The sequence below is a fragment of the Canis lupus genome, chromosome 1, assembly GCF_011100685.1.
Source record: "Canis lupus familiaris isolate Mischka breed German Shepherd chromosome 1, alternate assembly UU_Cfam_GSD_1.0, whole genome shotgun sequence".
Lineage (NCBI taxonomy): Eukaryota > Metazoa > Chordata > Mammalia > Carnivora > Canidae > Canis > Canis lupus.
In genome coordinates this window covers 101,852,278-101,996,456 of record NC_049222.1, presented here as the reverse complement: position 1 = coordinate 101,996,456, position 144,179 = coordinate 101,852,278, and the positions used below count along the sequence as shown (strand labels likewise).

The 144,179-nt window shown below is 44.2% G+C and overlaps 4 protein-coding genes and 2 pseudogenes across 13 annotated transcripts; 2 read left to right on the top strand and 4 right to left on the bottom strand.

The window, feature by feature from the left end:
• Positions 1–13,773: 13,773 nt before the first annotated feature.
• LOC100687467 lies at positions 13,774–14,502 on the bottom strand (annotated as a pseudogene).
• Positions 24,048–25,166, top strand: OR5BW1P (olfactory receptor family 5 subfamily BW member 1, pseudogene; annotated as a pseudogene).
• Positions 51,485–69,030, bottom strand: ZIM2 (zinc finger imprinted 2). The gene is made up of 6 exons (XM_038527618.1): positions 68,982–69,030; positions 64,134–64,636; positions 62,145–62,248; positions 59,069–59,195; positions 55,923–56,015; positions 51,485–53,012 (listed from the first exon to the last, which is right to left on the bottom strand). Exons 2-6 carry the CDS (start codon positions 64,606–64,608, stop codon positions 52,030–52,032), a joined length of 1,782 nt encoding a protein of 593 aa, XP_038383546.1. The 5' UTR covers positions 64,609–64,636; positions 68,982–69,030; the 3' UTR covers positions 51,485–52,029.
• Positions 60,589–60,969, top strand: LOC476372 (ATP synthase subunit f, mitochondrial-like). 2 transcript variants are annotated; one of them, XM_038527683.1, is made up of 2 exons: positions 60,589–60,709; positions 60,827–60,969. In XM_038527683.1, exons 1-2 carry the CDS (start codon positions 60,589–60,591, stop codon positions 60,853–60,855), a joined length of 150 nt encoding a protein of 49 aa, XP_038383611.1. In that variant the 3' UTR covers positions 60,856–60,969. The 2 variants fall into 2 exon arrangements, with proteins under 2 accessions (XP_038383611.1, XP_038383610.1); XM_038527682.1 differs by having other exon boundaries at positions 60,589–60,969.
• A 9,345-nt stretch (positions 69,031–78,375) lies between the features above and the next one.
• LOC102156157 (zinc finger protein 660-like) lies at positions 78,376–96,239 on the bottom strand. Its single transcript, XM_038527600.1, has 6 exons — positions 96,122–96,239; positions 92,698–92,778; positions 88,977–89,068; positions 86,306–86,432; positions 84,911–85,042; positions 78,376–82,451 (listed from the first exon to the last, which is right to left on the bottom strand). The coding sequence occupies exons 2-6, from the start codon at positions 92,765–92,767 to the stop codon at positions 81,148–81,150; spliced, it is 1,725 nt and encodes a 574-aa protein (XP_038383528.1). The 5' UTR covers positions 92,768–92,778; positions 96,122–96,239; the 3' UTR covers positions 78,376–81,147.
• Positions 96,240–109,438: 13,199 nt separating this feature from the next.
• Positions 109,439–141,875, bottom strand: PEG3 (paternally expressed 3). Of its 9 annotated transcripts, XM_038527592.1 has the most exons (15): positions 141,694–141,875; positions 136,962–137,049; positions 135,382–135,425; positions 134,911–134,945; positions 134,243–134,372; positions 130,323–130,459; positions 128,700–128,766; positions 126,981–127,057; positions 124,376–124,855; positions 123,673–123,762; positions 122,690–122,839; positions 122,496–122,605; positions 118,117–118,219; positions 117,225–117,317; positions 109,439–117,065 (listed from the first exon to the last, which is right to left on the bottom strand). In XM_038527592.1, the coding sequence occupies exons 9-15, from the start codon at positions 124,767–124,769 to the stop codon at positions 112,954–112,956; spliced, it is 5,052 nt and encodes a 1,683-aa protein (XP_038383520.1). In that variant the 5' UTR covers positions 124,770–124,855; positions 126,981–127,057; positions 128,700–128,766; positions 130,323–130,459; positions 134,243–134,372; positions 134,911–134,945; positions 135,382–135,425; positions 136,962–137,049; positions 141,694–141,875; the 3' UTR covers positions 109,439–112,953. The 9 variants fall into 9 exon arrangements, with proteins under 9 accessions (XP_038383520.1, XP_038383519.1, XP_038383525.1 ...); XM_038527591.1 differs by lacking the exon at positions 135,382–135,425; XM_038527597.1 differs by lacking the exon at positions 135,382–135,425 and having other exon boundaries at positions 124,376–124,628.
• Positions 141,876–144,179: the final 2,304 nt, after the last annotated feature.

Below are 144,179 nucleotides of genomic sequence, written 5' to 3'. Positions count from 1 at the left end.
CCTCAACAATCTGCTTAATAGAATTCACAATAACCACAGAACCCACAAAACTTTTATAGTTTTGGCATAAAGCAAAAACATGTATTGAGCTCACAAATATGTGATCTCACAAATCTCAGATAAGCCTCCCAGTGCATCTGCTGTCAGCTATGGGTCAGTTAAGTGGTCTCATGATTCTGTCCAGGCTGCCCCATGTGTGGGTGTCAGCTGCCCATCAGCTGGTCTGAGATCGCCTCATCTGGGACAACTGAGCCTTTTCTGCTCTGCTCCACCTGCCTCTCATCCTCCAGGAGGTCAGCCTAGGCAGGCTTTCATTGCAAGGACAGAGGAGCAAGAGAAGAAGTGAAACACATGAGGGTTTTTCTTTTTGCAAGCTGCATCGTGCATCACAACTACTAGCATCTCATTGGCCAAAGAGAGTCACACGAATGTTTGAGCTATCTATTGCTACATAACACATTGCCACTAATTTGGTGGCTTAAAACAATGCATGCTTATTATCTCGCAGTTTTGTGGGTCAGGAACAGCTTAGGTGGGTCCTTTGCCTCAGGGATTCACAAGACAGCAATCATGATGTCCACCAGAGCTTCATCTCAAGCCAAGGCTCCACTAGGGACAGATTTACCTCCAAGATGACACAGTTGGTAGAATTCAGCCCCTTGTAGGCAGCTATGCTGAGGCCCTCAATTCCTGCTGCCCTTATGTGGTAGATAGAATAATGTCCCCCACCCACTTCCAAAGATGTCAACACCCCAATCCCCAGAACCAGTGAGCATGTTTTGTTATAAGGCAAACGGGATGTTGCAGGTGAAGGATGAGATAGCAGGATTGTCTAGGCAGGTCCAGTGCAATCACAAGTGTCCTTATGAGGGAAAGAGAGAGGCAGGAGAGTCAGAGTCAGAGAAGATATGACAACAGAAGCAGATGTCTGAGTGATGCGATTGCTGGCTCTGAGGCTGGAGGAGGGAGCCATGAGTAAAGGATATATTGATTTTCTTTGTGATCTTTCTGTTAATTGCAGGCGAAAGCATCCCAACTGATACAGTGCTAATGAATCAGGGAAGAAGAGGGTGGTAGGAGAAAAAAAGGTTTTATTTACAACCCACTCTGGGGGTCTTCCTTACTGGCACAGTGAATGATGCACTCAGTGATCCAGAGGCATTATCTCATCTGTGCCAGGCTACAGCAGCCCGGAGTCCTCTCTTTAAGGTCTGCACAGAAGTCCAATCATGAGCAATGTTTCCAAGTTCCACCTGGCAGCCACAGTGATCCCTCTGTGGAAGACGCGCTACATGGGGCCTGGTGTGGTGCATGGAGACCAGCAAGGGGTGAGAGTTGGTCTCCATGCAGGAGACAGAGCTGGCTTGGACAATGGTGCAGAGCAGGAAAGGTGGAGGGATTTGGGGTATTTTTTTTTATTGGAGTTCAATTTGCCAACATATAGCATAACACCCAGTGCCCATCCCGCCAAGTGTCCCCATCAGTGCCCATCACCCATTCACGCCAATCCCCCGCCCACCTCCCTTTCCACTACCCCTTGTTCAGTTCCCAGAGTTAGGTGTCTCTCATGTTCTGTCACCCTCACTGATATTTTCACTCCTTTTCCCCTTTATTCCCTTTCACTAATTTTTATATTCCCCAAATGAATGAAACCATACAATGTTTGTCCTTCTCTGATTGACTTATTTCACTACATAATACCCTCCAGGTCCATCCATGTCGAAGCTAATGGTGGGTATTTGTCATTTCTAATGGCTGAGTAATAGTCCATTGTATCCATATACCACAGCTTCTTAATCCATTCATCTTTTGATGGACACCAAGGCTCCTCCTACAGTTTGGCTATTGTGGACATTGCTGCTATAAACATCGGGGTGCAGATGTTCCAGCGTTTCATTGCATCTGTATCTTTGGGGTAAATCCCCAGCAGTGCAATTGCTGGGTCATAGGGCAGATCTATTTTTAACTCTTTGAGGAACCTCCACACAGTTTTCCAGGAGTAGCTGCACCAGTTCACATGCCACAGCAACTTCTTGCAAGAGATATCCATGAAGGCAAGGGAAACAAAAGCAAAAATGAATTATTGGAACTTCATCAGGATAAAAAGCTTCTGCACAGCAAAAGAAACAGTCAACAAAACTAAAAGACAACCTACAGAATGGGATAAGATATTTGCAAATGACATATCAGATAAAGGGCTAATATCTAAGATCTATAGAGAACTTTTTAAACTCAACAGCAAAGAAACAAACAATCCAATCATGAAATGGGGTATGTTTTGGTGGCAAAACTGCAAGTTTCTTTTAGCAGCAAATGTGACCAGAACCTGACCCAAATAAGCTTCAGCTGAAAAGAAATTTTCTGGATCATGTACTGGGAAGAATGGAGGAGGTCACAGACTCAAAGAAAGCAAGCAAAGGAATGGAGTGCTAGGGAAAGCTAGAGATGCCATCTTCCAGATCTTTCTCTATCACTTGTCTATCTATCTCTGACTTCATCTCTCTTCTTACACACCTGCACTGTCTTTGCATTCTCCTCTCTATCTCCCACATATGTATGTTCATTATGCACAACCTCTAACATTCTAGGTATGAGGAAACATGGCTAACCTCTCCCCAACTCCAGCAAAAGCTTCAGGACCCCACAACCCTTCAGTCCATCCCAGCAGAGAAGTAAGGAGCTGTGTTTGTATCCTGCCTGCCCTGAGAATCAACAAGGAGTCTCCAGGGGTCCAATGCTATGAATGGCCAAGCCTGGACCTCATGCCCTCTCCTGTGACCCAGAATCCAGTGGGGATACCAAGAATGGGGTAGCTCCCCAAGGGACTGAGACATGCTGGCAGACACACCCAGTGCTCCAGCAGGGAGTCCTGAGTCAGCAGAATAACTGGCCTTCATACTGGCCTCTGCAGCTCTGCTGGGGACACACAGACATGGATACACAGCCACTGGACAAAACAGGGTCTCTCAGGATGTCAATTTCACTGGCATATTAAAAAAGACCAGAAATAGAACTTCTATACCAAAACAAATGTGGCTCTGTCATGAAGTTCTCCATCCCTCCACATGTGTGGCTTCTGTTTAAGTGTCACCAGATCCCCAGAAAGCCTGATCACCTGTCTAATAGAACTATCTCCTCAGGTACTCTCTGGCATGCAGTTTTATGTGCACTCATCACTATCCAAATACAGAGAATACAATGAACAACTTACTAGCTTGCTTTACAACATGTCTATGAATGTCTCCATCCCTCTATCCACTCATCAGGGCATCCATGCATTTTAAAGTAAGTTACAGTCACTAGTATGCTGTCTTCCAGAGTTTCAGTATGCACATTGCTAACTCAAGCTCAGTATTTATTGGTGGTTCTTTTCTTTTTTTCTTTTGGGGGTAAAATTTACCTACAGCAAAATGCCCAGATAATTTTTGGTAAGTTTCAACCATGTGCCTGTGTAACACAAATTCCTTTTGAGACACAGACTAGTACCATCACTCCACTCCCAAGAAGTGGAGTTTCTGGGTCACAGTGTAGGTGGATGGTTGACTTTATAAGAAACTGCCATTCTCAACAACAGAATACTAAATAAATTGTGGTATATTCATACAATGGAATACTATACAGCAATGAGAATGAACAAATCAGCCATGAGCAACAATATGGATAAATCTACAAGCCTAATTTGAGCAAAAGAAGCCGGAAGACATTTTGTATGTTTCAAAACTTTGTAAAATTTTTAAATGGGCAAAATTGACCAATGATGTTATAAATGCAGAACTGTGGTTACCTCTGTGGGATAGTAGAGTCTAGTAGCAGGTAAGGGAATTTCTAGGGTGCCAATAATATTTGTTTCCCAATGAGCTTGCTGGTTGCAAGGGTGTGTTTGTTTCTGAAAACTCATCAAGCTTCACAATTATGACTCATGTACTTTTCTGTATGTAGGTAACACCTGAATAAAAAGTTTGTTAAAAAAAATAAGTAAGTCCATCCATGTTGTTGCAAATGGCAAGGTCTTATTCTTTTATGGCTGGATAATATTATTACATGCATATAACACTGTATGTTAATTATACTTCAACTGGAAAATTTTTAAAAAGAACCAGGCTACCTGATTTGAGAACTTATGCCCTAAAGCACTATGCTGTCAAGATAGCAAGTGACTCTCACTTCTTCAACAAACAAAATGTGAGGAATACTTTAGAGGGAAATCTTCATAGATTAAAATAAATTTAGGATGCAGTGAAAAGCCGAGACACCTGCACCCCAATGTTTATAGAAGCAATGTCCACAATAGTCACATGGTGGAAGGAGCCTCGGTGTCCATCGAAAGGTGAATGGGTAAAGAAGATGCAAATGGAATATTAGTCAGCCATTAGAAACTAATACTCACCATTTGCTTTGGTGTGGATGGAACTGGAGGGTATCATACTGAGTGAAGTAAGTCCATCAGAAGACAATCATTATATGGTTTGACTCATATGAGGAATATAAAAAATAGTGAAAGATATTATAGGGGAAAGGAGAGAAAACGAGTGGGAAAAATCAGAGAGGGTGACAAAACATGAGAAACTCCTAACTCTGGGAAACGAACAAGGGGTAGTGGAAGGGGTGGTGGGTGGGGGGTTGGGGTGACTAGGTGACAGGCATTGAGCGGGGCACTTGATGGGATGAGCACTGGGTGTTATACCATATGTTGGCAAATCGAACTCCAATAAAAAATATACATATAAAAAATAAATAGATTTAGGAGACAAATATGCCAAATGCGATAGCTGGGTTTTATTAGAAGATTTATTCAAGAAACTGACATTTGGGAAATTTGAATGCTGCCTGCACATTGGCTGATGCCCCCTATATTGGGGAGAGCCATTGATTTACTTGTTCCATCAACTCAAATGCTAATCTTTTCTTGAAACACCCCACAGACACACTCAGAAATAATAGGGTTTTAAATTTTTTATTATTTATTATTTTTATTTGTTGAGAAATGACTTACTTATTAGTGTTGAGACAAGCACATCTTCCTGGACTTCTTAACATAGTTTGGATGTGACTTGATTTATAAATTAATCTCCACAGTAAAGAGGCATCTTTTAAAGGTGCAAGGCTCTCAAGCTTGGGTGAATGTAAAAATTACCTAGAAGCTTATCACAAATACAGATTTCTGGAGCCCATTCTACAGAAATACATACTTAATATGCAAACCAGATCAGTCTGAAGATCTTGCAGGTTTGAGAATTGTTATCTGAAAGATATTAAAACCACTTAGCCTGTCTGAATGAAGTTTAATTTGTTTTTTTTTTAGTTTTTTTAATATTTTTAAAATTTAAATTCAATTTGCCATTATCTCCCTCTCTAATTTTCCCCACTCAGTTTCTCTCATTTCCCTTATAATCCCTTTCACTATTTCTTATATTCCATGTATGAGTGAAACCATATGATGATTGTCCTTCTCCAATTGACTTATTTCACTCAACATAATACCTTCCAGTTCCATCCACATCGAAGCAAATGGTGGGTATTTGTCTTTTCTGATAGCAGAGTATAGTCCATTGTATATATATGACCACATCTTCCTTACCCATTCATCTGTCAAAGGACATGTGGCTCCTCCCACAGTTTAGCTATTGGGACATTGCTGCTATAAACATTGGGGTGCAGGTGTCCTGTCGTATAACTACATCTGTATCTTTGGGGTAAATACCCAGTAGTGTAATTAATGGGTCTAAGGTAGCTCTATTTTTAACTTTTTAAAAAAAATTTAAAAAAGATTTTATTTATTTATTCATGAGAGACACGGAGGGAGAAAGAGAGGCAGAGACACCGAGAGAGGGAGAAGCAGGCTCCACGCAGGGAGCCCCATGTGGGACTTGATCCTGGGACTCCAGAATCATGCCCTGTGCCAAAGGCAGGCACTAAACCACTGAGCCACCCAGGGACCCCTATTTTTAACTTCTTTTGAGGAACCTCCACACTGTTTTCCAGAGTAGTGGTATCATTTTGCATTCCCACCAACAGTGCAAGAGGGTTCCTCTTTCTCCACATCCTCACCAACATTTGTTGTTTCCTGTCTTATTAATTTTAGCCATTCTCACTGGTGTGAGGTGGTATCTCATTTTGGTTTTGATTTGTATTTCCCTGATGGCAAGTGATGCAGAGCATTTTTTCATGTGCCCTTTGGCCATGTGTATGTCTTCCTTGGAGAAATGTCTGTTCATGTCTTTTGCCCATTTAATGATTGGATTTTTTTGTTTCTTGGGTGTTGAGTTTGATAAGTTCTTTATGGATCTTGGATACTAGCCCTTTATCTGATTTGTCATTTAGGAATATCTTCTCTCATTCTGTTTTTTCATTTTGTTGACTGTTTCTTTGCTGTGCAGAAGCTTTTATCTTAAATCTCAAGAATTCATTTTTGCTTTTGTTTCCCTTGCCTTCATAGATGTATCTTGCAAGAAGTTGCTGTGGCCAAGTTCAAAAAGGGTGTTGCCTGTTTTCTCCTCTAGGATTTTGATTTTTGTCTCACATTTCGATCTTTCATCCATTTTGAGTTTATCTTTGTGTACGGTGTAAGAGAATGGTCCAGTTTCATTATTCTGCACGTGGCTGTCCAATTTTCCCAATACCATTTATTGAAGAGACTATCCTTTTTCCAGTGGATATTCTTTCCTCTTTGTTGAATATTAGTTGACTGTAGAGTTGAGGGCCCATTTCTGGGTTCTCTATTATGTTCCATTGATCTATGTGTCTGTTTTTGTGCCAGTACCATACTGTCTTGATGATCACAGCTTTTAATATAGCTTGAAATCTGGAATGTTAATGATTTTATTTAAGTATTTGAGAGACAGAGAGAACACACATATGTAGGGGAAGGGGCAGAGGGAGAGGGAGAAGCAGGCTCCCCGCTGAGCAGGGAGCCTAACTTGGGGCTTGATCCCAGGACTCCAGGATCATGACTTGAGCTGAAGGCAGTTGCTTAACTGATTGAGCCCCCCAGGTGACTCAGAAATAACATTTAACCAGGTATCTGGATACCCTATGGCCCAGTCAAGCTGATGCATAAAATTAACTGAAGTCCATATATTATTCAGATTTGATGAGTTTTGGCCTAATATCCTCTTTCTACAAAATCCCTGAGAAGAGTGATTTTGCAGTGGAGAAACTCAAGACATCACCTGATCAACAGTCATGTCGTGTCCTAAATCATGCAGATAGGACGTGCCATTGACATGGTCTGATGAAATGATATGTAACCTTTGTCGTCTCCTTTCCAAATCCCATAGCCCTATCCTATGATTAGGAAAACATCAAATTCCATTAGAGGATATTCTACAATAGATCCTAACAGCCCTTCTCAAAATGGTCAAAGTCACCAAAGACAAATTTCGAGACACTGTCAAAGGCAAGAAGAGCCTAAGGAGACATGGAGAGTCCATGTAACGTGGTATCTTCGGGTTTCTCCACTGTGAAATAAATTTTCTCAGGAATTTTGTAGACTGTCCTTTCACTGGGATTTGTCTGATGTTTTTCTTTTATTTTAATTTTTATTTATTTATGATAGTCACACAGAGAGAGAGAGAGGCAGAGACATAGGCAGAGGGAGAAGCAGGCTCCATGTACCGGGAGCCCGATGTGGGATTCGATCCCGGGTCTCCAGGATCGGGCCCTAGGCCAAAGGCAGGCGCCAAACCGCTGTGCCACCCAGGGATCCCTGATGTTTTTCTTATGATTAGACTGGGCTTATGTGTTTTGAGGGAGGAACACCATAGGAGAAAACACCATTTTTGTCACATCACCAAGTATTTCTGTCTGCAGTTCTATTTCTCCAGAAGGAGATATGCCCTTGTACAAATGGAGAGCCCATGTAGGGGTGATTTGGTCTTCCCCAGAAGAAGGAGCACTTCTGATGCAGGGGCCGTGTCTGGATCAACTGTAGATCTCCAGTGTGCAGCCTGGGATGTTCAGGAAAGCACCCAGTGAATGTTTGAAAAGGGAAGAACAAAGAACGAGACTCTGAAGCAGGTTCACAGAGTTTATTGTCATCACTCCAGTCAGAGCAAATTGATGGAGCTTCTACTATGTCAGGCAAGGTTTTACCAGCTGGAGATACAGCAGTGAGCAAGCCGGACAAAAATCCCTGGGTCTTATGTTCTGGTGCAGGTAGATGAGTTACAAGCCAGCAAATGAAGGTTTCTCAATGTCTGCACAATTGACATTTGGGGCTGTGGGGACAGTCTCGTGCACTGCAGGATGTGGAGCAGCATCCCTGACCTCTACCCACTAACACCAGCACCCCCCTTTCCAGCTGTGACAACCAAAGGTGGCTCCAGACATTGCCAAGGGTTTCCTGGGGAGCAAAGTCACACTTCGTTGAGAACTGCTGCAGTAAAGAAACATGTAAGATCATTTCAGCGATTCAGCAGGTTCCCACTGAGTTGTGCTGCATGCTTAACACTGCGCTTGGCCCTGTAAACACAAAGAGGACATCTGATGGCCAAAGCTCTGTCCTCACGCATGTGCCCATTTAACAATAAGAATTGATTTCTCATAGAACAGAAACACACATGGCTCAGCAGTGGCTGCACTAGGGCTGCACCAAAAAATCTTTTCCTCACTTGTAACTCTGGGATGTGTTTTCTCAGTATGAAGACAAAGCCACTGCCCCTTGGAGAGAAGTGCCTGCCAGATCCTCAGCTGCTTCACTAATGAGTTTAACAAGTAAAAAAGTTTCTTCACAATTCCCAGGCCAATCTCTGCATGTCAGTTTGTAACGAGCTCAGAGACCCTGGTCTCCTGTGGCCACTAGAAGCCACTCAGGTCAATTACTCCAGTCTCATCTGGCTCCTCCTGCTGCAGACTCCAGCCCTGCAAAACCAGTGGGCGGGGGGGGGGGGGGGGGGGGGGGGGGACCTGTCTCAGGCTCATGCTATCATGAACATAGTAGCAAAGTTCTCATCCTTGGGGAACTTTCAGGAGTTTCAGTGTAATGAGGCTTTTCATAGCTGTGAAAGAATGCATTGTTCTGTGGCACTAAATTGATTGGGGGCTGGTGCAATTCCCAACTTGTGTTAGCAGGTGAAAACAGTCTCACTGGACACTGGGATCTGCAGATAGAGCTGTTAGGTGGTATCAGGTTGCTGCATCTGTGCATTCTTCACCAAGTTATTTTGCCTCTTTAGTGTAGACACTGAATATTCAGCCCAAGTAGCAATGCTGAAGAAGTGTACTCTCTAATTGCAGTGATCTCCTGAGAGATGACACTAGCCCCATGGCTCTAATGTTGACATGCTGACAACTGTAGCCAGGACCTCTTCCAGACCCCCAGCTGCCTGTCTCCCTCTCCTGCTGTTTCTTCACTTGAACGTCTAACATACATTTCACAATGAACATAGTAAAGTAGAACCATGACTTGGTGTCCCCAAATCAGCTCTTTCTACAATTTGCCCCAGCCCAGTAAATGGCATCCACTATCCACCCAGGTACTCAAGCTAAAAACCCAAAACTCACCCCTGACACTGAAACAGGATGGTCATATAGTTATGGAGTCATGTGGCCAGGTTCAAATCCTGGCTTCCCACTTACTCGCTCTGTGGCTTTGGACATAATTTCTCTATGTCTCAGTTTCCTTATCTGTAAAATGGAAATTTTTAGGACTTGCCTCATAGCATTATTGTGAGGACCAACGGGTGTGTGTGCAATTAAATATGTATAATATCATATAAATGACAGCGCATCGCATACAGTAAGCATGTGTTTGCTATTATTATTATGTATGATAATACTGTTATGTCATATTACATTGTCATTTTATATTATTACATGATTATATTATGTATAATTTTGTATTATATTACTATTATTTCTCCCACAGCCCATATGCAACCACTGGCAAGAATTTTCAACTCTTCACATTTTGAACTTTCAATTTTCTTTTTGTTTTTTTTTTAAGATTTTATTTTATTTTTTTCATGAGAGACACACAGATAGAGGCAGAGGCATAGAAAGAGGGAGAAGCAGGCTCCCAGGAGAGAGCCTGATGTGGGACTCAGTCGAGGACCCCGGGATCACACCCTGAGCAAAAGGCACATGGTCAACCACTGACCATGGTCAACCACCCAGGTGTCTCTCCTCAACCCTCGCTCTGCTTTATTTTTTTTTCATATACCAACCACCACTTGAAACCTGAAAATATATTCGTTTACTTACTGTTTGACTCCCAGCTAGAATATAATACTCATGATTTCAGAGATCTTGGATCTCTGGTTTACAGTGATCCTTAAAGAAGTGTCTTAGAGGTATCGAAAAAAACAGTTGTTGAATGAGTCAACGACATAAAAATAAAATGAAGAAATGATAAACTGTTACGTGTTGAATTGTGTCCCCCGCCCCAAAACTCATATGTTGAAACCGTAGCCACCTATGACCTCAGAATGAGACCTGGTTTGGAAACAGGGTCCTTGCACAGGTAATAGTTAAGATGAGGTCATCCTGAATTAGAAGTCCCGTAATCTGATATTAATGGTGCCCTTGTACAAATGGGCAATTTGTGAGCAGACACATATGTGTAGAGACACAGGGACAAGATGGTCATCTGCAAGCCAAGGAGAGGGGCCCCAAACAGATCCTTCAGAGCCCTCAGAAGCAACCAACCTGCTGACACCTTGACCTTAGACTTCCAGTTTCCAGAGCTTTGAGACAATAAACGTTTATTGTTGAAGCCACTGTTTGTGGTGCTTGTTATGGTAGTTCTAGAACACTAAGTAGGACCTTTTTTTAAAAATCAAACATCTAATTGAATATACATGAGGTTTTTACAAATTTACAAGAGATCAAAATGTCAACAAAGCATGGGCAAAGATGAACATAAAATTTGCAAGAGAAATGCAAATGGCCAAGGAATACTACATGTTATTGAGTGGAACATACCAAAATAAGTGTGCAGTAAAAAGGAGGCAGCTCAATGCAACTGGGATCCCTAACTGGATCTTGAGAGAGAAGAGGGAAATGAGCAAGAAAACTGGAGAAATGTAATAAAGTCGCTAAAATTCACACTTCAGTTACTAATAATAAATGGATATTAATCTCTTTGTTTTGACAGCCATGCATGGTTGTGTAAGTTGAGGTATTAGGGGAATTTGTGAAGAGGTTGTATGGAAACTGTGCTGTTTTTGTAACAGTTCTGTAAATCTAAAATGATTAAAGTATAGGAAATTTAAAAATACATTTTTAAAGGATTCAGTAATAATGTATCATGGTGAAGAATCTAGGCCTCTGGAGCTAGACAACTTGGATTAATGTCATGGTCCTTGTCACTTACTAGCTGTGTGGCCTTGGACAAATTTCCTAGTCTCTAGGAGCCTTCATATACTCATCTGTAAAATAAGGGCTAATAATAGGACTCATAGGGTTGTTGTGAGGATTTAACACATCCTCACAACACAGAACACAGAATACCATCTGAAAATCAGTAAGCAGTAGATAAATGCTTGCTAGCATTTTTATTTTTGCTGAGGTTATTGACAAATATAAAAACATTGACAATGACCATCAGTAAATGGGAACTCATGTGCACTGCTGGTGGGGAAGAAGTGGGTGCTGTTTTTTGAAAGGAAGAGTGATCATTTTAATTCATATTTTCACAGCTTTATTGATACATAATTTACATACCATGAACTTCACCCATTTAAATTGTAGAGCTAAATGGTTTTTCTTATATTTTCACAGAGATGTGCAAACCATCAATGTAATCTAATTTTTAAGTGTACAGTTTGGGAGGGGTTAGTATTTTCACAAACATTTACAACCATCACCGCACACTCACATATATGTGTACACATGCACATTCTAAGGATAATATACATTGGAATTGTTTCCATTGTGTTTCCAGCCGCTGCAACCAAAATATCTAAAAACATTATCTAAATTGTGTTTGGGAACACAGACATATACATTTCCCTGTGTATATCCCTGAGAGTGCACTTTCTGCCTCATAGAGTATGAGCATCTTCAGATCACCACAGCTTGGAACTCTTTAACTATTATTCCGGGCCAGCTTAAATGCCATCCCTACCTTGTGTTTTGAATGTAGCTTATTTGTTTTACAGAACCCTTAAGACATTTTTTTTCTATTTTATACAATGTTTGCTCACACCTGAATACATATATACCTCTTTCTTTCCTTTTCATTTCTTGCTCCAGCTCAGACTTCCCATCTTCTGTCTGAGGTACATCTCTAGAGTTTCCTTCAGTCTACTGGTGGTGGATTCTCAATCCTTTCATATAAAAATATTTTTACTTTTCCCTCATCCTTGAACATTCTAGTTTTTTTCTGGTATATGCCTTTCAACACAATAAAGGCGTCATCCACAGACCTTTACTTCCATTTTGGTTTGTATGGGTCAATCTAACTGCCATTTCTTTGAAGGTGACCTTTTTTCCTCTGGCTGATTTTAAGATGATCTCTTTAACTTTGTTTTTTCTGGAGTCCATGGTGTTTCTGGGTGTTGATTTCTTTTTATTGATCATGCTTGGGATCTGCTGAACTTATTGAATGTGTATTTTTTAAAGATTTATTTATTTATTCTTATTTATGATAAATAAATAAAGACAGAGAGAGAGAGAGAGAGAGAGAGAGGCAGAGACACAGGAGGAGAGAGAAGCAGGCTCCATGCCGGGAGCCCAGCGCAGGACTGGATCCCAGGACTCCAGGATGGCGCCCTGGGCCAAAGGCAGGCGCCAAACCGCTGAGCCACCCAGGGATTCCCCCTGAATATGTATTTTGATATCTTTCATCAGTTCTGGGAGATTCTCAGCCATTTTTCCTTCAAATATTGCCATAGCTCCTGCACAAGGGCAGGGGGTGGGGGGTGGGGGGGGGAGGGAAGGCATTCTCTCTGAACCCAGTCAAGTTCACTGTAAAATTAACTATCACAACCCCATTCTGTCTCTTTTCTCTTGGGACTTTGATTGCATATTGGAACTTCTCAGTAAAAATTTCATACCTATTAGTCTCTCTTTTGGGTTTTTTCATCTTTTTTTTTTGGTCTCTCTGTACTGAATTATGGATAATTTCTGCTAATATCCCATCTAGCTCATAATTCTTCTGGCTGTGTCCCGTCAGCTTTTAAATAAATCTATTTTGTTTGTATCTCCAGTTCTGTGATTTTTTTTTATTGGTGTTCAATTTACCAACATACAGAATAACACTCAGTGCTCATCCTGTCAAGTGCCCCCCTCAGTGCTCATCACCTATTCACCCCTACCCCTCATCCCCCTCCCCTTCCACCACCCCTAGTTCGTTTCCCAGAGTTAGGACTCTTTATGTTCTGTCTCCCTTTCTGATATTTCCCACACATTTCTTCTCCCTTCCCTTATATTCCCTTTCATTATTATTTATATTCCCCAAATGAATGAGAACATACAATGTTTGTCCTTCTCTGATTGACTTACTTCACTCAGCATAATACCCTCCAGTTCCATCCACGTTGAAGCAAATGGTGGGTATTTGTCATTTCTAATGGCTGAGTAATATTCCATTGTATACATAAACCACATCTTCTTTATATTCTCTCTGATTCTTTTTCAAACCATCTGTCACTTTTTTTTTTCACTTTCCTGAACTTTATTAAAGAAAAAAGCAATGATGGTAAATCTTGAGAACATAGTCAATTTTCTAGGATTCTTCCCTTGAAAGTGTGACATTTGATTTCCAAACACATGCCAGAGTATACATGATTCCCAATTGTACTAAGTAGGTGAGAAGCTGAAATCCTAAAACGTTCATCTTCCAACTTTACCCAGTCTGTGGTCTGTCTTTGGGTCAGCAATAATTGCCTGAACAGCTACTATGGATTCATTAATTTTTGTCTGTAGCTCTCTGAGCTCTTCTATATGCAGCATTCGCAGAATTTGAGCAGCTTCATCAAGAACGGCATCTCCTGTGTCAAAACCAAAAATGTGTTTATCTAATGCAACAGGCTAACCCTCTTTGGTTTGCTTTGGCAACTGCATCTTGTGTCAGGTGCTCCTGTACCAAAATGCGAATTGCGTTAAGCATTACCAGGTAATCATCCTGACGCTGAATCTGAAGAAGGTTAGCCAAAGCCATTATACCAGCCTTAAAATCAGGATTATTTACATTCAAATTGATCAACCGCTGGGCATTTTTAGCTGCATTGTCAGCATTCTTTGTATTATCAGGTACCAAGTCCTTGTATTTTTCAGCATTATCTCCATATTCAAGTCTAACAGCTAAACCAAGAAGCCAGTCAATTGCTTCTTGTTGATCTGAATCTTGAAAGGACAGTTAATATCTCTGAGATACTTTTCAAAGAACTTGGGTCAGTCACTGCTGTGGATGTTTCTTAAATTACCTCTGTATTCAATCTTGTAGTGTCTGATTTTCTGGTCTTCAAGCCAAACAATAAGGTTTCTAAATTCTGTTTCATCTTTGCGGTTGAAGCCAGTTCGGTTGTAGTAGTCGAGGGCCATCAGCTTGGGTCAGAACATGGTCCCCGCATCTTGCTCTGGTCCCCCCAGGCTTCGGCCAGGAGAGAAGAGGCGAGGAGGTGTGGACGGTGCAGGACATGGCGAAAAAGCCACCTGTCACTTTTTATAGATTCCTATTTCCTACAGATATTTCCAACTTACATTTCTTTAAATATGGCAAACATAGTTGTATAATCTGTAACTGACAGTTCCAGTGTCTGGAGTTTCCCCAAGTCTGCTTCTACTGTGTGTTGTTTCTCCTGCTTCTTGCATGTTTTATCTTCTTTCCTTGGGTGCCTGGTTATCTTCTACTTTTTATCAGATATTGTCCTCAAAAAATAATTTAGGGGTTTTCCTCAAGGCACAAGACAAGCATGTCTTCCACTAGAGAAGTTTTGCTTTGCTCTAATGGATACCATGGTAGGCAAAATTCTAAGATGGATCTGAAAAACTCACACCTGTGTATAATCTGCCCCCCACTGAGCCTAGGTGAGAAGAGTGAATATGAGGAGATACCATTCCTTTAATTATATCATGTGACAAATGGGATTATGCAAATTTAACTAAGATCTTTAATCAGTTGGCTTTGAGTTAATCAAAAGGGAGATTACATTGGGTGGGCCTGGATTAAACAGGTGAAATCCTTAAACAAGATGGATTCTTCTGATGGCTGCAAAGAACAAAGAAACAAAAGAACATGTTGCGTATGTAGACTGGTGACTTCTGAGGGCCACAGTCCTACAAATGCAAAGAACCAGATTCTCCATGCAAGCTAAAAAAGCATGAAGACTCAGATTTAGATATGACTCATTCTCCTCATATGGTTTACATGCATGATATTGCAAAGTTCTGCTGAGCTTAGAAAATCCAAAATTGCAGCTAAATTTAAAGGCTCCAGAAAATAAGGCAACAAGAAGCCACCTGTGGTGCTTGATGGTCTGCAGAAATTAGGTTTAGATTAGGTATTTACAGATTTTTAAAGTTGTTGATAATTTGGAAGTGTGTATTATAACTTTTAAAAAACATTATTGAGAATTTACAAAGAATGAGAGACCTAATACTAGATAATGCCCTGAACTTCATCCTGTAATTCACTTTAAATCTACAAAACATTTATTTTTCAACAGAAAGTGGCCACATGTTAAAGACAAAATATAAAGGCAATTGCTGTTGCTGTTGAATACATTTACTCATGTGTATATGAGACCAGGAAAAGAATTTCATATTTCAGCATTTAGTTAGTGAGGATCCCTAGCTAAGCATCTTTCAAAAATTTCTGCATAGGGATCCCTGGGTGGCTCAGCAGTTTCGCGCCTGCCTTTGGCCCAGGGCGGGATCCTGGAGTTCCGGGATCGAGTCCCGTGTCGGGCTCCCGGCATGGAGCCTGCTTCTCCCTCTGCCTGTGTCTCTGCCTCTCTCTCTCTCTCTCTGTCTATCATAAATAAATAAAAATAAATCTTAAAAAAAGTTCTACATAATGGTTAATTAATTTTCAACAAAGTAGGAAAGACTGAGAAAAAGACAGTCTCTTCAACAAATGGTGTTGGGAAAACTGGACAGCAACATGCATAAGAATAAAACTAGTCTACACTTTCTTACACCATAGGCAAAAAAAAAATTTAATTCAAAATTTAAAGACCTAAAATGTGGGACCTGAAATATAATGGAATATTACTCAGCCATAAGAAAGAATGAAATCTTTCCATTTACGAGCACATGGATAGAGCTAGAGTGTATTATGCTAAGAGAAGAAACTCAATCAGAGAAAGACAAATACTATCATATGTGGGATTTAAGAAACAAAGCAAATGAACCAAGGGGGAAGAGAGAGAGAGAGGCAAACCAAGAAATTCTTAACTATAAAGAACAAACTGATGATTACCAGAAGGTGATGGGGGATGAAGGAATGCACTTCTCACGATGAGCACCCAGGTATTGTATGGAAGTGTTAAGTCACTATATTGTACACCTGAAATTAATATTACAATGTATGTTAACTAACTGGAATTTAAAAAAAAACTTAAAGTTTTCTGTAAAAAAAAAAAAGCCCAATTCTATACCTATTTTTCCTTATTTTGTATTTTAACAAAGAGAATCTGTTTTTTAAATTTCACAAACTTCATCTTTGGCTGCAGTGTTTTGGCTATGCCTTGAAGGGTCTTTTGTATGTTTTCCATGTGAGAATAGACTCATCTTTAATGCTCTGTTACCAAATCTAAAATGGAAATATTTTTCTTAAAGGTTAGAAATAAAAACATACAGGGCACCTGTTGGCTCAGTCAGTTAAGTATCTATCTTTGGCTCAGGTCATGATCCCAGAGTCCTAGGAGGGAGCCCCACATCGGGCTCCCTGTTTAGCGAGGAGTCTGCTTCTCCCTCTGTCTCTCCCCCCGCCCCCGGCTTGTGTTCTCTCTCTCACTTTTTCTCTCTCAAACAAACAAACAAAAATCTTTGAAGAAAAGCATTAAAAACATACGTATAAACTATAAGGAATCTGAATGTAACTATATAAACAAGGCAAAATGTCTTACATTGCTAATTAATATGATAGAGCATATAGTGTGTGCCATTTTGCATCTAACATCCTTCCCATAATATAGTATGTTCTGATAATCAAGAGATAACTTCTGTTCAATTTAATATTTTGATAAAGGCAGTTAAATATGTTTTTAAAACTAAGAAAGCTAGTTTTCAAAAGAGAAACATCCCACTCATAACTTGGACATGAGACCCAGCTAGCAAGTAGCCATGCTTCATATGCATGTAATTTGCTACCCCATACACACTTTGTGGCAAGAAATGAACTGAAACCAGAGACCTTTGTCCCGAGATGATACGTGGTATCACTGAGTCTTGGCCAAGATTAACAGTGCTTCACTGATATAATAAGAACGTCCCACTTCCTCTTCTTTATATACTTTTTCTTCAGCCTTATTAAGGTACAATAATGGACATATAATATTCTATAGTTTAAGGTGTGCAACTGCAATGATCTGATACATATGCTTATACTAGAGGATTTGCTGCACTAGAGGATTTGCAAAATGGTTACAACAGTAAGGTTAGTTAACACCTCCACCATATCTCACAATTATCTTTTTGTGAGTGAAGTGAGAAACCTTAAATCTACTCTCTTAGTAACTTCTACGTATACAATAAAGTATTGTTAACTATGGTCAGCATGCTGTACATTAGATCCCCAGGGCTTATTCATTTTATAACTGAAAGCCATAGTCTTCTGCTTTGTCCAGTATACTTACAGTAAACTTGAATTTGAACTTTTATTTAAAAGAATCAGTCTTGGACTTCTGGGTGGCTCAGTGGTTGAGCATCTGCCTTTGGCTCAGGGCGTGATCCCGGGTTCTGGGGTGGAGTTCCACATCAGGCTCTGAATGGGGAATCTGCTTCTCCCTCTGCCTGTGTCTCTGCCTCTCTCTCTGTCTCTCTTGAATAAAATAAAATCTTTTAAAAAATTAACAATAAAAAATCAGCCTCTATATTTGCTTCACACAAGAATTCTGATGGACTATTGCAACAAGGGCGGCCAAATACCTATGAACAATGAATACAGGCAGGACTGCAAGGATGAAATGCTATTTTACTGTGAAAGACTTAAAAAGAAAATGTGAATCAATGTGATCCACTGAAAAGACCTGATATCTCTTGTTTCCCAGAATGGCAGAAAAGACTGGATAAACAGCTGGGAAAATGGAAAGAAAAGAGACAAGGAATACAGATCCACAGGCAAAAGTCAAAGTAGCTTGGGGCCCCTTTGGTGACTAAACCGGTTAAGCATCTGCCTATGGCTCAGGTCACAACTGCAGTGTCCTGGGATTGAGCCCTGTGCTGAGCTCCCTGCTCAGTGGGGCTTCTGCTTCTCCCTCTCCCTCTGCCGCTCCCCCTGCTCGTGTTCTCTGGGTATCTCTTTGTCTCAAGTGAAGAAATAAAATCTTTTAAACATATATAAATTAATAAATTTTTTAAATGAGATTATTTCTAGCCATTGGGTGGGCATAAGTTTAAAAGACATGCATCCACTACTGGCCAGAAAGACAAAAAGTTAATAGTTGGTATTCATTGTTTAAAGCTTGTCTATGGTGACTTCACATAATCTACCAGAATTAGAATTCTGCACGCCCTCCAATTTAGCAATCCCACTTTAGTAGAACCCAGTGTGTACATATCTGTGAATAGAATACACTTGCCTTATGGCTAGATACAAGATCGAAACACAAAGTTCAATAATTTGTGTGAATATCAGCAATAATCAATCAGAAAATGTCACAGAAAATTAGACACCATTTACAAGAACCACCAAAGCTCAAAGTGAACGAGAGAGAGCAAAAAGAAGTATGCAAAATTTACATGAAGAAAATGATTTTTTAAAAACATTTCTTTTTGGGCAGCCTGGGTGGCTCAGCGGTTTAGCACCGCCTTCAGCCCAGGGCCTGATCCTGGAGACCAGGGATCAAGTCCGACGTCGGGCTCCCTGCATGGAGCCTGCTTCTCCCTCTGCCTGTGTCTCTGCCTTCCTCTTTCTCTCCCTCTGTCTCTCATGAATAAAATCTTTAAAAAAAAAACACTTTAAAATATTTTTAAAGAATTTTATTTATTTATTTGAGAGAGAGGGGAGAGTACAAGCAGGCAGAGGGACAGGGAGAAGCAGACTCCCTGCTGAACAGGGATCCTGATGTGGGACTCGATCCCAGGACCCTGAGATCATGACCTGAGCTGAAGGCAGACACTTCACTGCCTGAGCCACCCAGGCGTCCCCTCAAAATTTTTCTTAAAGACATAAAATAAGATGTTTGAGAAAAGTGCAAGGATGTTCATTGCAGGATTATTTGTCTTGCAAAGGAACATTGAAACAACCTGAAAACTCACCAACATGGGGGTGGCTGCATGAATTTTTCATCCATAGTGTGAGGTACTCTGCAGAAGTCAAAACGACTGATGTATTTCTTTTTTTAAATTGGAGTTCAATTTGCCAACATATAGCATAACACCCTGTGCTCATCCCGTCAAGTGCCCCCCTCAGTGCCTGTCACCCAGTTGATGTATTTCTACGTGTGATCCCTATTTGTTCAACAGATCTATCTCCATGACTTGGTAAACAGAAAACACATGTTGCAGAAGAGGGTTTCTCAATAGTAAATAGTATTAATCATGTCTAATGGGATGCCTGGGTGGCTTGGTGGTTGAGTGCCTGCCTTTGGCTCAGGGTGTGATCCTGGGGTCCTGGAATTGAGTCCCACATTGGGCTCCCTGAATGGAGCATGCTTCTCCCTTTGCTTATGTCTCTGCCTCTCTGTCTCTGTGTTTCTCATGAATAAATAAATAAAATCTTTAAAAAAATCATGTCCAATAATATTGACTATTATGGCTTTCTGCATTATCATTTGAAAAGTTTCTCATGAATAAATAAATAAAATCTTTAAAAAAATCATGTCCAATAATATTGACTATTATGGCTTTCTGCATTATCATTTGAAAAGTTGTAAGCAGGTGGCATGGTTGATGCTCTGCTTGCCAAAGAGTCGTAGTCTCTGAGCTTGGAGCCTCTGTGGGACAGAAAATCCCCAGAGGTGACTTTGGATGGATTCCCAAGTTGATGAGAAAAAGACAGAGACAAGCAAGCAGAGATTGTGTGGCTCAGAGTCGATGGCAAGGGAGTCAGCAACACTTGACTCATGCCTTCCCTGCCTTCAGCTTATAAGTGGGGGTTCATCCCAGAGCTAGGAATCTCAGTTTGGATTTTTGTCACCTCATCCCCTGGAGGAATTGGCCTCCCACAAGCCCATCTTAGCATCCTGAAGAGGTCTGGTTTCACTGCTGCTCGGGGGGATGGTCAGGACACTCAGCCGGACGGGTCAGGCCACTCCACATTCCTGAAGGGCTTCCCTCTCATTCCTCGGCAGATGAGAGGCAGCAGAGCTGTGAGTCCACCAAGTGTGAACCAGAGCACTGGTTACTAACTTTGAGACCATGGACAAAGTGCATAACTTTTCTGTCCCTTAGTTTTTCTGTCTGTGGATAGGGATGATAAAATCATGCCTTCCTTCTAGGGCGGTTGGTAGGACTAAGTGTAGTGTATGAAACGCACCCAGTTCAGTGCCTGGCTCTCAGGAAGTGTTATTCAAACGGCGTTTTCCTTCTGCTGATGTAGTACAGGGGACTCAAGATGAAGTCAGGGAGGCAGCTTCAGTACCATTGGGATTTGGGGCTAGATCATTCTCGCTGAGAGTGGCTGTCCTGTGCACTGTAGGAGGATGTTCAGCAGCATTCCTGGTCTATATCCACTAGATGCTGCTAGCATCCTCCCCAGTCGCGACAATCAAAAATATCCCCAGACATGGTGGCTTGTGTCCTGGGGGGACACAGTCATCCTCAGCTGAGAACTGCTGCTCTAAGTGAGCTCCCTGTGAGTGGAACCATGTAAGCCAAGGCTGCGCAGCCAGCAAGGTGGGAACCCTATGGGAGGGTCTTGGCTCTGGTCAAGAGGCAGGCAGTTCCTAACTCCAGACTTGATGCTTCCATGTCACTCATCAGCCAGGCTCATTTCTCCCAGTGGCCTATGGCTCAAATCCAGGCTCTCTGCTCCTCTCCACCGTCTCAGATTAGGATGTTGGTGGTACTCTGATTTACATCCATGAAGAGGTAATACCACATAGTTCTGAGAAACATGGACCTTTCCATTTGGAAAAAATCCTGAAGACGCACAGTGTTTTATGTACCAGGCAGTGTTCTAAGAGCCCCACACATACTCTGCACATACTACCAATCCCATGGTGTGGGGAAGGGATGGCCATAGATAAAGGAACCAAAGCACAGAGAGGTTAAGTAATTTACCTCTCAGGCAAATTAGGATCACACAGCTAGTAAGTGGCAGGGCCAGACACTTTCTCTCCAGAGTCTGTTCTGTAAATTAGGACAACCTGCCTCTTGGTTGTGAGTATCAATTCTGGTGACTTTCTTTTTTTTTTTTTTTTTTAAAGATTTTGTGTATTTATTCATAAGAGACAGAGAGAGAGGCAGAGACATAGGCAAAGGGAGAAGCAGGCTCCTTGCAGGGAGCCTGATGCAGGACTTGATCCCAGCACTCAGGGACCACACCCTGAGCCGAAGGCAGATGCTCAACTACTGAGCCACCCAGGCGTCCCACAACACACAGTTATTATCTCACAGTTTTGGGAACTGGAAGCCTGAGTTGGGTGTCTCAGGGCTAAGATCAAGGTGTCTGTGGAGCTGCCCTCTTTTCTGGAGGCTCACAGGAAGAACCCAAGTCCTTGTCTGTCCCAGCTTCCAGGGACACCCGTACCCCCTGACCAGTGACCCACAGCACACTAATCTGTGCTTCTGTCATCTCTTCTCTGACTCTCTGTCCCATCTTTTTAAAGGACCCATGTGGCCACAGTGGTTTCAGCCAGCTCATTAGTTTGCTGGGGCTGCCACAGCAAATTGCCATGGACAGAGTGGCTTCAAACCACAGAAATATATTCTCCCGCAATTCCGGAGGCCAGAAGTCTGAGACTAGGTTGTCAGCAGGACCACGCTCCTTCTGACACCTGCAGGGGACCTTGTCCACCTAGCTTAGCTTCTGGTGGTTTGCCAGTGGTCTTTGGCATTCTTTGGCTACAGATGCATCACCTCAATATTTGTCTTAGTCATCACATGGTGTCTCTGTCTTCATTTGACCATCTTCTTATAAGGACCTCAAGGTAACTAATTACATCTGCAGTGACCTACTTCCAAAAGAGGTTACACTCTGAGGTCCTGGGGGTTAGGACTGCAATGTATCTTTTGCTGGCAGCAGGGAGTGGGGAGGACACAATTCATCCATAACACCCAGATAATCCAGGATAATCTCCACACCTGAAAAGCCTCAGCTTCATCACATTTGCACAGTTCCTTTTGCCTTGGAAGGTCACAGATGCATAGGTTTCAGGGATTGGGACACAGACCTCTTTGAGGGGCAGGCATTATTCTGCCAATAAGAGGCAAATGATAAGTGAGGTTGTTTATGTCCCAGAGGGGCCCACCAAGACTCAGCTAGAAGCGAGTCTCCCAGCACCCGTAGCATTGAAAATGACAACAGCAGCGGGCTGGAGTGTGAGAAAAGTACTATTTTCCATGAAGATGTTTATTTTTATTTTTTTTAATTTTTATTTATTTATGATAGGCACACAGTGAGAGAGAGAGAGGCAGAGACACAGGCAGAGGGAGAAGCAGGCTCCATGCACCGGGAGCCCGACGTGGGATTTGATCCTGGGTCTCCAGGATCGCGCCCTGGGCCAAAGGCAGGCGCTAAACCGCTGCGCCACCCAGGGATCCCCATGAAGATGTTTAAAGATATATTTTCATGTCTAATTTACTACACAATCCCAGCACCTTAGTGACCATAACAGAAAGGAAAATAAGGAACACACACAAGGAAAATGATAACAGTGATGGACGATCCTTAGTGACAGCTTGCCACCTTCAGGGTCTTGTTTTAAACATGCTTCTTGCAACACCTCAAGTGATCCTCACGGCATTACATTATTCCATTCCACAGAGGAGAAAATTGAGGCTCAGGGAGATTAGTATTTGTCCAAGTTCACACAGAACCCAAACCCTGGCTGTCTGGTTGCAGAAATATTCCTAAGCACTACTTCTCTGCTATACACCACCTCCTATGCTGGATGCCAGGACACAAAGACACCTGTTCAGGTGGCCAGTGCTCATGGTCTCATGGGTAAAACAGACCATTCAAATTATGAATTTGAACAGACCATTGTGGGTATCATAATTAAGATGCTACAGAGCAAATATGCACGACAAAGGACGCCTGGGTGGCTCAGGGGTTGACCATCTGCCTTTGGCTTAGGGCGTGATCCTGGGGTCCGGGATCAAGTCCTGCATCGGTCTCCCTGTGAGGAGGCTGCTTCTCCCGCTGCCTGTGTCTCTCTCTGTGTCTCTCATGAATAAATAAATAAAATCTTTAAAATATATATATGCATGACAAGACCAAAAGTCTTAAACTGGAGGTCCCATTTGATATGCAGAGTGTTTTAAATTTGAACTTACTGCCAACATATAAAAGTAAGGAAATTTCACATATTTAAAAAGATTTTATTTATTTATTTATTTATTTATTTATTTATTTATTTGAGAGAGAGAGAGAGTACAGGAGTGGGGAGGGGGGAAGGGTAGAGAGAGAGGGGAAGAAGACTCCCCACTGAGCAGGGATCTCATGACTCCACCATAAGATCATGACCTGAGCCAAAATCCAGAGTCAGATACTCAACTGACTGAGCCACTCAGGTGCCCCAGGAAATATCACATTTAAAGAATAATCTGGAATTCTGGCTTTTCTTGGCAAATAGAGGATCCAGCAGTGCTTGGTCTACCAACGACAGCTGGCGAGAGCTTAGAGCAGCTGTCTCACTTGAACAGAACATCTTGTGCGGACATGACAGCCAGATTCACTAATTTATGTGTCTGCCAGGCCTCTGAAAGAATTTGGAACTTGAGACCTCTAGGGAAGACAGTGCATGTGTGTTTCATCCAGATGCACATCACCTCCCTTTCTTTTCCTCTTCGGTCTTGATTATTGTCTCATTATTCCTGTCTTGCGCTTCTCCTTGAGCATCCTCGGCAGTTGAGGAGCTTTTCCAAAGGCAGACCATGACCAATCTCACAGCAGTATCTGTCTTCCTCCTTTGGGGCTTCTCGGCTGTGCCCAAGTTACAGCTGCTTGACTCGGCCACCTTCCTTCTCATTTATCTGGCTGCGATTTTGGGAAACATTGCTATCCTGGCTGCCGTGAGACACAACACCTGCCTGCACACACCCATGTACTTCTTCCTCAAACATCTGTCCTTGGTGGATGTCTGCTCCGTGTCCACCACCCTGCCCCAGGCCCCAGTGGTGACCGTGCTGGGCTCCGAGATTTCCCTCCATGCATGTGCATTCCAGCTCTTTGCTTTTGTCTGCTTTGGGTCCACAGAGTGTTTTCTCATCACTTGCATGGCTTTCAATCGTTGTCTGGCCATCTACAGGGCCCTGGTGTACAGGGAAGCCATGAGCCTGGGGACCTGCATTTCTCTGGTGTCAGTGGCCTGGGGCAGTGGGCTCATTTTCTCTGCCTTCCACACAGCCAACACCTTCTTCCTGCCCTTCTGTGGCCCCAGTGTGATTGACCACTTCTTCTGCGACATTCCTCTGCTCATGACACAGATGCCCACAAGGCTGCAGGATTTGCAGTCAGCAGCTGCATCATCATGAGCTACTTTGGCCTCACTGTCTTGTCCTATGTCTGCATCTTGGCCACAGTGTTTCAGATCCACTCTACAGTCAGCCACTGGAAGGCCTTCTCCACGTGCTCTTCCCACCTGGCCACCGTTCTCCTGTTTTATGGCACTGGCAGCTTGCCTATATGCAGCCTGCCACCAGGTACTCCCCAATGTAAGGGCGCATGGCTGCTATCTTCTACTCCATCCTCACGCCCACCCTAAATCCACTTATCTACAGCCTGAGGAACAAGGACATGAAGGGAGCCCTGCAGAAGTTTATCCTCAGGTACACTTTAGGATTTGGCATCTGGACATGAGAGGAACCCAGAAATCCTTATTTTGTTGAGACATTTTGGGGGGAGGTTTTGGGAGAGAGTTGCTGTGCTACCAACATATCCTTGAGGATGGAAGAGTCCTCTTCTACTTGAGAATACCAACCTCTTGGTCAAATGCATAACCCTTGGGAGAGACATAAATTGTCCAAAAAGAGAAAGGGTGATCACATGGCCCATGGCATGTGATGAGCCAGTTAGATTAGACAAATCTTTGGTGATCACTTGGGTATGGTAGACACACTCCAAGGTGATCATCAATGAATCATATCCTTGTATAATCTGCTCCCCTGACTAGGAAAGAAACTTGTGATATATTTTTAGCCCAAAGAATATAGCAAAAGTGATGGGACATCTCTTTCATAATTACCTGAGATCTACTCAGTGAGACAGAAAATATCCAGGCACTGGTGTATTCCCTGGATCCCTAGGTGGCTGGCTCCCTATAATCCTTTAGTTTTCAGCTCTAATGTTACCTCCTCAGAAGGTTCCTCCACAACCCTCTCATCCAAAGCAGGTCACCCCCTGGTCACTCTCAATGTTCTCATTTTGTTTTATTATCTACTTTCATTCACCACCCTCCGTAATTATCTAGATTATTCAGTTTGTCTGTTTTGACTCAAATCCTCATCCCCTCCCTCCAAATATAACCTCCACGAGAGTGGAGCTTTGTTTCCTTAAATGCTGCATTCCCCATGGGTAGCATACTGTTCAGCACACACTAGGTGTTCAGTATGCATTTCTCTGAACAAACAAATGTGAGGCAGAATAATAAAAAACAAATGCCAGAGCTGCTGTGGTGTTAGCTGGAGTCAGAGGGCTGGGACCTCTGAGCACTTAATAGTTCTTTATCTCCTTCTCCACACTGACTTGTGGCACACCCCCATGTCTGAATCCAGTTCAGACAACCCTTCCCTCATCAGATCAGTAAGTGCAGTTGAATCCAAACCACCACTGATTGGAAGATACTCTGTTATTTTACATTCTACTAAGAAAGAAAAAGACACTGCCAGTCAAACTAGGATATACCTTGTCAGTAAAACACATCTTGACTTCCCATGTTAGAGCATGTTGCTCAGCCTTCAGATCACAGCTCAAACATCACTTCCTGACCACCCCTGCTGGCCAACTGGGGTCACTTTCCTTCTATACTCTCAGAACTCCCATTTCTCCATAATGTGTACTGCAGTTTCAATGAATTAATTACTTGTTTACAAATCTGTCCTCCACACACTAGAACAAAGCTGAAGGAAAGTGGAGACTACATGTGTTTGTTTCCTATTATCCAAGGGTGTGTTGGAAAACCGGCTCTCTGAAAGAAAACATCGTAGCATTTGCTAGCTGCCAAGGTGTAAATCATCTTACCACAGCTGATGTTAAACTACAATGCACTAAAGCCTAACAACGAATTTGCAACAAACAACTCTTGTGAGATGTGCTAGCCTGCTCCAGCACACAGTTGCCCAGGACCACACACTGTGTCTGTGCATAATAGAAACTCAATAAGTAACTGGTTAGTGGATGAATGCATTGATGTTAAACCACCTTGAATGAATATGTAGCAAGTTCTTCAAACTTAACACATCTATAGGCAGATCTCTCTTCCTCCTGCATACCCTGCCTTTCCATTTCCACCCCAGTTAGTGGTGTCAGGGCAGAAACCTAGCAGGCACACTGATTTCTCTCTTACTCCTACCTCTCCCCATTGCACTTCACATCCAGTATGTCCCTCAATGTGTATTTAAAACCACGCACTTGGGGATCCCTGCGTGGCTCAGCGGTTTAGTGCCTGCCTTTGGCCCAGGGCGCGATCCGGGAGTCCTGGGATCAAGTCCCGCGTCGGACTCCCGGCATGAAGCCTGCTTCTCCCTCTGCCTGTCTCTGCCTCTCTCTCTATGTCTATCATGAATAAATAAATAAATCTTAAAAAAATAAAACTATGCACTTTACCCATGCCCATGCCACCATCCTCATCCAGCACACCATCATCTCTGTCAGGACTCCTGCAACAGCCTCCTCCCTGATCTCCCTGCCTTCACTCTGACCTTCCCAAGCTCACTCTCCACCCAGAAGCCATGGGTTCCTGTGAAAGTATGAATCAGACCATGCCATCCCCTCCTGCAGCCCTTCACTGCTCTGTCACTGCCTCCGGCCTGCTTCCCTGCATCATCCCCTGCATCTTCTCCCACATCAATCTTCCTGCCTCAAGGCCTTTGCAGTTGCTCTTTCCTCAGTCTGGAATATCCTTCCCTACACTAGGGCCTTGCTGCTGCTGCACATTTGAGATGCGCTTCAAATGTCATCTTTTTGAAGATGAACAGACCTTTCCAAGCCACCTCTCCCAGCAGCATCACCTTTCCCTTCTCATTGCTTTCTGGTCCCTTATCATTTCTGGAGCATTACTCTCTCACTTCTGAGACAGGGAGTGTCAGCTTTGCAGTGCTCCTTCCTACTTCTGAGACCAGGGGAGTTTAACCTGGGGATGACAGAACCCCAGTGCCACAGGGAGGTGTGCCTGCGGGCCAGTCTCTGGAGGACAACTCCCAGAGCGCTCTGGCCAGGGTGCTGGGAGCGCTTCCGCTTCCAGCCGGGCTCTAGCTCTAGCGAGGCTACAACCTCAGGGGTGTGGAACCTACCGGCTCTGCGCATGCATGCATGGTGCACACAGCGGGTGAGCGAGAGTAGGTGTCTGCGTATCCTTTCCTGGGTATGATTTGTGACCCGTGATTCAGTGTGAGTGTGTGGGTGACCGGGGCCTGTAGTGTCCGGTGTGTGTATGATGGAGCGAAGTCCATGTGCTGGGAGACATGTCTGCGTGTCCTGTGCAGGTGCACCTGGAGGAGCAGCAGGTGCCCTCTGAGTGGAGGGAAGGGCAGGGCGTCTACACCCTGGTGTGGATGGAGTGTGCGTGCTCCCGTGCAGGTGCACCTGGGGGAGCGGCAGGTGCCCTGTGAATGGAGGATGGGGAAACGCGTCTACACCCTGGTGTGGATGGAGTGTGCGTGTTCCTGTGTAGATGCACTGGTGCCCTGTGAGTAGATTGCGGGGCAGTGTGTGTGCATGTGTAAGTGCAGAACATTGTCTAGGGAGATTTGTTGTCACAGTTCAGATGGGATTTCATGAGTGTTTGAAATTGTCTCTCAGGATGTATGTGTGTATGATTTTGTCTGTGGGTGTCCACTGCCTGCATGAGGCTGAGTGTGCCTGGTGAGTGTTGATAGGGCTTGGTTGTGTGTAAATTTGTACTTGCACCCAGTCTGTGTGACTGAATGCAGATCTATATGTAGCGAGGGTAGATTGTAGTTTGTCATTTAATGGTTTTGTTTGTGTGATTGAGTGGGATTCTTGTGTCTGTGATTGAATGGGCGGCTTTTGTGTGATGGGAAACATGGTACTGAGTGACTTTTGTGACTCTGCGATGAAGTTTGGTTTATATCTGTGATTTTGTGTGGGATGGGCTTACATGGTGGGCGATTTTGTGTGGCTGTTGTGATATGTGTACTGTGCAATCCTGATGTCCTTGTGGGAAGGGCTACTAGGCACCTGCCTGAGGAAGTGAACAGTGTGTGTGTGTTTGTGTGTGTGTGTGTTTGTGTTGGTGCACAAGTATGACAAGTGTATCTAAATCAGGTGGTCACACTGTGGTGAGTCTGTGTGGCTGTGTGCTTGTCTGAAGGTGTTGTCCCTCGTATATGAGATTTCAAGGGGATGCCTGTGAAGTTTTGTTTGTGGATGGTGTGTGTGTGTGTGTGACTGAACTTATATTCTAGGGAAGAACAGCAATAAAACAATGCCAGTCACTGACGAATGCTCTGCAGGAAATACTAGAGGGCAGTAGGACAGGGTGACCTAGGGTGACCCACCCCACCCTCCACTCAGTTTGGGCAGTTAGAAACACCCTCCTGAGGACGGAGTCTAGGCTCAGCCTAGTGGATGAGGGCCACCGCTGGCTGACACAAGTTACAGGCCTGACCTGACCCCAAGAGGTGGGGAGGGGCACCACACAAGGTGACAGGTTGCTGCAGAGATACAGGGCCAAGGGTATAGCTCCAGGGAGCATGAAGAATGGGATAGTAACATGATCTCCCACATCAGCAAGCTCAGGTTATGCTCACCACGTCCTGCAGGTAGATCCTATTCTAATCCCTACTTCACAAATATGTCCAAGGTCATAGAGCAAGTGGGTCACAGGTAGGATTCGAACCCAGGTACCTTGGTTCCTGCGTCGGAGCTCTCAGCTTGGATCAGGCTGCAGGAAACAGTGGCCACCTACCCCCTCCTCCTACCCCATGAGGGGTGCGGTCATTCCAGGTGCCTGAGGAAGGGGCTGGTATGATGGCCCAGCTGGGCCTCCTCTCTCACTGTCCTTTCTTTCTCACCCAGCTTGGGTCTCAGACCTCCAGCAGGAGAGGTTCTTTAGAGAAGAGGCCATGGTTCCTACACTTGTCTCCACTTGTCTCTGGGTTCTAAAAGACAAGATGTTGCTCCTGGTTTCGAACAGAGCCATCTCCCAGCTGGTAGTGGTGATGGCGGGTGTACTTCACGGTTAGTCAGCAGATACCTGTGGGCCCCCTGAGTGCTGGCTACCCTACAGGCACTGGGGTGCGATCCTACTGGTCCCTGCTCATGTGGAGACCAGGAATGACATTGGGGATGCTTAACAAACATGCCAGCCTGGCCATTCAGGGGTGGTGAGGGCTGCAGGAGATGTATGAACGCAGCGAGCAGGCTCAAGCAGCAGGCTCGGAGGACAGCAGCACTGAGCCAGTGCTCCTTGGCAGCTGTCCGCTGGGCTGAGTAGGGGCGCCCCCTTGGGACGGGGATTTCCAGTTTGCCTCCCCGTTGGTCCTTGGCAACCGCATCCTGCATGGGTTGTCCACCGAGAATGACTTCTATCCGAAAAGGGAGCAATGGAAGCAAGATGAAGGAGGGCCATGCATTTCAGAGGAAAGTGAAAGCATTTGGGCAGTGCACCTCATTCATTCCCACTACCTGGCCTGCCCCACAGAGGTGGGGAGCCTGGTCCTACTGTGTCAGTGCAAAAGACAGCCCATCTGAACAGAGACCACTATGACCTGGCTCCATTTGGATTTTTGTTTGAATTTCTACATTTTAAAATACCGGCAGTGCGGGCACTTGGGCAGCTCAGTGGTTAGCATCTGCCTTCGGCTCAGGTCATGATCCCAGGGTCCTGGGATCAAGTCCCACATCCGGCTTCCTGTAGGGAGCCTGCTTCTTCCTTTGCCTATGTCTCTGCCTCTCTGTGTCTCTCATGAATAAATAAAATATTGAATAAAATATTGGCAGTGGATCCACTTGCCAATAGCCACATGGCACACACCTCCTCACCTCCCTCAGATCTCTGCCCAGAGTCACTTTCCTATAAAGTCTCTCCTGACCACCAGAGCAGGCCCCTGATCTCCCATCACTCTTGTCCCTGCTTGCCTGTTTTTCCCTGTAGTGCTTCGCGCCATCTAACATGATCTGTTTGCTGGTTTATTGTCTAGCCTGGCTAGAATTAGGATTCGCCAGGGCGGGGCTTTGGTCTGTATCCCTGGTGCCTAGACAGGGGCCCAGCCTAAGTCGGCCTCAGTAAACCCTTGTTAAACTGAATGTATTGCGGTTTCCTATGAACCCCACCGGGATGTCAGATTCCTTGAGTCTGGGGGCTTTTCTAGCTCTTGGACCACCACATGCAGCCTCAGCCATGTTGTGCTAAGTCCTGTACCCAGCCTGACCTACTTTTTTTGAGAGGCCAACCCTGGCCCCCTTTCGCTATGGCCATGTGAAGGGGCTGGTCATGCCATGGCCTTGTTATTCCAGGACCTGACCACATCCCAGGACATGGTAGACTTCTCCCAGGAGTAGTGGAGGCAGCTGAGTCCTGGCCAGAAAGTCCTGTACTGGGGATGTCATGCTGGAGAACTACAGGAACCTGGTCTCGCTGGGTAGGGCAGTGATTTATCAGTGAACTCAGACCCCACCTCACTGCATAGAGGCCAAGGGGCATGGGGCTGGGATGGGGCTCAGACACTCTGTGCCTCTGTTCATGGTCCTCCCACCCTTCTTTCCCGAAGTGTCCACCTCACTGGATAAACATAATGGAAAGTTTAGGGTGACTCAGGCTTCAGGCATGGCTGGATCCAGGCTGGCCCCTTCCACTTCTGGCAGCGACAGGCTTCAGTGACACTGGTGGTCCCAGCAGGGTGGAAGCCTTTATTTCCCAGAAGTTGCAGGCACAAGTGTCATCAGACAATGTTTCCATCTTTCTTAAGACAATTGGAGGCCGGGGGATCAAGCTTTTTATTTGAGACAGAGTGAGAGAGCGAGGACTCTCAGGGAGGGGCAGAGGGAGAGGGAGAAGTAGTCTCCCTGCTGAGCAAGGAGCCTGTCAAAGGGCTTGATCCCAGGACCCTGAGATCATGATCTGAGCTGAAGGCAGATGCTACTGCCACCCAGGCACCCAGGGTTTGAGGTTTTTAACTGTCCACATTTGGATTACCTATTATTAGACCAGCTGAACACTCATTATGTGCAGCGTGTGGGGGAGGAGAAGGGGAGGGCCCAGTAATGAGGGTGCCCTTGACGGGTGCCACAGAGAACACACCGTGGACGTCTCAGCTCAGTTTTTTTTTTTTTTATTGGTGTTCAATTTACTAACATACAGAATAACACCCAGTGCCCGTCACCCATTCACTCCCACCCCCCGCCCTCCTCCCCTTCTACCACCCCTAGTTCGTTTCCCAGAGTTAGCAGTCTTTACGTTCTGTCTCCCTTTATGATATTTCCCACACATTTCTTCTCCCTTCCCTTATTTTCCCTTTCACTATTATTTATATTCCCCAAATGAATGAGAACATATAATGTTTGTCCTTCTCCGACTGACTTACTTCACTCAGCATAATACCCTCCAGTTCCATCCACGTTGAAGCAAATGGTGGGTATTTGTCATTTCTAATAGCTGAGTAATATTCCATTGTATACATAAACCACATCTTCTTTATCCATTCATCTTTCGTTGGACACCGAGGCTCCTTCCACAGTTTGGCTATAGTGGCCATTGCTGCTAGAAACATCGGGGTGCAGGTGTCCCGGCGTTTCATTGCATTTGTATCTTTGGGGTAAATCCCCAACAGTGCAATTGCTGGGTCGTAGGGCAGGTATATTTTTAACTGTTTGAGGAACCTCCACACAGTTTTCCAGAGTGGCTGCACCAGTTCACATTCCCACCAACAGTGTAAGAGGGTTCCCTTTTCTCCGCATCCTCTCCAACATTTGTTGTTTCCTGCCTTGTTAATTTTCCCCATTCTCACTGGTGTGAGGTGGTATCTCATTGTAGTTTTGATTTGTATTTCCCTGATGGCAAGTGATGCAGAGCATTTTCTCATATGCATGTTGGCCATGTCTATGTCTTCTTCTGTGAGATTTCTGTTCATGTCTTTTGCCCATTTCATGATTGGATTGTTTGTTTCTTTGGTGTTGAGTTTAGTAAGTTCTTTATAGATCTTGGAAACTAGCCCTTTATCTGATATGTCATTTGCAAATATCTTCTCCCATTCTGTAGGTTGTCTTTGAGTTTTGTTGACTGTATCCTTTGCTGTGCAAAAGCTTCTTATCTTGATGAAGTCCCAATAGTTCATTTTTGCTTTTGTTTCTTTTGCCTTTGTGGATGTATCTTGCAAGAAGTTACTATGGCCGAGTTCAAAAAGGGTGTTGCCTGTGTTCTTCTCTAGGATTTTGATGGAATCTTGTCTCACATTTAGATCTTTCATCCATTTTGAGTTTATCTTTGTGTATGGTGAAAGAGAGTGGTCTAGTTTCATTCTTCTGCATGTGGATGTCCAATTTTCCCAGCACCATTTATTGAAGAGACTGTCTTTCTTCCAATGGATAGTCTTTCCTCCTTTATCGAATATTAGTTGCCCATAAAGTTCAGGGTCCACTTCTGGATTCTCTATTCTGTTCCACTGATCTATGTGTCTGTTTTTGTGCCAGTACCACACTGTCTTGATGACCACAGCTTTGTAGTACAACCTGAAATCTGGCATTGTGATGCCCCCAGATATGGTTTTCTTTTTTAAAATTCCCCTGGCTATTCGGGGTCTTTTCTGATTCCACACAAATCTTAAAATAATTTGTTCTAACTCTCTGAAGAAAGTCCATGGTATTTTGATAGGGATTGCATTAAACGTGTATATTGCCCTGGGTAACATTGACATTTTCACAATATTAATTCTGCCAATCCATGAGCATGGAATATTTTTCCATCTCTTTGTGTCTTCCTCAATTTCTTTCAGAAGTGTTCTATAGTTTTGAGGGTATAGATCCTTTACATCTTTGGTGAGGTTTATTCCTAGGTATCTTATGCTTTTGGGTGCAATTGTAAATGGGATTGACTCCTTAATTTCTCTTTCTTCAGTCTCATTGTTAGTGTATAGAAATGCCACTGACTTCTGGGCATTGATTTTGTATCCTGCCACGCTACCGAATTGCTGTATGAGTTCTAGCAATCTTGGGGTGGAGACTTTTGGGTTTTCTATGTAGAGTATCATGTCATCGGCGAAGAGAGAGAGTTTGACTTCTTCTTTGCCAATTTGAATGCCTTTAATGTCTTTTTGTTGTCTGATTGCTGAGGCTAGGACTTCCAGTACTATGTTGAATAGCAGTGGTGAGAGTGGACATCCCTGTCTTGTTCCTGATCTTAGGGGAAAGGCTCCCAGTGCTTCCCCATTGAGAATGATATTTGCTGTGGGCTTTTCATAGATGGCTTTTAAGATGTCGAGGAATGTTCCCTCTATCCCTACACTCTGAAGAGTTTTAATCAGGAATGGATGCTGTATTTTGTCAAATGCTTTCTCTGCATCCAATGAGAGGATCATATGGTTCTTGGTTTTTCTCTTGCTGATATGATGAATCACATTGATTGTTTTACGGGTGTTGAACCAGCCTTGTGTCCCAGGGATAAATCCTACTTGGTCATGGTGAATAATTTTCTTAATGTACTGTTGGATCCTATTGGCCAGTATCTTGTTGAGAATTTTTGCATCCATGTTCATCAGGGATATTGGTCTGTAATTCTCCTTTTTGGCGGGGTCTTTGTCTGGCTTTGGAATTAAGGTGATGCTGGCTTCATAGAACGAATTTGGAAGTACTCCATCTCTTTCTATCTTTCCAAACAGCTTTAGGAGAATAGGTATGATTTCTTCTTTAAACGTTTGATAAAATTCTCCTGGGAAGCCATCTGGCCCTGGACTCTTGTGTCTTGGGAGGTTTTTGATGACTGCTTCAATTTCCTCCCTGGTTATTGGCCTGTTCAGGTTTTCTATTTCTTCCTGTTCCAGTTTTGGTAGTTTGTGGCTTTCCAGGAATGCGTCCATTTCTTCTAGATTGCCTAATTTATTGGCGTATAGCTGTTCATAATATGTTTTTAAAATCGTTTGTATTTCCTTGGTGTTGGTAGTGATCTCTCCTTTCTCATTCATGATTTTATTAATTTGAGTCTTCTCTCTCTTCTTTTTAATAAGACTGGCTAATGGTTTATCTATCTTATTAATTCTTTCAAAGAACCAACTCCTGGTTCTGTTGATCTGTTCCACAGTTCTTCTGGTCTCGATTTCATTGAGTTCTGCTCGAATCTTTATTAACTCCCTTCTTCTCTTGGGTGTAGGATCTATTTGCTGTTTTTTCTCTAGCTCCTTTATGTGTAAGGTTAGCTTTTGTATTTGAGTTCTTTCCAGTTTTTGAATGGATGCTTGTATTGCGATGTATTTCCCCCTTAGGACTGCTTTTGCTGCATCCCAAAGATTTTGAACGGTTGTATCTTCATTCTCATTAGTTTCCATGAATCTTTTTAATTCTTCCTTAATTTCCTGGTTGACCCTTTTATCTTTTAGCAGGATGGTCCTTAACCTCCATGTGTTTGAGGTCCTTCCAAACTTCTTGTTGTGATTTAGTTCTAATTTCAAGGCATTATGGTCCGAGAATATGCAGGGGACAATCCCAATCTTTTGGTATCGGTTCAGACCCGATTTGTGACCCAATATGTGGTCTATTCTGGAGAAAGTTCCATGTGCGCTTGAGAAGAATGTGTATTCAGTTGAGTTTGGATGTAAAGTTCTGTAGATATCTGTGAAATCCATCTGGTCCAGTGTATCATTTAAAGCTCTCGTTTCTTTGGAGATGTTTTGCTTAGAAGACCTATCGAGTATAGAAAGAGCTAGATTGAAGTCACCAAGTATAAGTGTATTATTATCTAAGTATTTCTTCACTTTGGTTAATAATTGATTTATATATTTGGCAGCTCCCACATTCGGAGCATATATATTGAGGATTGTTAAGTCCTCTTGTTGAATAGATCCTTTAAGTATGATATAGTGTCCCTCTTCATCTCTCACTACAGTCTTTGGGGTAAATTTTAGTTTATCTGATATAAGGATGGCTACCCCTGCTTTCTTTTGAGGACCATTCGAATGGTAAATGGTTCTCCAACCTTTTATTTTCAGGCTGTAGGTGTCCTTCTGTCTAAAATGAGTCTCTTGTAGACAGCAAATAGATGGGTCCTGCTTTTTTATCCAGTCTGAAACCCTGCGCCTTTTGATGGGGTCATTAAGCCCGTTCACATTCAGAGTTACTATTGAGAGATATGAGTTTAGTGTCATCATGATATCTATTCAGTCTTTGTTTTTGTGGACTGTTCCACTGAACTTCTTCTTAAAGGGGAATTTTAAGAGGCCCCCTTAAAATTTCTTGCAGAGCTGGTTTGGAGGTCACATATTCTTTTAGTTCCTGCCTGTCTTGGAAGCTCTTTATCTCTCCTTCCATTTTGAACGAGAGCCTTGCTGGATAAAGTATTCTTGGTTGCATGTTCTTCTCATTTAGGACCCTGAATATATCCTGCCAGCCCTTTCTGGCCTGCCAGGTCTCTGTGGAGAGGTCTGCTGTTACCCTAATACTCCTCCCCATAAAAGTCAGGGATTTCTTGTCTCTTGCTGCTTTAAGGATCTTCTCCTTATCTTTGGAATTTGCAAGCTTCACAATTAAATGTCGAGGTGTTGAACGGTTTTTATTGATTTTAGGGGGGGATCTCTCTATTTCCTGGATCTGAATGCCTGTTTCCCTTCCCAGATTAGGAAAGTTTTCAGCTAGAATTTGTTCAAATACATATTCTGGCCCTCTGTCCCTTTCGGCGCCCTCGGGAACCCCAATTAAACGTAGGTTTTTCTTCCTCAGGCTGTCGTTTATTTCCCTTAATCTATCTTCATGGTCTTTTAATTGTTTGTCTCTTTTTTCCTCAGTTTCCCTCTTTGCTATCAACTTGTCTTCTAGGTCACTCACTCGTTCTTCCACCTCGTTAACCCTCGTCGTTAGGACTTCTAGTTTGGATTGCATCTCATTCAATTGATTTTTAATTTCTGCCTGATTAGCTCTAAATTCTGCAGTCATGAAGTCTCTTGAGTCCTTTATACTTTTTTCTAGAGCCACCAGTAGCTGTATAATAGTGCTTCTGAATTGGCTTTCTGACATTGAATTGTAATCCAGATTTTGTAACTCTGTGGGAGAGAGGACTGTTTCTGATTCTTTCTTTTGAGGTGAGGTTTTCCTTCTAGTCATTTTGCTCAGTGCAGAGTGGCCAAAAGCAAGTTGTATTGGGAAAAAGAGAAAAAGAGAGGAGAGAAAGAAGGAAAGAAAAGAGAAAGAGAAAAAAAAAAGGGGAAGAAAAAGAAAAAAAAAAACGAAAAAAAAAAAAAAAAAAGAAGAAAAAGAGAAAGAAAAAGAAAGGAGAAAAAAAAGGGGGTGGGGGAAGGAAACAAATCAAAAAGCAAAACAAAACAAAAACAAAAACAAAAACAAACAAACAAAAAAAGAACCACCGGGGAGTATCTTCTGATTCTGTGTACTTTAAGTCCCTTGGCTTCTCCTGGAAGTTGTCAGTCTAGCTGGTGTTCTGGGGGAGGGGCCTGTTGTGCTGATTTTCAGGTGTTAGCAGTTGGGGGAGCTGCTGTGCCCCTGCCTGGTGCAGGGCTCGGTGGGGGTTGTTTACCCCGTGAGGCCGCAGGAGGAACAGCCCCAGTGGCGGGGCAGCTCTGGGAACCTGGATTCAGCTCCGGCAGGAACTCCGTCTGCAGGGCCTGGAGGCTCCGGGCGGGGCCGCTGATCTGCTCAGCTGGGGCAGGAGCGTCCTCGCTGTCCTGGGCCCTCCCGGCTTCTGCCTGTCCCGGGGGAGGCGGGATCCTGGGCTGTGTCCCGGCGCCCTGTGCTCCGGAGCCTGCGCTGTTGGATTCGCGCTCCCGGGCCGCGCAGCCCCCTCCGCGGAGCCGCCGCCCAGGCCCCTCCGAGCTGCTCCTGGAACCGCGCAGCCCCCTCCGCACGGAGCCTCTTCCTCTGCCCGAGCCCCTCCGAGCTGCTCCCGGGGCCGCGCAGCCCCCTCCGCGGAGCCGCCGCCCGAGCCCCTTCAGCTGCTCCGGGTCCCGCCGGTCCCGCCGTGCGCGCTGCAGCCCTTAGGGAGCTCGGGGCGCTCTCCCGGGGCGCAGGTGTCTGTTACTCTCCCCGGGAGCCCGAGGGCATCCCCGCCCTCCTGGGTCCTGCTCCAGCTCCCCGCGAGCCCCTTTCCGCCCGGGAAGGTCGGTGCAGCTCCTGCGTCTCCGGGACGGGGCTCTCCTGTCCTGGGGACACTCGCCCCGGCCTCAGCCCGGCTCCTCGCGGGGCCCCTCCCCCTTGGAGGCCTTTGTTCCTTTATTTCTTTTTCCCCGTCTTCCTACCTTGATAGAAGCGCGAACTCTTCTCACTGTCGCATTCCAGCTGGTCTCTCTTTAAATCTCAGGCCGAATTCATAGATTTTCAGGATAATTTGAAGGTTTTCTAGGTAGTTTGGTGGAGACAGGTGACTTGGGGACCCTACTCTTCCGCCATCTTGCTCTTCATTGTCCTCAGCTCAGTTTAAAGCCATGTTTCTTTCTCTCTTGTCTCTGCCCCTCCCTGCCTCTGTCTGGCTCTATCCCTGTGATAGAACTGACTGCCTCTATGTCCGTGTTCCTCAAACTTGTTCCTACCACAGCCCTGATAAAAGGTACATTCTACTTCCCAGCCCACTGCATATACTATGTATACATCTGATATAACTGGAACAAAAATTTTACAAAATGCTACTTATCCTTATTATACACGCTGCACTCTTGCTCTGTTCTATTTCTTTTGTTAAAATTCCTTGCCACAACCCACTAGAGCAGTGGTCTGAGCTGGGTGTGGCTTTGCCCTGAGGTGACATGGACCAATGTCCAAGGATATTTGTGGTTGTCACAGCTGAGAGGGAGACACTGGTCCATAGTAGAAGTGGCCAGGGATGCTCTCAACATCCTACAATTCCCAGACAGGCCCCACAAAAGACAAGTACCTGGCCCAAAATGTCAATAGTGCCAGAGTTGGGAACTTGACTGAGTCACTTCCAGGACTCACTGAAGAGTAGCAACCACCTAAAATAGAATGTGCCTGTGTTTCAACTTCTGAGACCAGGCTGTGAAGCAGCGAGGGCTTACTTTGACCTCTGTGGGCCCCCAAGGCCTAAATATCCAGGTCTGTCCTTTCCAAGTTCTCATTTCCTGGGTGACAATTCATCCTTGGCATGTGTCTCTCCTCCTTGGATCAACCCTGCTTTCCCTGATTTTATAATGTGTTCATGCTCTGCCTTCATCCAGCCTGGACCCAGATGTCCATCCTCACTAGCAAGCTGGTACATTAGTCAGAGTTCTCCAGAGAAATCAAACCAATAACTTATATATATTGAGGGATTTAGTTTAAGAAATGACTCATGCATTTGTGGGGCTGGTGAGTCCAAAATGTTTGGAGCTGCCCAACAGGTTGGAAACAGGCAAGAGCTGATGCTGCAGTCTTAAGGCAGAAGAAGTTCCTCTCTAAAAAACCTCAGTTTTTAAATCTTCTGACCTTCAACTGTTTGGATGAGGCCCACCTACATGATCAGGGATAATTTCCTTTGCTTACAGCGATTGTAAATGCTAACCAACACTTAGATTCATATTTGATTGAATCACTGGGCACTACAGTGTGGTCAGGCTGACCAGTAAGATGAACCATCACAATAGGTAATGGAGCAGCCATATTATTTTCAGTGTTTTGTCTTCCATCTCACAGGAATTTGCAGTTTTGAAAACTTTATTTCAGACTGGGGCACTGGGCCTGACAAAAGGACACCTTCAAAGCACAATGTCTCTGAAAAGTCACCCCAAAAGAAAGGACTTTAGGACAGACTCCCTGAGATACCAATCCTGGTGAAATCTCTAGCAGTTTCACAGAGAATAAAGGCTACAGATGTCCTGAATGTAGGAGAACCTTCAGCTCCAAATCCTTCCTCACTTGGTGCTGGCTGGTCCACACCCCTATGAATGCTGGGAGTGTGCAAGGGCCTTCAGCCAGAGAGCAAACCTTATTCAGCATCAGAGAATTCATTCTGGAGAGAAGCCATACAAGTATGTGGACAGTGACAAAGCTTTCAGGTAGAGCTCCTCCCTCAGAGAGCACCAGATCATCCACAGTGGCAAGAAACCATTTCTCTGTAATGACTGTGGGAAAGCCTTCAGCAAATGCTCAGCCCTCATCTCCCATCAGAGAATTCATACTGGTGAGAAACCCTGTCAATGTAACGAGTATGGGAAGGCCATTAGAGATCAGCCATTCTTCAGCCAACATCAAAGGATCCACAGTGGGGAGAGACCTTATGGATGGAATGAATGTGGAAAGGCCTTTAGTGGGCCTCATCCCTTAATCTCCACCAGAGAACTCATACAGGCAAAACCCCCTACAAGTGCTCCAATTGTAGGAAACCCTTCTGGTATAGGTCCTTACTCATCGAGCACCAGAAAACCCACACAGGAGAGAAACCCTACAAATGCAGTGACTGTGAGAAGACTTCCAGCTACAGCTTCTCCCTCAGCCTCCATCAGAGAACTCACACTGGAGATAGTCCCTTACATGAAAGGTGAGGGGACACCTTCAGGTACTGCTCCTCCCTGACCAAGCACCAGCAGACCCAGAGCCTCAAGACACTCTATGAGTGTAGGGCATGTCTGAATGCCTTTAGTTGTGGTTCATCCCCTAAAGTACATCAGAGGATCCACACCATGGAGAAATCCTACACAGACAGGGAGGGTGGAAGACCTTTGTGGCAACTAACTTCTAGCAGTTAATAAAACATACTATGCTCATGGAACCTTCAGATTTCATTCACCCCAAGATGTCTGAGACATTACATTATACATCAGTCTTGGGGATATGCCTCAGGGGTGCCCAAGACCACTCCCAGGTTTGGTAACTCAGTAAGAGGACTCAAAAGACTCTGCATATAGTCATACTCATGGCTGAGTTTCTATAGCAAAAGGATACAAAGCAAAACTGGCAAAGAGGCGCATGGGATAAAGTCTGGAAGAAGCCAGGCACAAGCTTCCCGGAGTCCTCTCCAGGCTGAGTCACACAGGACACATTTAATTCCTCCAGTGAATTATGACAATACTGCTCTCTCACTCCTTCCTCCCAACATTAAACTATTTTTCTGACCTCAGGACCTTTGCTCATGCTATTCTCTGCCTAGAACCCTCTCCTCCCCAGTGTTCCTTGGCTGACTTCTCATAAGGCCACCTCTTCAGAAAGCTTTTCTTGGACCACCCAGTCTAAAATTAGCCCCCCAACTGGCACTCCCGGAGGTACCGGCGGGGCGGTCGGGCTGTCTTTTGGGAGTGAGGGCGTGCGGCGTTCGGTGGCGTTCGGGTCTGGTTTGGGGCGTTATTTCTTCTGGATTTCTTTATTTCTTTCTTTTCTCTCTCTCTCTCTCTCTTTCTTTCTTTCTTTTTTTTATATACCACCTTGTTTTGCTTATTACTTTCTCTTTATTGTACACTGAAGTTTGAAAAATACTGGTTTTTAGATAGGGTTGAAGAGCTCATATGCCTGCAGGGATCAAGCACTTCATGCAAATGTGTGAATGCCTTTAGGTCAAGCTCACCTCCAGTTCTGTCACAGGCCCCATTAACACATTTGCACAAAAGGCCAGGCTCCTGTTTTTCACCCTTGCCTTAAGCCAGTGTTTTTGGAAATTTAGCTTTCAAGAGAGTCCCCTGGAGGTCTTGTTAAAACACAGGGTGCTGGGCCCCACTCCCAGAAGCTCTGATTCAGTAGGTCTGGGACGGAGTCTCAGAATTTCTAACATGTTCCTAGGTATATTCGTTTCCTGTGACTTTTAACACTTCGCCACAAACCTGATGGCTTAAAACAACAGAAATCTCTTTCACACTTCTGGAGGTTAGAAACCTGAAATCAGTATCACTGGGTCAAAAATCAAGATGTCAGCAGGACCATAATCTGGAGTCTCTGGGGAACAATCCTCCATTGCCTCCTCAGCTGCTGGTGTTCCTTGTTTTGTAGCTGAATCATTCTAGTCTTCAAATTTTGTGTGCGTGCATGCATAGGTGGGTGTGAAATCTCATTCTGCTTCCTTATAAGAATACATTAATGGCAGTTTGATCCCACCCAGATAATCTCTTCATCTCAAACTTCTTAATCCTATTTGAAAAGACCCCTTTTCCAAATAAGGTAACATTTAAACATTCCAGGGATTAGGACCTGACCTCTGTGGCCATTATTGGTCTACTACACCCAGTAACAGGATGCTGCTGGTCCAGGGACCACACATTGAGAGACATTGCCTTTAAATCATGGGCTGAGTAATAGCATGGCTTGGGAGTCACACTGGCCTTAGACTCAGTTATGATACCACCAATTTCCACCTGAGTGTTCTTGAGCAAATGACTGCCCCTCCCAGTCTATTCACTCTAATCCATACCTAATCAAGCATGAGGATTAGAAACCAGCAGAGGATCCGGCCCAGAGTGATTCAGGTGCCTCACAATGGGACTTGTGGACTGGATATAGCCCACAAATATTTTATGGTCCTGAGTGGGTTTTTTTTTTAATTAATTGTCTCCATTAAAATACTGGGAGACATCACATAAAAATTGAGCATTCCAGCATCTCTTAAAAAATCAAAAGATCTTGTAACAGGAGATCCTTTATTTAGGATTATTCCCCTTCTTCTTCATGACTTTTTCCATCCTGCCCACCTGGCTCCCTTGGTTACACCTCATAGTGGAGTTTCTCTGCAGCTCAGTTCCCTCCTTCTCTTTATTCCAAGCCTAATATTTTACTTGAGAGGCTGAAGTGGGCCAGGTGCCATAGCAGTAGGTCCTGTACTTCTCTCCTCCTGTAAGAGACCTGATGGCCTGGGTACCAGCACTGAACCCAGAGCTTCCCAACTGAAAGTGTCAGTGGGAGGAGAGATTCAAAGCTGAGGTTGTATTTACAAGTACATGTGTGGGTGCGCACAGACGCACATACCCACCCACACTGCTAGACTTCTCTACATTTCTTGAAGAAAGGGTCTCTAGCTTACATCAACACTTCAGAAGCATCTGTGGTTCTCAACTGCTTCTAGAAGCCTGGGGTTTGGTTGGATTGAATGCACGCAGTGGGGCAACACTGAAGTGACCCCATTTCTTGGATGCTGGCTTTTTTTATGAGAACTATAATAGAAAAAAGAAAAACTACACAAGGAAACCCAAAACTGCAACAGTATATAGGAATGACTAAGGAAAACTTGTGACCTGATGAGAAGTAAACTATAAACTTTGATATGAAAGCTTGAATACACAGAATGACAATATGTTCCTGGATGCTAAGATTAAATGTAGTGATGTTTATTTTCTCTAATTATAAGTTCACTAATCATCTAAAGGCTGTTTTAATTGATAAACATACATTTCATTCAGATGAATAGCAATTACATATTTTTCATATAAATATACACTCATACTCATATAAATACTTTTTAAGGTACAATGATAGAAAACTCAAATATAAGGCTATAAAAATTAAGAATATAGATCTAAGATAAAATAGGGCAACAAGTCAATGAAACAAAGTATATGGTCTTGATAATAAATCCTACACTATACAATGTATGACTATGAATCATTTACTAATAATTGATGTCGGAACAATTAATAATGGTAATTTTGATCTCTTCACACAATACAGCAAAGTCAATTCAAGAGTAGTTAAAATAGATTTGAAAATAAAATAATGATGAGATGCCTGGGTGGCTCAGTGGTTGAGCATCTGCTTTAGGCTCAGGGAGTGATCCTGGGGTCCTGGGATTGAGTCCCGCATCAGGCTCCCTACACGGAGCTTGCTTTTCCCTCTGCCTGTGTTTATTTATTCATGAGGCCTCTGTGTCTCTCATGAATAAATAAATAAAATCTCTTAAAAAATAAAATAATGAAAAAAATAAAACAATGAAAACATTCACTCTAATGTTTAGATTTTATAGGCTTGGAACAAAGAAGGATTAAACTATACAAAAATTGAAACCTTGTCAAAAAATAATTCAAAGAAAATGTCAAACAATTTGGGCAAAACATGGCCAAAATGAAGAGAAAGAATACATTAATTATATGAAGAGATTAAATTGACAGAAAAATATTAAAGCCACAAAAATCATACAAAGAGAGGAAAAATATAATTACTTTAAAAACCTAGGAAATGTTCAAACTCCTTAAAAACTAAATAAATGCAATTAAAATTAGGTGCTCTTTCCCCTATTAAATTAGCAAAGGAGAAAAATGCTGTAAATACATAATGCCAACAAGGCTGTGTGGAACACACACCATCACATTACAGGCAGCAGTGCAAACTGGTGAATGTTTTCAAAGGAGCTTGGATGTAATGTAACAAGAATCTTAAAATGATCATACCCATTTTGACTCAGTGATTCCCCTTTGGAAAAACCTATCTGAAGGAAAGAATCTTAAATTTGGAAAAACATTTAACACCAACATGTTCACTGCAGTGTCATTTACAACTATGAAAAATCAGAGCTAAGTCAAATGTTCAAACAACAGAGGAAGGCCCCACATGGAAAGCTCTGGTACAGCTGCTAATAAGGTGCTAACAGACAAGAGGGTGAGAGAGCAGGGTGTAGGGTATAAAACTGGGTGGAAAAATATGACCTGCTCTTGTACACACAGAATGATCACAGCTCTATGAAAACTATAAACACCTTACAATAGATAATACAGTCACATGGGTAGAAAAGTGAAAAGGTAGATGTACTGGGAAAACTAGACCTTTCCCCACTACTTCCCAAAGGCAACTACTATCATGAATCTAGTAATTATTTTTAAATTATAAGAAAATGGTGTTCATGGTGCATGGAGATTATTGAGGCAGAGGGAGGAGAACACTACCTTTCTATAAAATAGGAGTTATCTTTAATGAGCCAAAATGAAAACATTATTTTAAAATGAAAAACACTTATCCTTCAGAAATGCATACTTTAAAAACTATGGAAGGATCCCAGATATCCATTGACAGATAATGAACTAAGAAGATGTGGTATAATATATACAATGGAATGTTACTCAGCCAATAAAAAGAATGAAATCTTGCCATTTGCAACATGGATGGAACTAGAGGGTATTATGCTAAGCGAAGTAAGTCAGAGAAAGATAAATACATTATGATTTCACTCATATGTGGAATTTAACAAAAAGATGAACATAGGGGAAGGGAATGAAAAATAAGACAAATACAGAGAGGGACACAAACCATAACAAATTCTTAACTATAGGAAACTGAGGGTTGTTGGAAGAGAAGTGGGCAGGGGGATGGGGTAATTGTGTGATGGGCATTAAGGAGGGCACTTGATGGAATGAGCATTGGGTGTTACATGCAACTGATGAGTGACTAAATTCTACCCCTGCAACTAATAATACACTGTATGTTAACTAAATTGAATTTAAGTAAAAAATTTAAAAAAAAAAGAAAGTGAGTTTGGGCAAATCAATTAAGAAAAGGCACGAAGACACACCAGCTAAATAGGCAAAGGGCCTAGACTGTTCACAAAAAAAATTTTAAAGCACTTATGAATTTAAAAAATTCATTAGTAAGCAAATAATCACTTTTTTGGCTTATCAAATAGGCAAACTTCTTTGATTTGTTTTAAATGAGTTATCCACCCATCGCTAGTAAAGTTTTTCAAATGCTTATTTATACCAGGCGTGGTAAAGACATTGCATATACAAACTTTGCTTAGTTTGTCTTGTCTGTCCAGAGTGCTGTGTTGTGAAAGATTCTTCCAGTCCAGTGGACCCAGAGGGCAGAAGTGATGAGCAACACTTGTTATTGACTCAGGAGGGAGGACAATTTGTCACCTGTTTCACACCCCTGGACCTCCCTTTGGAACAAATGGCATGGCCCCTCCAATTTTAGTATATGTGCTGCTGAAGCGAGCACGGCATCGCCCCTCCAGAAAGAAATTCATTAGGATCTTTCAAGAGACACAGGAGTGTTTAAATCACATCTCATATAATATCACTTTTTGGAAATGTGTCCTAAGAAAACTATAAATACAATCATTTATGCTCTGTTAATCAAACCTTTATATAATTAGTCATTTAAAAATGTGATTACAGAGTATACTGGGTGGGGCTCAGTGGTTGAGCATCTGCCTTCAGCTCAGGTCAGGATCCTGGGGTTGCAGGATCTAGTCCTGCGTCAGGTTCCCAGCAGTGAGCCTGCTTCTGCCTCTGCCTATGTGTCTACCACTCTGTGTCTCTCATGAATAAATAAAAATAAAATCTTTTTTAAAAATGTGATTACAAAATGAGAAAAGGAGAACTTCAAATTTGCAACATATATATGAGAAACCCTTACACACAGAAAAACTTATTTTATTCCCCTGCAGGGAGCCTGCTTCTCCCTCTGCCTATGTCTCTGTCTCTCTCTGTGTGTCTCTCATGAATAAATAAATAAAATCTTAAAAAAAAAAAAGGTAAATGAAAAATACATGAAAACAAAATATTCCATACTAGCAGCTACCAGTAACTGAGAACCTACTATGTACCATGTTACTATGTTAAAATTAGGGTTCTGGGGCACCTGGATGGTTCAGCCAGTTAAGCTTCTGCCTTTGGCTCAGGTCATGACCTTAGAGCCCTGCATGGGGCTCCCTGCTCAGTAGGGAGCCTGCTTCTCCCTCTCCCCTGCTGTTCCCCCAGCTTGTGCTCTCTGGCTCTCTCTCTGTTAAATAAATAAGTTAAATATTTTTTAAATAATAAATAATAAAATTAGGGTTCTAACAAACTACTTTGCCTGTGACTCTTTCCGAGTCTGACTTTAGTCCTGTTATTAGATGGGTTCATAGTGCAAATTCTTCAAGAAGAAAAGTGGGAGAGAGTTGAGTAATTTAGTTGTCCCCCAGAGAAAAAAAATCACAACTTTTAGACCTTCCTGGGATGAGGCCAGGAATGTTTCTAAAACCTTTCAGATGCACATACTTCTTGGTCCAGAAATTCTGCTGCTGGGAATTTCCTCTTAGGAAACATGACTATATGCAAAGACATTAGAGCAAATTGATAAGGGAAATGCTAAGACCGAAGAGAGAACAGGGAAATGTAACAATAGCAGTAATGTACACATACAAGATAAATTATAAGCAACCTTAATTTATAATCTTAGAAGGCTAGTGTTAGAAAATAAATAAATCAGGACACATATATGTAACCAGGACTAGGCAGCTCTAAAAAACAAAAGTTAGGGGATCCCTAGGTGGCTCAGTGATTTGGCGCCTGCCTTGGGCCCAGGGCACGATCCTGGAGTCCCAGGATGGAGTCCCACATTGGGCTCCCTGCATGGAGCCTGCTTCTCCCTCCGCCTATGTCTCTGCCTCTGTGTGTGTGTGTGTCTCATGAATAAATAAATAAAAATTTTTAAACATTAAATAAATTTTAAAAATATAAAACAAAAGTTAGAGGCATAAATATGGATGTGGAAAGAAATTCATGATATATTAGAATAAAAATTACAACCTTCAAAACAGTGCTAATGGTACAATTCTATTTCATAAAGCTATTTTTATATAAAAACCTATATAGATCTATGTATTAGAAAAATATCTGGACAATTTTATATCCCTTTTAGCAGCAAGTATATCTGGAAGAGAGAAATAGAAATATTCAAAGAAAAACATGTTATTTTCTAATTCTTCAAGGAATATGTATTACTTGTATAATCACAAAAAAATGCTTAAAACGTATTTCTAATGAAAACAAAAATTAAAAAAAAAAAAAAGAAAGAAAACAAAAATTAACCTGAATAAAAGAGCAGTGCCCTGTCAGATGTTAGGGGTTGGGTGGGAAAAGCAGGGAAGCAGAAAAGCATTATCCTTGGGAGCATACTAGAAGAGCAGCAAGCTGAAAGCCAAAATAATAGTCTGAGGTATGTAACATCTCAGTCAGGTCAAGTTTGTAAAATACAGAGGCAGTGGCTTGTATATTTCCATATGTTCTACATAGTTCAGGGGTGAAAGGCGAGTGAACTAGCTCATGTTGTCACCAATACCAGTTTTCGCATGAAAGAAGCATCAGGACAAAGTTAGTCAGGTTGGGCTCCTTGACTTTCTCTAGTTAAGGCTCCTCAAGAAGTCTGAAGCCCTGGTCCAGGGTTCTCAGCAAATGGCCCACACCCAGATCCGTCATGGAGTCTCCACCACTTCTTAATTCAAGTGCCTGAAGACCAAACTGAAGTGATGGAGGAATGTAGAGAAAACCTAGAAGAGGTAATAAAGAGGGAACTAAAGCAGCTGGCCTAAGTATAATCCAGGGATGGTAAATGCTTTGAAACCTCATTGCCTCTGACTGGTGCAGTGGCTTGGAGAATGACTTTAAAAGGTGGGGTGTTGGTAGGAGATCCCTGGGTTGCTCAGTGGTTTGGCACCTGTCTTCAGCCCAAGGGGTGATCCTGGAGTCCCGAGATCAAGTCCCACTTCGGGCTCCCTGCATGGAGCCTGCTTCTCCCTTTGCCTGTGTCTCTGCCTCTGTGTGTGTGTGTCTCATGAATAAATGAATAAAATCTTTAAAAAAATAAAAGGTTGGGTGTTGGAAAAAGCCAGCACCATATCATGTTGGTAAAGCACATAAAACTACCTAAGAGGTATTCTTGCCAAAGAAGTTGAAGATGAATCTATGCCTCTGATATACTAACTTCCATTTACAGAAAATACAGAGAGAGGAACAAGCATAAGGACACCACAGAAACAAACAGAAATATTTAGAATGGGAAACATCCCACAGGACAATTGGCAGTTTCTTTCAGTATTATTTACATGATCACACAAAGCTTTAACAGAAAAAGAATACTGGAATGATGGTTGCCAGGGCTGGGGAAAGGGAGAAATGTGGAGTTACTACATAATGAGTATACAGTTTTTGTTCTGTAAGATGAATAAATCCTGGGGAATCTGTTGAATAATTATATGGCTATAATTAATAATACTGAACTGTATACTTAAAAATGTTTGAGATGGGGCAGCCCGGGTGGTTCAGCGGTTTAGTGCTGCCTTCGGCCCAGGGCCTGTTCCTGGAGACCTGGGATGGAGTCCCACATCAGGCTCCCTGCATGGAGCCTGCTTCTCCGACTGTGTCTCTGCACCACCCCACCCACTCTCTCTGTGTGTGTGTGTGTGTCTCTCATGAATAAACAAATAAAATCTTTTAAAAAAAAGTTTGAGATGTTATGTGGGTTTTTTTTTACCACAATGTAAAATAAAAAGTCTTTAAAAATAAGTGCTTCCAAATTAAAAATTAAACCAGAATATAAGAGGAGTACCAAAACTGTTAGTATATTAAGAACTGAGTGGGGAGAGTGGGGAGGTATATTTCTACATTATCCTTGGAGTCACACAAGGCATTAAGAAAAGAGGAGACTCCTTTAAGGCCTCAAGAGATCAGACAACCAAATGCACTTTGTGGACCATGTTTGGATCTGGATTCAAATGAGCCAACTGTAAAAAGACATTTTAGCGGCAATCAGGGAAATCTGTTTATGGCCTGGGTAAAACCATTTGAGGTGATTTAAAATTTTCCTTCTAAAGTATATGTATTAATGTTTTAAAAACAGAGAGGAAACAATTGGGGGAAAATATGTTAAGTGAATCACAATCTGGGTAGAATATGGATTTAGCAAAAATGGTGAAGGGAGAAATGACTGAGATTAACAAGAGCCTGAGGAAATAGATGGCCCTGGGGAAAGAAGCAGATTTCACAAGATGGAAGGTAGAATCCAACAAAAGGTCAGGACAACGTTTACCTGGAGGAGAAGTGAGAAAAATTAAGGAGAGTGTAGCAAGTTAGACATGTTCAGAAAAGGATGGGAGCTTGTCAAAAAGGCCCAGGAGCCAACCTGAAAGAGTTCCCAATGGCCAAAGGTGGAAGAATGTGAACAAAATGACAATAGTATTTAATTAGAGTCCATAGAACAAAAGAAATATCCATGAATTCATATTGATAAAAATAAATTACTGAATAAATAAATAGGGAGGGCAACTTTTCTTCACAGGAGAATTCTAAATGTAGAAGGAATGAAAGAAGTAAAAGATTCACTATTACAATACCACAGAGATCTGGCTTTAGGCAAAATCCACTTCCAAGATGCTAAAATTTAGTGGGTAAAAGTTTGAGGAGAAACTGGGTACAGGGCAGCCCAGGTGGCTCAGCAATTTAGCGCCGCTTCAGCCCAGGGTGTGGTCCTGGAGACCCAGGATGGAGTCCCACCCACATCAGGCTCCCTGCATGGAATGGAGCCTGCTTCTCCCTCTGCCTGTGTATCTGCCTCTCTCTCTGTGTCTCTCATGAATACATAAGTAAAATCTTGAAGAAAAAAAGAAAAAAAGAAAGAAACTGGGTACAGATGGTCCCTGACTTGTTCAATTTATGAGTTTTCGACTTTGCAATGGTGCAAAAGCAACACACATTCAGTAAAAACTGTACTTCAAATTTTGAAGCTTTATCTTTTCCTCAGTATGCAGTACAATACTCTCTCATGATACCGGGCAGTAGCAGCGAGCCCCAGCTTCCTGTCAGCCTTGCAACCACAGGATAAACAGCTGATATACTTACAACCCTTAAGTACCCATACAATCATTCTGTTTTTCACTTTCAGTACAGTATTCAATAAATTACATGAGAATTTCAACATAATCATAAAACAAGCTTTGTATTAGATAATTTTGCCCATCTGTAGGTGAGTATAAGTGTTCTAAGCACTTTTAAGGTTGAATATGCTAAACTATGATGTTCAGTAGGTTAAGCATATTAAATGCACTTTCAGCTTACACTGAATAAGCTTGCACTTTTCAGCTTATTTTCAATTTATGATACGTTTATCAGGATAAAACTTCATTGTAAGTTGAGGAAGATCTGTACTTGCATAGTCTCAAAGTTCCTCCTGCAAGATATTTATTAATTACAAATAATAACTTTATTTTTTTTTAAATTTTATTTATTTATTTATGATAGTCACAGAGAGAGAGAGAGAGAGAGGCAGAGACACAGGCAGAGGGAGAAGCAGGCTCCATGCACCGGGAGCCCGACGTGGGATTCGATCCCGGTCTCCAGGATCGCGCCCTGGGCCAAAGGCAGGCGCCAAACCGCTGCGCCACCCAGGGATCCCCATAATTACAAATAATAACTTTAAAGAACCCAGCAGACAGTACTTTAAATCAAGGTATCAAGACTAACTGACATCACCATCAATAAGATGCATTGACATCCTGTCCCTCTATGGGAATGGTGGCAGAATTAGAAACCAATTTACAGTAGGTTGAAGAGTAGACTGTTATTAGGAAATAGGGCCAGCCAATGAGGGCTATTTCATCAAGAACTTTGGAAATGAAGAGAGGCTGTGAGGCTAACACTCATTTGGCTTCTGAGGTTCTGCTGAGTCATGTTTGTTTTTAATTTCATGACTTTGGGCCACACATAGTAGATCAACCTCAAAAATGGCTGGATGAAAAAAAGCAGGGTAGTGAATAACAACAGCAACAACTCACCCTACCCGGCAAAGAATCAGGTTCTGGGACTTCAGATCTAACTGGTTACCAAGTGTCTTTGTAATTGACCACCAGTCAAGGCAGTGATGGAGAGCTTTTAACAATATAGCAATATGGTATTCAAGAGATTTTTATGCAATTCAGGGCTCATACCTTTAAAGAGTGAAGTGTATTCTGCATAGAATTAGGATTTTAGGTTGGCTGTGCTAATGATGCCACAGCCCAAGAAAGTTCTCAAACAGAATTTTTTTAAAGACAGGAAAGTAAGAAACTCCAATCCCTCAAACAACTACAGGAAACTACAAAAAGACTCTCTTTGATCAGTAACTGTTTTACGATAACAATTACAAGCATTTAGCAAAAATACACTTCTCTGAATTAGTGTCTCAAAAAATCATCCTCTATTCATAAGTCTCAAGATAAGTGGCTATCAATCACTTCACTTCATGTTCTTGCCTGATTTCATGTGAAACAGTGCTGGGCCTACCACAGAGGAAGACAGCTGAAGTCAGTATAGTACTGTACCTTTTCTTCAGAAGGGATGTGGCAGGAATAAAGAAAACCAGGCTTGAACATCAAGATATGAAATAAATATCTCATGAAATCTCAACATAAAACAAAACCTGAGTTCATTTTCCTACTTCATTACTTATAACCTAGGTCAGATCAACTGATAACTTTGGAGTTTCAAGTTTGCTTTACCTGTAAAAATAGAATAAATATGCTCACTAGGTACACTGCAGCATTCCTTAAAAGATCAAATAAAAAATGTACATGACAATATTTGATAAATTATGAAGTACAATGTAATACATTACCAATTATATCAGCTTTGTGGATGAATCAATATTAGCACACCTTGAAAATCTTTTTAACATGCTCTGTGTTGACACATCCCATGTGGCAAAGACACCATATGTAAACACTTCTAAAAAAACTTGGGAACAGATTGCCTGTTTGTAGTCCAACTGCCAAAGATGTTGAGAATGTTCTCTGATTAGAGGTTTTCAGTAATAATTGCCCCATCAGGTTTCTCTTGAGAATGGAGTTGATAATGCTGAGTGAGGTATGAGGGTCGGCTGAAACATTTCCCACACAGCTGACACTGGTAAGGCCTCTCTTGAGCATGGATGCGATAGTGTTGAATGAGATGTGAACTCCGACTGAAGGCTTTGCCACAGTCACAACACTGACAGGCTTTCTCTCCAACATAGTCATGTTTCCGCTGATAGCGAATTAAATATGTCTTAATGCGGGGCAACCCAGGTGGAAGGGCTTTTGCTGCTTCGTGGGCTTGGAGATGTTGAAAAAGATGCACATCCTGGATAAAGGCTCTGCCACACTGGAAACATTCATAGTAGTCTTCCTGACTATGAATTCTTACATGGCCAGAGGTATTTGTATGCTGAATGAAAGACTTTCCACCTTCATTGCATCCAGAGGACTTCTCATTGGAATGAGTCCTCTGATGTCTGGTGAGGTGTGGCATGAGGTAGAAGGCTTCTCCACATCGTTTACATTCAAAGGGTTTCTTCCCAGTATGGATCTGCTCATGTCTCTCACGAGCTGTTTGGGTAATAAAAGTTCTTTCACAAAATCTACATCTGTTCTCTTGGAGGAAAGGCTCATCATCTGCCAGTTGGGGACTAGGGCAAATTTCAGGAGTAGTACATTCCTGGGGATCCTTTACTGGAGGCCCTTCTGATTGTTTAGTAAGATCTGAGCTTCTCTCAAAATCATCACTGTCGTGGCTTCTTTCTTGAGCGAGGGTCTTGGGCTTACTCATTGTTACAGGACTCAAAAGTTTCTTCTGGTTGTCCTGGTACAAATCTGATGGATCATCAGGAGAATACTCTCCTATGTTGACACTGCAGAAGTTATCTACCTTCAGATCCTCCATTCCTACCCCCAAGGATGACTTTTCCATAGGCAGGCTTTGCTCTGGAGTTAGATCTTTGGTTTCAGGTCTTTTCTCCCAATCTAAAAGAAATGTGAAAGTTCCTTCTATTCTTTCCTGACAGAGACACATCATTATAGCAGAAACAGAAGAAAGAGATCCAAAATAACAGAACAGATCTTATGCAGATTGGGAGAGATCTAAATGTTTTGCTAAAAGTTTGGATTTTCTTTAGAGACTAGAAGTAGTTAAAACTTTGTGTTTTACAAAGGCAACTCTCTGTGTGGGAAAGAAATGGACAAGAGACAAAGATGAACATAATGTCCTGGAAGATACAAAGTATCTGAGCAAAAGATTGTGTGAGCAAAGTACAGATGAAACAGTAGAGCCAGAATACAGCTTAGGAAATCGTCAGGAAAGGGATAACTGGACCCATCACAGCGGATTAGATCTTTTAGGAAGTGGTCTTTGAAGAGAAGACAAACGTGGAAGAGTAAGAGACAGCTGTTCTGCCAGTTCTCCTCATAGAGAATACCTCAAATCTGTACTCTACAATCACAGCACCAGCTTCCATCAGCTTTAGTCTGCAATAGCAGGCTCCCAGCTGGTTTCTCTGCTGGTCTTCCTAAAGCCCACTTTCCATAAACGGCCAGAGACATCTTTCAAAAACAGTGCTGCCCAGTGGAATGTCCTACAATGAGGTCAATAATGTATATTTTTTGTCACCTGATACATAGCCACTAGTGACATGGAGGTAATGAACACTTGAAATGTGGCTGGTATGACTGAATTTAAATTTATGTAATTTTAATTAGTGTAAATTCAACTATGTATGTCTAATGACTACCACATCAGATAGCACAGTTCTAAGGAGTCAGTAATACTACCTCATTCCCTGGCTCAAAACCCTCTAATACTTTTTTCACATCTCACTTGTAATGAAATCCACATTCTTTTTTTTTTTTTAAAGATTTTATTTATTTATTCATGAGAGACACAGAGAGAGAGAGAGAGAGAGAGAGAGAGAGAGAGAGAGAGAAGAGAGGCGCAGAGAGACAGGCAGAGGGAGAAGCAGGTTCCATGCAAGGAGCCTGATGTGGGACTTGATCCTGAGTCTCCAGGATCACACCCCGGGCTGCAGGCGGCGCTAAACCGTTGCACCACTGGGGCTGCCCTGAAATCCACATTCTTTAACATATTCCTATGTGAGCTGGCCTATGTCTATCTCCTTGACATCATCTCCTATCCCCCTTCACTTGACTCAGGCCATATTGCTTTTCCTCCTTTTTCTGGAACACCCAAGCACATTCCAAACTTGGGGCCTCTGTATTTGCTACTCCCCCTGCCTGCAACACTCTTCCTCAAGATTTCAACATGGTTCCCCCTCCATCTGACTATCCTTTTTTTTTTTTTTTAAAGATTTTATTTATGCATTCATGAGAGACACAGGGCAGGGGGCGGGGGGCAGAGACATAGGCAGAGGGAGAAGCAGCCTCCATGCAGGAAGCCTGATAAAGGATTCGATCCCAGGACTCCAGGATCACACCCTGAGCCAAAGACAGATGCTCAACTGCTCAGCCACCTGCTGAGTCAGGTGTCCCTGACTATCCTGTCTTAAGCAGCCTCCCATTTATCACTGTCTGCTTTATACTCAGACTCTATTATTTGTTTGTGTATCAACTATCACCCCCATTAGAATGCAAGCTCTGTGAAGGAAAGGATTTTGTCTGACTTGTTACTGTATCCACAGAATCTAGGACAGGGCTGGCCCACTACAAAGGCTCAGTAAGTATCTGTGGAATGACTGAATGAGTCAAAGAGTGCATGAACTAGATTAAAGAAGACAGTGAAAACAACAGAGAGGCGAATAGAGGAGTCCCCTTGGTATGTCCTTGAATTTTGTTTGGACATCCACTTCTCTGCCCACACAGGAAAAGGCAGAGAGAGCTGTCCTGATTGGCATTAAACTGGGCACAATTACTGGTTCAGGGATGGGATATGACCCAAATGAACACTGAAAAAATGAGGTGAAGTGTGTCAAGGGCTTCTAGGGAAGAAGTGTCCTCGCTCTTGACAATGCTTCTTGAACACACCTGCTTGTTTGCATACGCTCTCTCCCCACCTCCCCGCCCTTGGACGGGAACAAGAAAGGACACCTAGGATTTGTTGGCAGCGTGAAAAGAAAAAATTAAAGTAGGCCCTGATAACATCTTTGAGCCCCTAAATCCAGCCATCCATGAAGCCTAAATGAGTAGTATCATAAGCGAATACAATCCTCCTATGGCTTATCCCAGTTTGCATGTGGTTTTCCGTTAATAGGACCTGAAAGGCAACAATGATCCTGGCTGATACACATAGTGACCCAATTCAGAGAAGGAAAGGATTTTATAAAGATGGCAAATGGTATCATACTGTAGTCACAGAGTTTGGAGAAGGTAAAGTCTAGAAGGTTCTTGTCCTTGAGCCATAAGGATATTGGTAGGGAACTTCTGGGGGCTGTAGCACAGTGTGGCAGTGAGAGACTGTGTGTGTGTGTGTGTGTGTGTATTGGCAGATGTAGGGGGATGGAAACCAGATTGTGGGGGTTAAGGACGGAAGAGAAAGGGAGTCTCTGGGTGTCAACAAGTCTCAAGAGCTGGCAAAAGGGAAGCAAGTGGAAAGAAGAGTGGTATCACACCAAGGGTTTTTGTCTTAGTTAAAGAGGAAAGACCTAGGATTTCTAGCTGCAAGGCTAAAGGTCTGAATAAGCACAGGAGTTGAAATACCAGAGGAAAGGGAAATGGGCCTCCCTGGAACTAGGCAGGAGAGTCACTCAGACTGCAGGAAAAGAAGATGAAAATAGTAGTAGGTGCACACTCAGTGGTGAAGCCTTGTGAGCCCCGAGATGAAAGCGTCGATCAGCCCTGTCTCTCCCTTGCCTGAACAGACAATCCCGACTGACTGGGGGTGTCTTCCCATGATTCGTCTCCATGGGCCTCCCCCTCACTACTCACCTTGACATTTGTCTGTATTGATGTCTTCCTCCCTCACATGTGACTCTTCCTCTTCCAGCTGTGAGATAATGTCGGGCTTAGAGAACTGGTACCCTGTTGAAGAAGGAGACTCATAACTTGGGGGTTCTGCCCTGCATCCACAGGAACTCCCAGCCGAGGCTCTAAAGACTCTGAGATAATAAGGAAAATGCAAATTCACACAAAAGAGAAGTGAAGGGGATTTTTGGGTGGCTCAGCGGTTTGGCGCCTCCCTTTGGCCCAGGGCACCGTCCTGGAGTCCCGGGATTGAGTCCTGTGTTGGGCTCCCGGCGTGGAGCCTGCTTCTGTCTCTGCCTCTCTCTCTGTCATGAATAAATAAATAAAATCTTTAAAAAAGAAAAAGAAAGAAAAGAAAAGAAAAGAAAAGAAAAGAAAAGAGAAAAGAAAAGTGAAGCCTGTTTCTAATGCTTTGGGCCCAAATGGAGACATTTTTGATCATCATAAAAGTTCAGGGAGAGGAAGGAAGGCTATGGATATCTGATCTAGTACAGAGGCCGAGGATGTCGTTAAACATCCTGCAATGCCCAGGACATTTCCCCACAGAAGGAATGATCTGCCCAAATGTCAGTTGTGCCAAGGTTGAAAAACTGCTCTGGAGTAAAAAACAGGACAGTGTGCTGGGGTCTCTACTTCAGCACGGGGGATCTGATGTCATAGCTGCTCAAAATGTAAACAACATGTGGTTCTTTTCCTCCTATAATACCTTCATTCTCTTTGTCTGAAAATGCTCCTACTCCCTCTCCCCTAGTTGTTTTCCAAACTTCAGTCATTTGCAGACCACCATGGCAGGTGGTCTGCAAATGTTTGTATGTTTGTATCCCCCAAAATTCACCTATTAAAAATCCTAATGCCCACTGTGATGTTATTAAGTCGGCCTCTGAGAGGTGCTTAGGTCATGAGAATGGCCCCCTCATGAATGGGATTAGTGTCCTTATAAAAAAAGAAGGATTCACGGAGAGTCTCTAGCCCTTTCAGCCTAGTGAGGAGACAATAAGAAGCCTGTGACCTAGAAGACAGCCCTCACTTGGCAGTGCTGGCACCCTGATCTTGGACTTCCAGACTCCTGAACTATGAGAAATAAATATGTTGTTTAGAAGCTGCTCACTGTGTGGTATTGTTATAACAGACTGAACAAGCTAAGACACCACCTCATTATTTCCTTATTTATTATATGTCTCACCCTATTAGAATTAGTAATACCCACCAAAACAGGAATCCTCATCCATTGTGTAACCCCAACACCTATACCAAAACCTGGCACACTGACAATTTCATGGACAAACTTATTAATGACCCTCACATTCTGGGGCTATCTATGTGCCACTCATAGTAACATTTGGTATTTGATACTTTTCTTTAGATTATCTCTTTTAACAAAAATACACTTATTTAAATGGCAGCTTTTTATCAACTTTAAAAACAGAAATTGATGCCACTTGCAAAAAAGAAAACAGCTCTGAAGATGATACAGCAATAAATTCAATTGAAATTAATTTTATTGAGTGCTACCTAGTTTTGGTTGCCTATCTACAGCTCAGAGCTTGAGGTCTGCTCTCTCTTTACTAAAACAGAAGGCCAACGAGATATACTACCTAAAGTAAACTTCTGTATAGCCCACTGTACTCATTCCACATCTGGGAAGATAGAATCCTGAGTGACATGTAAGATCTCTATTAACCCCAAAACAACAGTGATACAAGAAGCCAATGCCCCACAAGAAGACAGAAATGCTTCCACATCACTGCATGAGGGCAAAAAAGGTAAAACTGATTTATTCCCTCTATTTAAGTCATAAATGTGGTAACTGAGAGAAGAGTTATATTGGAAAAGGCACTCCCCTTTGTCTTCTTTGTGACCAATAGAAGTACCAGTTCAAATGACACACTCTTTTTAAAAATATTTATTCATTCATTCATTCATTCATTCATTCATTCATTCATCCAGGAGCGGGGAGAGCATGCATGCATGAGCTGGCGGGGCAGAGGGAGAAGGAGAGAAAATCTCATGTGGACTCTGCACTGAGCATAGAGTCTGATGCGGGGCTCAATCCCAGGACCTTGAGACCATGACCTGAGCCAAAACCAAGAGTCAGACCCGTGACCTACTGCACCACTCAGGTGCCCCTCAATTATACACCCTTGTGCCAGGTTTGAGGTAGGGCACTTCTATCTCCCCATACAGGTCTCGGACATCACAAGAACTAGAGCACCAGCTTGCTGCCATTGGAATTGTTTGGTTGCATGTGTCAGGAGATTTCAGGCCCCCCCAAAAAGCCACTGAAATGAGGATCCTGGCACCAGTAACAAAAAATATTTAGCTTGTGGCAAGAGGTAAACAATCTTACCTCTGGATGTGAAGAGAGACTGGCTCTTAAACTTTAAGTCTAGTAGAAGACAGTGGAGGTCCTGAAATTTTAATCAATTCCTTCACCCATTCAAAAAGCATCACTAGGAGTCTTCTACTATGCCAAGACCTGATGAAGCCCACCCTTGTCTGGCAGTATAGTCAATTTAAGGGAGCATATTCTAGAGCTGAATCACTTAGGGTCAACTCCCAACTTGCCACTTTGTAGCTGGGTGGTTTTAGAACAGTAATTTAACTTTCCCATGACTCTGCTTGTAAAATGGCATTATAATAAAAGTAACAGGAAATATACCTCCCCCTCATAGGACTAGTGCAACAATTTAAAGAATTAGGACATGTACAGTGCTCAGATTGTACATATTAAGTATTCAGTGTTAGCTCTATTATGAGTAACTGAATTTTTAATTATTTTTAAAAGATTTTATTTATTTATTCATGAGAGACACCGAGAGAGGCAGAGACATAGGCAGAGGGAGAAGCAGGCTCCCTGTGGGGAGCCCAATGCAGGACTTGATCCCAGGACCCTAGGATCATGACCTGAGCCAAAGGCAGACACTCAACCACTGAGCCATGTAGGTGCCCCTAAGTAACTGAATTTGATATTAAAATATTGCCTCTGATTTGGGTTGATATTCACTGACATGGTGAACCACTATTACTGACATTTCTGATGTGACAACAGAAGAGTTGAGAACCACTCCATAGTGGGCAGAAACCAAGTTTCATGGAGAAGGCAGCCTTACCTAAGGAGACCAGGTTCCTATAATTCTCTAGCATCACCTCCCGGTAGAGGTTCCTCTGAGCAGCACTAAGGTAGGTTAACTCCTCTGGGCTGAAGTCCACAACCACATCCTTGAAAGTCACCAAATCCTAAAATGCCAGAAACACTTCCAAATTATCAAAATCCAGAAATTATCCCAAGGAGGGTGAAGGACCCTAATGAGAGAGAGGACTGAACATAAAGCATTCAAACTGGCAGAAAGCGTCTTATCCAAGTGTTTTAATCCAGAGGGTACAGGGACCTAGTACTGTACCTTTCCTTGTCTTACAGTAAGAAGGGGAATATTTCTGAGAGTTCTGCTGCTAATTACTACACATTTGGATTAGAGGCAAAAGATTCTTTTAAGCCACTTTATAAGGAAATAATGAATGTGCATCATTAAAGCTAAGCAGCCTCAGCCTCAGGAATCCGAGAGAGTTAGATTTAAGTCCTCACTCTGGTTCTTGCAATCTTTGTGAGTGTGGGTTAGTTAAGTCTCAGTGACTCATCTGTAAAACCCAAAGAGCTCATAAAGAAATTTTCCATCTTATTAATAAAGAGATATTCAATCTTATTAATAAACAGAGACATGCAAATCAACATGACAAAGAACGATTTATATTTATTCAACTGACAAAAATTTTAAAAAGTATCAGTAAGTCTGGCAATACCAAATGTTGTCCAGAATGTGGACCTATGGGATCTCTTATTAGATGCTAAGGGAAATGTAAATTGGTAAACCACTGTCAACCCAGAAATTACATTCCTAGGTATATTTTTGCTTGTGTGTACTTGAAGACATTTACATTCTTTTTTTTTTTTTTAAGCTAGAGAGAAAGAGAGAGAGAGAGAGAGGGAGGGAGGGAGGGAGGGAGGGAGAAAGCACATAAGCATATGTGAAGTGGAGGAGGGGAGAGAGAGCGAATCTTAAGCAGGCCACACATCTGCTGTGGAGCCCAATGTGGGGCTTATCTCACAACCCTGAGACCATGACCTGAACCAAAATCAAGAGCCGGACATTTAATCAACTAAGCCACCCAGGTGCCCCTGATGTTTATATTATTAACAATGTTGTTTGTAACATCCAAAACCTGGAAACAATCCAAATGTCCATTTAGAGTAAATATATTACAGTATAGTCACACAAAGGAATAATAGTCCAGAAATGTAAACCAATTAACTATAGTTACAATAATCTTGATAACCTATGGTTGAGTTAATTAATTTTTAGATTTATTTGTTTGAAAGGCAGAGAGAGCACACTCAGTATGCATGCACACGTACCCTGTGTGGGAGGAGCAGAGAGAAACCTAAGGTGACTCCACACTGAGAAAAAAGCCCAACATGAGCCCCATGACCCCCATGACCCCAAAAAGCCCCCCATGACCCCCAGATCATGACCCGAGCTGAAACCAAGAGTTGGACACTCAACCGACTGTGCCACCCAGATATCCTGAAGGTTGAATTTAAAAAGCAGATACTAGGGACACCCAGGACTCCAAGATGGCGTCGCCCGTACCAGTGAAGGAAAAGAAGCTCATGGAGGTGAAACTAGGAGACCTGCCAGGCTGTATACTGATGCGGGATTTCACCCCTAAGGGCATTGCTGGAGCATTTCAAAGAGGTTACTACTGGTATTGCAACATGTATATCAATGTGAATAAAGGGGGCGTTGCTGGGATTTCTATGGTGCTGGCTGCTTATGTGCTTTTCAACTACTGTCGTTCTTACAAGGAGCTCAAACATGAACGGCTACGCAAGTACCACTGAAGAGGGCCCAGTGTGGAAGCACATTTGGCATTCCTGACCATGACTTTTGCCTGGCATCCCTGAATCCTTCCATTGCTTAATTCACAATTAATATCCAATAAAAGTTGACTGGTACTCGAAAAAAAAAATTAAAAAAAAATAATAAATAAAAAGCAGATACTAGAAGACTACATAAGAATTTGATATATATTTTATTAATATACATCTTCTATGTTTTCAGGAAAACATTATGCAGATCAATGAACAACTGATTTAAACTAGAAGTCATACATTGGCTGCCTAGCTCCTACAAAGGGTTTATTTGGCTTTTATTATGGGTTTATTTTATTATTGTATTTAAAATTCGTATTAACTGCCAAGCACAAAAAATTTATAGATTTGATATTATTAACTGGAGTTTTAAAATCAGAAGATCTAGAGTCCTGGACCCACATTCTCACATGGCACCGACCAGCTGAAGCTAAGTCATAGCTTCCCGTTGATGGACACTGTAGGGACACAGGGCTATTCTCAGGAGCAAGTCTTTTACAACAGTGTTTCTCAAACTTTTTTCCTTATCTCCTCCTCAAGAAGTCATTTTAGACAATTTCTTCTAATTGCCAACCTCCATGAGGTTTTTTCTGGTTCTAAAGGAAATGTAGCATATTAATTTCATTATCTCTTAGGTTTCAAAATATGATTTAAGGGGCATCTGGATGGTGCAATCAGTTAAGCATCTGACTCTTGGGTTATGATCTCAGGGTCGTGAGGTCAAGCCCTGTATCAGGCTCTGCACTCAGTGTGGAGTCTGCTCAGGATTCTGTCTCCCTCTCCTCCTCTCCCCCTCTAAAGTAAATAAATAAATCTTTTTAAAAAAATGATTTAACAAGAATGTTAAGGAGAACATTTTTGAAAAAAATAATAAAACCTCATAATAGTATCATGTCCCTATAACAGCTGCCATTTGTTTCACATATAAAAAGGAGGATAACAGTGCAAACCACATAAGGATTGTTTTGCATGAGCCAACACTGGGTGTAAAATGGAATACTAAAACAAAACAAAACAATTTGAGATAGAAAAAAAGGGAAAATGTTAAGTGTGTGGTATGTGGGATGGTCTAAGTCCAAGAGAGAAAAATAAAGCAGGGAAAGGGGATATAAAGAGTCAGAAAAGGATTTTAAATAGGCTAGCCAGGAAAAGGTTAAGTGATATTTATATAAAGACTTAAAGAAAATGAGAATGTGGTTTAATTTGATAGGGAAAGTGAGATCCCCATATTGGAGAACCAAATCAGAAGCTTGACTTACCTGGGATCCCGCAGATACGGGACTGTCAGACATCTCTGTGTCCTCCTTTTGCTGTTCTTTGCTGTTCCTCTCTTCTGCAAGTACAAAGTCCTGAGGAGAGAAACCTGCAAGAGACAAAGGAATGACCATGGAACTGAGTCCCGTCTGGCAGTACCCAGAGACATAGAAAGTGGCTGGCCACCCACACCATCCTTCCTGTCCTGGAAGACAGCAGCCGTCCTGGACTTCCTATAAGAGAAAAGCCATAGACATCTTTTCTCCTCAGTATAGCAAGTTCCAAACAAGAGCTCTGGGCATTCCCCAGCTCGAAACTCCTCAATAGCTCCCCACTGCCTTCCAAATAAAGTGGAAGTTCCTTCTTTATGTCTGCTTGTAATCACCAGGGAACCTCAGTTTCTCAATTGTACAATGGAAATAATAATTCTAAGGGATCTTGTAAGGATTAAACATTACATATATAAAGCACACAAGCATTTTTAAAAGGGGCCGCTCTTAAAGCTTTTCCTCCATCTTTGTCATTCACTGACCTAGAAGATGGCTACATTCCCTACAGAAACCTGAACCTTGAAGGCCTTCCCCGCCTATAGTCTTCCCAAGTGCACCTTTCATTAATCTGTTGTTTCATTCTCATATCCTACGGAGCTCTCTTTCCTTTCCCCCAAATTCCAGCTCCATCAATAGCCCAGGGCCTTTGGCCAAGTTTTTAACTTCTGGTACAATGTCCCCTATGTCCACCTGAGACAGTAGAACACCAGGATCAGAGTATAGATGCTGGAGCCACCTGCCCAGGTCTGAATCCCGACTCTGACAATTACTAATCATGGGGTCACAGGCAAGTATCTCAACTTCCTTATATGTCTGTGTCCTCATCTATAGAATAAGGGTAACACCTATTTCAAGAGCTATTAAGAAAATTAAATAAATTAGTATTTATAAAATGCCTAGAACAATGAATATATTCAACATGTTCACTATTAGCATCTTTAAAATCCTTTTAAGAAATGCAGGTGCACAGAATTGGATTAATAATAATCCTTAATTCATAATATCCATATTAAATCATGTATGACCCTATTTACTTTAAATTTATTCATTTATATGTTTAAGTATAATTAAGAAATGTGAATTCACTACCCAACCCCCAATCTAGAAAATTCCCAATAATTTACATCCACCCATGTGCTTTTTCCTGTCCACCCCCAGCCTTCTCTCCAGAGGTAACTGTGGTCTCATATTCATATTTTTTGTCCCCTTGCCTGACTCTGTCTATCCCTCTGTCTGTCCATCTCTCTATAAAATACCCCTAAACAATCCTTTGTTTTTAGTTAGTATCACTTTTATTCAAAGGACTATTATTCTTCTATTATTAAAATACCTTTAGCCCAAGCTAATAACTTGAGTTTCCAAGAGGTCAAATTTTGGTAGAGGTTAAATTTCCAGGTCTCATATCTCCCACACTTTATGCCCCTCTTTTTTGGGCTGTGTTGTTTTGTTTCATGTTGACACTAAAGTTTAGGCTGATTAAGAAATAAAACAGGAAGGAGCAAAGCTGGAGAGAAGAGGTACTCTCAGAGAAATAGTAAATATTAAAGGCAAAAGCCAAACCCCAAATTTCTTTCTTCTTATATAAGGCAGATTAGAATGGATTATAAAATTCATTCTTTCAGGGATCCCTGGGTGGCGCAGCGGTTTAGTGCCTGCCTTTGGCCCAGGGTGCGATCCTGGAGACCCGGGATCGAATCCCATGTTGGGCTCCCGGTGCATGGAGCCTGCTTCTCCCTCTGCCTATGTCTCTGCCTCTCTCTCTCTCTCTCTCTCTCTTGCTCTCTCTGTGTGTGACTATCATAAATAAATAAAAATTTTAAAAAAAGGTTAAAAAAATTCATTCTTTTATTTAGTCATTTGACAAATTTTTATTCATCTCCTATTGCATCCAGAGGATGTTCAATTAATGGAAATGCCTAGTTGCTTCCTTTCTCTCTCTCTTACCTTTCTCTCCACATGCTTGTATCAAATTGACCACCAGGGTTCCTGCCTCCATGCTGTTCTGAGGCTGTTTTGACCTCACCCAGGTCTGAAGCTCCTCTGGTAGGGTGTTCAGAAACTGTTCCAACACCAGTTGCTCCATCATCTGCTCCTCGGTGTGGGTCTCTGGCTGCAGCCATTGACGGCAGAGCTCCTGGATTTGGCTCACAGCTTGGTGAGGCCCAGTCACTGAAAGATACTGAAAATGCCTAAACTTCTGATGAGAAACTTTCAGAGACTCTGGATTTCTTAAGGAGATGGCTTCTGGATTCTCTTCTTGAGCACGTAGATGGAAGAGCTGGGGATTCTTCAAGATCTCCAAAACGTCTGTCATGTGCAGCATCTTTACAGATTGGCCCTTCACAGGATAGAGGTACTCTAAAAGGCAGGCTGCTCTAGAACACACTGTTGTGGAAGATGGTGGGTAGAGTTGTAGCATATGAAAAAAAGATATAGAAACCCAGGACCTGTAGAAATTACAGAGAGACTTACATATGGACTACACAGTTAGGACTGAACAATGGGGTGGAGGTGATTTGAAGCAAAAGGAATTACTTAATTTCACACAAATGCCTAAATACACATTCACAGAAATTTGCACATCTCCAGATAAGATGCTATCTCAGTACCATCCCCAGGTCTGGAAAATCCACAGGCACAGGCTTGAAATATTTCAAAAATAGCACTGAAGGGAAAAGAGACTTGAACCCCAAATACAATACACTGAATTAATTTGATGAACCACAGAAGAATTTCACTTTAAAAAAAAATGAGTTAAAATGGTTTTGTATTATACAAAGTTAAGTAAAGAGCCTTATAAAACATGTATCCTACAAAGGACTGGATTCATATGCAAAATATTTAAAGAATTCCTACAAATCAGGAAGAAAGAGTCATATTAACAAGAGAAAAAAGTTAAAAGATCTGATCAGGTATTGCACAAAACATAGCTAAATGGCCGACATGAAATGGGGCTCAACTGCATTACAGAAATAGAAATTAAAACCACCATGAGCTATCATTACACATCCTCCAGAACGTTCTAATTGAAAAGAATAAGACAATAGTGTTTGAGGGGAGAAAGAACCATGGTAGAATAGTACATTCATACAAGGAAGGCTTCTACTAATTTTCTCTTCCAATCTCAATACATAAGATTAGATAGCCATCTTGCAAGCCAATAGGCCAGCTTCATTGGCACGCAACCAGTGTAGTCATACAAGGCCCTATGCTAAGAAAGGCCTCAAGCTTCGTTTAATGTTCTGCTGTTGCTATCTTGAGATTTTTCATATTTTAAACAAGGGGCCTCATATTTCATTTTGCATTAGGTCCCGCAATTATGTAACTAATTCTGCCTAGCAAGAACATTATCATTCCTCAAAATCTGTTACTAGATGAAAAATATCTTTTCACTTTTTAATTTTGCATTTCTTTAAATTAATAATGAAGCTTACCTTTTTATTCAGATTTAATTGGCCCTTTATAAATTACACCTATTCTTTACCTTCTTTCCAATAGGGTGTGTCTGGTGCTGATTGGTAAAGACTATATATAAATGAAGGATATTCCTGGGACACCTGGATGGCCCAGCAGTCAAGTGTCTGCCTTTGGTTCAGGGCATGATCCTGGAGTCCCAGGATCGAGTCCCGCATCAGGCTTCCTGTATGGAACCTGCTTCTCCCTCTGCCTCTATCCATCTCATATCTATGCCTCTCTCTCTATGTCTCTCATGAATAAATTAAAAAAAAAATCTTTTTAAAAATGAAATATATTCCTTGTCCTACTTGCTTTAAAAAAATTCTATCTATGCCACATCTTCTCTTTAGTCTTTGTAGAATTTTAACATTTTTTAAAAAATTTATTTATTCATGAGAGACATAGAGAGAGGCAGAGACACAGGCAGAGGGAGAAGCAGGCTCCCTGAAGGGAGCCCGATGTGGGACTCAATCCCAGATTCTGGGATCACGACCTGAACCGAAGGGTGGTGCCCAATCACTGAGCCATGCAGGCGCCCCAAATTTTAACATTTTAAAGTATAATTTATCACTATTTAGAAATAAATAGGCAATTGCATTTCATTATTGCTTTATTTAAACATTTCATTTTAATTCTTTGGCTGGAATCCATTCTGGGATAGGGTGTGAAAAGAGTGTCCTTTTTTTCTAAAATCTTTCCTGCCACTACCAATTACCAAGTTTGCTATCCTCCTTCCTTTTTGGGATGTGTGATGCCCTGCCTGAATTTAAAGTACAGGTCTGCAGTTTCCAGGAAAGGATCCTGAGAAAGCATTACTGGAAATGAGTGTGAGATCACAACAGCTTGTCTCCCTAGACTAGCTAAGTTCATGGGCAATGGGGTGTAGCAATCCTTTCTCCTGTACCAGAAAGGGGAACTATGACCATGAAGGGCCAAGGCCTCCAGTTCACAAGTGCTGAAAGGAAGCCCATGGGCCTCCTCCTCAGAAGGCACCTTCAGCACTCCTTTTTCATACATTCTTAGCTCTGCTTCCCTTAGGTTTCTATATTTTGGAGTTCAGTCTTATCTTATTCTACATCCATATCATCCAAGTCTTAACCACTTACCTCAGTAATTCTCAACATTTTATTTTTCTTCCTAACATTTTTTTACCCAATCTTTATTTTCTTTTTTTTTTATTTTTTATTTATTTATGATAGTCACACACAGAGAGAGAGAAGCAGAGACATAGGCAGAGGGAGAAGCAGGCTCCATGCACCAGGAGCCCGATGTGGGATTCGATCCCGGGTCTCCAGGATCACGCCCCGGGCCAAAGGCAGGCGCTAAACCGCTGCGCCACCCAGGGATCCCCCAATCTTTATTTTCTAACTCTCAGTCCCACTGAAATAATCTGGACAGAAGGCTCTCTAACCAGTCAACCAATTGTTTCACAACTTATTTCAGTACTTTTCAATGCACATTGGTCTATTAAGATTTTCCACTTTTTGACCTCAGTTTTAAGAAATCTTTTTCCAGAAAAATCATCCATTTGCTTGAAACTGAAATATACTAATACATGATTGAACATAGTATTCTTATAATATTAAATCTTAATAAATATGCAACTTTATTAAAGAATGATGTTGCTTTATTCCTAGTTTTTAAATTATTTCTATTGTTTGTTCTTTATTGCCACTTTTCTTTTATCCCAAAGAGATATTTATTCCAGCACTAGCTGCCAATTCCAATGCTACTATTTTTGTTTTCTCATATATTTATTATTATTTTTTATTCCTAGTTTTTTTTTTTTTTAGTTTTATCAATTATTTTTTGTTTATTTCTCTGTTTGGCGGACTTTGGGAACCTCCTGAAACAAATGTATATTTTCATTCTTCTTGACTATTGAAAACTGTTAATTTGGGTCCTGTGTTAAAATTTACAGGATGTCATCCCTCTTATTTTCACTATTTCTGTAATAAGTCATAATTGCACTCCTGGGAAACATGGAGGAAGTCATGTGAAAAAGTAGTAATGGGGCACCTGGGTGGCTCAATCAGTTAGGCATCTGACTCTTGCATTTCAGCTCAGGTCATCTCACTGACAGAGTTCAGGATGGAGCTCTGCACTTAGCTGAGAGTCAGCGTCCTCCTTCCCCCTCTGCCCCTCCCCCAAAATAAAGAATAAACCTTTTTTTAAAAAAAGTAGTAACAAAAGTAGCTAACACATTAAATACTTAAAACAAACAAAAAGGGCACCTAAAAAAAAAAAAAAGCCCGTATTTAACATGTTAAATACTTTAAAAAAAAAAAGTGTCCCTTGATTTCAGAGTGGAGAAGAGCTTTCAGAGAAGGGAATGGAGCCAAGCCATCCTGGATGAGCAGAGGTTATGGTGGAAGGAGGAAGCAGGGACGGGAAGGAACAAATGGAAGAGAGGTTCCAAGGCTAGAGAATAGCAGAGCAAGGCAAGGCAGAGAGCAGGGGCAGAGCTGAGGACTGGGGCAAGGAAGGGAGGAAGAGCAGATGGGAGAGGCCAAGCTGGGAAAGGAGGGGCGTATCCAGGGCAGACGGGAGAGACTGACAGAAGAGGGAACTGAGGTGGAGGGGAGCAGGGAGAGAGAGGCAGGAGCAGCACAGCGGGGCAGGACAGAAGTGGAACCCAGGAGCCTCCATAGGGAGAAAAAAGTGGGAACGGGGGTCCTGGAGCGGGGCCTGGGGTGGACCCCTAGAGAGGGTAGGGGTGTGGCCTAAGTTCAAGGTGGAGCCTGGAGTCCAGGGGGACGGGGCCTGAGGTGTCAGTCTTGGGGTCTGTGTGGGAACCGGGTCTGGGGCAGATGCCTGGAATGGGTAGGGGCGTGGCTTGAGCTCGAAGCAGGGCCTGGGGTGTCAGAGGCTCTGGGGTTCCGGGATGGGGCCTGGTGTGGGGGCGTGGCGGCCCCAGCCGACAGCCGGTGTTCCCACAGGCCCAGAGAAGGCGTTGGCCCGGGCCTGCGAGGACTGCCCACGGAGGCTGGGGAACTGAGGCGCACCAAGGCGCGGTGAGGCGCCCCCATGCCGGCGCTCCTCAGCACCACCCCCCCACCCTGGTCTTCGCAGCCTCCTTGTCCAAGCCCTTTCCCCATAAGGGTCACTACTGCCGCTGTCTCCTCACGCGGAGGAGCACCCCGGCCCTCTCCCTGCACTGTCTCCAAGTCGGCCCAACATGCCTTGGCCCCTCAGGGAGGCTCCACCGCCGGCCAGAGGCTCGCGCCTTCAGGAGTGCCGGCCCCTAGCCCTCAGGTCTCCTCCCACCACGTTCCATCCCGGGCTGCCCGCGCGCGGCTCACACGCTCGCCCGGACGCCCCCACGCGCCAGCTCACCTCGCCCGCCCGGCGCCTCGCCACACTGAAAGGCTCACGCTCGGACTTCGCGCCCAAGCCCCGGCGCATGCGCACTGCCATGTCTGCGCGTGCGCTCTGCAGGGCTTCTAGAGCCCGCGTGTGGCAGTCCGGAGTGCTCCCTGCCGGCTCCACTGGGGGTGCTCGAGGGCAGGTCGGCGGGAGGGTGGAGAAGGGGGGTGAGGGATGGGCGCCAGGTGGCCTACCTCCTCAAAATGCTTTCATTCAGGTGAATAGGTAATATATGGTTTATATGGGTTTTTAAAAAGATTTTTTCATGAGAGAGAGGCAGACATAGGCAGAGGGAGAAGCAGTTTCCCTGCAGGGAGCCCAATGTGGAACTCGATACCAGGACCCCGGGATCACCACCTGAGCAAAAGGCAGACGCTCAACCACTGAGCCACCCAGGTGCCCCTGGTTTATATGTTTTTAAGTAAATCAACAGTATGCAGTGAAAAGTCTTACTCCCACGGTGTGTGCAGCATCCACTAATTTTTTACGCCCGTAAACCACATTGTAACCACTGCAATTAGTTTGTCCTTCCATAGATCTTTCATGCATGTGTGTATATGTGTATACTTATATAGCATACACACGCGTGGATAGTGTACATATGCACATACATGTGTGCGATTATCATTGATATTTTATACATGTATGTTCCCATCCATGCGTATATATCTCCAATGTAAATGAATGTTTAAAAATACAAGATTAATATTTTTATAACTACATAAAAGTATAATACAATATTTACATATACAATATATAATAAAAACATATAATTATATACTTGTAATATATATTGTTATATGCAGGTTCATTCATATAAATATAAGAAATAATTTTAGGGGCACTTGGGTGGCTCAGTTAGACATCTGTCTTCAGTTCAAGTCATGATCTCAGGGTCCTAGGATCAAGTCCCATGTGGGGCTCCCTGCTCAGTGGGGAGGCTGCTTCTCCCTCTCCTTCTTTGGTCTCTCTCCCTCTCTCACAGATAGATAAATAAAATGTTTAAAAAAAAAAGACAATTTTAGGTCTGTGTAAGCATTCGTATTCTTATGTCCTCTCTTTTTTAGACAAAAGGTGGCACAATTTACACGCTGTTCTATGCCCTGATTCCTTTGTACTTACCAGTAAATCTTGGAGAGCTTTCCATATTAGTGCAAAGATAGTTGCTCACTGTTTTTGGACAGTTGTTTGGATGATCTTGTATGGTTATGACCTCACTTATTTAACTAGTTCCTGACTGCAAGATGGTTGAGTTGTTTTCAGTCTTTTTTCCACTACAACCAGTGTTGAGCACATGCCCCTGACCTCAACAAGTGTGCTGACATGTAATCTACAGGTAAGATAAACCTCCTGAATTGCTGAAGCAAAACATGTGTGTGTCCTTTTTTTAAGGTTTTATTTTATTTTATTTTATTTTATTTTATTTTATTTTATTTTATTTTATTTTATTTTATTTTAAGAGGGAGAAGTGGGGGAGAGGGAGACAAAGAATCCCAAGCAGGGTCCATGCCCAGCACAGAACTCACACAGGGCTCCACCTCACACCCTGGAGATCATGACCTGAGCCAAAAATCAAGAGTAGGATGCTTAACCCACTGAGTCACCCAGGCTCTCCAAGGTTTTGTTTTTAAGTAATCTCTACACCCACTCTGAAATCAAGAGTCACATGCCCTACCAACTGAGCCAGCCAGGTGCCCCATGTATTTGTCATTTTGATAGAGGTTTCTAAGTTACCTTTCATGAACTCTATTGCATCTTAGACCCCACCACCCTATGTGAGTTTGTCTGTCCAGGGACTCCACTCAGGTGAGAGAGGAAACCCCTGGCTGAACCAGGGCTGGGACAGAGCCGCCTTCTTGCCCAGGAAGGCCTTGAATGTCATAACCAGACTGCATCTCACCATTGTGGGAGCACAAGCCCAGAGGAACCAAGGAACTGATGACTGTGGGATTACTTTGAAAACCATACTGATTTTGTGGATATCAAGAAACTGATTTTAAAGTTTATAAGAGAGGCAAAAGGCCCAGAATGGCCAATACGATATTGAAAGAGAAAAACAGGGGCACCTGGATGGCTCAGTGGTTAAGAATTTGCCTCCGGCTCAGGGCATGATCTTGGGATCCTGGGATTGAGTCCCACATTAGGCTCCCCGGAGGGAGCCTGCTTCTCCCTCTGCCTATGTCTCTGCTTCTCTCTGTGCGTCTTTCATGAAAAAATAAAATAAAATAAAATAAAATAAAATAAAATAAAATAAAATAAAATAAAATAAAGAGGAAAAACAAGGGCACCTGCATGGCTTAGTCAGTTAAGCATCTGCCTTCGGCTCAGGTTATGATCCCAGGTTCCTAGGATCCCTGCTAATTAGGGAGCCTGCTTCTCCTTCTCCCTCTGCCCTTCCCCTCCCGTCCATGCTGTCTCTCATGTATGCACTCTCTTTCAAATAAGTAAACAAATAATCTTAAAATTTTTAAAAAAGTATGAAAGAAAGATAAAAACCAAGTCAGAGGACTTCAGGACTTAACACTACTCAACTTTCAAAACGTAACTGGTGAGAAAATTAATAAAGGGAAACCCCACTAAAATAGAGTTAGGAGACCACAAGGGGGTGCTCTCACTCCGTTCCACAGAAGCCAGAAGGATGTCGCACAGGGAAGAATCAATTACAGGCCCCAACAGGAAAAGATGGACATGGCATCTCCTGCAAGAAATCGACCACCCTTGCAACCCAGCCAGTAAAAAAGCATCACCACCTTGAACCCCTACTTTTTTCCCAATGGACTTTCATTCTAAACGATCCCTCTCAATTTCCTCCTTCTCCGTAAAAAAAAAAAAAAAAAAAATGGACTAGCCTATGCTTTCTGCAGCAGCTTGCTTGTCTCGAATTGCTATTCACTATTACCAAATAAGAAAGACCTTTTCAGTTGGTAAAATAATTGTTTTATTTTTAAGGTCAACACCAGAAAGCTATAGTAATCAAGATAGCGTGGTACTACTGGAACAATAGACCAATACATTGATGGAACAGAATAGAGAGCCCAGACATAGACTCACATAAGTCTGATCTTTTAACAAAGAAGCAAAAGCAGTACAATGGAGAAAAGATAGATTTTTCAGCAAACAGTGCTTCCATATGCCAAGATGTCATGTTTAGGTGTATGTTATCCAGAACCCCATCACATAACAAGTGATTAAATGCTGTCTGTCCCCACTACAGGCACTTTATGTGCTGCCTACAATTTTACCATTATTAGTGGGTAAGGATCAGGAAGCCTCTTTCTCCACCTTCTTTTGTGGACCCCAGCTATCTTGGATCATTGCCCCTATGGTTGGGGTCTTCATTTACCCTCAGATATCAGATCTCTTTGCTTAGTGCCACTCCCCCAGTTTTCCACCCACAGGGTCTCAGCCAGGACTTACTAAAAGAAGTATATTACAGTTGAAGGCAACGAAAGATCAGAGAATGTCATACATCAGAGCAGCAGAGAGAGAACGGCCTGGACTCCTGGTCAGGGGTGGCTGGTAGAAGGGGCTGAACACTACATGATCATCCCTCATATAATTAATGACGCTCAGTCTGGAAGAGAGCTTCCTCACAATGCAGAATTCATATCATGAAAAATAACATAACTAAGATAAGGAAACGTTAATTTGACAGGGATTATCACTTCAAGAAATATGCTTCTGTAAATCATATTGTACATGTAAAGATGTACAATTTTATTCACCAAGGATAAATCAAAAGACAGAAAAGAAATTAAATTTGCTTTAACTTGTGGAGACTCAAAGACAGAATTACAGCACCACCCTCCATTATCAATACCGCCGGCATGAAAACCGAAGGAGATGGCATGAAAACCCCTTTACCTAGTCGCACACACAAACGTATGCCTAGGGTGGGAAGAAATCATTGGCCATAAAGGCCTCTTCTAAAAATGGACAAACTGGGGATTCCTGGGTGGCTCAGTAGATTAGGCATCTCAGTTCAGCTCAGGTCATATCTCAGGGTCCTGGGATCAAGCACTTCATCAGGCTCAAGGAAGCAAGAGGCCTGATTCTCCCTCACCCTCTCCCTCTGCAAAACCCTCTGCATGGACTATCTATCACTCAAATAATTAAATAAAATATATTTTTAAAAATTGAGATAATGGCCAACTACACCCACACATTCTGCACACCAGGGCAAAAACAAAACAAAACAAAACACAACACAACACATAAAAACACAAACATTAGTTGAACACTGAGGAAATCCACACATCCGGCCCCAACATGTCTGCAGAGGCATACCAAAGGCAAGCAGCCAGACACGCACACATACACCCACCAGCAGGTCTCCCCGGACTCCTAGACCCCTCTTCACACATGCAGGCACGGACATGCATGAGCACACGCCCGGGGAGACACACACCTGCAACCGCACAGCTCGGACACTCGGAGGCCCCCTGTGCACACGCACACACCCTCAGACTGACCCCTAGGGCCTATGCTCAGCGCCGCGGTTGCACCCATCCCCGCCCAGTGTCCCCTCCTGGTTGCACACCCCGGCAGGTTCCCAGCCCCACCCCAGTCGGGCATGCGCATAGATTCGCTGAAGGCTCCAGAGCCTGTTTGTGGACACCCTTCCCATCCTCAGATGTTCATCCACATCCAACTCAGAAGTCTGATCCCCCCGCCCTCGGTGCCCAAGGGCTCCTGGTGAGGGTGCATTTGTGGAGGGAGGAGGTCCTGCCGGCCCAGAGGCCCCCACTTCTACTTCCCCGCTCAGTCTGATTTGGGATTATCTTCAAATTCCTTCTCCTGGGTCCCAGCCAGCCAAGTGAGCCACTGTGTCCCCTGATCGCTGGCTGACTTCTCCAGAGTCCCGCAGGTCCTGAAGAACCTCTGTCTCTGCCATCAGACTGCCTGGGACCAAGGTCTGATCCTCCCGCTTTCTCAAGCCCTCAGCCCCAGGCCCCAAGTCCCCGGGCCCTCAGGCCCTTCCTGGAGGGACACTGGGTAGTCCCCTTTGCTGGCCAGCCCAGCCTCCTCTGTCCCTGGCACTCTTCTCTCCTGCCCTTGGCCTCAAGAAATCCTGGGAGCTGGAGTACAGAAGCTGTTCTGAGGTGTTCAGACAAGGGGTCCCCTCCCTGCCCCACCTGCAGAGGTGATCCTGGGTCCTGGGCTGGGCTCAGGGGCCCGTGTGCACACTGGTCTCAGCGTCCCCTGCGCACTGCCTCCTGTCCTCACAGCCAAAGGCAACCACTTACGTACTCTGTCATGGGGCCGTGTTCCCAGGGCCCCTCCGCCAAGGTCCAGCACCCCAACTCCCTGCACACATGCCCCCTCCATTAGCAGAGCCATCAGCCCCTGGGAGCTGCAGGTGCTGGACTGTGCCCTGGGCCGGCTGTGATTTCGGCACCATTGCTCTGCAGGCTGCTCTGCTCTGTTCTGCTCCCTGGCTTGCAGGGGTGAGGAGGATTGGTTTAGTGCGTCTCTCAGGAGCTGCCCCCCACCCTTAGGCTCACCCCATGCCCAGGAACATCCCTAGACAAAGACCAGGGAAGGGGCTTCAGATACACTCAGTGACACATCTCTCCCCTCTCCCCACACACACCTAGGCACACATCCAAGAGAGGAAACCGCCCAGGACACTGAGTGTGAGCACAGGATTCAATGACAGAGGACACACGTTCTTTTCATTCAGAGCATGAGACAGAGTTGGGGCACCTTCTGTGCTGCTACCGTTTTATTGTTCTTAGGAGCTGAGGATCAGAGGGGCTCTTCCCCCACCTTCTCTCTGGCCCGACTGCCCTCTCTCAGTGGCCCTGTGCCCAGGTCACAGAGAGGTCTCCCCTCCTTTCTCCCTCCCTGCCCCGACCCCCAACCCCTCCTTACCATCTACTCCCAAACATCCAAGGAACCTCCACCACAAGCACAGCCCCCGGAAGGGCAAAGGCCTTCCATGGAAGGGCAAAGGTCAGTTGCTAGGGGGGATGGACAGGCTCAGAACTTCATGCTCTGGAGCAACAGAGGCAGGCTCCATGGATCAGGGACAGCTGGGCTATGGGGGCCCGGCACAGGAGGATCATCAGACCTGGTGCCAGCTGATCCCCTAACAGAGTGACCTGAGGGTGTAGGTGCATGTGCGCGCGCGCGCACACACACACACACACACACACACACACACTACTGCTCTCCTGACCTACTTCTAAAACTCCCACCCACTCCTTTGGACTTCGAGAACGACCTGGAAGATCGGACCCCCGCTGGCAAATGCACACACAGGCACCTGCTCAGCCCTCAGGCACACAGGGGCAAGCACACACACAGACACGTGCCTCTGAGGAGGCCCATCCTGAAGCTGCAAGTCCCCCTGCAGGACACGCAGATGCCCTGCCCTCTCTCACACCCAGGGTCCATGCTGGCTCTCACACTGGGGCCCATTGCCCCCCGCAGCCCTCCTGGCTGCACACTCACTTGAGGCTCTCTCCCAGCCCCCATGCCAGGCTGGGCACCCACACAGACTCACTGGAGGCCCGAGGCTGGTTTGCAGGTGCACTGCTCCTCCACGATCCTTCAGAAGCAGCCTCCATGGATGCCTCCAAAACCAGTATTCCCCCACCCCCACCCCTGCCTCAGCAGCTCCAGTCACTCACCTCTACCCCCATCCTGCCAACTTCACACAGGACTCGCCTCTAAATTCCTTCTGTGCCCCAGCCAGCCATGTTCATAACTTTTTGGTCTGACTCCTAAGTGACCAGTCTAGCGTCTTGAACTCCTCCGGATGTGCCCATCCTCCCCCACTCACTAGCACACTAGCCTGGAGTCTGCCTGCAGCCATGTCCTCTGGGCTGGTCCCAGAATTCTGTGTTCCCTCTGGTCTTCTGTCCTGCAGGTGGCAGGAGGGATCCACACAATTCTGGGTGGCCTGCAGCTGGGAAGTGGCTTGGAAACTGCCAGCAGTCCTGGGGATGAGTCCCTGGTCCTCTGCAGCGCTCCAGGCCTCCACTCCCACTGCAGATGCTCTTAGGCAGCTAGCTGGAGCCCCCAGGGCCCCAAGAGCACTGGTTGTGCTGTGTTGACGGGGAGTGTCCGCCTCTGCCTCAGAGCCTCTGTTGCTCTTCTGGTCTTTCTGAAACTCCCTGGGCAGCAAGATACATCTGGATTCCTATTAGGATCGTGATTCTCATCCTCATCCTCAACACCACTCCCATCCCCATCTGGATCCAGCTGCCACAGGACAGACCCCAGATCAGTGCCCCAGCTCTGAGCAGAGTGCCAGTGGATACCTTCAGAGCAAGAGCAGCAGCCGGGACTGTCCTTCCCATTCCTGGGGTCTGACCTGGAGCTTGCTTCTGTTCTTAGCAAGGGTGGATTTGTCTGGTTTAAGTCGTCTCCTGGGTTCAGTGAATGTCCTTCAGAAAGTCTGTGGACTTCGTATTTCCTGGAGTTCAGGATGAATTGGGCTCTCTGGTTCTGCTCCTACTTGGAGTCACTCACTTCTGGGGTCGCCAATTTGTTTTATTTTAGATTTTATTTATTTGAGAAAGAGAGAGAAGAAGGAGAAGGAGAAGGAGGAGGAGGAGGAGGAGAAGAAGAAGAAGAAGAAGAAGAAGAAGAAGAAGAAGAAGAAGAAGAAGAAGAAGAAGAAGAAGCAGCAGCTGAGGGAGGGGCAGAGGGAGAGGGAGAAGCAGACTCCCTGCTGAGCAGGGAGCCCCACATGGGGCTGATCCAGGACCCCGGGATCATGGCCTGAGCCAAAGGCAGATGCTTATCTGATTGAGCCATCCCTGTGCCCCAGCATGGCCTATTTCTTGTGTATTGTTTTAGAGGTAACATTTTTTATTTGTTTGCTTAGTTATATCTTAAATTTATATGTGTTTGGTTCTATATGCTATATGCATGGGTATTTAAATATATATATTTTCCATGTGTCCCTCTCTGTTCCCATTTTTTTTGTTTATATATATATGGTATCTTACTGTATATGCTTTTGCCTGTGTTTTCTTTTCTTTTTTTTAATTTAAGTAATCTTTACCCCCAGCATGACCTTGAGAGCAAAAGTTGCAGGCTTCTCTGGCTGAGCCAGCCAGCCACCCCAGTGTTTTCTTTGTTTAGCTAAAAAAGTAGTATATTTTGGAAACCTTGCCTTATCGGTACATAGGGAACTGCCTCATTCTTCTTAATAGTGATAGGATATTCCTCTGAATGACTCTACCATAACCTCTTCAAGCAGTCTCTAATGGATACTTAGGTTCTTTCTGGTCTCTTCTTACTACCAGCAACACTGGAATGACCATCCTTGAACAAGTGTCATTGTACACAAGTGGAAGCTGACCACAAGTTTTAGAAGGTAGTTGCATCAAGGGGTATTTGCATTTCAAATTTTCCATAGCTATTACCAATCTGCCCTCCACAAAGACTACAAACTTAGACTCCAACTAATGATGTATGAGAGTGCCTTTAGAGAGGTGATATCAGTATGTTAGCCAATTTTTAAATCTTTCCCAACTGCTGGATGAAAATGAGGTTAAAAACACTTTCAATTTTGACTGGGTCTTTCATGTGGGGTTTTTTTTCTTATTTAGTTGTAAGAGCTCTTTACATATTAAAAATGCTGATCTTTTATCTGTAATTTATTCTGAAAATATTATTTATCAGGTTTTCATTCATATTTTGACTTTGTTTATGGAAGAAATGGATGAAGGACTTTTTTTGACCATCAAGTACAATTTTGACCTGCAAATCAGAACTCACTGGGTAGTGCCACATCTGCTGGGTAGTGCTGCATCCACTGGGTAGTGCTGCATCCCATTCTTGTTTGAGCCGGAATCCAGAGATTCATCCAGGACACCTACCCCTCCTTGGTCTTCCACGACCAATTGCTAGCACACGTATTGGCTCAATCTTGTAAATGTTTTTCATGAAACCCTCCACTTCCATCTATCCCCACTATCACCAACCTGGACCGGGCTACCATTACTTCCTGCTTTGGTGACCACATCAGCCCTGTCAGGGGTCTCCATGTTGTACTCATTGTCCCCCTCCAGCCAGAGTGATTGTTTATTGTTCCTTGTTAAAGTCCTCTTCAAGAGTGAGAGAAGTTGGGACACCTGGGTGGCTTAGCGGTTGAGTGCCTGCCTTCAACTCAGGGCGTGATCCAAGAGTCCCAGGATCGAGTCCCACATTGGGCTCCCTGCGGGGAGCCTGCTTCTCCCTCTGCTTGTGTATCTCCCTTCTGCCTGTGTTTCTCATGAATAAATAAAATCTTTATAAAAAAGTGACAAAAGTGTCACATCTTTAATACAATCACCCCAAGAAAAAATTGAAAAGACAAATAATTCTTCTAATTGCTCCACCAGATTATAGTAGCTTTATTGGTATTCTGAGTCTGTGGGGGAAAGAAACTCTCTTTTTCCCCTAGGTTGGACCCTGGGGCCTCCAGTAACTGTGCTTCCTGGTTAATAGAGAATGCTCCTGTTTGCTGAAAGAAGGACAAGACAAAGATTTGCAGAGAGGACCAGAGATGAGATGTGCCAGGGAGTCCTGTTGGCATCAAATTCTCCATTCCAATCTCTAAAGTTCAAAGATAACTTTGAGCAAGGAAGCTTCCCAGTTGTGTGAGCCAACTTTTTTTTAAGACCTGAGCCAAAGGCAGATGCTCAACCGCTGAGCCACCCAGGCGTCCCTACATTCCTTTTCTTGATTTTGGTTTCATTTAAGCTAGTGTGAGCTGGGTTCCTGTTATTTGCAACCACGAATGTAGTGAATATGTCCAGACGCATTCTTCCCTTATACTGGAGGAATCTCCAATCTCCTCTACTCCTCTCACTTCCACAAATGTCTCACAGACAACAAGAATGAGCATCTGCCAAAGGTCCTCCTCCGCATGCCACCCAGCCCAGTCCTGAGGCAATTTGCAGGAGGATGCAGCCACATTGCCAAAGATGGCTCCCTCTTAAAGCCCCACCGGAGTTCTTGGAGATCCTCATACAAGCTCTTTCCATCCTCACCCTTAGTCTAACTCTGGACCCTCCAGTCCTCCTAATGCCAGGAAGGAAATGTTCTCGAAGTTGTAGAAGCAATCCAGAGAACTAGGTCTGTCTATCCTCCAAGCTGCTCTGGGACCAAGCACAAAGTCACACCCTCAACATGGTGGTGCTTTCCACATTCTACCTTCTGATAAATTCTCCAATGGTGATGCCAACCACAGCCTTGTTTGGAGGCCTTCGACTCCAAATCTCTCAAAAAGGAGGCAATATCTCACACTGTCCTGCCATGATGGCAGGGCTTTTCAAGCTGGGGGTTGCACACCACATTGATTAGTGAAATTGACTCATAAGGTTGTGATCAGCACTTTTCAAGTGGAAGAATTGATGTGGGCACATGATAAAGGTAAGTAGTGGTTCATTAAACTTGTCTTTCATCTATGCACACATATGTTCATACACACATAGAAAATACACAATGTGCACTGTACTGCAATACAAAATATATTTTACACTTTGAGTCATAGTCACAAACATTCAAGAGTTTATCTCTTTCTTTGCCAACCACTCCCACACTTCATCCTGATTCACTTCAATTTGTCAGCTATTCAGAGCAGGGATCACTCAACTATTTTTGGTCAAGGGTCTCAGAGCAAATATTTTAGGCTTTATGGACCATCTGGTCTCTGTTGTAATTATTCATCTTTGCATGGGAGCAGTCATAGACAATAGGTAGCTGTGTGCCAATAAAACTAGATTTATAAAAACAGGCCATGGGCTGGGTTGGCCATAGTGTGCCAACCCCTGATCTAGAGTCTCCTCTGTGCTAGCTCCTGCCATAGGTAAAGCCAAGCTGCTCTCTGCCCAAAAGGGCAGTCTGAACAGAAATGTAAACAGTGATATGTATTTTTAAAGATATATTTTGTGAAAATGTGAATCCCATGAATTTGAAAGCACATAATATAAAAATAGCAGTACTGCCCTGATTTATGTGCAAAATTTTAAAAAAAGCTCTCCCGAGCCCCATTTTCTCAGCTATAAAATAGGATCACATGAGTTCCTATTTCATAGGATGCTAGAGAGAATTCCAGGAGGCTATGTAATGTAAAGTGCTCAGCACCATGCGTGGCAGGGGAGGTGCTCAGGAAATATCAGCATTTATCAGTAACATCATCAATGACTGATTGTTTGTTCTGCCCCAGGTAGAAGGAGGTGTATGCCTCCAATCCTGGCCAATCCTGGGCAGCCCGGGTGGCTCAGCAGTTTAACGCTGCCTTCAGCCCAGGGCCTGATCCTGGAGGCCCAGGATCGAGTTCCACGTCAGGCTCCCTGCATGGAGCCTGCTTCTCCCTCTGCCTGTGTCTCTGTCTCTGTCTCTCTCTCTCTCTGTCTCTTATGAATAAATAAAATCTTAAAAAAAATAGCCAATACAAAAAAAAAAGAATAGCCAATCCTCACATATCAGAGTGCCCACAGAACCATCTGTGGATGAGCCAACACAATCTCAAAGCCATTGATGGAGTGCTACATTTGGTTGTGCTGCCCTCTGTCTTCCTCTGGCAATTGAACCCCATACTCACTTTCTTGGGGCTATGCTGGCCCATAGATAATTTTGGATAATTTTGATAAAAGATCCAAACCAACGCCAAAACAGAACCTTCTGTAACAACAGACATATTCTTTATCTGTGCTGATTTGGCACCCGCTAGGAAATCTGGCCACTGAATCCTAGCTGTCTGTGGCTGAGAAAACATTTTGAATTTTATTTCTGTTTGATTCATGTAAATGTTCAGAGCCACATGCAGTTTAGTGATTACTGTACAGGATGACACAGAAAACTATTTCTGAACTCCTCAAACTCTTAGCACCACTGCTGCTATTTGGAACCAGAACCTTCCTTGTAGAGGGAGGTATCTGATAGGGTTTGGAGGATCCTTGGCCTCTATCCATTACCTGCCAGTAGCAGCAACGGGTTGGGACAATCAAAAGTATCCACAGATACTTCCCAAACGTCCCAGGTTGGGGCTGTGTAGAACTGTCCCCTGAATGAGGACCCCTGGTCAGCTAGGTAACCTTTCTGGTGAGAGGTGCAGTGAAACTCCACTCACATACTTCTCTGGGGGTTAGGAAGGTGTGGGTCCTGGCTGAGGGCTCTGTCACACGCAAGTTCACTGTCCCTTTCCAGCATGTGCTTTCTGGTGGAGCATCAGGGACGAGAGGTGCCTGAAGGCCGTCTCACATTTGGGGCAAGGGTACAGTTTCTCTGTGCTGTGAATTTTGCAGTGATTGTTAAGGGTGGAGCTGTCGGTGAAGGCTTTCCCACACTCAGGGCACATGTATGGCTTCTGTCCGGCATGCATCCTCTGATGTCTCTGAATGCTTGACCTGCACCGGAAGGCCTTTCCACATCCCTCACACCGGTAAGTATGCTTCTCTCTGTGGCTCTTTTGGTGCTTCAGAAGGGCAGCCCTGCGGCGGTAGGCTCTCCCACACTCCGGGCATTGCTCTGGGGGGCCCCGCTGGTGCACCCTTCTGTGTTCCGACAGGTGGGAGCCGTTTCGGAAGTACTTCCCACATTGCTCACACCGGTAGGATTTTTCCTCCTGGTGGATCCTCTGGTGCTCAGAAAGATGCGAGTTGCATCTAAAGGCTTTCCCACACACTTTGCAATGATATGGCTTCTCTCCTGTGTGGATTCTCTTGTGCTCTGTTAAGGAAGAACTGCGGCCAAATGATTTCTCACACTCACTGCACTGGTAGGGCTTCTCTCCAGTGTGCACCCTCCGGTGACGAGTAAGCTTCGTGCTCTGCTTGAATGTTTTCCCGCACTCCTCACATCTGAAGGGCTTCTCCCCTGTGTGGGTCCTGTGGTGGCTGTGCAGTGTGGAGCTGCTGTTGAAGGCTTTCCCACACTCTTTACACTTGTAGGGCCTCTCTCCAGTGTGAATTCTATAGTGCGTGAGGAAGTAGGAGCTGTGCCGGAAGTGCTTCCCACACTCATCACATCTGTGGGGTTTCTCTCCTGTGTGGATCCGCTCATGCTCAATGAGGTGGAGGGTCTGGTTGAAGGTTTTTCCACATTCTTTACATTTAAAGTGTGCCTTCCCCCTTTGGATTCTTGGACGACCTTGTCTCAGAGAGCCTAGTGCCTGTGTTTTTCCATGAATATCTCTTTTTGGGGTCTTCTTTCCTTGAGAGGTACTCTGTGATGTTGTCATCGGTGGTGGACAACTCAGGCATCTCCTCACGGCCGTAGATTCATGCCTTTTCTTTCTAGGGAGAATTTTTTTGCATGAGTCTGAGGCCAGCCTGAGGCCAGATTTTTGCCTGCTCCTCAGTGGCCTGTCCTCAGTTTCCAAAATCCTTTCTGTCCTGGAACCCCTTTGGACCACTTCCTTTGCCTTCCCCGGGGAAGGCCTCATAGAGATGCCTGGCTTTGGAAATGTCTTCAACACAAGCCTTCTCTTTTTGTCTGAAAAGGAATCAGAATGTAAATCTCTCTCTTTTTTAGCGCTATTGTTTTTATCTTGGCTGAAAATGTTGTGTTGAGTATAAAAAACATACAAAAGAGGCACATGAGTCATAAGTGCATGGCATGATTAGAATTCACATCATGCAGGATCCCTGGGTGGTGTAGCGGTTTAGCGCCTGCCTTTGGCCCAGGGCACGATCCTGGAGACCCGGGATCGAATGCCACGTCGGGCTCCCGGTGCATGGAGCCTGCTTCTCCCTCTGCCTATGTCTCTGCCTCTCTCTCTCTCTGTGACTATCATAAATAAATAAAAATTAAAAAAAAAAAAAGAAGTCACATCATGACACCAAAAAAAAGTGGTAACTATGTGAAGGGATGAAGGCATTTTATAACCTTATTGCCATAATCATTGCATAATATATCCATGTATCAAATTATCATGCTACACACAATAAGCTTATACAATGTTCTATCACAATAAGCTCACACAATCCTACCCTAATAAGGTTGGAAAAAGAAAAGACAGCCAGCTCAAATGAAATGGAAATGAAGAAGGAAAAAGAATCAGTGAGAAAATATTTTGGCATGGAAAATCAAAAACAAATCCTGCATCAGAATACTCAGAGATATAATTCAAGAAATGTTCCATAAATAAATCAAGATCTATAGATTGAAGGAAAAAGGGATACAGAATGTTCCATACTAAATGTAACTTTTATTAGCTATCATTTACAAAGAACCCAGCGCACTTGGACAGCCATGCACAGAGGAATGGTCAGTTCGTATGTTCCCTCATCACTAAAACAATGTGATACTATCTGTAAATAAGTGAAATAACGTGTTTTGTGAGTCTAGTTAGGGGAGGAGAGAGAATTCATAACGTGAACACATTCATGTGTGCAGCACAAAAGCCTGCCCACAGTCCCTTCTCCTTCAATGTCTCTGTCCCTCTCAGAAAATTGAGATCTTGACTTCTAACAGTGGAGATTGGCTTCAGGTTTTTGTACATTATATAAATGCAACCTTGTAGTATGCACCATTTTGTGTCTGGCTTCTTTTACTCAACCGTTCCGTGAAATCCATTCAGATTGTTGCATGCAATTGTAAATCATTCATTTGCATTGGTTGTAGGGTCCCATGTGTGACTATACCACAATGCATTTAACTATTTTATTTTTGATAGGCATTTGGGGAGTTCCCGCTTTGGGACTATTAAGAATTGAGCTGCTATGAACATTCGGAGGTATCCTTTGGTGAGCACAGGTATGCATTTCTGTTGGGAAGATACTCAGGGGTGGAGTGACTGGGATGGGAGTGTGTAGACATGGAGTTCTAGCCAATGAACCCATGTGCACTTCTGCAAGCAACCAATGGAGTGCCAGTCGTCCCATGCACTCACCAGCGCTCATGGTTTTCATTTGGTCACTCTGATGGGCATGTGATGGCATAACTGGAAGTGGTTGTTTGAAAGTACAAACTTTTTAAAGAAATTCCTCAACCTGGACAGGTAATAAACACTAACAAAATTGAAACTAGGCAGGAGGGTAGGGGCACCTGGGTGGCTCAGTTGGTTAAGCATCTGCCTTTGGCTCAGGTCACGATCCCAGGGTCCTGGGATGGAGCCCCTCATCAGGCTCCCTGCTCAGCAAGGAGTCTGCTTCTCCTCCCTCTGCCCCTCCTCAGCTTGTGTACTCTCTCTCTATCAAATGAATACATAAAATCTTAAAAAAAAAATTGAAACTACTTCCAGGAAGTATAAGCCGGAACGAAACAAAGGCATATTATTTTTTTTTAATGAAAATACTTGGTTACTATTTTGGATTCTTATTAAAACAAGGTATTATCTTTATTTTCAAAAAGTTATTTGAGAGATAGAGAGAGTGCTCAAGAGTGCACAGAGGGGAGGGGCAAAGGGAGGACAGAGAAACTCTAAGCAGTCTCCGCACTCAGGTGGGGCTCAATCCCATAACAAGAGATCATGGCCTGAGTGAAACCAAGAGTGAGATGCTTAATCAACTGAACCACCCAGGCATCCCTTAAATTCATGCGTTATCTTAAAGAAAAAACTCTCTCTATTCTTCTATATTCGTGAGGTTCAGAAGCTGATGGGGGTTGGTTTGCTGCCCAGAAACATCCTGTTGTTTTTCTAAGTCAACAGGGGGCTACCCAGTGGTGATAATCTTATGATTTAGGTTGAGTGCCAGACCAGCATGCAACAAAGAACTGCTGTAAACATCTTTGTAACCAGGAAGACATCAACCCATGCATACAAGGAGGAAAGTGAACAGATGCTGTCTGAAGCAGTTAAGGGAAAATGAGATCCCAGGAGGCCAGAGGAATGGAAAAGCATTCTTGGAAGGAAGCATGCCCTGCAGCCTTCTCCCTTCTCCTGCTGCTGCTCATTGGGCTTTTGGGGAGAAGCTCCTGTGGAGGCTGCCACGGTAGCTCCTCCTGCTCACCTGTGGAGATGCGGCTCCCACTGATTCCAGCACTGCCTCGCTGGGGAGCTGGAGGGATGCCTCTCTCCTTGACACAGGGCTCGTCTCCTTGCTCTAACCTGGTGATCAGCTTGGGTTTGAAGAACCAATGCCCTGCTCCACAGAAGAAAAGAAGTTCTGGATGCCCCCCAGACCCAGATTTGCACAGAGAAGTGTGTTTATATTTCTGCTCCCAATTACAGAGTGTGGGTCCTACCCCTGCCCCCAAGCAATTCTCTCCAACACTGCTGGGGTCCTATAATTCAACTCAATTCTGACACTACCTACCTGGAGGTGGTATCCCATCCCACAGGTGGAGGGCTCAGTCCCACAAAGCTGATCCCCTCCCCCAATTCAGACATCAATCACAAATCCAAGTTGTCACTGGTACCTCTGACTGGCAGGCTATGGATCAGAGGTTGCAATGATCCCCTTCTTGGGTTTGATGAATTTGCTGGAGCAGCTTACAGAACTCAGAGAAATGTTTTACTCACTAGATCACTGATTTATTATTAAAGGATAGAACTCAGGAACAGTAGGTGGAAGAGTTGTCGAGGGCCAGGTGTGGGGAAAGGGTGTGGGGCATCCATGCCCTCTGAGGCCACCTCTCTCCCCGGAGCTTCACTTGCTTACCAACCTGGAAGCTCTGCAAACACTATCATTTGGGGTTTTTATGGAAGCTTAATTATAGACATAGTTGATTAAATCACTGGCCATTGGTGACTGATTCAACCTCCCTGGAGGTCAGGGGTGAGACCCAAAGTTGCTTCCCCTAGCAACCAGCTCTCATCCTGAGGGGTTTTCTCAAAGTCACCTTACAAACATAGCAAAAGATGCATTTATCCCTCTCACCACGTACGAAATTCAAAAGGCTTAGGAGTTCTGTGCTAGAAACAGGAGGGAGACCGAATATATCTTTCTCATTATAAATCACATCACAATGATACGAAGGCCCTCCAGAGGAAGTACAGGGCTTCTGCCTCACCAGCCTCCATCTCCCCCATCACACCTGCCCAAATTCCTAGTAAGGGGTACACCTGCAGTTCCCAGAGAGCAGAGCCCACCCTCAAAGAGGACGGCACCAATCAGCCTCTTCCTGTTGCACTGGCCACTGTGATTGGCTTAGCAGCAGTCATATGACTGAAGCCAGTTCTAATGGGAGCAAAAGTCAGACTTTTGGAGGGAATACCAGTACCAATCATTCTACCACTTCTGTTGCGAGTGAACTACAATGAGGGCCTGTCGGTGGCCGCTGGCAGCTGTCTTCAGACCATGAGCAGAGCCAGTCTTAGAATGAAACCACCAACCCTTAGCACATGGGACCAGTCCTAGGGGTAAGCTCATCCAAGTCTTCTGAACTGTGCGACTTGTCCTTACCCAAAGATGCCAGGTGCCCATAGTTCTCCAGCATCACATCCCTGTATAGGTCCTTCTGCGCAGGCTCCAGCAGCTGCCACTCGTTCTGGGTGAAGTACATGGCCACATCCCTGAAGATCACAGGTTCCTGTAACCCAAACCCCCATTCCTATTCACCAAGGGCCTGATCCTTCGTTTGGCCCAGGACACTAGGAGGAAAGCCAACAGAAGTTTGGGATGGGTTCAGAGTTCAGTGTTGTGTCAGCTTGCAAATAAGGCCTGGGCTCTTCCACCCTGCCCCATATCCAAACCCTTTGCTATGTGGCTGTGCAGTGCATTCCTGTTCCAAACCTTTACTTGGCCTTGGAGCTTGCCGTGGCCAGTGTGGTGTTGTTGGTGGTATGATAGAAGCAATCAGCACTCACGTCTTTCTTGTGCCTCTACTGCCTCCATGAGTGAGGATGTGCCCCAGCTAGTCTCTGGAGGATGAACGATATGTAGAGCAATGCCAAGTCACCCCAGTCCTCTGAGAAAAGCCACCCCAGGTCAGCTGACCAGGCACCTGTCCAGCAGCTGTCCACCAGGGTCCACCAGACATGTAAAGGAGCCCAGCAACACCAGCAGAGCCACATAGCCAAATCCTTATTGCTGTGTGCTCCTGATGTTCTGTGGGTTTTGTTGTTGTTTACACACCATTACTGCAGCCACAGAGCACACTCTGAGTGTTCACGTGTGATGTGAAGAGATGAATGAAGGGATGCTATGAATGCTGAAAGTGGCCCTTTCACTCACCAGTTGTATGGCCACCTGGGAATTTCTGTTTCCACTGAGTTAGGTCGATACCACGACAGTTAAGAGCATAGGCTATAGGGCCAGACTGCCTGGGTTCGAATCTTGGCTTGACTACTTAGTATGTATGACCTCAGACAAGTGACGTGAACCCTGCACCCCCATTCTCTTATCTTGAAGATGGAGATAATACAGTACCACATCCTAGAGTTGTGAGGCTTAGGTGGATGAAAATAGGTAAAGACATTAGCTCTGTGCCCAGTCCATGCTTGGTGCTCAAGAAATGTCAATTATTCTAAATACATGTTTAAAAGGGGAGGGGATTCTAGTCAATGGGAGAAAGGATTGCAGGCTTGGAGAGTAGCTTTATTCACTCATGTGCTCATCACAGCCTGGCGCTGGGATAGATTAACATAACAGACCAGGTCAGTGGTGGACATAATATCCATTTTTTTTTTTTGCCATAATAATGGAAGCTACAGTTGAGCCCATGATTGCACAGCCAGACTACGTTTCCCAGCATTCCTTGGAGCGGGGGCAGTCACGTGGCTATGCTCTGGCCGATGAAGTACAAGCAGAAGAGAGGCGTGTCTTCTGGCCTTTGGCTTTTGAGAAACTAAGCACGTTCCCCTTGGAATGCCCCTGAATGTGGATGGGTCACGCGGGGCAGAGGCACGCTCCCGGGCTGTCCAAACACTGTCACGGTGAGGAGTAAGTAACGTCGTTTGAGTGAAGCAGCTGTGTTTTGGACTGTCATGTTACTGCAACCAGACCCGTGTGGTTAGAGGTCTCCAGCCCCAGGCTGGGATGCAGAGGGCCACGGGGCACAGGTGCAGGGGGCGTAGGTGCAGAGGGGCCTAGGGGCTGTGGTCGCAGAGATGCGACCCGTGCCCATTTCCTGAAATGCTAGGAAAGGCTACAAAGCCAAGGCCCTGCAGAGCTGGAGCCACGGTGTACAAGGAGGAGCCAAAGCAAAGGGAGCAGCTGCAGGGGGAGAGAGCAGCAGATGGGACAGTGTTCACTCCGGGGGTGGGGTCTGCACCCCTCAGTGTGGGAGCCAGGCGGGTGGCTGAGGACTTGCCTTCCCGTGCCTCAAGTCTCCACATCTGTAAAATGGGAAGAATAAAGAGTAGTGTTGCCTCCTGGGACAGGGGGAGTGTGAGCATTCAAGGGGATAGTCCAAGAACACAATCCGTGACAGTGCGTGGCACTTAATAAGGGCTGGAAACTCAGCTGCTATGACTCTGCCTTAGCTGGTGTCTTAAAACTATCTGCTTTCCTACTAATGTAAACGCTGCTTTTCCAACATGAAGCACCAGGCTGGCTTTCTTGGCTGTGAGGCACAAAAGGGCCACCAAGGTTGTGCCTCCTTTTCTTTGCAAAACCAGCCTTCCCTATTCTGGGTTTTCTGAGATCATCTGCAGGCCAGAGCATTCTTTGCTGTGGATTACAGGGTGCTGAGCAGCATCCCTGGCCTCTACCCTCCAGATGCCAGCAGTACCACCCCTCCAGTGGTGACACCCAAACATGTTTTCAGCCATTGCCAGTATCCCCTGGGGGATGAACTGTCTCTGACTGAGAATCACTGCCTTGTCCTACCATTCTGTCTTGTGGTTGCATCACATAGTGATAATGACTCTGAAGAAAATTAAGCAAGGGGAAGGGTTAGGGAGTGATGAGGAGGAAGTGAGCAGGGAGGCTTCCTGGAGGAGGCAACATTCCAGCAGAGGTGGAAATTATGAAAGAGAAAGGCAGGAAAGAGGCAGCATTCCCAGGAAAACCATCCCTCATGGGATGGGGCCATATTCCTGCCACCTTAGGGTCTCTGCTGGGGAGAGAGGGTGGCAGATGTGCCTGACTTCTCTGAACTGTGGGGCCCTCTGGTCAAAGGGAGAAGGCTTACCATGCTCCAGGCCGGCAGGGACCTGACTGGTATTCTTCCCTTCTTTTTGGAGAGCTTCTCTGAAGTAGGAGCAGGGCTCTGAGAAGGCAGAACTGGGAAGGAAGAACGAGTAATGAGGTCACCCTGCCCTCTGTGCATATGGAAACGCAATAAAATCTTAATAATGAGACCATAAGAGCTAACATGGATCAAACTTGCTGTGTGCCACATTCTGTTCTAAATACTCTACTGGTATTTTTTTATTTGGTTTTTCTTTTTTTTTTTATTTTTACTTATTTATGATAGTCACACACAGAGAGAGAGAGAGAGAGGCAGAGACACAGGCAGAGGGAGAAGCAGGCTCCATGCACCGGGAGCCCGATGTGGGATTTGATCCTGGGTCTCCAGGATCACGCCCTGGGCCAAAGGCAGGCGTCAAACCGCTGCACCACCCAGGGATCCCCTTATTTGGTTTTTCATAATAACCTTTGGCTACTATCATCATCCCACTTTACAGATGAGGACACAGGTACAGAGGTTAAGACACTTGCTCAAGGTTGCACAGGGGTACCCTTAAGACATGCATTAAATTGCATCCCAAAGGTCAAGAGGGAACAGGCAGGAAATGTCAGTGAGTGAAGGGGCTTGGGTAAGACAACTGGGGGGCATTGGAGTCTGTGGAGGACTGCGACACCCATGCCGAGGAGGAGGTGAACCAATGTGCAGCTGCCTGGGAGAACGCCAGCTGGAAAATAGTCCAATTTTTCCAAAGAAGCCAGATATCTAGATTTGGAGTGAAATTTAAAAGCTGGCAACTGGGGCACCTGGGTGGCTCAGTCGGTGTAATGTCTGCCTTCGGCTCAGATCCTGACCTCAGGGTCCTGGGATCAAGCCTTGTGTCACGACTCTGCTCAGTGAGGAGGCTGCTTCTCCTTCTGCCCCTCCCCCAACTCATTCACACGTGTGTGTGCCCTCTTTCTCTCTCATATAAGTAAATAAAATCTTTTTTTTTTAATAATAAAATCTGGCAACTCATTAAATATTGTCTTACAGACTCCCACGTGGCCACAGGGTCTGGAAATTGGTCTCTCTGTGGAGGACCATTTGGCCGTACTGTCCAGATTACACATGCACATGGCCTTTGATGCAGCGAGCGCTTCTTTTGGACATCAACTCATGGAAGTGGTCCCCCATGTGCAAAATGACCCAGCTATAAGCCTATTTGTAGATGGCTGGTCATCATCCCCAAAGCCTGGAAATAACCCAAAGGCCCACCTGCAGGGATCTGGTTAAGTAAATCAGCGTGCAGCACAGACAGACAGCAGGCTTCCACACAGCCAGGAAATGCACTTGGCACCTTGGGGGTAAGCATCACCCAGACTGCCAGGATTCAAATCCTCACATGGGCAGATCACTCACACTTCTCAGTCCTCCAGTTTCAAATGTGCAAAATGGGTCTAGTCACTGTTCATATCTCACAGAGTTGTAAAGCATAGACCAGCAGATGCAAGGAAAGCAGCTGCGAGCTGAGTGGAACACAGTAGGTGCTTTATCAGAGTTAAATAAAACAAGACAAAACAGAAACCCAAAGAGTCTGCTACTACTGGTGTATGTAAAAAGAAATTCGTAAATATATAGTAATAGATACATGGGTGTTTGCATGAGCGAGCATAGAATATTCTGGAAGGCCATACACGAAGCAGGAAAGTCGCTGCTTCTGGGGAAGGAACTAGGAAGCTGAGGAAGGGAGAGGCCAGGTCAAATTTACAAACAGTGAAATGGATACATCTCAGGAGAGTAGTTTCTAAGATTTTCAACATGCCTATGCCTGTGAATGAAACTCCTATTAGATACAAACCATTATCTTTGTGCCTGCTTAAATTCTGTCCATAAACAAAAACTTTCCAATCAAGAAGTCAAATTACATGGAACAGGTTAAGAGATTATTTAGTTGCAGAGCTAAATTCATATACATCCTCCTAGCATCATGTGGTCCACAGCAGGAAATCCCACCGGGTTGTGTATGGTCTTGATCTTGACTCCAGGGATCACCAGTGCTCACATATGTGAGAGGCAGAGAGACCAAGACCAAATCAATACACTAGAAAATACTAGAGAGTGACAGACATCAGGATCAAGACAAATTAGGTTGGAATGAGGGCAAATCCTGGGGTAATGCTTCAGCTAGGACAGTCCAGGGTGGCTTCTCTGAGTTGCTGATGACTTAGTCTTGACCTTCATTTTGAGAAGGAGATGGCCAAGTGAACATATGAAGGAAGAGCATTCTGGGGCAGGGAAACAGCACATGCAAAGGCCCTGAGGTGGGATGTTAAAGGCAAAACTAGGAGGCCAGGGTGGCCAGACCTCCTTAAATTGGAGGGAAAGAGAGAGGTGTGATGCAGTCAGGCCAGTAGGGCCCCTGTATGGAGTTTGTACCATTTTCCACATTGAGAGGTCTGCCCAGACGTGATTCTCATTTTTATAGGATGCCTTGGCCTGCTGCATGGGGAACAGTTTGAAGGAGGCAGGAGTGGAAGCCAGGAGGCCACCCAGCACAGAGTAACAGTACTTTGGGCCGTGTTTCTTCCTGGATAAGAACAGAAGAGTTCTGTGAGGATATGAGGGAAGCACAAGAGTTTCCTGAGGATATGAGGGAAGGTGGTTTCTTAGACTTTTCTTAGATTTTAAAACACAGCATCACAACACTAGCTAATCTGTCTGTGAATGGTCACAGTTCTGAGCACCTCTGCCCATGAAATGAAAACATACATTCATGCAAAAACCTATACTTGTGACAGCTAGCACCTGGAAACAACCCAGATGTCCCTCCAGACTTACAGCCACGTCACAGAACCTCACTGAGCAATAAAGAGTGATGAAGTGTGTGTGCACACAACACCATGATGGCTTTCCAGGGCACTGTGCCAAGGGGGGTAAAGCAAATCTCAGAAGGTAGCCACCAGATTCTGCTGACACAAGTTTCTCAAAATGACAGAGTCACAGGGACGGAGAGGGTCTGTCACAGCCAAAGGGGGCAGAGGATGGACAATGAGGGGCAACTCCAGGGAGATCTTGGGGTGATGGGACAGTTCTGTTTGTTGATGTGGGTGATAGTTATACTCAGCTACAAACATGAGAACCTGACCCTGGAAAACACACATGTTGTGTCAGGATGGGCTTCCTAATTCACTGTTGTGCTATCACTGCGTAAGATATGGCCATTTGGGGAAATGGGATGAAGGCCCATGGGAACGTCAGTAGTCTACTATTATGGCAACTTAACATGAATATGAGTTATTTCCACATGAAAAGTTTTAAGACAGGAAGAATCCCAGCAAACCCAACAGCCCTCCCTCATCCAGGCCAAGCTGCCAGCAGGACTTGATCCACTGCCACCCATCCCCTCCACTGTGTCCTTGGGTCGGACCTTCATCATCTTCCACTGAGATGACTCCACGGCCCCCTGAATGGGAACCTTGATTACAGGGCACAGTGAGGAGCCCAGATTGCCTCTGGCTCCCAGAACACACCCCTGCAGGCTCTGAGCAGGGCTTCATCAGGATCCATTGACATGATGTCAGTGTGGGGGAGATTCCATCCCGGGTGCCCTCTGCACCCTCCTGCCCAGGACCAGGCCATGGAGCTGTGTCTCCAGTGTGTAAACCCTCCCACCATTACCGAGCCTTGGCAGCCTGCCCCCCCACCCACGTGCCCACAACTTTCCACCCTTTATGTCTCTTACCTCCTGTGTTGGGCAGCCAGGCCTCCACCTCCACGGCACCCCTGCCCTCCATGGCACTGAGATGCAGCATCCTGGGCCTCCCTGGGGGCAGAGACCTGAGCAGTTAGTGTGTGGGCTGTGGCAATGGATGGGCCGGGTTCTAGTCCTAGTGCTGCATTCAGAAGTCAGGTGGTCTTGGGCAGGTGATGTCACCTCCCCAATTCTGTGTCATCAACTGAAGGGAGTGTTAGCCACACCTCCCTCCTGGAGTTGCCTTCTAGGCCAACTGGATGGTTTATGGAGAGTGACTGGTGCCTGGCAAGGGCATGGCCAGGGCTCATACGGATTGGGGCTTGTGATACAAGGTGCTGGCACTCTGACGGTGAAGCTTGGTTACCCAGGCATCAAATGGGCCTCTGGTGCCCGGCATACATACAGCAGGCACTCAATAAATGTGACTCTTGGCGAGCACTGGTGTTGTTGTGTTTCGGGCCCTGTTCTAAAGCTATCAGGCAGCCTGACGAAGTGCTTCAGAGCTGGACCTCACCTCGCCTGGCATGATGCCTGCCCTTCTGACATAGGAGCCTTGTCCCAGGGGGATGGTGAGGATGAGGCCACCGGTCCACAGGACCCCTGGCCACAGCCCGGGGGAGAGGCCTGTGCTGGTCCACCCCATCAGCCCTGGGGTCCTGGGCCCTGGACCTGAGCTGGGCAAGAAGGCCCAGCAGTGAGGCAGGGTTGGAGGGCAGTCTCTCGGGAGATGGAGAGAGGATTCTAGCCTGTGGTCACCAGCTGTGAGAGCTCTAGCTGGCCACATTTCCTAACAACAAGTTCACAGCAACTGGAAATTTGAATTTGAGAGAAATGAATATTTTTTTAGTATATGTATATCCCACACACTGCATGAATATGACCATATTAAAAAAATCATTTTTGGGAGGTGCCTGGGTGGTTCAGATGGTTAAGTGTCTGCCTTCAGCTCAGGTCATGATCCTGGGATTGTGGGATCGAATCCTGCATCGCATAGGGCTCCCTGCAGGAAGCCTGCTTCTCCCTCTCCTTCTGCCTACAGCTCCACCTACTTGTGCTGTCAAATAGATAAATAAAATCTTTTTAAAAATCATTTTTAAAACTTCCTTGAATAAATTTTTTCTTTTTTTTTTTTTAATTAGCTCTATGCCCAACATGGGGCTTTGACCTCTGAGATCAAAAGTTGCTAGCAGGGATGGACAGGCTCAGAACTTCATGCTCTGGAGCAACAGAGGCAGGGCCCCTGGCTCCATGGATCAGGGACAGCTGGGCTATGGGGGCCCGGCACGGGAGGATCATCAGGCACACCATCATACCTGGTACCAGCTGATCCCCTAACAGAGTGACCTGAGGGTGTAGGTGCATGTGCACACACACACACACACACACACACTACTGCTCTCCTGACCTACTTCTAAAACTCCCACTCACTCCTTCAGACTTCGAGAACGACCTGGAAGATCGGACCCCCGCTGGCAAATGCACACACAGGCACCTGCTCAGCCCTCAGGCACACAGGGGCAAGCACACACACAGACACGTGCCTCTGAGGAGGCCCATCCTGAAGCTCCAAGTCCCCCTGCAGGACACACAGATGCCCTGCCCTCTCTGACACCCAGGGCCCACGCTGGGTCTCACCCCGGGGCCCATTCCCCCTACCCCCGGGGGAGCCCTCCTGGCTGCACACTCACTCAGGGCTCTCTCCCAGCCCCTATGCCAGGCAGGGTGCCCACAGAGACTCACTGGAGGCCCCGACGCTGGTTTGCAGGTGCCCAGAAGCATCCTCTCTGGATGCCCCCAAATGCCTCCTAGGGGGTCCTGCTCCACTTCCCCCAAAGTCCCCTCAGGGCTGGCCTCCGGTTTTTACATGCTGCAGCTGGCCAAGTCAGTTAACCCCATCTGACCTCTCTAGCATCCTGGAGCTAGCCTGCCCCCCCATCAGACCAGCATGTTTCAAGGTCTGACCCTTGTACCTCCCACATGGACCTGTGCTCCCCAGGTGGTCCTGGAGAGAGTCACCATAGGAGCAGTTCCAGCATCCTCTCCCTTACATTTTTCTCCCTAGCAGGGACAGGGGAAATCTTTGAGATCCAGAGGCTCAGAAAGACCTGAGCATGCCAGTGGCCCATGGGGCTAGTACCTGGTCCTCTGCTTGACTCTAAGGCATACCTGCCACACCAGCTGAGTTTCTGGGCATCGGAGTCCCCTGTGTCTCCCCAGCCAGATCCCTCCCTGCCAGCGCGCATCCTGCTGGGCACCTCCTCCCAGACCCAGGGTGGCGGGGCCTCAGCGCTTCAGCAGTAAACATGACTGCCTGCCGGCTGGAAGCAGCAGCCATGGGACTGCCCCCTATGCCCGGGGTCTGAATCACAATGGCTTGCTCCACGGCAGCTGGTCCAATGGGCACATGCTGGATGGGTAGGCTTGATCAGGGTGCTCCTTGGAGCCTGTACGGATCAGGCTCAGGAGATGCCCTGGGACCACCCTGGTGAAAAAGTGTGGGAATGAACAAACTTACATGTTCAAACAGACTCGGAAACACAGATTGGGATGCCTGGGTGGCTCAGCAGTTGAGCGCCTGCCTTCGGCCCAGGGTGTAATCCTGGGGTCCCAGGATCAAGTCCCGCATCTGGCTCTCTGCATGGAGCCTGCTTCTTCCTCTGCCTGTGTCTCTGCCTCTCTGTGTCTCTCATGAATAAATAAATAAAATCTTTAAAATTAAACAAACACTAAGACACACACTCAAATACACACACTCAACCCCCACCACAGACACACTCAGATGCACACAAACTCCCACAGACACAAACTCACTCAACTACACAGATATGCTCTCAGAGCCACAGAGACTCCCAAAGTTATACCACCACACAGACACAGTCTTCAATCACAGCAGCTCAATCATACAGAGGCAGGCACGCTGACACAGCAAACACAACCACACATACACAACCATATATACGCGGAACGAGGTACACAACCAGACCTAGTCACGCCCAAAAGTCAGACACAAACTCACACACAACGGGATACACACAGTCTCACACAGTCATACCTTGGCCACACAACTGGACAAGAGGTCACGACCCACCAAAATGCACAGACACACGACCACACACGTTAGGCTACACACAAGTGGCCGACTCGTGACATGAACTTACACCCCCACAGGGATCAGACGGCAGGTACCCGGGTTCGGACACCACGAGACACAGGTGCGGGCAGACACTCTGACACGTGCGCAGGGCGACAACCTGCACCTGCCGCAACCTCGGCCCCGCGCTGTGTGGGTCTCCCGCGCTGGCACAGACGCGGCTCCACGTGCCCCGGGTCGGTCACCCCCACCCCTGCACACTCACTCACAGCCGCCCCGCAATACCCAACCATGGCGGGGTGGTGAAGAGCGTACACACACCTCTCCCTTCCCCTAGCTCCTGGTCCTCTCCCGCCGCGAACTCACTGCGCCTGGTACAGCCCTCCTTCTCCCGAAGCCGTCTGAGGCTGGGCGGAATTCAAACCCCGGTCCAAGTGTGCGCGAGCGCCGCCCACCAAACTACCAGTCCCAGAAGGCCCCGCGCCTTGTCACGCCCGCCGCTCCGTGTCCGCCAAGGAGCCCAAGCCCGAGAGGCGCGCGAGGATCGCTGGGAAATGTAGTTCTGAGACCGATGGGGGCGGTGCCTGGCGCTCCGCCTGCATGGGAGGTGTTAGCGGGGAGGTGGCAGGAGGTTCCATTCCTCCCACTGGACAGCGGGGAAGGTCTGGGTTGCCGCAGAGGGAAGGAGCCTTCCGGGAGGGGTGGGCTTCGCGCTCTGCAGCCCATCCCTTGACCTGGCCGTCCAGGTGCAAAAGGGTCCGCAGCGACCCCACCTCGAAATTTCCAGCATCCCTCCGCAATCCGGGGAGCCAAGATTAACGTGTGCTCGATGAAAAGCGAATTAATCAAACAAACACAAAACCCCTACTTTCAACAAATTTTACTTTTTGTGGCTTTTATATGAGAGGAACATAAACTTTTAAAACCAGTTTGTTACTTCTGTTGGAGAAATTTAAGCTCTGGGTATTTGGTGATATTAAGAAGTTATTTTCTGGCGCCTGGGTGGCTTAGTGGGTTAAGCGCCAGACTCTTGGTTTCAGCTCAGGTTTTGATTTCAGGGTGGTGAGATGGAACCCACTTAAGGGCTCCCAGCTGAGTGGAGAGTCTGCTGGAAGATTCTCTTCCTCCCCATCCCCCATTTGCTATCAAATAAATATTTTTATAATTTCTTAAATTATTTTAGGTTAAATAGTGATTTTATATATATATAATATATATTATGTATATTATATATATATTCAGTATTTATCTTTGACTGATATATACTGGGACACAAGGATGGTTTAACGACACAAGGATGGTTTAACATATGCAAATCAATAAATGTGATACACAGCATTAATAGACTGAAAGATAAAAACCACATGAAAATCCCTAATGTGGAAAAAAACATTTGACAAAATGCAATACCCTTTCACTATAAAAACTCTCGATAAACTGGGTATAGAAGAAACATATCTCAGCATAATTAAGGCCATATGCAATAAGCCCATAGCTAACATCATATGACCAAAAGAGGTCAAACAAAAGCTTTTCCTCTAAGATCAGGATGGAGACATGGATGCCCATGCCCACCACTCTATTCAAGGCCGTATTGGAAGCACTAACCAGAACAATTAAACAAGGACAAAATAATAAAATAACAAAAAGCACCCAAATCGAAAAGGAAGATGTAAAATTGTCTCTGTCTACAGATGACATGATCTTTTATAGAAATACTAAGGATTCTACAAAAAATAGAACTGTTAGAACTAATTCACCTATTTAATAAAGTTGCAGGATATAAAATCAGCATACAAAGAATCAGTAGCATTTCCATATACTAATAAAGTACTATCCAATAAAAAATTAAGAAATAATTCCATTTACATAACAATCAAAACAATAAAATACTGAGAAATAAGTTTATCAAAAGAGGCAAAATATCTATACACTGAAACTATAAAACACTGATGAGAGGAATTGAAGACACACATAAATGGAAAGATATCCCATGTTCATGGGTTGGAAGAATTAATATTGTTAAATGTCTATTCAGCCAAAGCAATTCTCAGATTCAATGCAATCCCTATAAAAATTCCAATGGCATTTTCACAGAAATAGAAAAAAATCCTAATATTTATAAGGTATCAGAAAAGACCCAAATAACCAACACAATCTTGAGGGAAAAAAAAAAAAACACCAATGCTGAAAGCATGACACTTCCTGATTTAGAAATATATTACAAATCTACACTAATAAAAACAGTATGATATGGGCATAAAAACAGACATGTAGACCAATGGAACAGAATAGAGAGCCAGAAATAAATTATGCATCTTTAGTCAACTGATCTTCAACATAAGTGCCAAGAATACGTAATGGAATATGGAATTCTTTTCAATAAATGGTGCTAAGATAACTGGATATCCAAATGAAAAAGAATGAAATTGGACCCTTATCTCACACCATGTACAAAGATCAACTCAAAATGGAATTAAGACTTAAACATAAGATCTGACACCATAAAATTACCAGAAGAAAACAAATGGGGCGCCTGGGTGGTTCAGTTGGTTAAGCATCTGACTCTTGGTTTCAGCTCAGGTCATGATCTTGGGTGCTGAGATCGAGGCCCCTGTTGGGTTCCCAGTGGGGCTCTGCACTCAGTATGGAGGCTGCTTGAGATTCTTTCTCTTTCCTCTCTCTACCCGTCTGCTCCTCTCATGCTCACATGTGCACACAGAGAAACAAACTAACAAATAAATAAATAACAGGAGAAAATCTCCGTGGTCTTGGCAATGTTTTTTTGTTTGTTTGTTTGTTTGTTTGTTTGATGTAACACCAAAAGCACAAGTAGCAAAAGCAAAACTAATTAAGTGGGATTGCATCAAACTAAAAAGTTACACAGAAAGTAAACAATCTGTAGAGTGAAGAGAACCTATGGAATGGGAGAAAATATTTTTAAATCATACATCTGACAAAAGGCTCATGTCCAAAATATACAAGGAACGCATACAATGCTGAAAAAATAGCCAATTTAAAAATGGGCAGAAGTTCTGAATAGATATTTCTCAAAAGAAGACATACAAAGGCCAACAGGTATATGGAAAGGTGCTCAACATCATTAAATACCAGGAAACTGCAAATCAAAACCACAATGAGATAATACCTCATATCTGTTAGAATGGCTATTATCAAAAAGACAAAAGATAACAAGGATGTGGAAAAAGGGAACTTTTTTACACTGTTGGTGGGAATACAAAGTGTAAAGCCACTATGGAAAATAGGATGGAGTTTAACATTGCATGATCTCACTTATCTGTGGACTATAGGAAAAGTTGAACTCTGAAATAGAGAATAGAATGGTAGTTGCCAGTGGCAGGGGGAGGGTAGGGGAAATGAGGGTACAAATTTTCAGTTATGCAGGATGAATGAGCTCTGGAGTTCTAATGTACAGCATGGTGACTAGAGTTATTAATATGGTATTGTATATTTCAAATATGCTAAGAGAGTAGATCTTAAGTGTTCTCACTGCAAAATAAAATGGTAACCATGTGATGTGATGGATATGTTATAAATAACATAATCAATATCTTGATTGTGATAATCATTTCACAATGTGTATATGAATTTCAAAGCATCACGTTGTACACCGTCAAATAACATATATAATTTTTATTTGTCGGTCATCTCTCTTCGAAGCTGGAAAAAAAAAAACAGAAAGGAAACACAGTGGGTGTCTGGGGGTAGGGTGTGTAGCTGTGGTAGGAATTGCAAAAGTAACCACCACTTATGGATGAGTAGCCAGGCTATCTGAATTTCTTTGAACCATGAAAATAACCCCCTTTTACAAATGAGGAAACTGAGGTCAAAAGGCTTAAAATATATACCCATGGTAACATAGTGGGCCAGTGACAAAGTGGGGATCCGATCCCAGGAAGAATAGATCCAGAGCCCAAGTCCCTGCTCATTTAACATTTACTGAGTATCTATTATGTATGCCAGGCACTGAGTAGGGAAACCAAGCAGACGGAGATCCCTGAATTTGTGGCATTTCCTTGCTAATGTAAAAGAGAGAAAGTTAAAACTAAGAAAGGTAAGTAGTGAATCAGATGGTAGAAAGTAGTATTATAGAGAAAAATTAAACAGGGGTTATGTGGTGGGTGGGACCTATATTTGAGAGGTGCTACAATTTCACAGTGGCCAAGGAATGTATCCCTAAAAAGATGACATTTGAACAAAGCTCTGAAGGAGCCCAAGAAACAAGATAGACTGATATCTGGAGGAGGTATGTTCTCGGCAAGGGAAACAACTGGTGCAAAGGCCCAGAAACGGGTACATGTGTAATGTGTTTGAAGAATAGTGAGGAGGACACTGGCTGGACACTTTTCTGTTGCAGCAGCAGAAAACAGCTGACCCTAGGAGGCCTATTGGGGATTTGGTTCAAGAGGGCCCCTCAACCCCTTGTCCTAGACCTAAGGGACTGAGTGGAGGTGGGTATCCCTTCACGTCCAGAGTCACTGCCTGGAGAAGTCTGTTCCTTTCATCCAGGACTCTGCCCAGAGTAGGGGCAGGGAAAGACTCCTGTTCCCTCTCTCACAGGTTGGTTGAATGATAGTTGCAGACCACTGGGATTCCCTGTTCCTGGCCTGGCTGAGGGGGCTAGGGAGAGGGGCCTATGCCTAGGGCTCACTGTTCACCAGCACCCCCGGTCATTGCCAAGACCCAGAACACCCCTTGCTAACGTAAAGAGAGACAGGGGTAAAGGAGTGGGATTGGAAATGTGTCCCGAGGTAGATTTAATGCTCTGCTGTGCACGTCTGAAATTCTTAATTTTTTAGCATGGGCTCCCATATGTTAATTGTGCAATAGGCCCCCCAAGTTACATATCCTATTCTGGATAGATATTATTTGTTTTATAAGAAGTGAAAGCACAGAGCTGTTAAAAGAAGTAAGTAGGGAATGGCGAGCTGGGATTTGAAGCCAGAGCAGCTTGGTTCAAGGGTGGGTGCTTTTAATCACAGGTTTAGGCAATATCTGACCTTATTAGACCTCCTTAGTAAAAGGTAAGTTGCTCTACTTCTCATTCCAATAGAACAAAGCAGGCAACACCCTGTCCTTTCCCTCTTTTCCAAACTAAGGGAGGAAAATTTAGGTAGAATAATGGCTCCCTGAAGATGAAAGGTGTCCACATCCTAATCGCTAGAACCTATATTCTCTTCTGTGATGGCAAACACACACACACACACACACACACACACACACAGAAATTTTTCTTCTTCCTTTCCAATTTGGATTCCTTTTCTTTCTTTTTCTTGCTCAATTGCTGTGTCTAGGACTTCCAATACTATGTTGAATAGATGTGGTAAGAGTGGTCACCCTTGTCTTGTTTCAGATCTTAGAGGAAAAGCTTTCAGCTTTTTTATTATTAAATATGTGAGCTGTGGGCTTTTCAGATGTAGCCTTTATTATTTTGACATTGAATTTTCCCAATACCTCAGGGATGAATCTCATTTGATCATGGTGTATGATACTTTTAATGTGCTACTGGATTCAGTTTGCTAGTATTGAGGATTTTTGCTTCTGTTCATCAGGGATAGTGGCCTATAGTTTTCTTGTGGTATCCTTGTTTGGCTTTGGTATTGGGGTAGTGCTAAAAACTCATTGTAAAATGAGTTTAGAAGGGTTTCTTCTAGTTCCTTCTTTTTTGGGGTGGGGGAGGGATGGAACTGGGGAGAGTTTGAAAAGGATCAGTGTTAATTCTTTAAGTATTTGGTAGAATCACCAGTGAAGCCATACGGTCCTGCAGTTTTCTTTGTTGGAAACTCTTTGATTACCAATTTAATCTCCTTATTCATTACTGGCCTGGTCAAATTTTCTTCACAATACAGTCTTGGTAGGTTGTGCATTTCTAAAAATTTTCTTCTAGGTTGTCCTACTTAATAGCATGTAATTGTTCATAGCAGTGTTAAAATTTTGTTTTGTAATTCTGTGATTATCAATTATAATGTCTCCTCTTTCATTTATACTTTTATCTACTTGAGCCTTTTCCCTCTTTAGTCTAGCTAAAGTTTTGTCAATTTTGTTTATATTTTTAAAAGTCAGCTCTTTGTCTCATTGATTTTTTCTATTGTTTTGTATTATGTTTGAAAAAGATAGATGATGTGGCTTCCATCTTCCTAAATTAGTTAAGCCTTATTTTGTGGTCTAACATATGTATCTAGAGGAATGTTTTGTGTACATTTGAGAAAAAGGTCTATTCTGCTGTTGATGGAATGCTCTGTACATCTGTAGGTCCATTTGGATAGTGCTGATCCAATCTGCTGTTTCTTTATTTTCTGTCATTGAAAGTGAGGTGCTAAAGCCCCTACTTCTGTTGCATTACTGTCTCTTCTTTTAATTTGGTTAATATTTACTCTATGTGTTTAGGGACTCTGATGTTGGGTGCATATATAATTGGTGAATATATCTTGGTGAATTGGTCCCTTTATCATTATATAATGACTGTCTTGGTCTCTTGTAACAGTTTCTGACCTAAGGTCTACTTTGTCTGATATATGAATAGCTACAGGTATTCTCTTTTGGTTACCATTTTGTTTACATGAAATCTCTTTTTCCAACCTTTCACTTTCAGCTTATGTGTGTCCTTAAAGCTAAAATATGTCTCTTGTAGGCAGCATATATTTGGATCATGTTTTTGTTTTTTACCTGAGCAGCTATTGTCTTTTGATTGAAGGATTTAATCCATTTACACCAAAAGCACTTACTGAAGGGCACCTGGGTGGCTCAGTCTGTTGATCATTTGTTTTCAGCTCAGGTTGTGATCTCAGGGTCCTGGAATTGAGCCCTGTGTTGGGCTCCCTGCTCAGCAGGGTGTCTGCTTCTTCCTCTCCCCTGCCTCTCCCCCTGCTCATGCTCTCTCTCTCTCTCTCAAATAAATGAAATCTTAAAAAAAAAATAGAGCACTTACTGGTAGGTTAGGACGTATTATTGTCATTTTGTTAACTGTTTTCTGATTAAAAAAAATAGTTCCTTGGTTCCTTTCTTTCTCTTGCTGTCTTCTCTTGTCATTTGATAATTCTATGTAGTGGTATGCGTTGATTCCTTTATTCTTTATACTTTGTGTACCTATTTTTTTAAATCTCTGTTTATCATGATGCTTACATAAAACGTCATATAAAACAAGTTTTAACCGTCTACTTTAAGCTGAGAACAACTTGACTTTGATTGCACAGGAAACTCTATACTTTTACTCTCCCCCCCCCCATGCATATTGTGATTGATGTCAACATTTACATCTTTTTATATGGACTACCCAAGTTATTGTCATTATAATTTTTAAATACTTTTGTCTTTTAATTAAATTAATTAATTAATTTATTCATTCACTCATGAGAGATGCAGAAAGAGACAGAGACACAGACGGAGGGAGGAAAAGCAGGCTCCATACAAGGAGCCTGATGCAAGACTCCATCCTGGGAATCTGGGATCATGCCTGAGCCAAAAGCAGATGCTCTCAACCACTGAGCCACCCAGGCATCCCTGTCTTTTAATTTTTATACAAGAATTGAAAGTGATTTATCCACCACCATAACAGTATAGAGTGTTCTGATTTAACTATATACTTCCCTTTACCAGTGAGTTTTATTTCATGTGTTTTCATACTGCTAATTAGTATTTTTCTTCATTTCAGCTTGAAGAATTCTCTTTGGCATTTCTTGTAAGGCAGTTCTAGTGGTGATGAAAGACTTATCTGGGAAAGTCTTATCTTCCTTCATTTCTGAAGAACAGCTTGTCCAGGTATAGTATTCTTCAGTTTTTCCCTTTCAGCACTATGATTCTGTCATCCCATTTATTTCTGGCCTCTAAGGCTTCTGCAGAGAAATCTGCTGACTGTCTTATTGAGGCTATCTAGTTTGTTACAAGCCTCTTTTTCTTTGGCTTTGGAGAACTTGATTATTTTGTGTCTTGATGTGGGCCTTTTAAAATTTAACCTATTTAAAATTATTTAAGGTTTATGAATCTGGATGTTTATTTGCTTTCCCAGAATTGGGGAAATTTCAGGCATTATTTCCTTTTTTTTTTTAATTTTTATTTATTTATGATAGTCACACACACAGAGAGAGAGAGAGAGAGAGAGAGAGGCAGAGACACAGGCAGAGGGAGAAGCAGGCTCCATGCGCCGGGAGCCCGATGTGGGATTCGATCCCGGGTCTCCAGGATCGCGCCCCGGGCCAAAGGCAGGCGCCAAACCGCTGCGCCACCCAGGGATCCCTAGGCATTATTTCCTTAAAATGGCTTTCTGCTTCACTCTCTTCCCTTCCCTGGACTCCCATAATGTGTAGATTTGTTCATTTTATGAAGTCCTATTAAGTCCTTTAGGCTTTCTTCACTCTTTTTCATTCTTTTTGTTCCTCTGACAGGATCATTTTGAAAGACTTTGTCTTCAAGTTCACTCATTTTTTTTTTCTTCTATTTGATCAAGTTTGCTTTTGAACTCATATATTTTTCTGCCATTGTATTCCTCAGATCCAGTGTTTGGGTTATCTTTGTATTTTTTTATTCCTATGTCTTTGTTGATATTCTGTTTGTTCATGTATCATTTTCCTGATTTCACGGTCTATCCATGTTCTATTCTCAGTGAGCTTTTTTAAAAACAAATTATATATATATTTTAAATGTAATCTCTACTCCCAATTTGGGGCTCAAACTCACGACCCAGAGATTATGACCCTGGATCCTCCAACTGAGCCAGCCAGCACCCCTAACTCACTGACCTTCTTAAAGATGATTATTTTGAATTATACTTCTGCTACCACCACAAGGAGGTAGTCCAGTCTCAGGAAGTTAAGAGACATGTAGCTAAGAGCCTCACATCCCCAGCTATAACTAGCTTACACTGGCTGACAACCAGCCAATTCCCAAGCAAGAGAACAAGCCCAACTAAGATAAGCAGAGCCTCCCACCCAATTCTGAGCTGATCTTAGTTAGATGTGTGAGAAACAAATACTGTTATTCAGGTTTCATGGTTGATTGTTACACAGTATTATTGTGATTGACAACTGCTACATATAGCACAAAAGTGGTGTGTGCAAGCCCACAGATGTTGAGAAGTGGTGGGTGCGTGGGCAGGGAAAGAAAAGTGTAAATCAAGAACAAATTGCTCGGCGTGATCCACCTGCCCCCAGAGGTCTGGCTGGTGTGTGGTGGATATAGAACCAGTCCTGGCTTCTTTCTCATTCATGTCTTCCCAGGGGAGGAGTGATTTAAACCAAGTGAAGAATTTGGAAGATGTAAATAAGATGTGCAGAGCCCAGGGCACCTGGGTGGCTCAATCAGTTAAGTGTTTGTCTTCTGCTCAGGTCATGATCCCAGGGTCCTGGGATGCAGCCCCACATCAGGTTCCCCTGCTCAACAGGGAATCTGCCTCTCCATCTCCCTCTGCCCCTCCCCCATGCTCATGCTCTCTCAAATAAATAAGATCTTGAAAACAAATGCTTAAGATGTGCAGAGCCCAGTTCTCAGTAGCTGGCTTGCCCACAGACAGCCTGTTATATTTTTAGCTTCTCTTCAAGTCACAATGTTCTGATCCCCAATAATTAGTTTCTTTAGGTGCAACATCCACTAGTCCTTGGGAGGTTTGTTTGTCAAAAAATGGATTATCTATGTAAAAGGCTGCAAGTCCCTTTGCAGAAGGCTAGGTGGAAGGCAGAATTGTCATAGCAGAGTCCTTCCTCAAAGGTCCCTGGACTCTCCCTTAAATGTCTATAAACTGACTCAAGGAGGTTATGACTCCAGTAGAGTAGTTCTTGTCCACCTTTTTCAAACCTACATTTTAGTTTATTATATAAATAATTGGGGGAGGGGCATCAAGAAACCCAAATTTCTATGTCCACTCCCCCTAGGATCTCATTACAGCAGCCATGCCTCCTATGAGAAGCGGCCCCCTTTTCAATACTGTTTCCTCCCACCACCATGGAGATCACAGAGCATTTCAAATGCTGCCCCTCCCACAGGCACCCCCTCAACTTATCTTGTGTGGGAGATAAGTGATAAAATGGGGAGTGTTTTGGGACACCTGGGTGGCTCAGGGGTTGAGCATCTGCCCTTGGCTCAGGTTGTGATCCTGGGTCCTGGGATTGAGTTCCACATCGGGCTCCCTGCTGGGAGTCTTCTTCTCCCTCTGCCTCTCTGTGTCTCTCGTGAATAAATAAATTTTTTTAAGGTATTTATTTATTTATTTGTGATAGTCACAGAGAGAGAGAGAGGCAGAGACACAGGCAGAGGGAGAAGCAGGCTCCATGCACCGGGAGCCCGACGTGGGATTCGATCCCGGGTCTCCAGGATCGCGCCCTGGGCCAAAGGCAGGCGCCAAACCGCTGCGCCATCCAGGGATCCCCTCTCGTGAATAAATAAATAAAATCTTTTTTTAAAAAAATGGGGAGTGGGCAGCCCCGGTGGCACAGCCGTTTAGCGCCGCCTGCAGCCTGGGGTGTGATCCTAGAGATCCGGGATCGAGTCCCACGTCAGGCTTCCTGCATGGAGCCTGCTTCTCCCTCTGCCTGTGTCTCTGCCTCTCTCTGGATAAATAAATAAATCTTAAAAAAAAAATGGGGAGTGTTTCAAAGGGGTTGGAGCTTTGAATGTCTCAATCTTTCCAAATCTCCTACACACCATCATTCCAACTGCCAGGATCCTATTTCCCTAGGGCCACCCGAACTTTTCATGTTACAAATAGAGCAAGGCTACCAATTCAACTGAGTAAGTCTGACTTGCAGGATCAAGGTGTTTGTAGAAACCCTTCTATATCTCTGATCTGGACACTCCTCATAGCTTCTGAATTTGTCTATGATGACAGCTATTAAGCCCTTCACCCCAGGAAGAAGATGACAGACTCCAGAAGGCCAACCACAGGCACTAATTAGTTATTTTACTGCCACATGCCTTGGTCTTCTAGCTTCCCATCCCAAGACCCAACACTGAATTCTAAGTATCCCACATTTCCCTCAGATTTATTATCTCCAACACGTTCTCTGGTATCAATTTCCCTATCAGGGCCCTTTTGGGTTGCAACTAACACTGGATAGTAAAGCAAATAAGGCATAGACTAAGATACTGGGTCACCCAGAGAATCAAAGAAGAAACTAAACAGTTCTCAAGGACATTTACCAGAACAGCTCTATCTATACAGGAACTTATAACAGTAAATGCTATCACTGGAATGACTTCTTGTGTGTCCTGCTCAGGGAGCCCAACAGAACCAGGCTCAGCCTTTGGTTGAGGTAGGGGCAGGACATTATGGCATACCCACACAACTGAGTAGTCTTCAGGAAGAGAAAAGGATTTTTTTTTTTTTTTTGGTTGGTAAAAACAGCAAAAACCATACAATAACAAAGCCAGCTCATGTGAGAAAGGTTAAAGATACAGGAGTTCTTAGGAAACCTCAAAGTGGGCAGTTCAGCCAGGATCCACAAGGTACTGGGGTAGGTGAGGCACCAGGGGCCAAGCTTCCCTCCAGCTATAGGGCCTTATTCCAGGCCTGTTTATTCATCAGCACACCCAGTCCCAACCTATAACCCATCAGGTAGCACATCATCTGAGTCTGACTGCACACTGGGAGTACAAGATCACCAATCAGTTGAGATCAGGGGGGAGTCAAATTTCATGGAATAGGCTGGGGCATGGCTACCTAGACTCTCCCTTAACTTTTTAGTGACACACAGTGGAGGAATTCCTTAAGACTGAACATGCTGGTCACGCAATCCCAAATGACTGTCACTTAATTCCCTTCCTCTACTTCCTTTTGTAATATACTTCAGGAAATCAATCTTAAAAGAGAACTGAAGCTCACCCTGAACTATGCTGATACCCCTCACCATAGAAGGGTCATCAAAGCTGTGACCAAGGAATCAGACTTTACAAGAGATAACCATAATTCAATGGACTTTCATTTAATACAAATAAGTTAACCTAAGAATATGAAAGAACCCAGGACTCTGCCACTGTCAAATTCCAGAGTGGTTAGAACTAAATGAAAACCACATTTTATCTCAAGGAGAATTCAATCGTGTGACATGTGGATTATAAGGGGTCAAGTATATAACCGTCTCCTTTGTGTCATGGAGTCAAGGACACAGCAATTCCAAATTTGTTGGGATGCAAACCACAGTTATACCCAGTTAGCAGCCTGGCCAAAAATCTCTGGTCATAATGGAATTACAGGCGTGTTTAAAAATTACCTCCCAATTTACCTGGGATGGTAACCTACCAAATTGTGTGAGATATTTTAGGTGGTAAAGTCAAGTTAAAATAAGGGAAATGACTCCTTTGAAAATTTTTAACCTCCAGGAAGAGTTAGGAATAGACACTTTAGAGATTCTATGGGCACCTGGGTGGCTCAGTCAGTTAATCATTTGCCTTTGGCTCAGCTCATGACCCCAGGGTCCTGGGATTGAGCCCTGCATTTGACTCCCTGCTCAGCGGGGAGCCTCCCTATCCCTCTGCCTGCTGCTCCCCCTGCTTGTGCTCTGTCAAAAAAAAATTATTTTTATTTATTTAAAAGACTTTATTTATTCATGAGAGACAGAGAGAGAAAGAGAGAGGGGGGTGCAGAGACACAGGCAGAGGGAGAAGCAGGCTTCATGCAGAGAGCCTGATATGGGACTTGACCCCGGGACCCCAGAATCACGCCCTGGGCCAAAGGCAGGTGCCAAATCATCGAGCCACCCAGGTGTCCCACAATTTTTTTTTTAAGAGATATTCTTGGATCCCTGGGTGGCTCAGCGGTTTAGCGCCTGCCTTTGGCCCAGGGCATGATCCTGGAGTCCCGGGATCGAGTCCCGCATCGGGCTTCCTGCATGGAGCTTCTCTCTCTGCCTGTGTCTCTGCCTCTCTCTGCGTATACACTCTCATGAATAAAAAAATAAAATCTTTAAAAAAAATAAATTTTCTAAACCACAGTATTAACATTTTTATGTTAAGAGGTCACTTTTGTTTATAGTTTTTTGCTTGAAAGAATCTCATATTTGAGATTAAAAATGCTGACTTAAGTAACTGAAATATATTTGTGTTTATACCAAGTTTAAAAACACTACTGGAATAGAGTGCAGTTAAAAATGTGGTGGGGGATCCCTGGGTGGCGCAGTGGTTTGGCGCCTGCCTTTGGCCCAGGGCACGATCCTGGAGACCCGGGATCGAATCCCACATCGGGCTCCCGGTGCATGGAGCCTGCTTCTCCCTCTGCCTGTGTCTCTGCCTCTCTCTCTCTCTCTCTGTGAGACTATCATAAATAAATAAAAATTAAAAAAAAAATGTGGTGGTATGCCTGGGTGGCTCAGTGGTTGAGCATCTGCCTTTGGCTTGGGGTGTGATCCCGGGATTCGGGATAGAGTCCCACGTCAGTCTCCCTGCAAGGAGCCTGCTTCTCCCTCTGTCTCTGTGTCTCTCATGAATAAATAAAATCTTTAAAACAATTTTTTAAAAATGTGGAACTATGTGGTATTAAAATATCTAAGAAGGAGTTTTTGAAAAATGGAGTAAGACCTGTAAGCCAAACTTAAAAGGCCTAGGGGGGCACTAAACTTTTGGATTTATAACAAAAAAACCTATTTACCAACCCCAAACACTTAGAATGGACAAAAGAAGAAACTGACACATACCTTATTTTTAACTTTATTTTTATTGTCGACACTATTACAGATAGATAGAACAACCACAACCATATTAACAAACCAAAAACCTGTGCACAGAAACAAGATGAAGAAAATATATCAAGATGTTAACCACAGTCTTTGGATGGTGAAAATATGGGTGAGTTTCTCTTCTACATTTCTGCAACTTCAAAGTTTCTATAATGAATACATACAGTGTTTATAATGGAAATATATGTAATAAAGGTAGATTACCAAAACACTATGATAAAGACCATTTGAGGAAACCAACACAAAATATTTAACCATAATCCCACAACAACCACCCAACTATTTAACTGTTTTCCATATTTCTTCCCATCTTTAAACTCTATGTATACTTCTCATTAACATCCTAATTATCATAGACTGGTGCACAAATCAAGATGTTAACAGCAACTGTTGCTGGGTGTTGGGAATATGGATGAATTTCTTCTTTTCTTCTAGTTTACTGAATTTTCCAGTTTGCTATGAGTATGTATTACATTTGTGATGGAGAAATACATACATAAGATTTAATACCAAAACACCAAAGGTCATTCAAGGAATTTGAGACAATATATTTAACCATAATCCCACAATGACAACACTATTTTAATTATTTTCCATATTTTTTTAGACTTTATGCATACATATTTAATACCAGTATAATCACAAGCTTGTGCACTAAAACAAGATGGAGGAAATAGATCAAGATGTTAACAGTAGTTGTTGGGTGTTGGGTATATGGGTGACTTTTTTCTTTTCTAATTTACTGCATTTTCCAATTTTTCCTCTGGGTATGTATTATGCTCGTAATGGAAACAAACATAATAAACTTTGTTATCAGAACACTATTATAAGGAACATTTGAAAACATTAAGATGAAAGTATTTAACCATAATTCCACAAAGATAATGTAATAGCTATTTTGAATACACATTTTGACACAGTTATAATTATAAACCTGTGCACAGAAACAAGAATAAACAAGATGTTGAAGAGTGTATTTGTCTTTGGATGGTTGGAATATGGATTTTTTTCCTCCACTTTTCTGTATTTTCCAAGTGTCTGATAATGAGTTCAAATTATGTTCACAATGGAAACGTGATTATAAACCTTTTAGTAATACTACCATAAAGAACAAAGAATTTAAGAAAATAATGCTCAACTATAAGCCTACAACAACAACACAACAGCTTTTGACTATAAGCATACATTTTTAATCAGTTATAATTGTAGTATAAATATAATTCTGTGTCCTGCTTTTTCCACTCAATATTCTGTAAATATATTTCCATGTTGCTACATAACTCTTCATGATTATCAATTTTAAACAGCTGCATAACAGCCCATGGATACCTTCATGTAATCATTCTGTTTGGCATTTATGTTGTTCCTAATTTTTCACTAACATAAGGTTGGAATGGACAGCCTGACATTAAGCAAGTTGTTTAATACTGGCAACAGTGATAAACCCAAATTCGCCCCAATAATATCAATGCTGGTTCCCATCTAAAGGGTCCTCCTGTGATGTGGGGCCTCAATGCTCCTTGGATGTCTATTCCGACCTCAGGTCTTTGTATGCAGCTGGCTCTTACCTACACTGAAAAGGCCCCTTCTTAACTGCCCAGGGGATCCTGCTCAGTTCATTCCCACTAACCTGGCCTTCTAAAGCCCTGCTTTCCATGTTTCCTTCTGTCTGCTTCCTTACCCTCCTAGATCTGGTGATGTATTAGGACTCCCTTTGGCTTTCCCATCTCTACTTCATGCTTTCAACACAACCTCCCTCGACTTTGGCATTCTCTGCAGCTCTGACATACACTTCCCAAACCCCAACCATTGTGGATCTAGGAGAGTGAGATTTAGACACATTCCCCCAGCAATGTGGGAATTAATAATTTTGCTTGCTCAAATTATCTGCTGTTATCTTTTGCTCACTTAATCTATAGATCCACTTACATTTTTAAATTTTTTTTTCCAGCCAACTCAAAGCCAAAAAATTTAATAGTCATTATGCAAGGGGAGGGGAAGCAAAAGGAACACAAGTGGTCCACAGAACAGGACACAGGAAACCTCAAGCTATGAGGTCGATTTGTGATTAAGTGGAAAACTGAGGTTATCACACAAATGTGACACTAATGGGTAGCTCGGAAATACTTAGAAGGGTTGAAAGAGGGAGGAACAGATGATAAGGAAACAAATTAAGGCTGCTGGGGAACCTGAGTCCATGTTAAGCTTAAGTTGACTGTAAAGAAAGTTTTTTTTTTTTTTTAAATTCTTAAAATGGAAGTTAGACACGGGGTGGAGGGTCAGACAGGTGAAGACAATAATTAAGCAATAGAAAGCTCTAAGGATACTAGCTCCTGGGCACCCAAGGTGCAAAATGATTTGTGGCAGTATAATACTAATGAAGCCACACTGCTACTTGTCTCTTAAGGCAGGAAGCGCACAAAGGAAGTGATGGAAGTTGTAAGCCTGCATCCTTATTTACAACATGAAAGCCTCTCCCTCTGGTTCTCAATCATCAGTAGGCACTACTGTGATCTAGTGATGGTTGCAATCCACTTTTTAAAGGCAAAAGCATAACATTTACAGGGAAAAGTTTCAGCTTTTGTAAATTTGCTATCAAACACACATCAAGTTGGTTTTAAAAAAAAACAAACTTGTAATATTTTTGCATGACAATCACTGCAAGGTACAATGTGGCAACCAACCACTTTGGGTCACAAAAGGCCAATCCACGTATTGTAAAAGCTTACACAGCATTAGGTTCCAAAGCATAAGGTTCCAAAGGGTTGGTGTAGACAAAATGGTTGAAGAGGAAGTTCCAAGTACTTCTCTTTTCAAACAGCAAAGAATAAAAGACACTTTAACCTTTCATGCTTACACTTTTACAGGAATACTTAAGGGTAAGGAACAACACAATTACTCAAAACAATACTGATGGGGTTCAAATAATGTACAATAAGTCTTTCTCAGAATCTAAGATACTTAGAAATATATTCTAATTTGTTGCTCTCTTCCTCCTCCAAAAAAAAAAAAAAAAATTCAGAGTACCAGGTAAGGTACTCTGCACAGTAAACTGTAACTGTATATCATAATAAATCCAAATATATGTGACTACTGTTTTGCTATGATATGCTATTTTATATACATTGCAGGGAACATTATATATAGGGTACAGAAGTGTCATTTACAGTTGACTGGGGCAATTTCTGTAATCTTGAAAGCTTCTAAGGTTTTCCCTCAATATGATTACTCAGATGAAAAGTAGGTGCTATAGCTTTCCCATATGCCTACACCAATGTTTGATGGGAGAGAGCTAAGACCAAGGGAGTTTCTACCTTTGGTCTCTTTCTAGTCTGAGTTTTCTGATGTTAAAAGTCAGGTGTGTATACGCCAAGATAAGTTTCCTTCTGACGTTATTATGGATTGGTTTGAAGTATCTGGTTTAGTAAGGGTCAAGTTCTAAATGAAAGTTTTCTAACCTTTATACTTGTGTTCTCAGCCAGTATGAGTATTCTGGTGTCTAGCAAGGGACAGGCGATCACTGAAAAGCTGCCCACAGACATCACATTTGAAGTACTTGTCATCTGCCCTATCATTGTCACTAGTGCTGGTGCTGGCATGTTCAGTGTAGTGTGAGCTTTCCCCATAGACATTTCCAGGCTCAAATATTATCACCCTGGCATGGGTTTTCAGGTGCTCACCATAGGCTGAGTTGGAAGTGAAGGTTTCTCCACATTCCCTACAGTCATAGTACGGTTCTTCAACCTGAATCTCTTGATCTTCACCTTCTTCTTCTGGGTCTTCGATCCCTGCCCCATCTGGCTCATCAGCATCTCCCTCTGGCTCTTCAGCCTTTCCCTCTGGCTCTTCAGCTCTTTCTTCTGGGTCTTCAATCCCTGCACCATCTGGTTCATCAGCATCTCCATTGGGCTGTTCAGCCTCTCCATTGGGCTGTTCGGCCTCTCCATTTGGCTCCGCAGCCTCCCCATCTGGCCCTTCAGCCTCTCCATTGGGCTCAGCAGCCTCCACATTAGGCTCGGCAGCCTCCACTTCTGGTTCAGCAGCCTCTACCTCTGGCTCAGCAGCTTCTACATTTGATCCCTGGATTCGTAAAACTTCTCGTGGAACAAGGACATTGGCTTCCACCTCTTGGGCTCCTTCTTCTTCCTCTTCTTCAAGATGAAGCTTCTGATGTTTATTGAGAACTGTGTTATGAATAAAGGACTTCCCACAGTCCTTGCATTCATAAAATGGTGAATCTCTTTTGGGAGGCTCAGTAAGAAATGAGGTGTGAACAAAGGAGGCCCCATAATCATAGGGCTCATCCTTCTCATGAATTCTCATGTGCTCCCTAAGGTCTGCCTGATTGAGGAAAGATTCTCCACATGTTTTACATTCATAGTGTTTCTCTTCGGTTTGGCTTCTCTGAAATTCAGTGAGGGCTAGGCCTGGACTGACTGCATCTTCACTTCTCTGGCCCTGCTCTGGTAAATCCTCTCCAGTATGAATTCTCATATGTTCACTAAGGACAGAGCCATGAATGAAGTCTTGTCCACACACATGGCATTGAAGAGATGTTCCTGCAGGAGGATTCTTCTGTGGGGCACGAGGCCTCCGCGGGTTAATGACCAAGGGTTGCACAAAAGGCTCATCGTACCTTCTATGGCCATAAAATTGATCTTGCTCATGGATTTTCTGATGCTCAAAAAGGAATGAGCTATGAACAAAAGATTCCCCACATGCAGGGCATTCATAGAGCTGCTCTCCGATATAATCTTTCTGATATTCACTGACAGAATGGGTATGGATCACAGAATGTGTGTACTCACGACTATCGATGAGATACTCTCTGCCATGTACCTTCTGATGATCCTTAAGGTCTGCGCGATGTGCAAAGCCTAGCCCACAGTCCTTACATCCATAGATTGTGTCTTCAGGCTCATCTTGCTCATCTGGCTCATCCTGTTCATCTGGCTCTTCCTGCCGAGGCTCTTCAGGCCGAGACTCTACCAGCCGAGGCCCATCAAGGCCTACGCCCTGAATAACAGAGTTTCCAAAGAGCTTCCGACCATGAAATTCCTCTCGGGCATAGATTTTCTGATGTGCACCAAGCTCTTCAAGGGTAGCAAAGCATTCCCCACACTCCTTACATTTGTTGTGCACTTGCTGTTCAGCAAAACTCGTCTGTGCTTGCTCTTCAGTGTAATTCATCTGTGCTGGCTGCTGTGCGTAACTCACCCGTCCTGGTTGTTCAGTATAACTCATCCGCACTGGGTGTTCAGAGTAACTCAAGTGCACTGGGTGTGCACTGTAACTTGCCTGTGCTGGTTGTTTGGCATAACTGGCCTGTGCTGGCTGTTTAGTGTAACTGGCCTGTGCTGGTTGCTTAGTGTAACTTGTCTGTGCTGGTTGTTCGGGGTACCTCATCTGCCTTGAGTTTGAGTGTTCAGCATAACTTGTCTGTGCTTGCTGTTCAGCGTAACTTGTTTGAGGGTCAGTAGAGGCTAAGCTGCGAATTACAGATCGTTCATAGTTTTTGCTTCCAGAGGGCTTCTTTCTATCGTGAATCTTCTGATGCTCAGTGAGGTCGGAGATACGAACAAAGGATTCTCCACACTCTGGACATTCATAGAATTTCTCTCTAGGGCGAAATGTTTGAGGTTCACCAAAACGTAGGGAGTGAATTACAGAGGTCTCATAGTTCCTATGCTCGATGTTTTTTTTCTTAGCACGAGCCTTCTGATGTTCTCGGACATTTGAGCTGGGAATAGAGGATTCACTGGACCCCTGACTGGGAAGACTTTTCTGAGGTTCGATACGGGATACACTTTGTATGACAGAGTCCTTGTGGTTGTTACTCTTAGCCCCTTCATAAGGGGTCTCTCTGGCAGGAGTTTTCTGTTGCTTATCACAGAGATTTGAGAGGTAAGTGGAGGATTCTCCCTTCTCATCACATTGAACGACTTCGTTTCCACTGCAATTTTTGGGAGGTTTGAAAGCAGCTAAGGTATGGATAACAGATGTTTCATATTTCTTTCCTTCAGAATTCTCTCCAGCATGGACTTTCTGATGTTCAATAACACCTGAGGTCTGAGTGGCAGATTCTGCAATCACTTGTGGTTTACTGGGCCCCACTGCACTGTGACAACTTTTCTGAGCTTTAGCAAAGGCTAAGCTATGAATAACAGACCTCTCGTATGGTTTCCTCTCACAGGCATTTTCTTTAGTGGGAATCTTCTGATTGTCATCAGGGTTAGAGCTAATGGTGAACGCCTTCTCATCCTCCTCATTTTCAGGTGGTCTTGTTATGGTATGACTCTTCTGAGATTCAGTGAATGGCACGCTATGAATGACAGACTTCTCGTACCCCCTGCCTTCATATAGGTTCTTTCGAGAATGAATTTTCTGATGCTCACTGAGGTCTGAGCTTTGCCGAAAGGCATCCCCACCATCCTTAAAATCATAGAGCTTCTCTTTTGAGTAAGATTTCTGATGCCTTTTAAGGGACTGACCAGGAATAAAGGTCTCCTCACACACTTTACCTTTATTTTCAAATAGGTTTCCTCTAGTATGGATCTTCTGATGTTCTTTCAGGGATGAGCTGTGATGGAAGGTCTCCCCGCACACCTTACATTCATACATTTTCTCTTTACCATACATTTTCTGAAGCTCATTAAGGCTGGGTTTAAAGGCTTCCCCACGCTCATTATCTTTGTCATCTCTACCATGTGTTTTCTGGTGGTCAATCAGGGCAGAACTATGAAGGAAGGTTTCCTTACACACCTTACATTCATAGAATTTATCTTTTCCATATATTTTCTGAAGCTCACTAAAGGTTGGGCTAGGCATGAAGGGCTCCTCATACTCCTCATCATTACATTCTGCAAGATGCTCTCTAGCATGAATTTTCCGATGTTCAGCAAGAGCGGTACTCTTACTGAAGGTTTCCCCACACTCCTTACATTCAAAGCGTTTCCCCCCAGCCTGACTTTTCTGAACCTCACTGACAGCCACACTATGAATAAACGATTCACCGTACTCATAGAGGTTCTCTCTAGTATGCATGATCTGATGTTCGACAAATTCTGAAATCACACTGAAAGACCTCCCACACTCATCACACACATAGGGCATTGCCCCAAAATCAAATGGGTGCGACTCGGTGAAGGAGGGTGCACTAAGGCTGCTCATACTCATGGCTTTTCTCATTTCACTACATTCAAAAGGTCTCTTCCGCGCATAGCCTTTCTGCTCATGAACTGAACCCTTCCCATCTGTGTCAAACTGATAGCGCCTTTTCCTTTCAAGAACTCTCTTTTTGGAAACAAGACTCGAATTCATATTAAAGCCTCCCCCAAAGGCATTCCCTTCATAGCCCCTCTCCTGAATCACTGACTCTCTCTTGTTGAATGAAACTCCTTTCCAGTCATTTTCTGGCCTTCTGGGGAACCTCTGTGACCGATCGTTAGATTCTCTGGCCCTTCCCGATTTGGAGTTACGTGAAACATCCTTGATGAATTTTTCCATTATCACCCCGTGCGAAGATTCATCTTCACAAATCCCCCGCCGATGGGCCAACTTTTTGGTTTCAGGTGTGGTTTTCAGCCCTGGAAAGAAACCTCAATGTAAATACGCCCTAGTCCCTGCACCTGCACAGAATAAGAGTGGGACTTGGGAGATGATGGTAAGAGATTTACCAATATGTATGTATAGCTCCTGTCTCACTAACCAAAGTAGCTGCTAGCTGTGGTCTGCCTAGGGCTTACCTCGACTGGTGCTCGGGTAGGCGCCTCTCTTTGATCTCGATGAATGGCCTTGTGTCATGTGCGAGTGGCCATCGTCCTCGGCAAGCTGAACCCCTGTTCACAAGAATAATATGACCTACAACTTAGACAGCTATAGTCAAGCTGGGTATAAGATTCATTACCATAAGATGGTGCCTACCTTCCTACAAACCACTGACAGGAGGTGGCCCACACCCAACTCCCTGAATGTCTTCTAGGTGCAGCTCAACATCCTATTGTTCACTTCCCAGCTGATTCTAGCCAAAATTGTAATTAAGTCTATTGTTTCCACCTAGAAATATGTACAGGGATGACCCATGTCCTGAAATCCAGTGCATCATTTTTCGTCTTCACCCTCCTGTAACCACCTTTTAAATCTGACACCCTCTTTTTCACTGGCCTCCATGGTTCTCTTCTTCCTTGACTCTGTTTTTCCAGCTGTTCTCTGAACACCAGAGCTCCTGAAGGCTACACTGCCTTGCACAGCTCTCTCTTCCCAGCACCAGACCTGCACAGCCAACTGCCCACTACAACTAGAGCTAGATGACTTCAAGGACAGTCCAAACGTGAACTCAGGATCCCACTCTACACATGTATTTAAAAAGCTTTACTGCCACCTCTCTAGAAAAAGTACCAACTCTTGTGGCAAGAGACACCTGGTACAATACACTCTTCCCCTAAAGCCAGAATGATTTCTCAAAACATAAACCTCATCAATCTACTTCTCTGCTTGACATATTTCAAAGGCTTCTTTTATTACCCTTAAAGTCCAAATATATGAATGTCAACTCTAATATCACACAGTTTTAAGAATAAAGGTGACGAGAAGCTCCAATGACTAGGTCTGGAGTACGTGACCGAAGCAGCTGCTTACCAAGAGAGAGCAGTTTCCTATAGTTCTCCATGTTGTCCTGAATCGGGTTCTGAGGCTTCCTGTCCTCAGTCAGGTTCACAACGTCCTGGTATGACACTGCATCCTAAAATACCAAACACAGACCTCTCAATAGAGTTTTTCTATGGGCATCTGAGAGAGAATTCTGGCACCATGGGTGCTACACATACAAAGATATGTAGAAAGTGCTCACAATGTTTGGGGTTCTGAGTGATCCAAGGCAAGTTTTACTACGGACCTACTTTGTACCTACCTTGGCGCTATACTCTGAGGAAGATCCAAAAGACGTATGACACATATTCCTTGCCCTCATGCAGCTTATAATTTGGTTGGAGAGAAAAGACTCATGAAACAATTAGAGAACAATAATCAATAAAGTGGGGTACAGATAATAAGTGCTAAACAGGTTCAGCAGAGGAACAGTTTAGGATTTTATAGAGGGGTTTGGGTGGGACTCTAAGTGGTTAAGACTCTGACACAGAGAAAAGGAATTAATGGGAGAGCTTCAACAGGCCAAACATTAACCATGTGTAGCATGTGCAGGGACAGAAGGAGAGCGTGTCTCAGCAGACATCTGGTCACAAAGTGTGACGTAGGCATCTGTCTACAGTCCCACTATGTCCTGTGCTCACCTTCACTGTACAACATGGATACATGGTGAGCTCTTCCAGAGGACAAGTTCCAAATAGCCCAGATGGAACTCTAAGCTTGGAATGCCTTCATTTTATAGCTGCCTCTTCTGATTTAACAACTACATCTCAAAATAATTTTAAAATTCTCTGCATTACTCAGAAGAGTCTTCTGTGTAGGATCTTATGGGACTTTTTTTTTTTCTTTTTTTCTTATTTTTTTTTCTTATGGGACTTTTTCTCGCTGCTGCACAAAGATGTCACTGGCCTCAGGGAGGTGTGGTTCCATGGAGTATTGCACCAAGGCCTGGAGACAGACTTAAGGATGGACACGCATCATGGGAAGCCCACGTTTTGAAGCCAGAGGAAACTCAAGGGTCAAAGGAAAACTGTACCATTTATGAGCCATGCAACCTTGGGAACAGAAAACTTTCTGAGCCTCAGGTTCTTCATCTGTAAAATGGAGAGCTAGGCACCAACCTGCCTTGCACTATTGTGGGTGAAGATTTTCAGCAACATGATGCGTTGTTTAAAAATCAAGAAAAATTATGTAAAGAAAATGTAAATTACTATAGTACTATGTAAAAGATATTTTGATATTAAATTTATTATAGTTAGTTTCTGAGAAGCAGCATGGACATTACAGCCATGTAAAATATATCAGAAAAAGTATGCGCACAATTAGATGGATCTCCTATGGAGAAAGACAGGCACATACACTGGGATTTAAAAGGAAAGCTTCATTTATGCAACTGCCAATATCCAATGATAAAAAACAAAAACCACAACCAAAACTAAGCAGAGCTTCAAAAATGGAATTCTTTCTAGGTCCAGGCTGAAAATTCCTAACAATGAACAAGCTACATAGCCCAAGAGGTACTGCAAACTCAGTTCAACTGCCACCCTATAAAGCTAAGTGCATCATTTTTGCTGAGTGTCAATTTCCTTCTGTCCAACAGCAAGTTCAATAGCAAAAGCTGTGCTATGTTCCGATTTGTGACACTACTTCCTAAGTCCCAGCACTGGTTTATCATACTGTGAAGGAAAGAATGGGTAGGAACATAAATGCATTTGTAGTGAGAGGAAGGAAACCAGGGCTCCTAACTTGGGGGATTAGCAGAGGAACAGATGAGGTCAAGAACATGGACACAGAGAATCAGAAGGGTCACCATGCCTGGTGTTGACAGACCCCCAAGGGCAATGGCAAAGAGAAGTGGCTATTTTTCATATTCTTCTCTCCATTTGCCTGAGTAAAATAAATGCATGTTAAATTTTGAACTACGTTGTTCCTATGAAAGAAAAATGATGCTCTGATTTAAAATGAAGTTAATCTATGTAAGTGGCCATCTCTAAAGCAGTTGGTCAATATAATCGAAATGGCATCTAAATTTGTACAAGATGCAGTCAAGTACCACCTGAATGAGCACCGCCCAGAGAGCAATGCGGCATAGCTTCCCTTTCAGAATCCACACCATTAGTGATTCAGAGATCTACAAACACTGGTAAAAGATGATGAGGATTTTCTGTTGTGCACATCCTCAAGATATAATTTACATCTGCTGCTGCTGCTGCTATTCCTACCACACTAAGTTAGGAGCAATCAGTGGCTTCTAGACTTTTAGATGACAGCCCTAGAGCGTACTCTTCTCAGTGTCAAAGAATGGCATTCTTTTTTTAAGTAGGCACCATACCCAGCATGGAGCCCAATATGAAACTTGAACTAAAGACACTGAGATCAAAACCTGAGCTGAAAAAAAAAAAAAAAAAAAAAAAAAAAAAACCTGAGCTGAAATCAAGAGTTGGATGCTTAACCAACTGAGCCATCCAGGCTCCCATCAAGGAGGGGCATTTAAAAGGCAAAATAAGACAATAGCCAATTACTAATCTATCACCTTTATTTCATAATTTTAACACTACCAAAATAAGGACACTTACATTTCTCATTTCCCCACATATCACAGTGAAAACTTAGTTCCCATCTGGCACAGCAGTGCTCAGGAGTCACTGATATTCATCACAGACCACCTACATGGGTGGCAAACGCATATCAATTAGACTTTTTTCACCATCAAGTTTAAGAGAGAGTCTATGATTTTTTTTTTAATCTAGATTCCTAAAATTTTGGTCATTTTGGTTTCTTCAAATAAGGCAGCAAAATTAGCAACAAACTAAGTACGTCACAAACTTCAATTGTTTCCCTGGCATATGGGCATCTGGCCTGGAGGAAGTGAGTCACCTCTGACCTTCTTCCACATCCCCTCCCCTGTCAGTTACTCTTGCTGCAGGAGCTCTGCTTTCAGTATCTGGACCCTATCCTTCCTTCTCATACACACCTGTGGATCCTTGCTTGCCTTCAGGACAGAGGACAAAGGAGAGACCTCTCAGGGTAAGATACAAAGCCCTCTGTCAGCTGATCCCAAATCATATATCCCACTGCAGGAACCATTATTAATATATCTCAGTGCACTGGGGATAGAATTGAGCTCTTTGCTTGGCTACAGGACACCAGTGACCAGGCCTACCCGTGCCTCAGGCTATCTTGGGTCTCTTGCCCTTTATGTTCTGGCCAACCTGGTCTTTGGTTCCTGCCTCAGGGCCTTTGCCTGGGCTCTGACTACAACACTTTACCCAGCCAACCGTTCCTGTCTTTCAGATGTCAAAAGTTACTGCCTTCAAGATATTTCTTTTCAAATCTAAATCAAGACCCCCATGACAATTTGTCATAACCCCCAATTTTTCCTTAGCAGCAGTCTGTATAACGAGCAGTCATATATGGTATTTATATATAAACTTATTACTTATTTGTGGGATTGTTGAATGCCCTTCTCTGTTGTAAGGTTCAGAGTTTCCAGGGCATTCAGGGATCCTAATTATCTCAACCGCCACTGTACCCCCCGACATGGGGGAAGTCCTTATTATTAATAGTAAGATCAGATGCAGGCTCCACACACTCAGCCACCCCCTTCCTCTCAGAGCCCTTTCCATGCTATGGCTCCTCTTCATAATGCCACGTTGTACATCACCTTTGTTCTTAAAGGTCGGCTCAAATCTCAAGTCCTTTTTTCCTTCACCAATTTTCTAGCACATCACCTCTTAAAGTTACAGCCATAACCACTGACAGGTAGGCTGTGCCAACCACATGCCAGGCATCATATTAAGCACTTCACAAGTACATAAGAATCGCACTCACTCCTCCCAGCAACCCTGTTAAGCCAATCGCCACATCCATCCTGCAGATGAGGAAACTGAGGTTCAGCTTGCTTAAGTAAATGGTTGGAGGCTGCACACCCAACAGCTGGCAGAGTTGGGCTTCGAACCCAGCTCACGTTGGCTATAGAGCCTCTGCTCTCCTTTGCCAGTTTGCTGTATGGCTTTGCAACTTCCCTGGCTCCCCACAGTGGGTTGGCCAGAAAGATCTCCAGAATAGTTCTGCTTCCCTGGCCCCAAAGGGAACAACTGACATGACCAAAGTACCACATGACCCAGATGCTGAGCGGATAAGTGTTCCTTCTGACTACATGGATAAATGAGAAAATGGGAGTCACCCCAGCCACTTGCCACTTCTGGGAAAGGGCATGGGCTCTTTGCAGGGAATAACTGGCCCCAATCCCTGCTGGGATTATAGGGAGTGGATGAATTACAGGGAGTGGATTACCCTCTCTCGGTAAAGAAAGGCATTTCTGCCATGAAAGGAAGATGGCCTTTCCAGAAAGAGAGGAAGCCTAAGCATACCTGGGATCTTGACTCATAATCCATCACAGAATCCCTACGTTTGCACTCTCTTTCCATCGCAAAACTTGTTTTCTCCATCAGAGGAAGGGAAAGATCCCGTTGAGGAAGTCCTGGGAAGAGAAAAGGCATTGGGAAGGAACAAGAACCAGTCTAACCCTGCATACTCATCAAGGACATCAGAGTGTGGGACTTACTGCTTCTGGGATTCCTGGTATATGGCCAGCGGTCTCGAGACTCCAGGTCTCTGCTTCTGCCTCTCCGCTCCCTCTCCCGGTCCCAGTCTAGCTCCCAGTCCCGTTTCCGATCTCGGTCCCAGTCCTGGTCCCATTCCCGGTCCCGGTCACCTGAGAAAGCCAGACACTGGTTAACAAGTGCTTGGACACCTGTGCTCTCCCTCCACGTACACACATAGCACTTGGGAAAGGAACACTCTCCTTGCTCCTCCCTTAAGGAAATGGATCCCGCTCTGAGGTCTCCAGACTCCCTAACAGGATCTGGGCTCTTCCTATTACCCTACACCTGGAACCCCACCCATTGCTGGAGGCTTTGCCTAAGTGGGGCACATTGCAAAGCAAGTTCCAAAGGCTGGCTTAGAGGTTAATTCTTCTTCGAACACTTCTGTTGGTTTCCCAGTTCCTACACAGACAAGCCCACACTCAGGACAATGACATCAGACCCTCTACTGTTGGGTTCACCCCTGACAATCTTCATAGACACATTACACTACTTCAACAAAACACATCCCCTCCCCAAAAGCAAGCCTCCTTTTAAAAAGGTCACTGAAGAACCTTTAGCCAAAAAAAAAATCAGCTTTTAGAGAGAGTAGTGATGAACTTTGCCCCTCACAGTGGGGAGGCTGTGGATATACCTTCAAACAGCCTGCTACAAATTCCAACAGCTTTAAATACTGTCTCATTATTTAAAAAGAAAATTGTATTTCATGCCACATACTAGTGTCTTTGATATTAAAAATGTCTCTTTAGGTCATCAATTAATTTACTTTCCCCTCAGACCTGTAAGTAGCAGCAGTGGCCCTGGGGAAGGAGCTGCTATCTTCACTGAAGGTTTCATGCCCACTGCTGTACTTCCATGCCACGTGGCAGGCTTGGTGAAGGGAAGCTAGGTTGAAGTCTGGAAGCATGCCCCAACAGGGGCATATTCTGACAGGGTTACTCACTGCAGAAAGAAGAGGCGGAGCGTGGTGGTGGGGACTCTGCTCCCTTTCGGCTCATGCTGTCTTCACTGTGGAGGTCACTGTTGTTGTCGTCTGAGAGGACACCAGACAATGACTTAATGCTTTATCACCTCTTGCCTGTGTTCTCAAATAGCTCCTCCAAGTGGAGTCTGTCCTTGCCCCGACCACACTACCCACCCTCCAGAGCAAGCTAGAGTGGTCAGATCCTCTCATTCCTCAGCTTCCTACTGCTCCTTGGTGGGCAATGTGACTGCAACTCCTCTCCCATCTCACCTCTAAACAGCAGCCACAGATACCTCTCTGGGATAACACACCCTCTGTTTCACAAAAGGGAACCAGGCCCAGGGCTGTGAGGCCCACAGGGGCTCACCAGTTCCTCACGGAGACCCTCACTTAAGTATTGCTCTTCCTTCTCACACCACCCTGGGGTGGTGGTCCTTAACCAAGGCATTCTACTTCCCAGGTGACATTTGGCAACATCATGTTGTGGCTGTCACGGCTGGGGGGATAGTGCAACTGGCACCCTGTGGGTAGAGAGGGGCAAGAGGTGTCACTGTACGTCCTATATCGAGCTGGCCCCCCAGAAGAGAATGATCAAGCCTCCAACACAAGCAGTGCTGAGGCTGCGAACCCCAGGGAGCTCACACTCCCCTGACTGCCTCAACATGCTTCTATAAAGTCTCACCTCCTGGCTCATACATCCCCTTGTAATTTTCCAGGAGAGTAACTAGCTTCTCACAGTTCTCTGGCTTTTTTGCCCGCACCCAAGGCTTGATCTTTTCTGGAAGGATGGTCAGGTATTGCTCAAGGACCAAGAGCTCAATAATCTCCTCCTTAGTGCGAGTCTCCGGCTGCAACCAATCGAGGCAGAGGTTTCTGAGTTTGAACAGCGTCTTCCGAGGCCCAACAAATTCCACGTAGAGGAAATTCCGAAACCTCTGATGAAAGAATTCAGGGTCAGTTGCACCTTCTCTTATGGTGGCATCCGGCTCCTTAGTCAAGTCACTGTCTAGCTCATACACATCTGGAACCCAAGACTTCTTGGGTTTGGTGGCAGACAAGTACTTTGGAGGCAGCATTTTTCTAAGTAAAATTTTCACTGGAGGAACCAAACATGAGTCAACAGGAAAGACGCAGCAGCCTGTGACAGTCAGTACTCAGGGACCTGTAGATCGTAAGGAGATATACACATGTCCCAGAAGTTGAGGATCAGGCAGCAGAGTGGGGCTGCCCTACATGGGGCATCAATAATGCTTTGTGAACAGGCCAAGGGGGCTGGGATGCAAAAACCCACAATAAACAGACACACACATAGCACACAAAGTTGGCCTCACATGGGAGCTACAACCAGGACCTCTTGGCACCGCTCAGACCCCTTTCAAAGTTAGCCCTACTACTAACTGGTTTTGTGACTGTGGGCAACTATTCAATGTCCTGGAGTCTGTACCCTTATTTACACATGGGGAACAAAAAGCCCTCAGCACCTTTAAAACTGTGAAATTAAGTAAGTCAATATACCTAAAGGCCTAACTACCCCATGTCTACACATGGGAAATGCTCAAGGTAGCCATTACTGAAACCGGAGGTCAATTTTTTTCTCAGCAAAGATGGAAAGGAGGCTATAGGGAATGGGGACCAAATTGCCATTTCTGATTATTCCTGAACATCTCCATTGTTGTGGAAAGTTCTACTGGCCAGAGTGGCACAGTCTGCAGGTATACTTAGGAATCCTTCCATCAGCACCGCACACTCTTCTGATGAGTGCGACTCCCAAAACCCAGTCTGAGGCTCTGCTAACAGCACTTCCTCAGGTAGGCTTCTTGATGTACTTCATCTCTTCGGTGTTGCAAGCACTCATCACATTTATTTTTAAATAGTTAACATGCCCCTCTCCCTATAGCAAACTGTAAACTCTACTAAATGGATTGATTAGAGATTAACTTTTCTATTCTTGTATCCTCTAGTGCCTGCCTGACACAAAGTCAGGTATCAACACTGAAATAACATACTGAAAATAACAAACACAAATCCACTTTAGATTGGTTTTAGATAAAGGCATATGTTACTGTGTGCCTGCAGAAACACAGCAAAGTTTCTGGGGAGAGAGAACATCCTGGGTTAACCTCTGCCACTGCTTTTAAAAGACATTCTGGTGTGTCGCCTCCTTTCCCCCCCACCCTTTTCTAGCAGCCCCTTCTTGGTATTCCTAGACAAATGGGTGGGAAGCCATTGGGGGTATACATGAAGCTATCTTACAATGCTGCCTAGTACACTGGGGGAAAATTAAATGCAATTTTGGTGAAGCTACAGAAACCCTATACAGGTGATAAACACATTATTCTGTAAGAATATGATACAGTGGCCATCAAACTTCTTCATGCAATAGCCTTGATCAATCTTGCCAAGGTTTATTTGTCTGGAAAGAAACAGCTTTGATAATCCTCTGTAGTTTTCATTTATTTCCCTCATTGTCTTCATTTTTATTATCTGACCATCTTTTTTGAAAAATCCTTTAGACTGAGTATAACGTAACCAGTTAAGGCTACACATTTCTCCCTGTGGACAGCCACAAATAGTATGAGGGAGTAGGCACTCTGGGAACACAGTGTAGGCTTGGGTGGGTCAATTTATTCACCTGTCAGTTTTGTACTTCTGGCTTTACTTCCAGAGAAGAACTAAAGCATATGCAGCATAGTCTCTGCTTTTGTTTTAAAAGGAAACCAGCACATTTAAAAGTAAGAGGTCTTTTTTTAAAAATATCTAAAGAGAAAACAAGGTGTTTATTATTTAGGAGTAAATGTAGCAAGCAATGCCATGCTGGGTCCCCCTGGCAGTGATAGGCTTGCACTCTATTCATGTACACACTGTTCTCCCATGCCCTCTCCCACCTCTGTCCTCGGGAGCACCAACCTCACAAACACAATCCATCACGAATGTGAATGAAGCACTGCCTCCCTGACTGCCCTGTCCTAGGGCAGGTACCAACAGAGAGAAGGGTACTAGGTCATACCCCTCTGGGCAGAAGATTCCAAAGCAGGGGAAGGAAAGGGGCAAGTGTTAAGGTTCTGGGGAACTGGTGGGATACTCTGGATCAGAAAACAGTCAATTTCACACAGGACTTGGCTAAAAGGTACTGTCTCTGACAAAAGCACCATTCTCAAAAACCAGCATGCCTGAATGGCAAAGACACAAGGGCAGAAAGCCCAAGTCTGCTCTTGGCATCCAGATTCCAGAGAAAACCCCAGTCCCCTAGAAAACACTAGTCCAACTTCCTGGAGGCAACAGGATACCTGTTTGGGAATAAGATCCTTTCTGGAACTTCAGAACAAGCAGCTATCCACAGGAACAGAGTCAAAATGCCAGGGACCTGCAGACATTTTAAAGAAAAAAAATACATGGACAAATAAACATGAAAGAAATGTAAAAAGAGTGTCAGAAAATTAATTCTCCAAATGTCTGTGAACTCAGCATTAGAGATGAGGCCTTATATATCCTATTCAAGAAAAGGCCAATTCCCATGTCATATAAACGAACCAAAGAGAAAGAGAGAGCTTTCAAATTATCTTTATGAAACCAGAGTAATTAAAAAACCCAAGACAAAGCTAGCACTAACAAACCACAGACCAAAGTCAGTTATAAAAGCAGACACAAAAGTGTTTAACCCTATCACTGTTGAACATGATTCTACAGAGTTCTAGCCAATTACAAGGCAAGAAAAACAAATCTGAAGCATAAAGAAAGATCTAAAACTATCATTTAGTCATATAAGACTCCACTCAGATACTGTGATCAATGGATCACAATAAGGAATCACTGATAACAGACTCCCTAAAATGTACCAGCAATTACAAATTTTAAAAAATGGGAAGAGAACTACTATTGTAAAGATAGAAAAGATTTAATAAAAGGTAACGACAACCATGTTAATAAAACTACAAATTATATTATAATAATAAAAGACAATAACTGAGAAGACATAATATAATTATGGGAGATATATGGATCTAGCATATTAAAGTTCTGAAACCCCCCCAAATTAATCTATACTATTTAATGGAACCTCAAAGAATATTAACTTTGGCGAACTTGGCAGTGATTCTAAAGTTGACATGGAAGAATTCCATTTCTATCAATATTTTACAAACTCATGTATCAAAAGGCCAACAAATCATACATAACATTTAAAAAATATTTTAACATAATCTCAGGTAAGAAAGTTATTTTATAATATGCCTGAAGGCAGAAAAACTACATAAAAATAACAAATGATGGTTTTGTTTATACCACCAAAGCCAATGAAATACAACAAAAAAGATGCACTAGTAATTTATGACAAAAGAAACGGATTCATTTAGGAATTTCTTAGTCTGAGTTGACAATACATAGTCGAGTGTTCAGTATTGGCATGAAAAGTGGCATTTACAAACTAGTAAGGAATGTATGAGTTACTTTAATAAAAACTAGCCAATCATTCACTTAAGGGAAAAAATTACCATATATAAAAATGCTAAAACTAAAATCAAAATAAAGTAAATAAAAGATTACTTTTTATAATTATGGAACAAGGATGGGCATTTCTAACCTGACAATAAGGGGTGCCTGGGTGAGTTTCTGCCTTTGGCTCAGATCATGATCCCAGAGTCCTGGGATCGAGCTCCACATCGGGCTCCCTGTTCAGCAGGGAGTTTGCTTCTCTCTTTCTCTCTTCCCCTCCCCCTGCTCTCTTTCTCTCTCAAATAAATAAAAATCTTAAAAAGAAAATAACCCAGGGCAGCCTGGGTGGCTCAGCGGTTTAGCGCCTGTCTTCGGCCCAGGGTGTGATCCTGGAGACCCGTTAACTGCAAAATGGGACACAGCAAAGTGTATAGCATTCTAAGAAACTATAAAAACAGATCCATTTACTTAGATGATTTCTGTAACGATATATAGGAGACTATTAATAGTGATTAATAAGGACTGGCCTCTGGAGAAGGGAACTGGGGGCTGCCAGGAAGAGAAGGGAAACTTACTTTTTCACTGTATATTCTCCTTTTTTTTTGTTTTTATTTTATTTTTTTTACCATGAGCATGTATTACCTAGTCAAAAAAATAAATCCAAAGTTAAAAACAAAACAAGAAACAAAAGAACTAGTAGAGGCCTTAGAGACTGTGCTGCCCATTGAATGGATGCATGTAACACTGACATCTTAATGCTGGGGCGGGGGGGTCTCCTCCCTTCCCTGCCCATCCCACCCTACTGGAGTCCAAGGTCACACAATAAACCAGATGGCGGGCAATTTAGAAAACCCCAAAGAATCAACTTTGGAACTTCTGAAACCCAGAAATGACATGTAGAAATTGCAGCTATAAGTTGAATATACTCTTCAGGTCTCCAGCAATTATTATGCCATCCCCTATCCTAATGATTCTCCCTCTGAAACCTAACTGACAGACCTATCTGCCCACAGATACAATTCTCAAATATGTTCACAGAGGCATCATTTACTTGCAACAGCAAAGAACAGGGACAGGGAGAATGCTCAAGCAGAATTCCAACAGCAGACATGAAAATAAAAATTTTCTGTACTATAAAAAACAACCAAAACAAACCAGACAAGGAGGAGGAAAAATATTTTGCAACATAGGTGATAGTTAATATTCAAAATGTGAAAAGCTCTTAGAAAGAGCAACAGAAAGATAAGTGTCTCAACATAAAAATAAAAACACAGTTCCTAAAATCAATGGTAAGATCCAACACAGTTACACCAGAAGTCAAAGATATGTAATTTATTACAGTGAATATTTTTTTGGCTTATCACTTGGGCAAGTATTTCAAAAATAAAAATCAAAAAGAAAAACTGACATTGGTGAGAAGCTGCCTGATGCAGACATGAACCATGTTTCCAGATGCTGTTTCAGCATAATGGTTTAAAAACATTAAAAATGCCCATTCTTGGGCAGCCCCGGTGGCCCAGTGGTTTAGCGCCACCTTCAGCCCAGGGCGTGATCTTGGAGACCCGGCATCAAGTTCCACATCCGGCTCCCAGCATGGAGCCTGCTTCTCCCTCTGCCTGTGTCTCTGCCTCTCTCTCTCTCTCTCTGCCTCTTATGAATAAATAAATAAATCTTTAAAAAAGAAAAAAAATGCCCATTCTTTTTGAACTAGCAAGTCTCTAGTTAAGGTCAAGTAGATAAGATATTAGTAAGGGGAAAAAAGCTAAAAAGTCAGCTGCCCTCTACAATTAAGTCCTTATATGTATATCTAACTTCCAGTTTATAAAAGGTAACACTGGCAGCACAAAAAAGCTACCCCAGTAAATGATGGCAGGTGACATTTTACACATGGAGCCATGGAAAGGGACAAGCGCATGTCAGAGAAGTGTTATGTTGTCAATGTGCTACTGTATAACTGCAGTCCTATCAGTCAACAAGAGTCAAACTCAGGAAGAGGAACTACTGGTTGACATCCTCCTACAGGGGTACCTGATAGCAGGTGAGCCCTGTGAGACAAAGTGAGGTGCTCTTTGGTTGAATGACCCAACCCTTGCCCCTGACTCAACTCTGACCTCCAGAGCTGCCTTTGCAGCTCAAAGGGCAACTAAAAGTGGGGGTCAAACATTCTGAGTTAGTATCTGCTAGGGCTACATACTCACCTTACACTCAGGAAGACCGAGATCCCAGGTGAACTCATCCTGTGACAGTGCCTCTGGCCAATCAAAAGCGTAACTGCTCTACCCACTTCGCCCCCACTTCCCCAGTCCAGCTTCTGCCTCCATGGCAACAGCCATGTCTACCGTTGAAGAAAACAGAAGATACAGGTTTGGATGTGGCTGATACGAAAGCATTAAAAAGGAGCTGGCTAAAGGTTTGCCTGATACGATCACATGAGATGTTGAAGCTGAGGGGGAATCCCTCTAAGGACAGCCCAGAAAGGCCAACAGTAACAATTTACACATATTATGAGAGATGTGCTTGAAGATACAGGAACCCAGTAGAAATGAGAGTTCCCATACTTATCCCTAAAGTCCCTGAGGGCAAGGAAGGCCATTTTCCATCATCATATTTTATCTTCACAGGACTGGAACACAGAGGGGTCCAATAAACATATTTGTACTTAAATGCAAAAACGTTTAATAAATCCAACCTAGAAAAGCCTAAATAGCCCATGATCATAAAAGCCTATACTAGGAACACAAGGAAGATACCCCAATTCTAGTGGACTATTCTAAATGATCGATTAAAGGGGGAAAGGGGATCCTGTGAACACTGTTACATGTTAAAAAGCATTTGCTAACTTCAATAGCTTCTTATATATTCCTAGCAAAGGCTAAAAACTAGGAGACCATTTAAGAATAAAGATCTCAAATAAACGCAAGCAGACTGAACACTAAAAAGTATTCCAACTAAAGGTGGGAACACGGAAGGGTGGTCCTCCACAACCATCATTCAACACTAGCCTGGAGAAAACCTACCAAACACAACTGAGAAAAAGAAATGAAAGGCATCATGTGAAAAAAGCATTTTGAGCTGAAAAACCTGGTCAATAAATACAAGAAAATAATCCCATTAATAACAAAATAAATAAATTCCCATAAATAAATTCAACAAAATATTTGCAACTCCAAACAAAAATTTTAAAAATTTATAGAAGGATATAAAACAAGTCCTAAATAAATAAAAATATATGTTTTAGGATGGGAATGTGGAAATTATCGTTAATCCTTTCTTGAACATAAACTGAAATTCCGTAACAGGGTTGGGAGCTTTGACAAATTGAGAATCCAGTTCCTCTAGATAAATATATGTACAAATATATCAGGAGAATTTTGAAGAAGGTATGTGTATGATGGGAGCAGGGGGTTGTCTGTAAAATGACCCAAACATATGATAACAAAGTCTTCTTCTAACACAATGATGTGTTAGGACAAATACACTAGCAGGGCTAATACAGTCCCCAAACTGACTTGCCTGGAAGTATATACACATGTGGGATTTAATTTATAATAAAGTTTTTTCAGTCAAGAAAAGCATTAACTTTAAATACAAACTATGAACTTTCTGAGGACTAAGCAGTAAGGTAATTTTAATAAAAGTAACAAGAGGAGATGGCCAACACTTTAATTTCTGACCAGTTATTCAAGTATGCATTTCTAAGATGGTTGGAGATAGCCTTTAACATTAGGAAAGAATAATAAAACCAGTTTTGGCCTCCTGACAAGAAATTCTGTATTTCAGCACCAGTATTCCATCCTGGAAGCCTAAGGCCACTAAGCTCAAAACAAATACACTTTATTCACATCAAAATAAATGAGTGCACTAAAAACACAGCATTCCTCCAAAATTTTTATCAAATAGGAAGGAATGAAAACAGATAAAATCTCTAATGAATGTTATGTAGTCATGTTTTCCAAAAGTTTTATAACTTTATGTTCTGATTACAAACGATAGTACAATGTTCAATGACAGGGTATTTAATGTAGAAATTATAAGCCACATACATTGATCAAATTTGCAGCTATACTAAACCTTTTAACATCCATATAGAGTAGCATCTCATTTTTACCCAAATGAGATCACATTAGGAGTTCTGCATTAAGTGTGCATTTTATATCTACTTTTATTTTTTTAAATAAATTTTGCACCCAACGTGGGGCTCAAACCATAACCCTAAGATCAAGAGTCACATGTTCTACCCACTGAGCCAACCAGGTACCCCCTTGTGTGTGCATTTTAAAACCTAGTAATCTATGATGGTTAATCCTTCTATACTAGCACATACAGATCTACGTCATTCTTTCTGAAGGCCACATAGTATTCCATTCTATAGACACGCTGGTTTATTTAAACTTCATGGAAACCATTAATATAAAAAAGCTGTGGAAACATTAATTTAAAATAATAGGGTATAAAATTGTACAGCACACATGGCTCATATACGTACACGAAAAAATGAAAATGTCCACACAAAGAAATGTAATGTGTTTTTTGCAGAAAGCAAAGCTATAGATGAAAATGTATTTATATGGAAATTCTCGTAGACACTGTTAAACAGCCACAAAATAGTACATGTAAAAACACAAAGAAACACACACACACACGTAAATGGAGACTGAAAATGTGGTGGACCTATTCTATGTGCTCTCCAGATGATGTATCACATGCTCCCCCCAACCATTGTCTCACATCCTATGAACCACTCTTGTAGCTTCAGTATGAAACATTAATGAATTGTGCTCTCGTTTGTGTTAAAATAAAAACATATGCTAAAACAACTACATAGATATTTAAACATATGGAAGTACGTATAAACTAAACCAGAAGAAAAGTTCCATATGAACTTGTATAGAGACTATTCATAAACCAGGGAAAATAAAAAAATAATAAAATATACTTCCATTTCTTTTTATATTTTAGTTTAAGTATTATCCTGAGTTCACAATCAAAATTTTTTTGAATAAAAAATTTGGAAGTAAATTCAATTCCTCTTTGTCTTTCCTTTTCCTTTCTGCTTGTTACTGTTTATCAACATTCCCTCTGTTGTGATGGTCCTCAGTCCATGGCCCCTGCTTATTCTGACACTTCATCTCCCCCTCAGGCCACCCCACATTGCTCCCATGGAGTCCTCTACTATCTGTATACCGCCCCACTCAAGCCTGTGCACCACTTGATGGCGCTCCACACAAAAGCCCTCCCCTCTGTCTCACAACTCAAACTGAATTCTGGCCATATGCCCAACCTATCACCTTCATTTCCTGACTTGGAGGTGGACCCTCACAGGCCCCTAGTTACTGAACATTCTGCATTTCCCTCTGCTTTCTGCAGTAAGTGGGTTAAGTAGTAGTCAAGGGCAGGATCTTAAAAGGTCTGACCACATTTGGCAAACAGGAGCCAAGGTAGAGACACAAAGGGACCAGGTGCCAAGGAAGACCACTAATTCCAAGAGGAGGGAAAGAGAGGAGACAAATGACAGAAACCAGTCTCACTCTCCACCCTGGGCAGAAGAGCTTATGGATTTCTAGCTATTCTTTAAGCTCCAAATATCTGTTCTTATATATATTAGATATCTAACCAGGTAATGTGATATGCATAAGCATCTGAATAAATTTCAGACATGAACTTGATCACCTAAAACCACACGACTGTGGTATTGCCAAGACAAGTGTTGCCATTGTGGTTTTTGTGCTATTTAAATGTTTTAAAACACTTTACTTTTCCATTTCATGAACAGAAAACAAAAATATGGGTCTCACAACATAACTGAAACAAAGATGGAATTCATCAGGCATGAATGGGGGTGTCTTTCGCCTCAATCAAAGGATCACTGGGTCAAGTGTTCAACTCAACTGGGAAGAACTCAATTAAAGAACACAGAGCAGAGGATTGGAGATGTGAGTGGGACATGTAAGGAGAGATCAAGGAATCCCGGGACCCCACTGGTTTGACCTTGGGCTTCCCATATCCCATCAGTTGAGACAGAAGCTCCATGAGAGCTTCTCCAAGCCCATCTATACTTACTTACTTTGATCCCTCTCATGGTGCACCTAGATTCAGCCCCCTCACTCATTCTACCTACCTCATCCGAGGGGGCTGGAATTGAGAACTTTAAAGTCAGGAAGCGAGGCAGTTACTTTCTTCATTTCTCAGGGACAGCATGGTGTGCGGTCTCCTCTCTCTTCTCGTTTGCTCCAGTCTCCTGCCTCTTTCTGCAGACCGACATTCTCTACTTCAGCATGTATATGGGTAAATGCTGCCCCCGACCCAGTCCTACCTCACCTCCCGGTGAAGCACCCAGGGCCAACAGACTAAGCAACCCAAGCTTTCCAAATCTATAAGCGCACACCATGGCTCAAATTCTTCTAGGGTAGTGGTTCTCAAACTTGGTGCCAAAAGCCATCTGAGATACTTATGAAATATGTACCTGCCTTTCCAGGTGTTTCGATTTAGGAGGTCTGTGCTTCTTTGAAAGAGGCATTCCTAGAAACACTCAAGAAGCTATACTTTTGAGAACCACTGCTCTAGGCTTAGGGGTCTGGTCTTGTTCAATTGACCGTGAACAGGAGCATATGGACAACAGGGGCTGCTGGAGGATGAATTTTATATGGGAATGTCAGCGAAGAGGAAATGACCACTCTTCCTACCACACTGGCCACGATCTCCACCCTCTGGTCTTTTGGATGGCTCCTGTCAGGTAATCTCCACATTACCCTGGGCTTACCTCTATCACATAAGCTCAGCACTTACCACAATGCAGCGAAATTTCCTTGTTGTTGTCCATTCTTGTGGGGTTTCCCCAAAAAATTTCAGAAGAGAGGAAAATAGTATCTAAGAGTTCAGTTTAATGATCAGATCCCAAATAGTTGCAAATGAATAAAGCTACTTTAAAGAGAATGTCTTCTTAGCTACGTTGACTTATCTAAACGTATTTTAATGTCAGTAATTAGCTGATCAGATTTTTTTTTTCCCTAAAAGAGGAAGGGCATGAAAAGGCAGGACACAAAGCACGGTTCATCTAACCACGTACAGGAAAGGGCTACTCTGTTTAGACCTAATTTGAATAAAATTAGGGAGGAAGGGGACTGTAGATAGGGGGCCTCTGATGTCCTAGTAACCCTACCAAGAGCTTCAATGCAACCAGATGGTGGCACCAGGCTACCTTATAGGTCAGTGCTATTAAACCCTGTCCACATCCTCTCATTGTCATTTCATACTCACCCAGCAACCTTCTCATTAAGGTTTCATTTCCCATATAGGTCTGCCTACGGGGAGAGAATCTGCTGATCATTCATACTTCTGAGCATTTGGGTCACTACTGTAGTTATCTCCCACCATAATTTGATGAACCAAAATTGAGAATAAAGGAACACTGTATTTTAGTCACACTATTTTTCAACGTAAACTAATATGTCAGTAGAGTATCTTTAAGTCTCCTGAGTTTCATTCATGTGGACTTACTAATGTAAGATGAGTCCTTAGCTAAAGTTAGGTTTCTGAGTCTTCACAGGCTTAAGTACCAGACATTGGATACTTGGAGCATACACTGAGGCTAGGAATAAACTAATCCATTCCATGGGGCCCACCTGGAACAATATGTGAGCTTTTCTCCAGATGGTAATATACCATCAGCATAGACACCTGTGTTGGTAAGCATGTTTCCTTACTGTTCATTTAACTAGAGTTCTCATTCAGTAGACACTGAGGCCAGTGATTATATTACCCACTTCCAAGGACACAAAGTCTAGCACAGTCCTGTCCCAGATTGGGCATAATGTCCATACATGGATGTCCAAATGGACATGGAATGTCCATTCTGATGGAATGAACAACCTTTGTTATTTTTCTCACTTTCCCACACAATATGATTCACTACATCTCATCTGCAAGCCATGAAAGAAAGTATAAGCCCTACTGAGTCTCCTAGTACCTCTCTCAAATCCATTCACTTCACTTATTTGACCCGAAACCAAGCCATCATATCTCACCCAGACCTGAGGTGGCCTCCCTGCAACCACTGTTTCCACACTCCCCCCTTCTGGACCCCACAACCATATGGTATGTTTAAAACACAAAGCTGATTCCCAGGTTACTTTCATGGCTAAAACACCTCAATGGTTTCCCACTATGCTTCATATCAAGCCCATATACTTACCTCTCACTGCAAGGCCTTTCACAACACAGCTCCAAATGGCTTTTCCCCACTTTGATCAAATGCCACTCAATTCTTTCCTTTGCTCCAGGTATCCTAGACTTTTGGCTCTTATCTCTAGAATGCCTCTGTCCCCCCTGCTTAAGACTATCATCCTCCCTCTACAGAGCTCAGACTTAGCCTCAATGACCTTCTCAGGAAGGCCCTACATGGCCTTTTTCAGGTTAACTGTTCATAGTCAATGTTCTCTCTCAAAGACATGAATGATACAATTATTTTTTCAACATTTTTCATTACCCAATAGACTACGAGCTCCAGGAAAACACTTCCTTTCCCACTCAGGGCCATGTTTGATAGATGAACAGATGAATCTCTCATACTTCTTTAATCACCCGACAAGAGAGAAAGAGTAGGCCTGAAGGTGCAGCTGAGTATTGGAAATAGAAGTAGGAAACTGAAAAGGATAGCATGAGGCCAAAGAAAATTTCCAGCAAACACAGAATTCACCAGAGGAGTCTGAATTTTCAGAGCACAAATGGCACTTGCATGGCTATATGGAACACATATGCAGTAGGAAAGTGTCAGGATGAGGAAGAATGTGTTCACTCCAAGGATGAGTGCAGCACTGTGAGAAGGGAATTCAGCTCACCTGGGCCTGGCCACCCAGTATTTGCACCTAGTCCCCTCTTCCTCTTGATGGCTGTCTCTGAGAAGGGCAGAAGCTGGAAAAGGCAAAGCTGCAGAAGAAAAAGAAAACATGAGATAATTTACTTTGTATATATACCAGATTCCTCAGGCTGAAAATGACTGCACAACACGTGCATCTTCATTTCCTCCAGTGGCAGAGGTCAGATGAGACCAGGAAGGAGAACTCTCCCTCCCAGGATGGAAGGGCCCACTGCTCCCTGTGTGACATGTTGTATCTTGGACTGTCATTACAGCCTTTTCCCAATGAGGTTATGTCAATGGGTATGCAAGTCAATTTCTGAGTATCCCAGAATCCTTTTTTTTTTTTAAAGATTTTATTTATTTTATTAATGAGAGACACACAGAGAGAGAGAGCGGCAGAGACCTAGGCAGAGGGGGAAGCAGGCTCCAGGCATGGAGCCTGACATGGGACTCAATCCCGGGACTCCAGGATCACACCCTGGGCTGAAGGCAGCGCTAAACCCCTGAGCCACCCAGGCTGCCCCCAGAATCCTTTCTAACAAGCACAGCAAAATAGTAAAGACACAGTGCTCTGGATTAAGAAACCAATCCAAGAATCCAACTTCCCGTTTATTAACTATGTGACACTGATTGTCCCTCTAAAAGCAAAGGATGCATGTTGTAGGCAAAAATTGGGAGGAAAAATAGCTATAGTATCATTACTTACTAACTACATGCCTTACAGTGCTTAACGTCTTACTTTTATTGTCTCTGTCACTCTTCACCACAACACTTAACTTTCTGATTCTCACTTTAGAGAAAAGCAGATGCTCAGAGAACTCAATCTTAGATCTCATGACAGACTGTTATAAATCAACCTACTGTCATTTTGAAAAACAGAACATCTACTGACATTTTCCATGGAGTCCATATGGAATAGCAAGAATATGTAGAATTGTAACTCCAGTTTTGCCATTCAATAGTCAATGATGCAGGACCAGAAACTTAACTTTACTGCAAATTTAAGTAACATGAAGATATTAACTTCTATTAGGACTTTAGTACCACTATCATTAGGTAGTAACATCAGGCCTTAACCTTATATAACATTTCAAAGATTATCAACATGCTCCCAGTGGATTAATACTTCCTATTTCAAGTCTTACTATGCCTGAGCATGTGTTCAATCAATTAGAAGCACCTGGAGGAAGTATCTTCACGACTATGCCTCTACTATATATCAATAATAATATTTACCAGTGGATGGACATACTTAATCTTCCCTCACCACCTGGTTGGGAAGGAAGAATCTAACATGTTACCTTCCCTACTACATCCAAAAAAAAAAAAAAAGGGGTGGGGACTAACAAGCTCCTTTGTTGGAGCTAGGACTAGAAGAGACTCCCCCTTCTGGAGTCCAGGATGTATATAAAGAAACATGGTGAAAGCTAATTCAGTGTTGGAAATGTTGCTCTCCTCCAAAGAACGCGGTGACAGTGCCACAAAGGGCTCTGCACATGCGCAACCCTGCCCCACAGCTCCAGGAAGCTCCGCCCCTCCAGAGGTCCCACACCCTCCCTCACCAAACCACATCCTGACCTGCCAAGGGAGCCTCCTCTCCATAATCTCCCATGCCATGCCCCTCTTCTAACGATCCTCAGCTCTGAATTGTCCAGTTAGTTCATAGGCGTTTAGACCTTTTTCTCTGTGTAAACTCCATATTGCCCTCAGACCCTCCAAACCCCAAAACTTATGTCCACAGCCCTCCTTCTGTTTTCTTACTTGAGACCCTGCCCTTCCTCAAACCTATTAAAATATCTAAATCTGAACCCAAGTATTTCAGACTGATTCTCAGAACTGCACAGGTGAGCCCTGCCCCAAACGCCCGAGTATGGCTTTGGTATCCTTCCACAGGAAACACTGTGCCTGCCGCCATGCTGTGGCCACTGCAGCAAATGCTCTGGGCGAGCCACTATTGGCGCCCGCACAGCAAACTTCAGACTCCTCTAGGCCAGGAAAGGTGGGCAGGGCTCCGTAGCTGCCTTTAGTCACTCAAGGACGAGGCAGCCCCATCCTCAGGCCACTCCCAGCAACTCCCTGGTCATTCGCTATGGCGCCTGCACAGTCAGCCTCGGCAGCCACCTACTGGCCAACACCACACATGGATAGGCAGAGGTCTGCAGTTCTATCAATCAGGACGAGAAAACACCTCCTTTACCACTGCCCCCCGGCAGCTCTGCTAGTCACTCAAGATGGCGCCTGCACAGTCAGCCTTGGCAGCCAACTACTGGCCAAACAGAGCACTAGGGCAGATGTGTGTCGGTAGGCCGTCGGTCTTGCTGGACAAGACAGCCCCTCCCTCAGCCCCCCTACCCCCTGCTGCAGCTCTGCCATCATTCAAGATGGGGCCGATGCAATAAGCCTCGGGGAACCACCCCAAGCCAACAAACCTAACCATCCAAAGGGTAGGACTTTACAGTCTTCTGTTAGTCACTTAATACACGAAAGCCCTCTGCTGGGTCAGCTCCCAGCAATACCATCGCTCATGGTGACATCCGCGCAGTAAGCTTTAGCTGTCACCTGTTGATCAACATAAGTGCGCGAGTGGGCAGAGCTCCGCAGCCCCTTCCCTTGGGTCTGCCCCCCATTGCCAGCGGCAGTCAATCAAGATGGCGCTTGTGCAGTAAATCTTGGCCGCCACCTGTTGGCCAACAAATAGTACTAGGGTGGGCAGAGCTCTCCAGCACCCTGGACCCACCCACCCCTCACGGCCAGCCCCACTGTCACTCAAAATGGCGTCTGCGCAGTAAGTCTTAGCTGCCACCTGCCGGCCAACAAATAGTACTAGGGGCCCGCCCCCGGCTCCCCCGCCCCCCCGGCCCCCCCCCCCCCGCGGGCAGCTGCACTGTCATTCAAGATGGTGCCAGTGCAGTAAATCTCTGCTGCCACCTGTCGGCCAAAAAACAAACTAGAGTGGGCGGAGTTCTGGAGCCCCTCCCCTTGGATCCACTCCTCCTCCTGAGGTCAGCCCCACTGTCACTCAGACAGCGTCTGCGCAATAAGTCTCGGTGCCACCTGCCGGCCAACAAATGGTACTAGAGTGGGCGGAGCTCTGGAGCCCCTCCCCTTGGATCCATCCCTCCTCCTGCGGCCATCCCCACTGTCACTCAAGATGGCGCCTGTGTAGTAAGTCTCGGCTGCCACCTGCCGGCCAACAAGCAGTACTAGAATGGACAGAGTTCTGGAGCCCCTCCCCTTGGATCCACCCTGCACCCCGGGGCTAGGCACACTACCATTCAAGATGGCGCCTGCACATTAAGTCTCGGCTGCCACTGGCCAGCCAACAAAAAGAATGCCAAAGTAGGCAGGGCCTCGCAGGTCTGACCCCACCCCTACAGGGCCTGCGCAACACATCTCCAGCCAAAAGATAGGGCCAGACACACTCAAGGTGAAAACTGTCCCCAGACAATAGGTGAACAGTGGCCCGGGACAAGGAGAGGGCATCCCAACGGCCTGTAGCCCTGTCCCTCAGGACTAATGGTTTTACGGCGGTGCCGGCTGCCGCGGCAAACTTCAGACACAATGCCTGGCTTCTCCAGACCACATGCAGGGACCCGGCCAGTAATTCGGCCCCCCAGTCACTAACCGTGGCCCATTCTCAAAAGTCTGAGTCCAGATCCCACATCACGGCAAGTCTTTAAAGCCAGACCCTCAACTAGCAAAGAAGGCGCTATGTAGTCAAAATCCCGCAGCCTCCAATCACTGCATAGAACACAGGATCACCACGGCCACCAGAGCCCCTTAGCCCCACCCCCCATGTGGCCAGCCAGCCACCATCGCGCCTGCGCGGCAAACATCGGCCACCCCACCAAAGATGGCGCCAAAGTGGGTGGGGCCCAACACGACTGCCGTAGCCCAGGCGAGCCGCAATCTCCACAGCCCTTGGCCCCGCCCCAGCCCACAGACAGCCAATGAGAAGAGCGCCTGTGCAGCCAACTTTACCGCCCAGACCGAAGATGGCGCCAGGGCGGACGGGGCCCAACGAGACTGTCGTAGCCCAGGCGAGCCGCAATCTCCACAGCCCTTGGCCCCGCCCCAGCCCACAGACAGCCAATGAGAAGAGCGCCTGTACAGCCAACGCTACCGCCCACACCAAAGGTGGCGCCAGGGTGGGTAGGCTGGGAGGGGTGCTCCCACCCTCTCACCACGCAGAGAAAGTACCCTGGAGGCACGAAGCCCTCAGCCCCGCCCCCTGCAGCCTGTGGCTCCTCCCGCCGCCACTGCGGCAAAACAGGCCCCGCCCCCAAGGACGGGCAGGGATGCAGGGACAGCCCCAGGGACCCATCCTGTCAGGGATGCCGCGGGATGGATATAGTGGCCGGCAGCCTCCAGACCCAGCCGACAATGGAGGGAGCACCCTGAGACTCGGCCGCCCAGCAGTCCCCCAGCGCCCAGCCCGCCCCTGTCCCCACCTCCACCAGGCAAGATGGCGCAGCAGTGCCCCCGCTCTGCGGCCCCTCAAAGGGAGGGCCCGTCACCAGGACCCTGGCGGGCCACACAAGATGGCGCCCGCGGCAAGTGCGGCAACCAGGACCCTGGGCCCGCTGAGGGAGGACCCCGCCAGGCCAAGTCCAACGGCCGTCCCCCGCACCGCTGACCGGGTCCCTGGACGGCAGCGTGTGACCGCCGCGCCGCCTCCTGACATCATACTGATGGGGACTGGCCCAACTCACCTCCCCTCACCACACTGCCTCAGGGCCGACCGGGGCGCAGCCCGCGTGCACGGTCTAGCACACCCACAGGGCTCCTGGCGCCCTGCGGCGCCACCAGCCCAAGGTGGACATGCCCGCTCTTCCACTCCGACCTCGTCCTCCTGCAGCTCCCGTCGTCTGCACCGAGCCTCTGCGTGCATCTCCTTGTCAGGCTCTCCGCAGAGGCGGGGCTCCAGTGCGGGCCAATCAGCGGCCGAGCTGCCCACCCCGGGCCCCTCGCCACGCCTCTGGGCCCTGCCAATCAGGCTATGGTTGCCGTGCCGACAGCTTGGCGCGAAGGCAGGAGGTTGACGTCAACTGAGCTGACACTAGGGGCCCCAGAGAGGGTCTGGGGGGGAGGGGGCGAGTGGATGTGACCCCCACACAAAGGGGGGGGCATGGAGAAGGGCTAACTAACGACTCCCAAACACAAAACCAATGAAGAAAATGAGAAAAACATACATTTGTCCAAAAAGTGAAAATCCGGCGGGCAAAACCGCGTATGTCGAAGGGTAAAGACAAACGAGAAAGTGGGAGACAGCACTTTTCCGCCTGGGACACTGGACAGACACGGGGCTAGCTCCCTCCGTAAACGAAGAGCTCTGGGAAACCAGTGCGAGAAAGAGCAACCACACCAGAAACCTGGGCAGCCAGGAAGGATGCTAGCACTTCGCGGTAAGAGTCAAATGGCTGGCAGACCCACCACAGAAACTCCCACTGCCTCCAAGCTGGGCGAGGCGGACAACGCGGATGAGCCGCTGCGTGGATCCCCGCGTGGATCTCCCAGAGGATACCCCACAAATCCCCCTGCGGATCCCTGCCAGTGCCCCGCAGAGACCTGCATGATCTCCGCACGGATTCCCCCGTACATCCCCGCCAGCGCCCTGCACAGACCCCCCCCTCCAAGATCGCCACACGGATCCCCCCGACAGACCCCTGCAGGTCCCACCAGCGCCCCGCACAGACCTACATTGATCCCCGCAGACCCTGCCCCCACATAGATCCTGCACACCCCGCCTGCACCCGGCATTGACCTGCAGAGAGCCTCGTAGACCCCTCCGGCACCCCACACAGATCCCCACAGACCCCGCCGGCGCCCCGCACAGAACCTGCAGACCCTGCCCCACACAGGTCCCTGCACAGACCCCCGCAGACCCCACCGGCACCCAGGACTGACTCCTGGCAGACCCCGCCGGCACCCGGCACTGACCTGCACAGATCCCCGCAGACCCTGCCCCACACAGGTCCCTGAACAGACCTGCACAGACCCTGCCGGTGCCCAGCACTGACCTGTACAGAGCCCAGGACAGACCCGGGATAGACCCCGCAGCTCTCTGCAAGCCGCTCCGCAGACCCCGCAGCGCTGGGCAGCACACCTCCGACCCACAGATGACACCAGGGAGGGGTCGGTAGGTCGGGACAACTGTGAAGGGCAGCGGTTTGGGACTAGGAAGGACCGAGGACTCCTAGAGTTAGATAAACACACAAGTTGCTCACGTTGTAGGAATGAGCTGGTAAGTGTTTTCATTTGTTTGTTTGTTAAGGATGAACACATCTGCAGATAAAACTTGCACAAACGGAAAAAAAAAAAAAAACTTGCACAAACGAATACAAGAAACCTCTAACTGGTTACCTGGTGGGAAAAGGAATTGGGAGGGAGGGGGGTGAAGGAAGGATTTTTTTCCCTTCTCCAACCCATACTGCTTGAATATCCTTGACAGAAATACGAATTTCTTTTCTAATAGTAAAATCAATGAATTATATGAAGTTAATTAATATATTCTTTGATCCAACTATTCCACTCTCAAAGGACTAAAGCAAAGAAGATAAACAGCAATGTATTAAAGATTATATGCAAGCATATTCATGGGGCATCATTTTTTATTAGAAAAGCATACTCTGCAGAATTAAATTGTATCCTGGAAAATCAATACACTGCAATGTTTTGTGGAAGTAAAAATGTAGGATTTTAATTTTTTAAAGGAAAAATTTGTAAAATAATTCATTATAAAAAGCAGGTTACCTATAAACACACAGAATATGATGCCCAAAATTAAATTTTCTGTTTATACTTAGTATAAATAGAAATCAGTGGTTGCTTGTTACATTAAGAAGCTACTGGCTGGGATGGGCATGCTTTAAACTCCAGTCTTCAACAGTTCTCAGCCAGCCATGCCACAGTAAACATAATATCTGAATTAAAACATTGTGTTTGCTATGCATCTTTGAAACATTCCCCAGCAGCCTCTACAAAAATTCTAGAGGCACCGGCTGCAAGTGAATGTGGTACTACCCTCAGGTCAGAGGTTTTCACAACTTGTTATCCATTAGGATCACCTGGGGAGCTGTTACACACTGTAGCTACCCAGGGTCCCACAGAAGTGTTTGTTTTGGAGCTCCCAAGGTGATGCTAATGTCTGGTTAAGGTTCTGAAGGTGATCTTTAACACATTCTATGGACTGGACCCC

What these genes read in the sequence shown, in the direction of transcription:
- LOC102156157 (XM_038527600.1), bottom strand. Translation starts at nt 92,767, where the DNA reads ATGCTGCATCTCAGTGCCATGGAGGGCAGGGGTGCCGTGGAGGTGGAG. An exon ending in CTGGCTGCCCAACACAGGAG is followed by an intron (nt 89,069 to 92,697) that starts GTAAGAGACATA and finishes CTTCCTTCCCAG; the next exon opens with TTCTGCCTTCTCAGAGCCCT. An exon ending in CCCTGCCGGCCTGGAGCATG is followed by an intron (nt 86,433 to 88,976) that starts GTAAGCCTTCTC and finishes TTTGGGTTACAG; the next exon opens with GAACCTGTGATCTTCAGGGA.
- LOC476372 (XM_038527682.1), top strand. Translation starts at nt 60,589, where the DNA reads ATGGCGTCGCCCGTACCAGTGAAGGAAAAGAAGCTCATGGAGGTGAAA.
- ZIM2 (XM_038527618.1), bottom strand. Translation starts at nt 64,608, where the DNA reads ATGCTACAACTCTACCCACCATCTTCCACAACAGTGTGTTCTAGAGCA. An exon ending in CCGTATCTGCGGGATCCCAG is followed by an intron (nt 59,196 to 62,144) that starts GTAAGTCAAGCT and finishes CTGGCATTTTAG; the next exon opens with GATTTGGTGACTTTCAAGGA. An exon ending in CAATACAGACAAATGTCAAG is followed by an intron (nt 53,013 to 55,922) that starts GTGAGTAGTGAG and finishes CATTTCTTTTAG; the next exon opens with ATTGGGAGAAAAGACCTGAA.
- PEG3 (XM_038527592.1), bottom strand. Translation starts at nt 124,769, where the DNA reads ATGCTGCCTCCAAAGTACTTGTCTGCCACCAAACCCAAGAAGTCTTGG. An exon ending in GGGGATGTATGAGCCAGGAG is followed by an intron (nt 123,763 to 124,375) that starts GTGAGACTTTAT and finishes GTGTCCTCTCAG; the next exon opens with ACGACAACAACAGTGACCTC. An exon ending in CTCCGCCTCTTCTTTCTGCA is followed by an intron (nt 122,840 to 123,672) that starts GTGAGTAACCCT and finishes TGGCTTTCTCAG; the next exon opens with GTGACCGGGACCGGGAATGG.